This window comes from Melanostigma gelatinosum, assembly GCF_949748355.1.
Source record: "Melanostigma gelatinosum genome assembly, chromosome: 16".
Lineage (NCBI taxonomy): Eukaryota > Metazoa > Chordata > Actinopteri > Perciformes > Zoarcidae > Melanostigma > Melanostigma gelatinosum.
The window spans coordinates 22301966-22446144 of NC_136649.1; the positions used below are offsets into that span (position 1 = coordinate 22301966).

At 44.1% G+C, this 144179-nt stretch overlaps 1 protein-coding gene across 9 annotated transcripts; it reads right to left on the bottom strand.

Annotated features, from left to right (window-relative positions):
* Nucleotides 1–13402: 13402 nt before the first annotated feature.
* On the bottom strand, nucleotides 13403–93929 carry syne2b (spectrin repeat containing, nuclear envelope 2b). 9 transcript variants are annotated; one of them, XM_079286855.1, is made up of 72 exons: nucleotides 91507–93929; nucleotides 74518–74775; nucleotides 73916–74071; nucleotides 73577–73818; nucleotides 71231–73292; nucleotides 70374–70708; nucleotides 70108–70252; nucleotides 69379–69579; nucleotides 68897–69156; nucleotides 68276–68435; nucleotides 65003–65158; nucleotides 64428–64568; nucleotides 63651–63827; nucleotides 63027–63164; nucleotides 62713–62898; nucleotides 62478–62591; nucleotides 62155–62307; nucleotides 61960–62076; nucleotides 61581–61718; nucleotides 60318–60449; nucleotides 59929–59991; nucleotides 59267–59356; nucleotides 55162–55341; nucleotides 52760–52948; nucleotides 52479–52595; nucleotides 51323–51438; nucleotides 50863–50974; nucleotides 50517–50651; nucleotides 49614–49766; nucleotides 48934–49128; nucleotides 48566–48670; nucleotides 48246–48365; nucleotides 47926–48126; nucleotides 47670–47843; nucleotides 47157–47264; nucleotides 46445–46632; nucleotides 46097–46235; nucleotides 45461–45667; nucleotides 44572–44721; nucleotides 44238–44414; nucleotides 43017–43172; nucleotides 42757–42897; nucleotides 42369–42539; nucleotides 42045–42178; nucleotides 41668–41872; nucleotides 40845–41027; nucleotides 40386–40475; nucleotides 39915–40069; nucleotides 39453–39600; nucleotides 39278–39372; nucleotides 38972–39203; nucleotides 37863–38057; nucleotides 35634–35759; nucleotides 34621–34776; nucleotides 33452–33610; nucleotides 32660–32826; nucleotides 25591–25753; nucleotides 23025–23224; nucleotides 22619–22769; nucleotides 21799–21981; nucleotides 21131–21268; nucleotides 20861–21055; nucleotides 20329–20620; nucleotides 18720–18856; nucleotides 18458–18587; nucleotides 18125–18336; nucleotides 17831–18031; nucleotides 17600–17728; nucleotides 16847–17038; nucleotides 16008–16073; nucleotides 15479–15531; nucleotides 13403–15123 (listed from the first exon to the last, which is right to left on the bottom strand). In XM_079286855.1, exons 1-72 carry the CDS (start codon nucleotides 93817–93819, stop codon nucleotides 14907–14909), a joined length of 15675 nt encoding a protein of 5224 aa, XP_079142981.1. In that variant the 5' UTR covers nucleotides 93820–93929; the 3' UTR covers nucleotides 13403–14906. The 9 variants fall into 9 exon arrangements, with proteins under 9 accessions (XP_079142981.1, XP_079142980.1, XP_079142982.1 ...); XM_079286854.1 differs by having other exon boundaries at nucleotides 60318–60452; XM_079286856.1 differs by lacking the exon at nucleotides 91507–93929 and adding an exon at nucleotides 75514–78092 and having other exon boundaries at nucleotides 60318–60452.
* Between the last annotated feature and the right edge of the window lie 50250 nt (nucleotides 93930–144179).

Here is a 144179-nt window from a genome sequence, read left to right on the forward strand (position 1 = left end):
TATACTGTGACTTTTTTTGACATGCTATACGATGACTTTTTTTGACATGCTATACTATGATTTTTTTCGACATGCTATACTATGACTTTTTTCGACATGCTATACTATGATTTTTTTCAACATGCTATACTGGGACTTTTTTTGACATGCTATACTCTGACTTTTTTTTGACATGCTATACGATGACTTTTTGACATGCTATACTATGACTTTTTCCGACATGCTATACTCTGACTTTTTTTCGACACGCTATACTAAGACTTTTTTTGACATGCTATACTATGACTTTTTTTGACATGCTATACTATGACTTTTTTCGACATGCTATAGTATGACTTTTTTCGACACGCTATACTATGACTTTTTTTGACATGCTATACTATGACTTTTTTTCAAAATACTATACTATGACTTTTTTCGACATGCTATACTATGACTTCTTTTGACATGCTATACTATGACTTTTTTTCAAAATACTATACTATGACTTTTTCGACATGCTATACTATGACTTTTTTCGAAATGCTATACTATGACTTTTTTCGACATGCTATGACTTTTATTGACATACTATACTATGACTTTTCGACATGCTAAACTGTCTTTTTTTCAAAATGCTATGCTATGACTTTTTTTCGACACGCTATACTATGATTTTTTTCGACATGCTATACTGTGACTTTTTTTGACATGCTATACTCTGACTTTTTTTCGACACGCTATACTATGATTTTATCGACATGCTATACTATGACTTTTTCGACATACTATACGATGACGTTTTCGACATGCTATACTGTGACTTTTTTTGACACGCTATACTATGATTTTTTTCGACATGCTATACTATGATTTTTTCAACATGCTACACTATGACTTTTTTTCAAAATACTACTGTGACTTTTTTTTACATGCTATACGATGACTTTTTTTGACATGCTATACTATGACTTTTTTCGACATGCTATACTATGACTTTTTCCGACATGCTATACTATGACTTTTTTTGACATGCTATACTATGACTTTTTTTCAAAATACTATACTATGACTTTTTTGACATGCTATACTATGACTTTTTTGACATGCTATACTATGACTTTTTTTCAAAATACTATACTATGACTTTTTTCGACATGCTATACTATGACTTTTTTCGACATGCTATACTATGACTTTTTTCGACATGCTATACTATGACTTTTTTTGGACACGCTATACTATGATTTTTTTTCAAAATGCTATACTGTGACTTTTTTTGACATGCTATACTATGACGTTTTTTCAAAATACTATACTATGACTTTTTTTCAAAATACTATACTATGACTTTTTTTGACATGCTATACTATGACTTTTTTTGAAAATACTATACTATGACTTTTTTGGACATGCTATACTATGTCTTTTTTTGACATGCTATACTATGACTTTTTTTCAAAATACTATACTATGACTTTTTTTGGACACGCTATACTATGATTTTTTTTCAAAATGCTATACTGTGACTTTTTTCGACATGCTATAATATGATTTTTTTTCCAAATACTATACTATGACTTTTTTCGACATGCTAAACTGTCTTTTTTTCAAAATGCTATGCTATGACTTTTTTTTCGACACGCTATACTATGATTTTTTTCGACATGCTGTACTATAATTTTTTCAACATGCTACACTATGACTTTTTTTCAAAATACTATACTAAGACTTTTTTTGACATGCTATACTATGACTTTTTTTGACATGCTATACTATGACTTTTTTTCAAAATACTATACTATGACTTTTTTCGACATGCTATACTCTGACTTTTTTTCGACACGCTATACTATGATTTTTTTCGACATGCTATACTATGATTTTTTCAACATGCTACACTATGACTTTTTTTCAAAATACTATACTAAGACTTTTTTTGACATGCTATACTATGACTTTTTTTGACATGCTATACTATGACTTTTTTTCAAAATACTATACTATGACTTTTTTCGACATGCTATACTATGACTTTTATTCGACACGCTATACTATGACATTTTTTCAAAATACTATATTATGACTTTTTTTCGACATGCTATACTATGACTTTTTTCAAAATACTATACTATGACTTTTTCGACATGCTATACTATGACTTTTTTTCAAAATACTATGCTATGACTTTTTTCGACATGCTAAACTGTCTTTTTTTCAAAATGCTATACTATGACTTTTTTTGACATGCTATGACTTTTATTGACATACTATACTATGACTTTTCGACATGCAATGCTATGACTTTTTTTCGACACGCTATACTCTGACTTTTTTTTGACATGCTATACGATGACTTTTTTCGACACGCTATACTAAGACTTTTTTTGACATGCTATACTATGACTTTTTTTCAAAATACTATACTATGAATTTTTTCGACATGCTATACTATGACTTTTTTTCAAAATACTATACTATGACTTTTTCGACATGCTATACTATGACTTTTTTTCAAAATACTATACTATGACTTTTTTTCAAAATACTATACTATGACTTTTTTTGACATGCTATACTATGACTTTTTTTCAAAATACTATACTATGACTTTTTTGACATGCTATACTATGACTTTTTTTGGCATGCTATACTATGACTTTTTTTGACATGCTATACTATGACTTTTTTTCAAAATACTATACTATGACCTTTTCGAAATACTATACTATGACTTTTTTCGACATGCTATGACTTTTATTGACATACTATACTATGACTTTTCGACATGCTATGCTATGACTTTTTTTCAAAATACTATACTATGACTTTTTTTGACATGCTATACTGTGACTTTTTTTGACATGCTGAACGATGACTTTTTCGACATGCTATACTATGACTTTTTTTCAAAATACTATACTATGACTTTTTTTCGACACGCTATACTAAGACTTTTTTTGACATGCTATACTATGACGTTTTCGACATGCTATACTATGACTTTTTTTGACATGCTATACTATGACTTTTTTCGACATGCTATACTATGACTTTTTTTGACATGCTATACTATGACTTTTTCGACATACTATACGATGACGTTTTCGACATGCTATACGATGACGTTTTCGACATGCTATACTATGACTTTTTTCGACATGCTATACCATGACTTTTTCGACATGCTATACGATGACTTTTTTCGACATGCTATACAATATGACTTTTTTCGACATGCTATACACTGGAGCAGGGCGGTTCCCTCTGCAGGTGCTCTGCATCAGGTAATCAGCCACGACTGCTGTCAGAGGCCGAGACTTTTTCATAACTTTTTTTGACATACGATACTATAACTTTTTTCTTCATACTATACTGTGACTTTTTTTCGACATGCTATACTATGACTTTTTTCGACATGCTATACGATGACTTTTTCGACATACTATACGATGACGTTTTCGACATGCTATACTATGACGTTTTCGGCATGCTATACTGTGACTTTTTTTGACATGCTATACTATGACTTTTTTCGACATGCTATACTATGACTTTTTTCGACATGCTATACGATGACTTTTTTCGACATGCTATACACTATGACTTTTTTCGACATGCTATACTATGACGTTTTCGGCATGCTATACTGTGACTTTTTTCGACATGCTATACTATGACTTTTTTCGACATGCTATACTATGACTTTTTTCGACATGCTATACGATGACTTTTTCGACATACTATACGATGACGTCTTCGACATGCTATACTATGACGTTTTCGGCATGCTATACTGTGACTTTTTTTGACATGCTATACTATGACTTTTTTCGACATGCTATACACTATGACTTTTTTCGACATGCTATACACTGGAGCAGGGCGGTCCCTCTGCAGGTGCTCTGCATCAGGTAATCAGCCACGACTGCTGTCAGAGGCCGAGACTTTTTCATGACTTTTTTTGACATACGATACTATAACTTTTTTCTTCATACTATACTGTGACTTTTTTTCGACATGCTATACTATGACCTTTTGCGACATGCTATACTATGACGTTTTCGACATGCTATACTCTGACTTTTTTCCGACACGCTATACTATGACGTTTTCAACATGCTATACGATGACTTTTTTTCAAAATACTACACTGACTTTTTTTGACATTCTATACTATGACCTTTTTCGACATGCTATAATATAACTTTTTTTCAAAATACTATACTATGACTTTTTTCGACACGCTATACTATGATTTTATCAACATGCTATACTATGACTTTTTCAACATACTATACGACGACGTTTTCGACATGCTATACTATGACGTTTTCGACATGCTATACTATGACTTTTTTTGACATGCTATACTATGACTTTTTTCGACATGCTATACTATGACTTTTTTTGACATGCTATACTATGACTTTTTTCGACATGCTGTACTTTGACTTTTTTTGACATGCTATACTATGACTTTTTCGACATACTATACTATGACGTTTTCGGCATGCTATACTGTGACTTTTTTTGACATGCTATACTATGACTTTTTTCGACATGCTATAGTATGACTTTTTTCGACACGCTATACTTTGACTTTTTTTGACATGCTATACTATGACTTTTTTCGACATGCTATACTATGACTTTTTTTCGACAAGCTATACTGACTTTTTTTCAAAATACTATACTATGACTTTTTCGACATGCTATACTATGACTTTTTTTCAAAATACTATACTATGACTTTTTTTGACATGCTATACTATGACTTTTCGACATGCTATGCTATGACTTTTTTTCAAAATACTATACTATGACTTTTTTTGACATGCTATACTGTGACTTTTTTTGACATGCTATACGATGACTTTTTTGACATGCTATACTATGATTTTTTTCGACATGCTATACTATGACTTTTTTCGACATGCTATACTATGATTTTTTTCAACATGCTATACTGGGACTTTTTTTGACATGCTATACTCTGACTTTTTTTTGACATGCTATACAATGACTTTTTGACATGCTATACTATGACTTTTTCCGACATGCTATACTCTGACTTTTTTTCGACACGCTATACTAAGACTTTTTTTGACATGCTATACTATGACTTTTTTTGACATGCTATACTATGACTTTTTTTCAAAATACTATACTATGACTTTTTTCGACATGCTATACTATGACTTCTTTTGACATGCTATACTATGACTTTTTCGACATACTATACTATGACGTTTTCGGCATGCTATACTGTGACTTTTTTTGACATGCTATACTATGACTTTTTTCGACATGCTATAGTATGACTTTTTTCGACACGCTATACTATGACTTTTTTTGACAAGCTATACTATGACTTTTTTCAAAATACTATACTATGACTTTTTTCGACATGCTATACTATGACTTTTTTTCAAAATACTATACTATGACTTTTTCGACATGCTATACTATGACTTTTTTTCAAAATACTATACTATGACTTTTTTTGACATGCTATACTATGACTTTTCGACATGCTATGCTATGACTTTTTTTCAAAATACTATACTATGACTTTTTTGACATGCTATACTGTGACTTTTTTTGACATGCTATACGATGACTTTTTTTGACATGCTATACTATGATTTTTTTCGACATGCTATACTATGACTTTTTTCGACATGCTATACTATGATTTTTTTCAACATGCTATACTGGGACTTTTTTTGACATGCTATACTCTGACTTTTTTTTGACATGCTATACGATGACTTTTTGACATGCTATACTATGACTTTTTCCGACATGCTATACTCTGACTTTTTTTCGACACGCTATACTAAGACTTTTTTTGACATGCTATACTATGACTTTTTTTGACATGCTATACTATGACTTTTTTCGACATGCTATAGTATGACTTTTTTCGACACGCTATACTATGACTTTTTTTGACATGCTATACTATGACTTTTTTTCAAAATACTATACTATGACTTTTTTCGACATGCTATACTATGACTTCTTTTGACATGCTATACTATGACTTTTTTTCAAAATACTATACTATGACTTTTTCGACATGCTATACTATGACTTTTTTCGAAATGCTATACTATGACTTTTTTCGACATGCTATGACTTTTATTGACATACTATACTATGACTTTTCGACATGCTAAACTGTCTTTTTTTCAAAATGCTATGCTATGACTTTTTTTCGACACGCTATACTATGATTTTTTTCGACATGCTATACTGTGACTTTTTTTGACATGCTATACTCTGACTTTTTTTCGACACGCTATACTATGATTTTATCGACATGCTATACTATGACTTTTTCGACATACTATACGATGACGTTTTCGACATGCTATACTGTGACTTTTTTTGACACGCTATACTATGATTTTTTTCGACATGCTATACTATGATTTTTTCAACATGCTACACTATGACTTTTTTTCAAAATACTACACTATGACATTTTTTCAAAATACTATACTATGACTTTTTTTCGACACGCTATACTATGACTTTTTCTAAATACTATACTATGACTTTTTCGACATGCTATACTATGACTTTTTTTCAAAATACTATACTATGACTTTTTTCGACATGCTAAATTGTCTTTTTTTCAAAATGCTATACTATGACTTTTTCGACATGCTATGGCTTTTATTGACATACTATACTATGACTTTTCGACATGCTATGCTATGACTTTTTTTCAAAATACTATACTATGACTTTTTTTGACATGGTATACTGTGACTTTTTTTTACATGCTATACGATGACTTTTTTTGACATGCTATACTATGACTTTTTTCGACATGCTATACTATGACTTTTTCCGACATGCTATACTATGACTTTTTTTGACATGCTATACTATGACTTTTTTTCAAAATACTATACTATGACTTTTTTGACATGCTATACTATGACTTTTTTGACATGCTATACTATGACTTTTTTTCAAAATACTATACTATGACTTTTTTCGACATGCTATACTATGACTTTTTTCGACATGCTATACTATGACTTTTTTCGACATGCTATACTATGACTTTTTTTGGACACGCTATACTATGATTTTTTTTCAAAATGCTATACTGTGACTTTTTTTGACATGCTATACTATGACGTTTTTTCAAAATACTATACTATGACTTTTTTTCAAAATACTATACTATGACTTTTTTTGACATGCTATACTATGACTTTTTTTCAAAATACTATACTATGACTTTTTTGGACATGCTATACTATGTCTTTTTTTGACATGCTATACTATGACTTTTTTTCAAAATACTATACTATGACTTTTTTTGGACACGCTATACTATGATTTTTTTTCAAAATGCTATACTGTGACTTTTTTCGACATGCTATAATATGATTTTTTTTCCAAATACTATACTATGACTTTTTTCGACATGCTAAACTGTCTTTTTTTCAAAATGCTATGCTATGACTTTTTTTTCGACACGCTATACTATGATTTTTTTCGACATGCTATACTATAATTTTTTCAACATGCTACACTATGACTTTTTTTCAAAATACTATACTAAGACTTTTTTTGACATGCTATACTATGACTTTTTTTGACATGCTATACTATGACTTTTTTTCAAAATACTATACTATGACTTTTTTCGACATGCTATACTCTGACTTTTTTTCGACACGCTATACTATGATTTTTTTCGACATGCTATACTATGATTTTTTCAACATGCTACACTATGACTTTTTTTCAAAATACTATACTAAGACTTTTTTTGACATGCTATACTATGACTTTTTTTGACATGCTATACTATGACTTTTTTTCAAAATACTATACTATGACTTTTTTCGACATGCTATACTATGACTTTTATTCGACACGCTATACTATGACATTTTTTCAAAATACTATATTATGACTTTTTTTCGACATGCTATACTATGACTTTTTTCAAAATACTATACTATGACTTTTTCGACATGCTATACTATGACTTTTTTTCAAAATACTATGCTATGACTTTTTTCGACACGCTAAACTGTCTTTTTTTCAAAATGCTATACTATGACTTTTTTTGACATGCTATGACTTTTATTGACATACTATACTATGACTTTTCGACATGCAATGCTATGACTTTTTTTCGACACGCTATACTCTGACTTTTTTTTGACATGCTATACGATGACTTTTTTCGACACGCTATACTAAGACTTTTTTTGACATGCTATACTATGACTTTTTTTCAAAATACTATACTATGAATTTTTTCGACATGCTATACTATGACTTTTTTTCAAAATACTATACTATGACTTTTTCGACATGCTATACTATGACTTTTTTTCAAAATACTATACTATGACTTTTTTTCAAAATACTATACTATGACTTTTTTTGACATGCTATACTATGACTTTTTTTCAAAATACTATACTATGACTTTTTTGACATGCTATACTATGACTTTTTTTGGCATGCTATACTATGACTTTTTTTGACATGCTATACTATGACTTTTTTTCAAAATACTATACTATGACCTTTTCGAAATACTATACTATGACTTTTTTCGACATGCTATGACTTTTATTGACATACTATACTATGACTTTTCGACATGCTATGCTATGACTTTTTTTCAAAATACTATACTATGACTTTTTTTGACATGCTATACTGTGACTTTTTTTGACATGCTGAACGATGACTTTTTCGACATGCTATACTATGACTTTTTTTCAAAATACTATACTATGACTTTTTTTCGACACGCTATACTAAGACTTTTTTTGACATGCTATACTATGACTTTTTTCAAAATACTATGCTATGACTTTTTCGACACGCTATACTATGACTTTTTTCAAAATACTATGCTATGACTTTTTTCGACATGCTAAACTGTCTTTTTTTCAAAATGCTATACTATGACTTTTCGACATGCTATGACTTTTATTGACATACTATACTATGACTTTTCGACATGCAATGCTATGACTTTTTTTCGACACGGTATACTCTGACTTTTTTTTGACATGCTATACGATGACTTTTTTCGACACGCTATACTAAGACTTTTTTTGACATGCTATACTATGACTTTTTTTTCAAAATACTATACTATGAATTTTTTTGACATGCTATACTATGACTTTTTTTCAAAATACTATACTATGACTTTTTCGACATGCTATACTATGACTTTTTTTCAAAATACTATACTATGACTTTTTTTCAAAATACTATACTATGACTTTTTTTGACATGCTATACTATGACTTTTTTTGACATGCTATACTATGACTTTTTTCTACATGCTGTACTTTGACTTTTTTTGACATGCTATACTATGACCTTTTTCGACATGCTATACTATGACGTTTTCAACATGCTATACCATGACTTTTTTTCAAAATACTATACTATGACTTTTTCGACATGCTATACTATGACTTTTTTTCAAAATACTATACTATGACTTTTTTTCGACACGCTATACTAAGACTTTTTTTGACATGCTATACTATGACTTTTTTTCAAAATACTATGCTATGACTTTTTCGACACGCTATACTATGACTTTTTTCAAAATACTATACTATGACTTTTTTTCGACACGCTATACTCTGACTTTTTTTTGACATGCTATACGATGACTTTTTTCGACACGCTATACTAAGACTTTTTTTGACATGCTATACTATGACTTTTTTTGACATGCTATACTATGACTTTTTTTCAAAATACTATACTATGACTTTTTCGACATGCTATACTATGACTTTTTTCGAAATGCTATACTATGACTTTTTTCGACATGCTATGACTTTTATTGACATACTATGACTTTTCGACATGCTAAACTGTCTTTTTTTCAAAATACTATACTATGACTTTTTTTGACATGCTATACTATGACTTTTTTTGACATGCTATACTATGACTTTTTTTCAAAATACTATACTATGACTTTTTTTCGACACGCTATACTAAGACTTTTTTTGACATGCTATACTATGACTTTTTTTGACATGCTATACTATGACTTTTTTTCAAAATACTATACTAAGACTTTTTTTGACATGCTATACTATGACTTTTTTTGACATGCTATACTATGACTTTTTTTCAAAATACTATACTATGACTTTTTTTCGACACGCTATACTAAGACTTTTTTTGACATGCTATACTATGACTTTTTCAAAATACTATACTATGACTTTTTTTCGACACGCTATACTAAGACTTTTTTTGACATGCTATACTATGACTTTTTTTCAAAATACTATGCTATGACATTTTTCGACACGCTATACTATGACTTTTTCAAAATACTATACTATGACTTTTCGACATGCTATACTATGACTTTTTTCGACATGCTGTACTTTGACTTTTTTTGACATGCTATACTATGACCTTTTTCGACATGCTATACTATGACGTTTTCAACATGCTATACCATGACTTTTTTTCAAAATACTATACTATGACTTTTTCGACATGCTATACTATGACTTTTTTTCAAAATACTATACTATGACTTTTTTTCGACACGCTATACTAAGACTTTTTTTGACATGCTATACTATGACTTTTTTTCAAAATACTATGCTATGACTTTTTCGACACGCTATACTATGACTTTTTTCAAAATACTATACTATGACTTTTTTGACATGCTATACTATGACTTTTTTTCAAAATACTATGCTATGACTTTTTTCGACACGCTAAACTGTCTTTTTTTCAAAATGCTATACTATGACTTTTTTTGACATGCTATGACTTTTATTGACATACTATACTATGACTTTTCGACATGCAATGCTATGACTTTTTTTCGACACGCTATACTCTGACTTTTTTTTGACATGCTATACGATGACTTTTTTCGACACGTTATACTAAGACTTTTTTTGACATGCTATACTATGACTTTTTTTCAAAATACTATACTATGAATTTTTTCGACATGCTATACTATGACTTTTTTTCAAAATACTATACTATGACTTTTTCGACATGCTATACTATGACTTTTTTTCAAAATACTATACTATGACTTTTTTTCAAAATACTATACTATGACTTTTTTTGACATGCTATACTATGACTTTTTTTCAAAATACTATACTATGACTTTTTTGACATGCTATACTATGACTTTTTTTGGCATGCTATACTATGACTTTTTTTGACATGCTATACTATGACTTTTTTTCAAAATACTATACTATGACCTTATCGAAATACTATACTATGACTTTTTTCGACATGCTATGACTTTTATTGACATACTATACTATGACTTTTCGACATGCTATGCTATGACTTTTTTTCAAAATACTATACTATGACTTTTTTTGACATGCTATACTGTGACTTTTTTTGACATGCTGAACGATGACTTTTTCGACATGCTATACTATGACTTTTTTTCGACACGCTATACTAAGACTTTTTTTGACATGCTATACTATGACTTTTTTTCAAAATACTATGCTATGACTTTTTCGACACGCTATACTATGACTTTTTTCAAAATACTATACTATGACTTTTTCGACATGCTATACTATGACTTTTCAAAATACTATACTATGACTTTTTTCGACATGCTAAACTGTCTTTTTTTCAAAATGCTATACTATGACTTTTCGACATGCTATGACTTTTATTGACATACTATACTATGACTTTTCGACATGCAATGCTATGACTTTTTTTCGACACGCTATACTCTGACTTTTTTTTGACATGCTATACGATGACTTTTTTCGACACGCTATACTAAGACTTTTTTTGACATGCTATACTATGACTTTTTTTCAAAATACTATACTATGAATTTTTTTGACATGCTATACTATGACTTTTTTTCAAAATACTATACTATGACTTTTTCGACATGCTATACTATGACTTTTTTTCAAAATACTATACTATGACTTTTTTTCAAAATACTATACTATGACTTTTTTTGACATGCTATACTATGACTTTTTTTGACATGCTATACTATGACTTTTTTCGACATGCTGTACTTTGACTTTTTTTGACATGCTATACTATGACCTTTTTCGACATGCTATACTATGACGTTTTCAACATGCTATACCATGACTTTTTTTCAAAATACTATACTATGACTTTTTCGACATGCTATACTATGACTTTTTTTCAAAATACTATACTATGACTTTTTTTCGACACGCTATACTAAGACTTTTTTTGACATGCTATACTATGACTTTTTTTCAAAATACTATGCTATGACTTTTTCGACACGCTATACTATGACTTTTTTCAAAATACTATACTATGACTTTTTTTCGACACGCTATACTCTGACTTTTTTTTGACATGCTATACGATGACTTTTTCGACACGCTATACTAAGACTTTTTTTGACATGCTATACTATGACTTTTTTTTCAAAATACTATACTATGACTTTTTTTGACATGCTATACTATGACTTTTTTTCAAAATACTATACTATGACTTTTTTTGACATGCTATACTATGACTTTTTTTCAAAATACTATACTATGACTTTTTCGACATGCTATACTATGACTTTTTTCGAAATGCTATACTATGACTTTTTTCGACATGCTATGACTTTTATTGACATACTATGACTTTTCGACATGCTAAACTGTCTTTTTTTCAAAATACTATACTATGACTTTTTTTGACATGCTATACTATGACTTTTTTTCAAAATACTATACTATGACTTTTTTTCGACATGCTATACTATGACTTTTTTTGACATGCTATACTATGACTTTTTTCGACATGCTAAACTGTCTTTTTTTCAAAATGCTATACTATGACTTTTCGACATGCTAAACTGTCTTTTTTTCAAAATACTATACTATGACTTTTTTTGACATGCTATACTATGACTTTTTTTCAAAATACTATACTATGACTTTTTTTCGACATGCTATACTAAGACTTTTTTTGACATGCTATACTATGACTTTTTTCGACATGCTAAACTGTCTTTTTTTCAAAATGCTATACTATGACTTTTCGACATGCTATGCTATGACTTTTTTCGATACGCTATACTATGATTTTTTCAACATGCTATACTATGACTTTTTTTCAAAATACTATACTGTGACTTTTTTGGAAATACTATAGTGTACTATAGTTTTTGACATGCTATGACATTTTCATGACCATTTACGACATACTATAACCATGTTTAATACTTATTTTTTCTGGCAATGTAAATTCAGCCTTATTGCCAGATGATCTGCCACTGCTAATACAGATCTCTGTCTGTAGCTTGTACATTATATGCATTCAGTCATTAAAATCTAAGATCCTGAAAGTTTTTAGCCCAGAGATACAGTAGACATACAGCTGCAAATCATGGCAAACAGTTTATTGTCAATCTATACATCCCATAAATAATAGTTCACAAAATAAATCAAACTTTACACACATTTTGTTCGTTTCTGTTCTGCCGAGTGTGACGCTGAGATTATGTACAAATTAGGATCAAATACTGAGTTTTCGAATCAAATCATACTTTCTCCTTACCATTTAGGATCAATAATATTAACACTGTAAATGAAAAACATGTTACGATCTTTGTGCATATACACAGCTCCATTCAATGCCCAAAGGATCACTTACATTCATGTTCTGTAATATTTTGACACCAGTTCTTCCAACTACATGACTGAAAAGTGTGTTAAAGCAGTGTTCAGGCAAGTCATTTACGTACATTATCGCATTAACCACAAACTCTTTGTTGAACTCTGCTGGATGTTTGACACCTGCAGGGCTTTACTCCATGGCGGTCAACTGGGACAGCGTGATGCCAAAGCTAATAATGTGGCATCAATGTTAACAGTTTGAAAAAACAAAAAACTTTTAAAACTTCATTAAATTATTTTTTGATAAAACATTGAATCAAATGAGAATTGAATGTGATATTGTTGCTCATGGTACTAAATGCACTGATGATTAATGTCTAACGTGTTAGCGGTTTATGTTACTGTTAGCTTAAAGCAGTTGATTAGCTATTGCTTTATCAGTGATGCGACTCCTTCTGCCCCCTAGTGGTCAAGAATCTGCTAATGCAGCTTTTAATTGCTGTGATCTGCTAACATCATGAGAAATGACCTCCAGTACACTGACAGTAAAGTTAACATACTCATAGGAAAACATCTCTCACTTTAATCCACAGGCATGTAAACTATTGCCCTTTTGTTAAATACAGATATCAGTATCACACTCAAATGCAGAAACAACAATTGAACTATTTCTCTGTATAGTTTGCCCTTATATACAAACATCGTCAATAAAACCAAGAAAAGTACATTGTCTGATAAAGTTATGGTAGTTCTGTTGGCTACAGAAAGGCATGTCTGCAGATGAATCACCGCCGTCATATCTTACAGATCGTCACATTGTAAATATCAATCGAACAACGTTTCTGTACAAAATGTGCGCTCAACAAGTGGCTTCCTTCTCTGAAAACAGTAAAAACAGCTGCAGTGGTAGAAAATGGCTCGTGTTCTCCGCTCTCTGGATGCTTTGGTTAGAACTGTCCGTAGTGAAAGCACAAACATTTAAATATTCTGTCGGTCATAAAATCGGGGATTGAAGATGTTTGTGGGGACGATCAACTACATTTAAAAATCACACAACTTCCAAACGAACCAGTGATATGGCTTCTTTTTTTGTAACTCTGGAACTCCACAAACAATATATATATATTTTGAAATACACCAAAACAAATTTGATGGGCGGGGCTTTGTTTTTGTGGAAGGGAGAAGTGTCTCTGAACCTGCACATTAACACTGTGCAAGGCTCCATTTTGGATTTCAAGCTCACACGATTGATCAGGAGCGGACTGTCTATGTGGGCGGAGGGCCGTTGGTGTAGCGCAGCATTGGGTAGAAGGAGCGGGCGAAGTTGTTGGACAGCGTACAGCTGTAGTTCTCATCAGACAGCGGCACCAGGCAGGCCAGAACCAGCAGCATGAAGAAGAGCAGGTGCAGGGGGAAGGCAGCTCGAAGAACCCGGTGGAAGAAGGGTCGCCGTGGGGACGAATCCCTCCTCTCCTCCCTGTCCCTGGATGTGGACAGATGATACAGATGCTTGAGGGTGGCTGTCCATTTTTGACTTTGCAAATAAACTTTGAAAAGCTCTTGTGGACTTTGAGTGAATCTTTAGACTGCGTCTCAAATATTCCTCACACTGACGAAATTCCCATGCAAACCAAAAATTTAAACATAACAAAAAAAACACCATTACTCAGTTCATTGGATGGTCTGTTATTATTCTGTGTTCACTGGAACTACTTCATAATCGACGGTAAAAAAGACACCTCTCTACGTAGACTCATCTGGAGGAACTAAACCCTGACGCTGATCTTCTAAAGAAATCGAACAACACAAGAAGTGCCGTTCCAGCTTGTAAGCGTTACCTTTTAGTCACTGGTTGTCCAACTGTAGCTGCCTGTAGACCTGCAGCCTCCTCCTAAAGCAACACACAAGAACAAGACACACGCGTTGTGTTCACCTTCAAAACATCAACGATCATCTACGACAGAAAACGATGACTGCGGTGGTTTTTAGATGTGTGAAATGTAAAGGTCCAGTACGACAGCCTGCAGAACATGCACTCTGAACAACGTACTTCAGGTATGAAGTACTCATTTAACGTTTATTTAATGTTTTACTATCATGTGTTTGGATTAATATTGCATGTTACATTTTTATGGCTGAGCTGAGACGAAATGTTATCCAACATCTGGATGACCTGCTTCGAAATCGTATCACGTTTTTATGGCAGACTTTTCACTTGTAATTGAGTATTTATACAGTGTAAAACAGCTTTTACTTGAAATAAGCTGAATTCTTTTTGAGGCGATATTCCGTCACATTAAAATGTAACCAAACCCGACGTTAGTTTGACTTGAACTCGTCTCACCGGAGGTAAATATTCAGGTGTACCTTGTGAGGAGAGCCGAGTGTTCCCAGACCGATGCGGTCCACCTCTGAGCTGGCTGAGCAGCGCTGCTGAGACACAGACAGCAGACACGCATCAGACGAGACCGACAGACGTCCCCGGTGACTCCACTGTTGACAGCAGCTCATTTATGCGTCCTGGTATTTCAACAGATGCTCCATTTTACGAGTCTGTAACTTCTGAAGGGTTTTCTAATCATTTCCAAAACGTTGTTCGGAAAGAACTCTCTGTAATTTGGCATCATTGAACCCAAGATAATGTTCCTTCATTACTCATTTACTCATACAAATGTTATGTTTTATGTATTTTGACTTGCAGAATTCTCTGTAAGATGTTTATTTCATTGTTCTGTGTCCAGCTGAGCTGCACTGATGATAAAGTATTGCTTGTGTTTTGGGCGATAGAGATTTCTACCGACTCCATTTCTCTGTCACTGGAACCAAACTACAGTATTTTCCAGGAAACTTAATTTGAGAAATTATCGACAAAAATAAAAGTATCAGTTGAGTCCTAGTTGAGTTTAAAATTGAGCGAGCACAAAATGTCAGGATTATCTGTCGTGCATCAAATTATAGTTCTGTTTATTTGACGCAATGTTTTATTACAATACATATTAAAAACTGTCTGTCTTTTTAAAGTTGTTGTTGGAAAGCTTCAGCTAAGTGAGATATTCATTTATAACAATAACTCAAATGTCATTTTGCAAAAAAAAAAAGATCCAAAATGTGAAAGCTAATTCTGACACTTTTTGGCAGGAAGAGCTCATCAGTTTATGAAACCAGAGTCAAACCAGACTGAGGCTGAAGCAGTGAAATGGACCCACCAGTCTTCCCTGCAGCGTGCTCAGGTCAGCAGCCACCTGCCGCAGCAGGAGATGCAGTTTGTTGCCGATGACGTGAACCTTCTCCTTGGCCTCCAGGCTGTCTTCTCCCGTGGCCTCCAGGAGGAGCTGAGAGGAGATCTCCTGCAGCGAGGAGACCTCCCGCTGGCGGCCGCGCAGCTCCTCCTGCAGAGCCTGCAGCAGGGGGCGACAGAGAGCACAGCAGTCAGCAGCAGCAGGTGCTGAACGCGTTTGATGGACAGACGGAGGTGAGAGTTCACCGGAAGAATAACATCCCAATGAACAAGTGAGCCGTTAGGAAGACAAAGTGAGGCGTCAGCAGGAGGACGACTGTGTGTCTGTGTGCATTCTGTCCAGATGTCAGCTTTAGTTGACGATATTTCTGTAAATTAAGCTGAAGTACTTTGACAGCATGCAACATGTGCAGTATTATGTTAGCAAGTAGCGCTAACACACAGCTAGCATTAACTTTAGAGCTAACTTGAACTGTTATTATGTTATCTGCTCCACCCCTGGACACAGAGTATAATCAGAGTATGATGAGCTCCGTCTCTATTGTTCGTGCCAAAATAAAGACTACATTTCCCATAACCCCCATCACCAGCTGTTGGAAACCTTCCCGTAGCTTACTAAAATCAGACTCGGACATATTGGAAGATGTTTGGAAAAATGCTTATGGCCGCTATAAAAGAATAAATAATAAAAGTATTGACGATGAACCGATGGTCTGCTCACCGTCAGCGTGTCCCGGTGCTGCAGCAGGACGGAGCGAGGCGTCGACCGGTCGACGACATTCACGACAGAGAGTTTGTTCTCGGCCTGAGCGAGCCACAGCAGCAGAGAGTGCAGCGTCTCATGGAACTCCTGAAGAAGAACACGGGGGTCACTTAAACGTTCATCGCGTCACACTTTCTGAACCACAGTAATTATTATAAACTCAAACGTGAAAACCAGAGGATGTCTGACCTGACACTGCATGAGCGCAGAGTGCAGCCTGCTCTCCCAGCTCGCCAGGCCGCCGCAGGCCTGCGTCCAGCTGCGATTGGCCGAGCCGAGAGCGTCCTGCAGCTCCCGCAGCTCGGCGCTGTCGCCCCGCAGGAAGCGTCGGCTGCTCAGGTTGGCGGAGATCATCAGACACTTGTAGCTGTTGAAGGTCTTCTGCATCTCCTATAAGAGATAAAAGAAAGACGAGGAAGAAGATGAGATGAAGAGCTTCTCGTCTCTGTCCTGCGTGGTTACCCGGTGCTGTTGGTGTTTTACTTTTAGTTTCCGGATGTTGACCTCGATGTCTCGGATGTCGGTGGACGGTTCGATGCGCTGTAGCCTCTCTAGCTCTGGCAGCACCCGGCCCAACCAGGAAGTGACATCGCAGAGGTCAGAGTTCAGCTTCTGCCACTGCTCCAGGTCCTGCTTGATGTCCGTCTCGCTGCTGAACTGCTGCACTTGTAGCAGCTCCCAGCGCTCGATCACGCCTGCAGAGTCAGCAGTTACTATTGTGTTCAGACTTTAAGATTCTCATTCATCCACTTTTTTAGTTGCGTCTGTCCTACAACACGAGACCCCTCACGCTGCCGCTCATCTCCGTCAGAGTACCTGTGCTGGTCTGCTTGTCGGCCGTGCTGCTGGTCAGACCCGGATCCTCCAGATCCCCCTCGTCGTTCAGGATCAGCTTCACCCTCTTCACGCTGTTGATGGTGCCACTGCACTCCGACATCAGCTTAGCCTGAACACACACACACACACACACACACCTCTTCAGTGAAAAACGAAGACTCTTAAATGTCTTTAGCTGATGGACACTTGAAGTCTTCAGAGGTCTTGATGTGTGTGTGTGTGTGTGTGTGTGTGTCCTTACGTAGCCCTGCTGGTGGAAGGGAGTACTGGTGGTGTGTGTGGGAGACGAGTTCAGACCTCGGATGATTTCTCGGGGAACCCGTTTCCGCTCTGGGGAGCCGGGCTGGTGCCAGCTGGGCGGACCGGTCACGGACTTCACTGAGGAGAGAGGAAAGGAGAAAGTTCAGCAAAGGCAGCGTGATCATAAGGAAGAAAGAAGAAAGGGGGGGGGGGAGAGAGAGAGAGAGAGAGAGAGAGAGAGCAAGAGAGAGAGAGGCCAAACCGAAAAAGGTTCAACTAGAACATCAGACTCATCACACAGCCTCGTGATTCACAGAAAACATCCGTCAAACACATGCAGAGAACAGCATCCGCTGTCACGTCGTACACGTTTTATGAAGTTTCGATCTTCGTAAACAACGATATAATCAACATAAATAATATCGTGACAAGCTGTCGTGGTGCACAGTAGAGAGGCGGTTCTTTTCATTGTTGATTAATCATTATGTTGTTTGGCCCAAGATGACGTCTGCAGAATATATATTCAGTTTTCTGTCATAGAGGAGTAAAGAAACCACAATATCTTCACATTTAAGAAGCTGCAGTTTGGAATTGTTTTCCAACAAAATGACTCAAACCAAGTAGCAGAATAGCTGCTGATTGATTGAATCTCTGCAGCTCTAGTGCACAGCCACATCTGTGTCTGGAGGTACAGATGTGGCAGCAGCAAGGCGTCTGTGGATGAGATGAAGGACGGGGAGGTGCGGCTGGCTGGGTTTGGGGTTGCTCGGAGATGGAATGCGGGTCTGTGAGCACACAGCATGCAGGAGGCAGCCGTCGCTCTAACAAAGGACTCTGAGCTCTCGGTCACATTCACGTCTGTAACAGAGAGCGGAGGTCAGCGTGCCTGGAGGCCGCTCTGGAAAAGGGGCGGAGCTCTGCACAAGTCATGTTTCATGTTTCATGACGCAGAGAAGATCTGCGTCCAATTTGTAATTTCAGTAACGAGGATTGAAGAGGAACGCTGGTGATATCTGATATCTGATAAAGAACAACACGTTAGTCCACCTTTAGACGTTCCTACCATCCATGTGGCTCTCAGCCCCAAGCTCACTGTTTTCCTACTGAAGGCATCGTCGTTAAAAATGGGTCATGAATTAATACTTAAACTTTATCATTTGAAGCGGAAGTCATTTTCATTTCAGCCGAGTACAACATGATAATATTTCTCATTCTCGTTGACCATTTTTAAAACCAATGTAACTTTCAAGATGATCCTTGGTCTCTTGTAATCTCACTTCAGTCTGGTTGCACAAAACACCTTAAGTTTGACACTTAAGGTTTAATTTCTCCTCAGCTGAGGGATTTACTTCACAGAATCCCTTTGAAAGGTTCCCTGAGTTAAGGGACGTTAAGGTGTTTCCTGCATCGAAAGAGATGTTACAGGAGACCGTTTGTTTGGTTGCACTCGTCTCACACATACGTCCTCTAATAAACTAACTGGTTCGACGAGGAAAGGATTCAACTTCTGGAGGAATTCCAATAAAAGAAAGCAAATAACAGCAAACAGACACTATATCTCCATGAACTCGGACATGTTGAGGTAAATATCCAAAAGCAGCAGTGATCACCTGACAGGGCGCTGAAGTAGGTGTCGTCCTCGTCGTCCTCGTGCGACGACGACCCTCCCACGTCCACAGTGTGGTCCCACTCCAGCGGGATGGAGTCCACGCTGACGGGGGTCTCTCTTCCCGACCGCTCCAGAGGGTCCACTAGGAGGTGACACACAGCCTGCCGTCCAGCTGCTGGAGCCTCCTCCTCCTCCCCCCTCGCCTCCTCCCAGGAGGACGTCCCGTTGGTTCGATCAGCTGCGTCGTCCAGGTCGGTGTCCCGGTCTGACAGCTCCCTCTCCTCCTCCAGAACCTTCAAAAACACAGAAGAAGAAAGCTCCAATTTGACTTAAATTTAAACAAGCAACAGTCTTTCTCTGAAACAAAAGGTTTCAAAATATTGTTAATATTTTTATTACTATTATTAAATTATTATTTTGTGTCATGTTGGAAGCCAAGACTGTTTTGAATAGATAATTAGAATAATGTGCTGAGGACTTAATCCCTGAAAGCATCTGATTGATGAACACAGTTGGACTGTGTCAGCACTGACCGGGCGCCTGTTGACGAGGCGCTGGTGGAAGCGAGCCACTCTGCCGAACACCTCCTGGCAGTAGGAGTGCAGCTCCTCCAGCTCGTCCTCGATCAGCACGGCGTCCAGAGGGGCGCTCTTCTGGATCAGGTTCTCCCCGAACACGATGAGGGCGTCGATCTTGTTGGTGTTCAGGGTGATCTCCTGCTGGAAGCCCTGCACACGGGAGCAAAAGACTCAGTTGAGTTTTCATAAAAGGTTTGAAAGTGAGAAGCGTGTGTGCTAACGTACGTTGAGCTGCCTCATCTTGTCCTCGACGTCGCTCTCTGAGAAGTGCTCCACATTGGTGAGCTGGAGGTCCATCTCCGTCAGCCAGACCAGGATCCCCTCACGGGTCCCCTCAAAGTCTTCTCTCTGAGAGGTAAAGTGCTGCAGAGCAGAGGACGGACGCCATCATTGAAGTGCTGTTTAGTTTAGCTAAAGTCATCTCTATATGTATCGTTTCTGTCATATGGATTGATAGGTTTCTTTATTACGTTGCTCATTCTTCAGTTGTTCTCTTTGAGGTTTCTTCCTTCTAAAGCCTTCTGAGGCTAATTTGTGATTTCAAGTTTTACAAATAACTGTTGACTGTTGACCCTGGTCTGCTGCACATTCCCTGGATGTAAATATCGCTTACAGCCCGCAAAGGTCAACCAGCATAACATAAACATAAACACACTCCATCTGAAAAACGGCTTCCCGCCAACGTGACGCCTCCAGCCTCGTTAGCGTCTGAGAGGTGACCTCAATCCTGGAGGCTTAAAGCAGAGCTGAGAGCAGGGCGATGCTGCTCAGACCGGCTGGGAGCATTTGATACATGCTGATGTTTTGCTCTCTGGTTTCTATCTTCCTTGTTTTCATGCGTGCAGGTTGCTATTGATCTGTTGCTGTCGTTTGTGTTGAGTTCCCCGTCTCACCTTGAGTCTGCGGAGGACAGACGCCACCCTCTTCTGCAGTCTGTCCCACCTCTGGTTCCCCTCGTGGACCAGCACTTTGAGCTTGCTGGCGGCGTCGGTCCGGTTCTCTCGGGCCAGCCGGCGGTACTGTTTGTTGACCAGCTCCAGCTGAGTCAGGCGCTCGTGGACCTGCCGCTGGAACGCCTGACGAGAGAACGGAGAGGAAATATGAGTTACTCTGTTGAGGAGCCACAGAATTATTGTTTTAGTTTTTAGATTGTGTTGCACTTAGTGAAACGGGACAGACATGCATCCGTCTGAACATCAATCTGCAGCTTTGAAGCAATAGAGTCTAAAGTTACAGAATCGATGGCCACGACTCAGTATTGATAAATGCATGACGCTGTCCGTGGTGCTGAAAGCACACACCCCTTTTCATTGCCTTCCTTTTTTAAACAAGGTCATTTAAATACACAAAGCATGCTGTGTTGAAGAAGACTTGAAACTAGAGATTGAGACATAAACTCATGTTTACAATGTTTACTGAGGGAATAAATCAAGAGAGAAGTAGAGTCATTTTCTCATAGACTTCTATACAACCAGAGGAGTCGCCCCCTGGTGGACACTAGAGAGAATGCAGCTTTAACACATGAAGCATCGGCTTCATTCAGCAGAACCGGAGGTTGCCGCCTGGTTTTAGGTTACCTAAATACAAGCAGGACATTTAACTGATCTTCCTGTCAGCTTATTATCTTTCTTTCCATCGCTTTGGCTTCAGGCCTTCCTTTACGGCATTCTGCCAAAGTGAAACAAGCAAGAAAGAAAGAATGTGTCTCCCGACCTCGAACTTCTTGAGCTCCTCCTTGGCGCTGGTGTAGAGGACGTCGGCAGAGTCCGGGTTCGCTGCGGTGAGCTCAGATGTCTTCAGCCAGTCTTCAAAGCGAGAGAAGTCGTCCAGGAACTTACACCAGAGACGCCAGGTCTCCTCAATCCTGAAAGCAACAGCATCCTTTCACTTCTGTGTAAAGTCAACTGAGAAAACCTGAGCAGCTTTGGAGCAGGAAACAGAACCAATGACGGGCAGATGAGACGGTTCATTCATTATAAAATGTATCTCTACTCGAATTATTCTTTATGAAACATGCAATACAATACAAGTATATATATATATATATATATATATATAGTGTGTGTGTGTTTTTTGTTGGGATGACCCACCCTGACATAATAAAGATTCTACCGCTCACCTCATCCTCCTCTCCATGGACATGGCGCAGATGTTCCTCCAGCGCCGGTCCAGGCTGCGCGTGGTCTGCTGGATCGAGTCGTTCTCGGAGTCGCCGCCGCCGCCGCCGCCGCAGGCATCGGCGTCGTGCAGCAGGACGTCGCACAGCGTCAGCACCGACGCCACGCTCTCCGTGTGCTGCTCGATGTCCCGCTGCAGCTCCTGCGGGTGGAAACGGCACAGTTTGAGTCACGTGGACTCACATGCAGCTCAGCTGGTGGGCAGGTTTTTGCTCATCAATGCGACGATATCATAATTACTCAAAATATAAAGTGACCATATGGCAAACAAAAGCCGCTTCCTGATTACCAGCCTGGCAACCTCTTAAAAGTTTACAAGCCTTCATCAACAGACTGCTTTTGGGGGTGTGTGTGTGTGTGTGTGTGTGTGTGTGTGTGTGTGTGTGTGTGTGTGTGTGTGTGTGTGTGCAGCTCCCTATAAAGCCTGACAGCACTTTTGTCGGCTCTCATTTGTTCACAGTTACCACTCTCCAGGGCTGCCATGGTGACAGATGAAAGCTTAAAGAGCCCCTCCACACAGGAGTCACTTCAGCCGTCCGTCATCCGCTAATGGAGAGAGCTGCAGCTTTCCTCTGAGGGAGCGTCTCTCTCTCTCTCCCCGGCTCTGCTCTGTATCTCTTCCTCAGGTGTCCGTCACACGTCTCTCTCCCTCTCGCTCATGAACGCTTTCCTCAGATATGTCCACGTCCAAATCCAGACAGGCTGTTAAAGACTCAGGCGTATATTGTTCTTCCGTCACTCGCCACGTTGCAAATGGTTCAGTATTTTTGAGAGGAGAGAAAATGATGAGCAAAGAGATAATTCAGCGCCTCAACTAATGAGCCAGCGTCCTCCTTTATTAGCATTCTGTGAAATTGAGTGCATCCGACCTCAAAATCAATCAAGCAAGAAATATCCAAACTCTCCCCGAACCTGCAGGTTTTGACAACGAACAAAGAAATGTCTGCAGGAAGCACTCGGCTTGACATGTGTCGGGCGGAGCAGAGCACTTTGAAATCGAAGAAAATGTTCAGCTTTTCAGAAAACACGCGATGACCAATGACGACGCTGGTGGTTCTGGTGCATGGTTGCTGTGGTGTTTCAGAGCAAAGTGTAAAATACTCCTGTGTCTGCACCGAACGTCAGCGCTGCGATCAGATAGAACAGATGAGATGTTGTCATGGACACACGGTGACGGTGGAGGCGTTTCTGGGAAACAGTTGGACAACAGTCATTTGTTTTGATGTAATCGATTGCATCATTCAGACGCAGCCCGGCGTCAATATCAACCCTGCAAACAATCCAAATACTGCAGCTGAAGCTCTGACAACATGTCAGCCAGCAGCACAGTCAGATGAGAACTCTTGTTCCTATGAACGCATGCCGACAGATCACAAAGGTTCTAAATGTCAGGGTGGAACTGTCGACGAAGGTCTTTTGAAGCAATCATTTCACCAGCGATTCTTTTGATTTTCCCGCCATTTACTCATGTCATGCTCTTTGTAAAAAAGGCTACATTTAGTTTGTGCTGTTTGAGCACTGTTGTCTGAGTTGATATGTTGCTGTGACAAATTCATTCATTCATCTCACTTCTATTCTAATCTCTATAGAACAGGTTTCTGCATTGATATGTAAATCAGTTGGTTGAAGAGAGTTAGACAGAGAGTAGAAGAGGCGCGATGCATCGGGGAACCCACCGGCTGTCGTCTGACAATAGTTCCGCTTTCTATTCGTTTAAAATGAGCTCGAAACTTTTGAAACAATCTGGTCGTACACGTCAGTTATGCATCTCAAGCTGATATTCGGACTGTGAACAATGAGCACAAGGAAAAGGAGGTTGTGGCCCGGACATCCGTTGACCCCAGAGGCTCATCAGATAGCCGATAGCCGAAGGCTTCCATCCTTACTTGTACACAAACACACAAATCTGACCATGCAGCCAAAGATCAAATCTCATTCTTCCTCTGTCTGAATATTCTCTCTCTGAACCTTCCGATCCATCCGCCGCCTCTCATTCCAAGAAACCTTTCTCCTGTTAGGAAGGTACCAGAGTTCGGCAGGATACAGAACGGACGAACTGCTGAAAGTCCATTTCCTTTCTCTGGGCCGCCGGCTGAGGCCGAGCTGTCGAGTGCATTTACCGCCTCCCTCACACTTCCTGCCCCTAAAACTCCCCTCAAAGTGGAGTCTCCAGTCTGCCTCAAAGCCTTTTAAGCCTTTATGTCACCTGGAAGATGTCCGGGTTCGGTTGTTATATAGACATAGGACGTTTCCTTCCGTCTGTCCCTGAGACCTCCCTTGTTTCTAGCAGCATGGTTTTGGTGAAAGCTTCTAATTACAACAACAGCAACCAGCCTCAGCCACGGTGGCCTGAGACAACCTCTCCCCTTTGCTTCTGGATTGAACAGCAGCAGACTTCATGGTCTTCATCACTAAGAGGCTGAACTAAAGGAAACTCCACTGTCCATAACTCTCATGACTGAGGAATGTGCTGCTCCATAAAGCAAGAACGACTCGGTCTCGGCCCACCTGCTGCTCGGACAGTTTCCTCTGAATCTCGTCGCTGTGGCAGACGTCGTAGACCACCGGCTTGGCCAGCTCCGCCTCGATGCGAGAGAGCCATGTCCGCAGGTTGCTCATGTTCTTATCAAGCTGCTGCACCGTCACCAGCGTCTCCTTCAGCTTTCGCACCCTGCCGAGAGAGAAAAACGTCACGTTACAGGAAGGTGTCGCTGGAGCTTCGCTGGTTAAGGATTGTATAATCGTCATTGCGTATTTTCCTCCATCTATCTATCACAAGTATTGTGTGAGTATCAGAGCTCCATTGGTGTGCAAAAAAAGCAAAATCTGGAGGTCTGTCATATACTGACATTTTCATCAGAGAGCATTCTAAAAGCTACTGGGGAATCCGAATGTTGAACAGAATGTGGGCTAATGTCTCTACTTTGCTCTCCAGTGAAAACAGTACTTCTTTTCAACAATAGAAAAGCTTTTATGGGGATTTTCTGAGCCTCTTATGAATGACTTTGAATCGTTCAGCTGAAGATGTGAAAAAGAAGCAAACGTGGAGAAACACGAGTCTCACAGGACAGCGATAGCAAGGTCGGTGCATCTCGTGGTACAGAGGAACAGATCACAACGATCAACGCACATTCCCATTAATGAGCCATTAATAATACCATCACATGCATTAATGAGCTTCATGACTGGAGACACGTGTGCACGCTTCAGATGCTTCCAGGTATCCATGTAAGCAGAATGATGCAACACAGCAGCAACAAGCAACAACAATCTCATATGCTGCAACAGCAGACACTGTAGGGATGTGTTCTGGCACCTGATGCAGCTGCACACGTGTGTGTGTGTGTGTGTGTGTGTGTGTGTGTGTGTGTGTGTGTGTGTGTGTGTGTGTGTGTGTGTGTGTGTGTGTGCAGGCGTTTCATGTCTACAGTATCTGAGGATGTGGCAGTAAACGGCGAAGCGGAGAGAAACATCAGCGACGTATAAGACATGGTGCTGCGATCATGGGGACGTATGTGTGGCGCTCATTGCATCGACACATACACACATACACACACACACACACACCTGCCGTCCAAGCTGCCACCTGAATTCCGACACACACAAGAAGAAGGGAGCCGGCGGTCTCAATTGAATTTGCTCTGAATGACTCTGCATGTTTACACGCCTGCACCGACAAAAGCGCAGCCCATCCCCCTCGCTCCTGATCTCCTCCTCCTCCTCCTCCTCCTCCTCCTCATCACAACAAAACACCCGATCTGCTCCCCTTTCATCCGCCCGCCTCAGTCTCGTGCCGGCCGGGTCGCGATGAGGGTGAAAGGTACTTACGGGCTGGCGAGAGGAGGCTACTCCATGGTGATGGCTCGTCCGCTAGCAAGCACAACCCCCCATTTCCTCCTCCTCCTCCTCCTCCTCCTCCCAAACATCTGGATGCAGTGACCGGTTCACTCAAGGACACAGAGCAACAGGAGCTAGCCAAATCATTTTCATTATCGACTCATGTTTTGATCATTTGTACCATGAATATAATTATTCAGTCCCACATCGTTATTGCCTTTGTACCTTCTTCTTCTTCTTGTCTCCTTAATCTGAGAGTTTAAACATGCGAGTGCGATAAATATTATGTATTTTAAGAAGCAGAGAGCTTAGAGTTAATAAAGCTTTGCCTCAGAGTGTCACTGAAGAGTAAATCAGTGCAGGATTATTTTTTTAATCCACAAAATATATTCAACATTCCAGTTTTGAAAGAAAATTTTAAATGATCACAAAGTAAATTATAGTGCAACAAAATGTTGGTAAAAAATGAAATACTTGTTAATGCACCAATCCTACGTTTGGTGTGTTTATATGTCTGTCTGTTTGTACGTGTAGGTTTGGATGAACAGGACCAAAGAAGAAGAAGAAAAGTGCATCTTCAAGATGGAAACAAAAGATCTGTAAAACTCTAACATCACATAACAAACAACAACGAGCAGCAACAAAGAACCAGAAGCCCAGTACAGTGAGTCCAGCTCTAGAGCAGATCACAGGTGCAGCTGATCGCTGGTCGTGTGTTTGGATCGGACCAACAGGGCCAGCGGGGGAGCCTCAGTGTGCAGAAAACCTTCATCTGCCACCTCCAATAAACCAGCCTGCATGGGTTCAGTAATATATCAGCAGGAGGGAATGATGGAGGAGGTTTGGATGAAACCTCCTTCACACAAGTACGGAGAAAGAAACCGTAAATCTGAAGCCCCTTTCAGACGAACAGCCGACATTACATCGCCGCTCTTCATCCGTCTGCGACAGTAACGGTTGGATTCAGACACGAGACACAGAGATCACCTGATATTCAGCTGCTGGTGAGAGAAACGTCTGAAAACACATCAGCGAGACATAAAAGACGGGAGTTTCCTCTTCTCTCAGGCAGAATGAGGTTATTCAATGGAAGTGTTCGTGCTGTCGAATCCTTAATTAACGACCGTGAGCCCAAAAGGAGACTCGCCACCGCTTCCCCAACCATCCGATACGTGTTCTCGTCCTACATGTCATCACTTATGCATTAGAGTTCTGCAGCCTCGTTCATGTCGTCCTACATGTCATCACTTATGCATTAGAGTTCTGCAGCCTCGTTCATATCGTCCTACATGTCATCACTTATGCATTAGAGTTCTGCAGCCTCGTTCATAACGTCCTACATGTCATCACTTATGCATTAGAGTTCTGCAGCCTCGTTCATAACGTCCTACATGTCATCACTTATGCATTAGAGTTCTGCAGCTTCGTTCATAACGTCCTACATGTCATCACTTATGCATTAGAGTTCTGCAGCCTCGTTCATAACGTCCTACATGTCATCACTTATGCATTAGAGTTCTGCAGCTTCGTTCATGTCGTCCTACATGTCATCACTTATGCATTAGAGTTCTGCAGCCTCGTTCATATCGTCCTACATGTCATCACTTATGCATTAGAGTTCTGCAGCCTCGTTCATAACGTCCTACATGTCATCACTTATGCATTAGAGTTCTGCAGCCTCGTTCATAACGTCCTACATGTCATCACTTATGCATTAGAGTTCTGCAGCTTCGTTCATAACGTCCTACATGTCATCACTTATGCATTAGAGTTCTGCAGCCTCGTTCATAACGTCCTACATGTCATCACTTATGCATTAGAGTTCTGCAGCTTCGTTCATATCGTCCTACATGTCATCACTTATGCATTAGAGTTCTGCAGCCTCGTTCATATCGTCCTACATGTCATCACTTATGCATTAGAGTTCTGCAGCCTCGTTCATATCGTCCTACATGTCATCACTTATGCATTAGAGTTCTGCAGCCTTGTTCATAACATCCTACATGTCATCACTTATGCATTAGAGTTCTGCAGCCTCGTTCATAACGTCCTACATGTCATCACTTATGCATTAGAGTTCTGCAGCCTCGTTCATAACGTCCTACATGTCATCACTTATGCATTAGAGTTCTGCAGCTTCGTTCATAACGTCCTACATGTCATCACTTATGCATTAGAGTTCTGCAGCCTCGTTCATATCGTCCTACATGTCATCACTTATGCATTAGAGTTCTGCAGCCTCGTTCATAACGTCCTACATGTCATCACTTATGCATTAGAGTTCTGCAGCCTCGTTCATATCGTCCTACATGTCATCACTTATGCATTAGAGTTCTGCAGCCTCGTTCATATCGTCCTACATGTCATCACTTATGCATTACAGAGTTCTGCAGCCTCGTTCATATCGTCCTACATGTCATCACTTATGCATTAGAGTTCTGCAGCCTCGTTCATAACGTCCTACATGTCATCACTTATGCATTAGAGTTCTGCAGCCTCGTTCATATCGTCCTACATGTCATCACTTATGCATTAGAGTTCTGCAGCCTCGTTCATATCGTCCTACATGTCATCACTTATGCATTACAGAGTTCTGCAGCCTCGTTCATATCGTCCTACATGTCATCCTGTATCGCCTCATGTTTCCTCTACTTCTTCTCATGCTTTGTGTTCATGCTTTCATGCAGCTGGTGTGGAGGGAAATTGAAAGTTCATGTTCAAATGTTCTCACAAGTTCATAAGAGGTATGGAGTTGTACAGCTCCCTTAATAAATTAACATTTAGCATCTCTCTGTGTATTCGGCCTCTTTGTGTTAATCTGACGGAGGTGTTGAAACGTTCCGACCTTCTTCACATTTACCAGCGTGACTTTTATATAAAAAAGTTCTCGAGCGTCAAAACATTTGTTTCACAAGCCGAACGTCTTAAAGTGGCTTCAGGATCCAGATGTGTTCAAAGCTTTATACCAAAAACACACATCTGCATAACAACCTTCAGTCCGCAGGTCAGGAGTCAGTCATCTCGTCCAAGCACACGCACACACACACGCACACGCACACACACACACGTTTGAACTTCACTACCACACATTAACATGAACTCTGAGGCGACTTCCTCCTTTGTTCGGACTCAACAAACCAGCGTGTTAACCGACACCATCTCTTGAACACAGAGCCATGAGTGAGAACTGCGTCGTCTTAATTCATCAGCATTAAACTGCCAAACAACACTAAACACTAAACACTCAATTCCAAGTGGAGCTCTTACATATTATTAACGACTCAGCAAACTGCCCACAGTGTGACACTTTAAGTAACGTTCGCTGTGCCAGGTGTGAGGAGGATCAGTGCGTTTGAAGGAAAAACATCTGCCTTGTTGCGTGCGTCTTATTTAGACAATGACGAGAGAGGACGGTGCCCCCCCCCCCCCCCCCCCCCCGTGGCCCCCAAAGGGCCCGTCAGCACAAAGGCCCGTGTCAGCAGACGGCAGCTGCTGGGCCGGGTGACGGAGCACCCGGTTTGTTTTGGGGACAAAGGCGAGCGGCGGGCCAGTGCCCACGCGTCTAATCCCTCGACAGTCAAACCTCAGCGCTCAGCTGCCGGTACTTAGCTGGGACAAAAGGCCGAGGGGCAGTCGTCATTGACTCTGAATCAGCTCCTCTTATCAAACCTGTGACCTCATGTCTGTGAAGGAAACGACTTCTCTTCATGTCGGGCAGATGGAGGACAAGATGAAATGCAGACGTGCTGAAGAGTAGAGAGACTTCAATAGAGTAATGCGTCGGAAAACCAGGAAATGAATCAGTTTGCACTTCCTGTTTCTTTCTACTTTCTTTAAAGCTGGTCATCGTGAATGAATTGCTGGGCTGGATGTAAACACACAATCATCTCATTTCATCCTTTATCTGCTCCTGAAACTGCTCCGGTGGTTTTGAGGAGAACAACATGGACGAGACGCTGGAGCGATGGCTCCCTGCTCGTGTTAAGCAGCTTGTGAAGACCCCCCGTTCATCAGCTCCTGACCCTGAGCCTCAGAAGAGGATCCTTATAACATGAAGCATGGGACACATATTGAGTGAAGTGCTGATGGGTTAGCGATACGCTCGGCTGTCCACAAACGTTCTCCTGACTGAGGTCCCTCAGACATCTCAATGCTTCAGCATGCAATGATATTTCAGACAATAGTGTTCTTCCAACACAGTGAGGAAGGCCCTCTCCTGTTCCATAAAGAGCTGGACTGGCCTGCTCAGAGCTGCGACCCCGACCCCATCCAGCACCTTTGGGTGACCTGAACAGGTGCCGTCCATGGCTGTGGCATCATAACATCTACATGAATAGTGGGACAGCAGCACATTCCATCACAGACTGGAGGCTCGTGCCTCAGCGGCGGCTCATTAACCGGCTTAGCCTCGTTATGCTGGTCAGTCCCTGAGGGGGGGGGGGGGGGGGGGGGGGCAAATCCACTATTGTGTGTCCCTCTCTCCTCTCCGGTCCCTGTTGTGTAAGACGGAGGCAGCATCTCATCACGATGCAGACCCTCGTCCGCCTCGTGGCTCTCTGTCAGTATGTGCATTGATTGGAGGTCCTGTTCACTCACCTCCTCCTCGGGCCGTGGCCGCAGTAGATGGGATGTTTTATACCTTTCCACATTACAGGGGCCAGAACAGTCTGACCGATGTGATTTTCAATGGAACACAGAGTTCACCGGCAGGAATGCTTTTAAAAACAGTCCGTGGAGGTTTCTTCACGTAAACAAAAGGAGCTTATATTCTACTCCTCATGTTGTGGTGTATTATGTATTTATGTGAGGTTTTACAGACGAGTAAACCGTACCGATACACAAGAACCAGCTGTGACATTACACACACCACTATTTATCTTTTAATACAAATCTGAAATCCTGTGCCCTCGATCTTTCTGTGTGGTATCGAATGTTGATGTTTCTGAAGGTTTTGCATCAAAGTGATAGATTCCAGTGTCGTAACAACACACTGTGGCAAGTTTCCTTGGGAAGGGAAAACAAAGAATCCATCGATCTACGAAACATCTGGACCGGCACGGAGACGCACCACTTTCATTCAGAAACAACTGGAGTTAAGTTTGTAAATCACAAGCTCTTTGCATCTATATGTGCATAAATGATCATTTATATCAGAGATTCTTCAAAGAGTCTCAAAAGACACATTCGTCAGGAAATGACTTTGCTCTGATTCAACGTGGATCTTATGAACATCGAGTCCTTTACGGTCACTAAACAGACAGATTGTCAGGAGCAGAACTCTCCGCCCTGCTGTTTGGCCGGAGATGTAGCGGTAATTGTTGTGCACTCCGCCACCCTGCTGCGTCCGTCCTGCAGGAGTAATGACTGTGCTGTTTGACTGTGAGAAAGCAAAGTTTCTAAAAGAGAGCAAAGAGCTTCTGACATCAACACATAATTATCCAGGAACTCAAAGCAGAACATTCAAATTAAAGCAGAAGATTCATATTATGGTATGAATTCAAAAGCAGAAGCCAAAAGTCCAAATCTGTGACATAAATACAGCCTCAGTCTCACGCTAAAGCTCAAATTGTTCTTCACAAAGTCACAAAGTTGTTCACGATGAAACGATTGCCTACGAGCCGCAACACTACTTTGACTACAATGGAATAAAGAGAAGAGTCTCCACATGAAACACATGAATTCATTCAGCTGCCTCAAACAGCCTGATTAACGGCTCCCCCGCCATCTGGTCTCCTCCTACCTGTTCTCGATGTGGTCAAACAGATGCTGCCAGCGGTCGTTGACGTCCGTCAGCTTGCCGTTGACCCCCGTCTGCTTCGTCCTGTTGCTGGCTGTGATGAGTTGTTCTCCCAGCTGCTTCAGATGGCTTTTATTCTCACTGAACAGGTTGATCTCCTCCATGCAGTCCTGACGGAGAAACACAAAGAGCAGGAGTAAGAACCGGCACCGTCACATGTCAAACCACCAGTGTGTGAATCAAGATCTCATCATTTCTTTAAGTCTAGTCTTCAACGGTCCACGTAAGAAGAAACAGAAGAGGAAACATTCACTGAAAACAAAAATCGAACAAAGATCAACCTCGCTTAAAGAAAGTCTTCATGTCTCATGAAAAGTTGAAACTCCATGTGACTTACAATTATTTTACGAGAAGTTGTAAAACCATTAACTTGATTCATCTTCACTTTAGGAAAACCTCGTGAAAGCTTCTGACTTTGGAAGTTTGCCAGAAAGGAAACTCCTGCCGGGAGTCTGTGCTCCGGAGCAGGAGACCCTCACTTTAACCCCCCGTCAGGGCAAGAAGTGAGAGATGAACGAGTTCAACGCGAACCCGCGGGGCTCCAACAGCTGTTGTCTCCTGAACAATCGGGGGGGAATTCAGAGCTTTTTGAAAAGCCGGACATGTCCTCCCATAGAGAGCAGTGCAGCGTGAACATCAGGATGGTGAGTTCACAGCCGTCTTCACACGACTCCAACCCTCCCTGTAAGCGCTGGCTCAGCAGCAGAGGGGCGTGTCTTTGCTGCAGCCTCCTACCTTCTTCAGCTTCTCCACCATCTCCTCGATGTTGAGGTCGGAGTTGTGCGCCACCTTGTTCTCCATCTGCGTCAGCCACTCGCACAGCTCCTTGTTCTTCTGGTTGAAGATGATCCAGGCGTTCAGGCGATCTGCGATCTCCTGTTTACGCAGAGACACCTGACACAGAGAGGACAGAGAGGAGATCAGCTTCACTGCTATAAATGTCAACAAACGTCACATTTAGTCTCTTTAAAAGGATAAATGTCTCATTTTGTTATACACCCGTCGCCTCGACTCCTCTCTCCTCGTATCTCTTCCTCGCCTCCTCTGCTCGCATCTCCCGTGGGGCGAGATTCAGACGTGAGGAGAGGAAGCAAGGAAAGGAATAGAGGATGTACAAGCTGTGAAATGGGAAAACAATAAGGTTTTCCCTCTTAACACAGAAGGTTAAAACGATGTGTCCCATCGAGAGGACTGAAGTCTTCAAGGACGAGGACTCAACTCTCTATTGGGTGAACGTTCCCACCTCCAGTGTTGAGCAGCACACGGCCACAAGTGTAAATACACAAACAAGGACTTCACGACAGAAGCTCTCCTTCCTGAAGCCTCTCCTATCACCATCTGTTCCCCCACAATGCCCTTCACACCCAAACTAACCCCCCAACACCCACACCTGTTGGTCTCCTCCGTCTCCCGAAAACGACTCACAAGATGTACGAACTCAACTCCTCATTACGATGAGGAGCTCAGACGAAAACCGAGATTTAATAAAGAGAATTATTTTACACGGAGCCTTATAGTCAACGCACTAACTTCCCCTCCCTCGGTGTCTTCGTCCTACAAACACACACACGTGTGTGTGTTTGGGCTGAGCTGGTTACACATGTTCGCTCTTCAATGATTACCCAGCAGGCCTGTAGTTTGGTTTTCAAACATAGTCCATGGTGGACCCAAAGACACAAGAGGAATTAAAAGAAACTTTTAAAGGAACCTGCATGACGAGGTGTTAGAATGCGTCCCAGAAGCAGAACACAAGTGGGTGTGATGCACTCTTCACCGAGCCTTTCCGTGAAACTCTAACTGACTGCACTTGATTCAAGTCGGATCACACAAAGTACCGGTACATATTCTTTGAAAACATTTTCAGCAAAGATGCACATGAACTGATACAGCAAAGTGTATCTCACCTTGAGGCAGAGTTCCTCCCACTGACGCTTCAGGTGCTCCACCTGCTCCTGCAGCAGCAGGACGTCGTCGGCGATGATGTACTGGGACAGATCCGTCTTCATGGTGCTCAGCTCCGTCAGGCTCTCAGCCCAGTCCTCCAGCGAGTCCTCGTTCTCCTGCATACCATAACACACCAACCGTCAGGGTCTCTCTCTCTCTCTCTCTCTCTCTCTGTCCGGCCCCTTTCTCTTTCTCTCTCCTTCTCCCCGCCCAGAGAGAGGATTAAGGGCCACAGGCCCGGGCCGGGGGAGGGGTGAGAGGGGAGGGGGGGAGGGGATTGCGGGAGGGGTGAGAGGGGGGAGGGGGGGAGGGGGGGAGGGGATTGCAGGAGGGGTGAGAGGAGGGGGGGGGGGATCAAGGCTGTGATGGGTCAGAGAGGATGAGTTGAGTCAAACTGTTTCCTGATGTCCTGATCAAACATGATCAACATGTCCTGATCTGCGTTTCCTCCATCTGTATTCCTGCGTGTCTGAGTTTTGCATGCGTTGAACAATAAGCTACAGGATGCAAACATTTCCCTTCAGATCAATAAAGTATCTGTCTGTCTGTTTCTTTGTACATTTAAAAAAGAGGCAGTTATGACGGCTAATTACCATGAAAAGTTACATGAATATGAGCTTGTGATATATGTAGTGATAGATTAGATACTCGTAGTACGTAAAAATAATCCCAGTACGATGAACGCACAGCAGAGTACGAGCAGCTCGACATCTTGGGAAACATGCTTATTGTCTGGGTTCAAATGATTCCATTCTTTAAGAAGAACTAAATCAAATGTAATTACCAATTACTTATTTGGTCAATGAATCAGCCTTTAGCTCCACCCACTGTGGTTTAACTCAGCCAATGAGATCACTGCTGCCTGCAGAGGGACTCTGACCCTCCACTGAATGTTTAGCATGAAACAAACTGCCAGTGGACAGAACAATTCAGAATATAGTTGAGCAATATGACCAGCTGTTTGCAGACGTACCTTGTTGTGTTCCTCAGCACTCAGCAGCTGATCGTCAAACTCTGGCATCGACTGGTTCAGTCTGGTCTTCAGGTCCTTCAGCTGCAGCGTGCGGTCTGCTAGTCCGGACTCGCAGCGCTCCCAGTTCTGAGACACACAAATAAAACACAAACATTTGAAAGGCTTGTTGATCATGCAGATCAATGCTCTGGGTTCTCAAACAGCTGATTGGCTTTGAGGAGGAGCAGAGGGCCATCACACTCCTCCGTCTTTGGCTTCATAAACGTGTCCACTGTCATTAATTAGAGCAGATTGGGTTAACTCGGCCGCTGTCAGGGAAACAGAAGCCGTCAGAGGCTAAAGGCCATGAATTACTGAACGGGTCTACCGGGCCCTGGGGGCCAACGTGTCAGGGGCCCCTCTGGCCTTCACCTACAAAATGTACTCAAAGAGACACGTATCAACCAAGACGTGACTCAAAACAACTACGAAGAAACACAAGACCACTACGAAGAAACACAAGACCACTACAAAGAAACACGAGACCACTACGAAGAAACACGAGATCACTACGAAGAAACACAAGACCACTACGAAGAAACACAAGACCACTACAAAGCAACACGAGACCACTACGAAGAAAGACGAGATCACTACGAAGAAAGACAAGACCACTACGAAGAAACACAAGACCACTACAAAGAAACACGAGACCACTACGAAGAAACACAAGATCACTACGAAGAAACACAAGACCACTACGAAGAAACACAAGACCACTACAAAGCAACACGAGACCACTACGAAGAAAGACGAGATCACTACGAAGAAAGACAAGACCACTACGAAGAAACACAAGACCACTACGAAGAAAGACAAGACCACTACGAAGAAAGACGAGATCACTACGAAGAAACACAAGATCACTACGAAGAAAGACGAGACCACTACGAAGAAACACAAGACCACTACGAAGAAACACAAGACCACTACAAAGCAACACGAGACCACTACGAAGCAACACGAGACCACTACGAAGAAAGACGAGATCACTACGAAGAAAGACAAGACCACTACGAAGAAACACAAGACCACTACGAAGAAAGACAAGACCACTACGAAGAAACACAAGACCACTACGAAGAAAGACGAGACCACTACGAAGAAACACAAGACCACTACAAAGCAACACGAGACCACTACGAAGAAAGACGAGACCACTACGAAGAAAAACAAGACCACTACGAAGAAACACAAGACCACTACGAAGAAACACAAGACCACTACAAAGCAACACGAGACCACTACGAAGAAAGACGAGACCACTACGAAGAAAGACAAGACCACTACGAAGAAACACAAGACCACTACAAAGCAACACAAGACCACTACAAAGCAACACGAGACCACTACGAAGAAAGACGAGACCACTACGAAGAAAGACAAGACCACTACGAAGAAACACAAGACCACTACGAAGAAACACGAGACCACTACAAAGCAACACGAGACCACTACGAAGAAAGACGAGACCACTACGAAGAAAGACAAGACCACTACGAAGAAAGACAAGATCACTACGAAGAAACACAAGACCACTACGAAGAAACACGAGACCACTACGAAGAAACACAAGATCACTACGAAGAAACACAAGACCACTACGAAGAAAGACAAGATCACTACGAAGAAACACAAGATCACTACGAAGAAAGACAAGACCACTACGAAGAAAGACAAGATCACTACGAAGAATCAGTACTGATACACAGTACTGAGATACAGTACTGATGCACAATACTGATACAGTACTGAGATACAGTACTGCTTTCAAACTGACAAAAACAATGGAGATAAAATATATATATATTTAACTGACAATTTCATCATGAATTTTGATTTTTTTCCCCAATTGAACAATTAATAATTTGTCAATGAAGAAAATCTGAAAACTAAACGCAGTCCTCTCTGCCTTGACAACACACCATTCAAAATGTTTGATTTCAGGTCCAGTCCAAGAACAGGAGCTTGGTGTTTGAGTCCAGACCAGATCCAAATAAGGTCACTTAAAACCAAACCAAGCCCGTTAAAACCAGGACCAACACAGGCAGGGACACAAGTCGAGGCGGTGGAGAACACGGACTGTCACAGTGGAGAGAAGCCACATCCATCGCTTCAGAGAATCGGGCGACTGAGATTAAAATCTAGGCAGCGAAACATATTTACAAGATGTTCCTGAAGGCGTCGTACCTTGACGATCTCCTCGGTGAGCTCCGTCCTCCGGCCCAGCAGGCTGTGCAGGTTGTCCCACTCCTCCTGCAGGGTTCCCAGGTCCGTCTGCAGCCGGGTCTGGGTCTCCTCGTCCCCCATGGAGAAGAGCTGCCGGCCGACTTCCAGAGTGTGGATGAAGCGGCACTGGTACCTCTGGAACAGCAGCTCTGTGTGCTGAGAGAAAAGAAAAGGTTGAAGGTGATTTTTTAAATAAGGAAAGGAGAGGAGGGAAGGAAGGGAAGAGGAGCTGTGATGGTTGAGTGAAGGGATTACTGCTCCCTCCAATTGTATCTTCACTCACAATCGATTCAAATCTCTTCTTTTCATGGTAATCAAATGAGCAGAAAGGAAGCACTCTTCCTCTTCTGTTTTAATGAAACGTAATCAGCGGAAGTCTTTCTTTCTTCCTTAAATCTCACACCAGCCCCCAGGCAGCTGCTTTGTTCCTGCCTGCAGCGATGAGTGATCTTAATCTGGATCAACAAACAGTCCTGAACACCTGATCAAGACTGTTTGATTGTTTCTGGAAGGTCTGAAAAGTGTTTTGGCTGAAAGTCACGCACAGCACTTTTACTTTACTTTACTTGTGAAATCTTAGAGGGAAGAACATTACACTCAAACACATGAGCTGTATCTTTATCATCTTATATTATCTCTTCATGCACACACACACACACACACACACACACACACACACACACACACACACACACACACACACACACACACACACACACACACACACACACACACTTATTGTACAGTTTCTATTCACGTGAATTGTATTTAAAACATGAATAACAGAAATAACATTTCTTCTTACTCACTGGCAATGAGGAAGATCTTTGGTAGAAAATAGTGAGAATACATAAAAACAGCATTTTAATCAGACGCTCTAAACTAAAAACAAGTTATAGACTTCTGCTTGATACATTACAATATTCTGTCCTCGATGTTTTTGTGGTTTTTCACCTCAGAAACCTTCATCTCTGGGTTTGTCACTACGCAGTTTCTTATATCCCTGTAAAGTGATGCATTGTAAATGATTATTATTATGATATTGCCGGCCTGCTGTACGGCCGTCTCACCCGGAGGTCCTGCAGGGAGCGCCGCAGCTGCTGCAGGCTGCAGTGGGCCGGTCCGGCGGGGGGGAGGAGCATCTGTGTGTCCGACAGGAACCTCTGCAGCTTCCTCAGGCTGCGGCTGTACAGGTGCCAGTGCTTCACCAGCCCCTCCACCAGGGAGCGCCGCTGGTCGGCCCGCCGCACCGCGCCCTGCCAGTGCTCCCTGAGCTGGGCGAGCTTCAGGATGAAGTCGCTCCTGGACACACAGACGCCGGTAAGAAGCCGTGTTTGCCCCGCCCTCTTTATTTCATCGGAGCAGGCTCTTCTTACCTGTCCTCCACCTCTCCTTTCTGCAGCAGGCGCAGAGCTTCAGTGAGAACCGAGTGAAGGATCTGGTGACCGGTGGACTGCTCTGCCTGGAACCACTGAATCAGCAGGAGAGATCAGGGTTCAGGGCTTTGTTTTCATGACGTCTGTGTGTGAGTCTGTGCATCACGGAGGATACCATGTGTGTGCAGAGCTGCTGTCTGAGGCCGATGTACGAGCCGGACACGTCCACAGCCAGGCTGTCCTCCATCCTCTGCAGGAAAGACATCCAGCTCTCACACTTCTGCTGGAAGCTCTGCTGCCTCAGCGCATCAGTCTGCAGCTCACTGCACACAACACTTCAGCCTTAATGCCCACGTGATGGATTTTGGGGGAAAATGAGTTTTGAAACAAAGTGTAGCAGCAGAAAGTGGTCAGTTTGCACCAGTGTAAGCGATGATGAAACAACAGCCGGTTTTAAACTACAGATATATTACAATCATCCAGACTTCATTGCATTCAACTAAAAACACCTGTAGAGCCAGGAATAGATTCTGCACGCGTCACCATTTTCTTATCATTGACCCGTTATGCTGTGATATGTTGTTACACTGTCCTCGGCCCCTGCTTCACGTGTTGGAGTGCTGATCTCAGATCTGACCTGCAGGCCTCCTCGGCTCTGGCGGAGGCGTCGGCCCAGCGGCGGTTGAGGCGTCGTAGGCGGCGCAGCGCCGCGTCACCCAGTGAGCGGCTGCAGCTCTGCTCGTTCAGGACGTCCAGGTCAGCAGACGGGCCGCTCAGCTCCAGGAGGCCAGACTGGAAACATGTGGTGGTCACAAGGGATCAGAGTCTGGACTACTGCAGGCAGGAACACTACACTCTGTTGCATTGAGTTATAGTTCCTCTCCACTCATTGCTCTGCAGACAAACTCCTGATTCATGCCTGAAGAGCCATTTCCATCAAAACCGACATCAAACATTAACTCCACAAAGAAATATTGTCCTTTTGCCACGTATATCACAGAACAAAACAACAAGTCCAGATGTCTGTATTGAGAAGTAGAAGTCTGGTTCTCCGTGGATCTAAAGGAAGGAGACGCAGCCGTTCACAGGCTCCTCTCACGCGTCTCACCTGGTCGGCTGGCCGAGCCTCCGCTTGCTCCAGCTTTCCCTCCAGCGACTCCAGGACGTCTCCAAACTCCTGCAGCCGCTCGAGCTCCTCCTGCACGCAGGCGACACGCATGACACGATGCCAGCTGGGTCTTAAGTTACAGGTGGCAGCTTTCTTATGTTTTTACTGTACTGAGCTCATTTTGCGTTCCCATATATATTCAGTTTGATGTTGTTCCTTGTTTCTCATGCAGCAGCTAGTGTTGTGTTGATGTTTGCACGGATTGATATCGTTAATACAAAAACATTAAATGACAAAACAATGAAACAATAATCACCGTAATGTAAATAAAATCCTGTTGGGTTATGAAATGAATCGGTTACACAGGAAAAGGCTTCATCATTGGACGGTTCCCGGTCTTCAGCGTCAGCGCTCTCTGATCCACGTCTATGAACAGACCGATGAACTGATGTATTTTACCTGCAGCTGACTCAGCATCCTCGTCACCTTCTGGCTGAGCTGCTGAACACCACGAGACAACAACCGGCTCTCCGATTGGACCAGACTGGCGGCTGAAGGTTCCAGGTGGCCAACTAAGTCCTTGGAGGCCTCCAGCACCTCCTCCAGGCCGGACTGCAGAGTGCCCGTCCTCTCCAGGAGACTCTGAGCAGCAGAGGTGGACGGGGACAAACGGAATAAGAGGACTGGAGAGTTTCACAGCATGTGGTGTAGTTATTCGTGAGGTTTTCTGAAACTGGAGGGCTGAAGTTATTTATCGATTCAATCAGCTCAAGAAGTAGAACTAGTAAGAAATAAACACATAGAAGAGTTCTATCTCAGCCATGAGGAAGTAAAGGAGCAGAACTCAAACGCTCTGATTCATCAGTTAAATGATTTGAAAGTACAGGTACAAGTGCAATCTGAAAAACAAAGCAAAACAAGCGAAAAAACTAAATCTGTTCAATTTGATGAAAGACAATAATTTAAAAAAAAGAACTCGAGCTGTGAGTTCAGGACTTTCCACCACATCCTCCCGTCTCCCTGAGGGCACAGCGATTGCTCCGTTGTCATGGCAGACCCCCGTCCTCTACAGGAAGTCAGTGAGATGCAGTTGAAAGCTCCAGAAAAGGCAAGAAGGTGATCTTGTGTTGCTATTCTGTGTCAAGAACAAACTTTTCAGCGGTTATCTGTCTAGAAAGGTTACAAGCAGATACCAAAACAAAACCTTCCCTCCAAAAACACAAACCAAAGGCAGATTTGGACAGAATTTCTCTTCCTTTGTCCACTTCCTGTTTTTCCTTACCTGAGCACTGTGCATCTTGCCAGCGAGCTGCTCCGCGGTGTCCTCGTCTACAGCCGCTCCGCTCAGCGACGAGCTGACGTCGCTCTGCAGCGTCTGCAGCCGCTGAGAGAAAGACGCAGCCAGCCGGCCGTAGACCTCCCACACCGTCAGGACGCCCCGACTCCCCCGGAGCTGCTGGTCCAACGCCGCCGACACCGCCGCCCAACTGCAGGAGGATTGGTTGATTACGGAGTGTGACGTTACGGCCCAGGAGCAGTTTGTGAAATAGTCTCGCACAGCGACGAGAAGAAATGTTTTTTGTGTGTGTGTGTGTGTGTGTGTGTGTGTGTGTGTGTGTGTGTGTGTGTGTGTGTGTGGCTGCATGCCGTCCGTCTCACCCGTCTCTCTGTCTGTCCAGCTGCTCTGTGAGGAGGGCGGCGGCAGCAGGACTGACGACGTCTCTGAGGGAGGAGGCGCTTCGACTCAGTTCGTCCCACTCCGTCTCTGAAGCTTCCGTCTCCTCGAGAAGAAGCTGCGTCCGACACAACGAACACCCGTCAGTCATCACCGGCACAACATCCACACCAAATCAAACACGCTGTCTCTGCACACTGAAAGCAGACGCTCTAGAGGGATTTGTTTTGCATGCTCCAGGTGTATATTAAAGTTCCTGTCCAACTCCATCTACTCCAGAAGCCGCTGGTGCACCAGTCCTCCTTTACCTGCAGCTTCCCATGGACGTCTCTGTGTGTCTGCAGGCAGAGCGGAGAGCTGCTGTGATGGTCCAGAGTCTGAGACGTTCTCGCCGTTTTCAGCATCATCTGATTCAGTCGCTTCTGCACACAATCCCACAGCTGCTGACCCTGAAGCAGCCTCTGTTTCACTGAGGCATGCTGTCAAAGAACAGGATGTTCCAACATTACCGAGAAGGAAGAAGCTGCAGACGAGACATCTCACACATGTCCGAGTTGTGACAACAGTTTTATGAAGTACAAGTAGGAATAAATACATTTTGATGCCATATATATTTGTTTGTGATCAGATTGCTGCTGGTAACTCGGTGAGCGAGCACACGTATCTTGTTTCTTTTAAGTCCTCAGCATCACTTACCTGCTGTGTGAGAGCTGCACAGGCCTGGATGGATTCATCCGTCCGAGAGATGAAATCACTGCTGCTCTCTTCTCCTCCATCAAGTCCGTCTCTCAACTCCTGAAGAGCTGCAGACTTCTGCCCGATCTTCTCCTCAAGATCCTGACTCACACAAAAAAAGGCGGAAAATGTTTCTACTTCTTTGCAAAAAGCCGTCGAGCGTCAAGGATTGAACCTGAAACAGCAGCTTTGGTTCAGGCCTTGTGATGGTTCTCACAGACCTGGCAGGTGTTGATGCTCCTCTGCAGCTCCGTCTGGCTGCTGGGCGTCTGAGCCGAGTCCATCCAGAGGTTCTGATCTGTAATCCAGCTGTTGATCTGCTGCAGTCGGGCCTCCCGCTGCACTCTGCTCCTCAGCTCCTGCTCCACCTCCTGGAGCTGAACACCACAAACACACAGCAGCAGGTCGGACACATTTCTTCCGAGGGTCGAGGACTTGCGAATGTTTAGAAATGATGATTACATCATCAGCTGCTCGTGCTGAGCTTCACCGTTTAGTGAAAGGATATTTAATAATGGGGAATCCAAATTGAGTGAAAACTGCATTAACTTTGGTGAAGAGCGGCAAGCGTTTGGTTCATTTAATGGGATATTCTAGACCAGGTTTCTGAACCGTGTCAGGTCCATGACCCCACTACTGCTGTGGGTTGATTGACGTGATGTCACTGGTTTTTTATACAGCCCAATATCGCACATTTCCCAAACTGTACAGCAGGGGTGTCAAACATACGGCCCGCGGGCCGGACCCGGCCCGCCACGTCATTTTATGTGGCCCGCGAATCCGCCAGCAAAAAAAAAAAAAAAATTTTTTTTTTTTTTTTTTTTTTACAAAAATTTAAAGTTAGATGTGAAAATAAAAATATCCCCATGGTCGAAATTATGAGATAGAAAGTCGAAGTGATGAGATGGCATGTTGTCTGTGTGTCGACATTAAAACTATCACAACAGGTGGACAGGAGATGCAACAGCCCATAAAGAGGATTTCCAACAAGTTTCTCAACATGCGTACTTCTCTGTACTGAAACGTCATCAGTCTCAGCCCAAGTACTGTTCCAATTCAAAGTTCACATCGAGCCAAGCACGGCCCTAATGCCCGGATGTGGCTCGCTCTGCCCATTTTACCCGGGATGCATCGGAGGTGACTTGTCTGTACTTGGGACAGCCAAATATCCCAGAATGCATTTTGCACCAGCAACAGGAAACAATGGCGGAGGAGAAATCACACAACTGGAAGTACGTGTTGTGGAAGTCACAGATATCCCGGGAAACTAAACTAACTATGTTAGGAGTACCGTAGTTACATTTACACCGTCTTACATTTACAACCGGCCCTTTGAGGGCGACCGTGATGCTGATGTGGCCCCAGAGTGAAAATGAGTTTGACACCCCTGCTGTACAGCATTACAACCCCCTCAGTAGACCTTGATGTGTTTGTTTTCTGACCTGAGAGTTGAGTGTTTCCTGCAAACTGAGCCACTGATGGCTGAGCTGACCCTGCTCCTCTGCAAACAGGTTGTGCTCCCGGCGCCTCCTCTGGCCGTCCTCCGTACTGCACGTCTGTAACGGCTGGCTCACATAGGCCAGTGTGGCCTGATGCGCCGACATCTCTGTCAGACACTCCTGTAAAAATAAATAAAAAGTCGAGTTAAACGAGCCTTCGAGCAGGGAATCAAGATTGCACTTAAATGAGTGCACTAACAGCGTCCCACCACCAACACGTCAGTAATCAGGACACAAGAGCAGAACGCTGCTCGTCCATCACTCAGCTCTGCTCTACCTTGCAGTACTTCAGCAGCTGACTCTGATCAGCGTTGGAGGAGGTTCGGTTGGCTCTGCTGCGATGCTCCTCCAGACCGGACTCAGCAACTTCCAGCCAGACCTGCAGCTCCAGCAGCGCCCCCTGCTGGGTCATCGTCTGCATCCATCGCTGAGGAGGAGGAGGCAAAAAATGACACTTTCTGCTTTTTCTGCCCTTGTGGTAAAACATCATTCCAGTCTGATGGAGCCTGTAAGCTGGAGGAGGATTCACTAAATGGAATCACGTTACTGGTCTGTAAATGGCTGTGCTCTGAGGTAAAGATCAGATGTTTGATACGCAGGAGTCTGGGCTGGCTTTCAAATTGAAAGCTGAAGATATGTCTTTACTTTGACCTTTAAGATGAATATAGGAGGTGAGTCAGCGGACAAAAGAGTGGGTGAGGGAGGGGAGAGGAAATACTATGAATCAGAAAAGTAGACAGAAAACAGAAGTGAGGAACGGAAAATAAGGAATAAGAGCAGGAAGACAGGATGAGGGGGAAATGAGGAGGAGGGAGAGAGAAGGAATAGAACAGAATAGAGAGGAGACCCGGACAGACGGACAGAGGACAGAGGAGAATGGTTTCACACCAATACGCGTGAGAAGAGTCCTCATGAAGGCATTGTGCTGCCCGGCGGGGATGTTTAAAACTAATTGGTGACAAAAAGACTGCAGCGAGGTTTCTGAAATACCAAACCGCTCCACACTGTACATGCGGCCGTGGAGACGCAAACACCGGGACGCATTTTGATATTTAGAAACACATAAGGACACAAATCTCCATTCCACATGTCATTTTCATTAAAATAATAATACGAGGCGGCACTTTTGGGCCTCCGTAACAAAGCGCACGTCGAGTCTTTCTGACCTCATGCAGAGCTTGTTGGACGACTGGAACATCGGCCAGCAGACTGCACCAGTCCAGCTCCATCTGTCTGAGCTGGGAGCGGACGGAGCAGAGACCTGGAGGGTCTGGAGGCTCCTGGTCCTCCTCCCTCAGCTCAACCAGCCGGGTTCCAGCACAGGCAGCAGCCACCTTCAGCTCAGATTTGGCCTCCAACTCTTTGGTCAAAGTCTAAAAATAGAAATGTTTGGTTATATTCTGTTCCCCACAATCGCGAAAATGACCAGACTCTACTCACTGTTCAGCTTCTACAAACGGATTTATTGTTTTTAAGTTGGACATTTTGACATTTGCAATTACAGGCGAGTGGTCAAGAACAGCACACACGTTCAGTGTGTAGAGATCGCGACTACACACTAGTTTAAAGGTTGACTGACATTAAAGCTAGATGGTCTAATTCTACACACAGAAAACCTCCGGATATTAAGATTAGGCTTTGACGCATCCAGTCGTTGGAGCTAAAGAACTTCCCTCTGGTGAAGTGAAAGGAAAAAAGATGAATCATTGAATTAAAGTGGAAATGTAGCGATGTTTCGAGATGTGTGCAGGTTTGAATGAGTGACATCTGGTCTGACCAATGAGCCTCCAGCTGCTGCTCACCACAGACTGGAGGTAGCGGTCACGCCTCTGTTCAGCGTCCGTCTCCTCCTCAGCTGAAGCGCAGAGCCGACTGCATCCGTCAATGAGCTCTCTGGCTCCGCCCATCCAGTCTGCCAGCACAGCGGTGTCACGAGAAAACCTGTTCATTGGTGGACAATAGCACATCTGCCTTAATAACGTGCAATCTGAATATGTTTTATTTATTATCTTATTCATATTTATTTGTAACAATAATATAATATATGGGATATATATATAAATAGCCCATATGTATGCAATATCATATGTATGCAATATCTCAACTTATTGAGTCCAAACAAGTATGTTTGTCTGTGTCTCGTCTCCCACCTGCTCCTCAGCTTCCTGTTCCTCTCCTCATTGGTGCGTTTGAGCTCCGCCTTCTTCTGCAGGGCTCTCCATCGGGCCTCCAGCTCGCTGGTGGACACGCCCACCCCTCCACAGCCGGCCACCTGCAGCCAGAGCCCCGCCTCCAGCACCCGGCTGAACCGCGCCGTGTTCCCCTCCAGAGCGCCACGCTGCTCCCGTCAGAAAGACAAAAACCGTATAAACGCTGATTGGCTTTCTTTTCTTTTTTTGAGAGTTCGATGACAGCTTAGCTGAGAGACAGCTAGCCTACTGTAGCTCTGGTGTCTTCACCTCCTTCACTACACACACACACACACTTTGTTGACCACTGAGCGAGTTGCAGCCATTGCAGCTGAATGAGACACATTTCCAATTCCACAGCAGAGCCACAGAGACCATGGACCAAAATGAATTCTAGTTAGTCTCCGCTCTGCTAATAACTCACATCAAAGCCCAGGAACATCGTGTGCCCCTACAGACAACAAGCCATTCGCTTGTACTTAATTGAGCCAATTAGGTTTTGAGTGCAATGCACAAAGTAGAGCATGGAGAGCGCGCCCAACCGTCTCCAAATGAGCAGGACGGAACATTGCAAAAAAAAAACATTGCTCCGTCCTCCAGTCGGCTGCTTGTTGGTGAATGAAAGTCATACCCAGACAGAAAGAACATCAGTATTAACAATAATAAAAGTGACCTGGTAGAGAGAGAGCTTCTCTGGGACGTGCATCTTGGGAAATGAAGCCTCATTGGCTCTCAGCAGGGAGTCTGACCAGGCGCTGTCCTCCTCCCACTGTGACCACACCTGAGACAGACGGAGAGAGACGATGACGGTCAGGAGAGACGTCTCTGTCTCTTCAAATCAATTCTGCGAGTGCTTTTTAACGATTCTTCTAATTCTATATAAAAGCTGCTCCTGTTCCCTGATTAAATGCTCGTGTCTGCAAAATATAACTGTGTTGAACAGATTTCTCTTGGCTGATGAATCAGAAGACTATATTTTGATGATCCAGAGCAGAAGTGGTAACATTGATGTCCATCATGCTCTCTTAGAAACCTTTCAAATGTCACAGTAACACAATGAAGAGTTTACAGCCATGCTAGCCACCTCGGAGATGATGCTAAAGCGTGCACTGCGTAGATCATCTTCTGTTGCTTTCTTTCATTCTTACCTCCTCGTCAAACAGATAAACTGCCCGTCATGCACTACCTGTATTGTTTCCTGCATCCTGGTCCCTTTCTCCAGTCCGTGCTGCTGCAGTCGGGCCTCCTCGTCCTGCAGGCCCGTCACTACAGCCTCCCACCTCTGGAGGGCGCTCTGTGGGACTCTCTGGGTCAGCTGCTGTAGGATCTTCAAATGATGGCCCAGGAACTGGAAGAACTTCTGATAACAGAGAGGGTACGTGACGTTAAAGGATTATGTTTAGCGAACAAAGCAACTGTGTTCTGTATTCCACAGGCAGTACCGTGTGACCGCTGAGCTGCTGCTGGAGCTGAGCTCTGCTGTGCAGCTCGGTGTCGGGCCGCTGGGCGAGGCGTTCGGAGCCCAGAGCCAGCAGCTCCTCCAGGCTGTAAACCAGCCGCTCGTACTGCTGCTGCAGCTCCACGCTGGTCTTCAGCTCCTCACAGCGGGAGCGAACACCACCCAGAGAACCGTCCATCTCCCCCTGCACATAGGAGGCAAACACAGATTTAAACACGCACCTCAATCACACAGTTATTGAGGATTATCTTTCGGGAGGAAGCTTCCCAAATGTCCCGATATGACGTTTAGCCGTGAGCTCACCTGCAGCTGCGAGGCCTGCTGGATGATGGAGGGAGGCAGGTGGCGTCGGTCAGCCTCCTCCAGCAGGGAGCTCACCTGCTCCACCTGCTGCTGCAGAGACTCCTGCATGTCAACCAAAGCCTGGGCACACACACAATGACCAATAACATCTTTATGATGTTGACTGACTAACGGTATCGGAAGGCAAAATGTGGTTTAACGTAATTTTAATCTTGCAGCTTATATTATTTAGCTGCTGCCTATTTGCAGGTAAGAAGCATGTCGAGCAGACCGCTCAGAATGCAGCTGGTTGAAGTGAAACACCTCCCTGGAAACAGTACCTGCAGCTGTTTGTTACGGTCCAGGGTTCCACTGAACTCATGGGTGATCTGGTGACCCGTCGCCTGGTTAGAAGTGAAGGCTGCATGCAACTCATTTAGTAGTATCTGTTGGTTAAACACACAACGCTGGTTCTTCAAACTGGTCATGCAAACGACAAGTGTTTGATTTTTGAATCAACAGGAAAAGGATATTTCTGCATTTCAAAAGTTTACATATAAATATGTTAGACCGGTTATAAGATTCATCAGGTGGAGGAACTGACTTATAAATGATACGACAACTCACAGAGAGACACACAAGAACACAGTTTAAGAATGGACTGATTGCAGTATTTCAGGGTGTGTGTGTGTGTGTCATCATAAGTGACCTGCTGCTCCGTCAGCTCCTCCTGCAGGTCTGTGAGCTGCTTCTCTCTGCTGGTCAGCGCAGACCGGACCACAGGAAGCACTCGACACAGATCATCCACACACTGCTGAGCACACTCTGAGCCCAGGACACGGCTGACCTCTGACCCCTGAGAGGCCAGCTCACTGCCAAGGGTAGCCAGCTCTGCAGACAGAGTCTGAAAAGGAGCACAAGGAAGTCCTTAATAGAGTTTGATTGTGGCATTGTCGTCCTTTGGGTCACAACAAAATGTAACAATGAACTTTCATGAAGTGAGAACACACGGTGAAGGGGTTAAAGTTGTAAGACAAACACACGGACAACTATCAGACCAGAAACCACCGCGGTAGAGACCTGTCAATCACCGGGTAGCCCCGCCCTTTTGACTTGACGATGGCGTTAAATGAAACGTTCGTGATCAGAAGGAAGAACAAAGTCTTTTTATGAGATATTTCACACAAAGGAAAACAAATGAACCTCATGGTGGCACTGGAGAATAAGGTCAAGGGATCACCAAAGTCAGTGTGACGCATCCTCTGGGGACCATGAATGTCCGTTCAACTTTTTGTAGTTGCTAAAATATTTCAGTCTGGACCGAAGTAGTGGACCACCCTCTCATTTAAAGTGAGATGAACCCAAAAGGATTGTTTTGGTGAGTCCCACCTGCAGCAGCCTCCGCTCTGTGTCCCCCTCATGGGTCGTCACAGCAGGCGAGTGCAGCAGGCTGTTGATGGAGGACAGGGACAGGGACGTCCCACGCAGGACATCAAACAAACCCTCGTCCAGTGTCTGACGGGAGCTGTCCACGCGGGAGGCCTGAAGACGGAGAGGTGAGTCAAACTATTAACAAAAACAAACTGTCAGCAGATGAAGTGCAACCACGCAAGTCGTGAGTCAGTCAGTCAGTATCTAGTGTCGTTAGGAACGAAGAGGAAGAGGCTTCATCAGTCCGCCGTCACTCTCCTCTTCCTGTCTTTCGTGTTGCTTGTTTCCTGCTCTTCTTTGGCGTAAAGTGTGATGTCAGAATGTGTTTCCCGTGGCGAGCGATACAAAATAAAAACATGCTGGAGATTCCATCTTTTATTCTAATCAAACAAAGAAATGTAGGTTTTTGAAAATCTATCTAAAAACTGGAGAGTTAGTTGTGTTTTGTAGAAGCAGCACTTTTCTGACCTCAACGCCTCGGTGATTCACTAAAGAATATAAAAACTCATATCAATCACCACGTCTGATTCGTTGGGTTGAGGTTCAATTCCTCATCTTCCAAAATGTCTCTTTATGGTTTCAGACAGTGGAACTCTTTATTCAGTGTCATACTGTATATCGAGACATTTAATCGCCAGAAATAAGGATGAATGTGATGAGAATTCTTCACTTGGGTCTTTTTTGGCTTTTTCATTTTTCCACCAGATTGAGAAGGTCCTCATGTTTGCCCTGTGCTTTTAAAGGGATGCACAAGGGTTCATAATGTAGGCGACTAATCATCGAGGGGCCCCCCCCTCGCATTGATCTCAGGCCTGTTGGGGGCGTCCCAGCATACATCCTGTCCTGCCAACGAGCCCGTACCCGATCCAGCGGCTCTGCGGCTGTGACTCCCAGCTCTCTCAGACGGCTGATGTGGGTTTGGAGCTCTTTCATGGTCTGTGCGCCAATCATGCGTCCTGCTGTTCCATCACTACGCCTCGTAGATGAGTCTGTCACCTTCAGAGAGAAAGAGACGGAGAGCGAGAGAAGAAGACACACGACTCCCATCAGGCCCTGCAGGACTCCCCATCACACCAAAGACACAACAAAGTGCCTTCTGCTCAAAGAAGGTGATAATCAAGCACGCGAGAGCACAGATTTTTTCTTTTGTATTTCGAAAAAAAAAGCGATAATCAAGCACTTCAGCTCTCACAACGAAGGCCTTTACCTCGGAGGGAGGAAGCAGCCGGCTCTCCTCCAGAGCCAGCAGCCGGCTGTGAAGGCCGGCCCACTTCTTGTGAGCGGAGTCCTCCTCCGCATCGGCCTCAGCAGGAGGCGACCTGCAGGGAGGGAGACGAGGCTGGAAATGAACTCTTCTTCTTGCTTTCTCTGCTTGATGTCTATTATCAGCTCTTATGTCTGCTCTTCTTATATTTTGTGTTATTTTCATAATTCGACTGCAGCCTTATTCGGCCCTGAATATAAATACTTACACTCATTTCTAAAAGTGAAATTATTTTCATAGAATGATATTTAAAGTCTCAATAGAAGCACGTGTTAAAGTTCAGATATATTATTGTGTCGGGAATATAAAACAAACTAAAATATAAAATGTATCTTTTACCCTCTATAATATACACTTCGACCAAATATACATAAAATAACAATGTGACGGTACGGTGCGTTACCGTGACGACAGCTGGCCGCGGTGCTCTGCTCCCTGGCTGTGGAGGAGAGTCCTGCTGCCCTGCCTGGCGATGGCCCGAGTCAGTCCTCTCTGTTCAGTCAGCTCCAGCTCCAGCTCCTGCACAACAACAACAACAACAACAACAACAACAACAACAACAACAACAACGAGGAGGAGGAGGAGGAGGACGACTTTAGTCAGAATGGAAGAAGTATTTAACTTCATACACGTCAATAATACAAGTACAAGTCACTGAACACGTTCTGTAAGTAGAATCAGGAAAATAATGTAAAGTTAAAACTGTGACTGTTATAAATGATCATTTTAGATTATTTCTACTCATGTATTATTTTGGTTGAGGCTCGTTTTTAATTATTAACTGTTGATTTGTTTCATTGTGGATTAATCTGCCGATTCATTTCTCCATAAGTCGATGAAGCGTTTGTTTTGAAAATGGAGAGAAATGACGTCTCACTTACTCAGAAAGTGACATTATATTAAAAAATAAATACATTTATTAAAATAGCTTTTCATGTTTTGTGTGCAGAAATCTTAGTTTGTAAAGTAAGTGAAGCCGTCACACAAATGTCGTGAAGCATCTGAGATGCAGTGACGTAAAAGTAGAAAGCGGCCTGAAAAAGAAAAGACTCGAGTGAAGTACAAGCACTTTAAGTACAGTACTCGAGTAATGTACTTCGTCACATTCCACTACTTCATATAGTTTAATGTACTCCTGATTCCTTAGTTTCCTAACTTACATATGTGTATGTATAAGTTAGATACGTATATTTAAATATGTAGTTCATGAGTCAACAGGTTTAAGTTTGGATTATTTTGGGCTTTGCTAGATGTGACAGTGGAAGAGAAAGTCCAACTTCCAGCGCCTGAATATCAGTAAAGATCAATGCAGTGGTTTTCTTTCAGCCTTTTTTTAAAGATCTAATGTTGTGGAGAGCTTACATGTGTCTTCATTCATTCTCAGTGTATTGGAGGGTTTTAGTGTCTCATGTTGGTCTAACAAAGCTTGAGCGGGATTGATATTGTCAAATATAAAGATAAGACATTGATGTATTGACATCGACTTCAGTGTTGCACAATAATCCCACAGCTCCCATCAGTGGAAACCCGTTAACGGAGCTGTCAGTGGAGGCCGCTACCTTCTGCTGCTGCAGGCTGCTCTGTCTGAGCAGCTGGTTTCTGGGGGAGGAGAAGATCTCCTGAACGCTGCTGCTGCGCCTCAACTGAGAGCGACGCTCTGGACGAGGAGCCGACGCCTGAGGAGGGACGAGTGAAGAGGAGACACAGGGAGATGCGTTACGTCTTTGGTAGATTGAGGAAGTGAAAACAAACACCCGATCATGTTCATCTTTGTTCCCACGACAGATGAAGACTACTCGACCTACTCGACCTACTCGACCTACTCGACCTCTGTGTGTACCTGTTCCTGAGGCGCTCTCCTCTCCTCTCCCCGTCGGTCCTGCAGCAGCTGTTGGAACGACACCAGATTGGTCTTCAGCAGCTCCAGTTTGGAGGAGAGCAGCTCGGCCGCCTCGTCCTGCTGCCGGTCGGCTGGATGACCGATCGCCGACAGGCCGGAAACCCTCTGCTCGATCTCCAGGAACATCTCCTACAACACACACACACACACACACACACACACGCACACGTCAAATCCTTCACTCTTTGAACAACAATGTATGTGCTGAGCAGGTCGCACTGAGAGGCAAGTGATAGAAAAACAAACTCTTGGGATCTGAACTTTCGGTGAATTCAGTAGAAATCTACAGACAAAGTGAAATAAAGACCTGAACGGGTGTTTGGGATCTGAAAGAAGACAAAATAAACCGAATGAATCGGTGCATGTTTGTCCCTGTGCTGCTTGAATAAACTTCTTCTGCTTTGGGATTATCAGAAAAGAAGAAATGTTTGTTGTAGCTCATGAAAGGTTGACGCTGGACAGCAGAAGCAACAAAGTGTTGACGGACAGATACGCCGAGTCAGATATTGGAGAGGAATTGTCCATCGGTGTTAAAAGTGACTTTGGGAGCAGAGGTCTGCCGTCTGTTTTCATCTGTTGATTTTGTCGTCACGGAGCGTTGGCAGAGACATTTGATTGGTCGATTTCTCAGATCTTTGACAGTTTGGTCTCCACCTCTGCAACAACGCTGCGCCCTCAATGCAAACAGCAGCAGCGGAGCTTCAGTGCTGGTTCACCTGTGAACCCAACAATCATTTGTTCTGTGGGCTGATGGTAAACACAGTGAACACTGTGGGTCACTTCACTGAAGCGTTACTCTACCATACGTCAAAGAGTTCACAGAGAGTGGATTCTAAAAGGTCTGATGTTTGAGTTCATGTTTAGTGAGACGCTTGTTCACTTTTCCTTTCACAAGCAGACTCAAAGCAACCTTAGAGGCAATACAACGGGAGCAGCTGAGGGTCAGGGTTCATCTGGGTATCATGTCGTGTCAATGCTCTGCTGACATCTCACGTTGAAATCATGTCACGGAATTGAGAGCAATTTGAATGTATTTCTAAAAGGCTATTATGAAAAAAGTAACAATAAAGACTTGACGTGGTACAAAGCTAAATACAGCTCGTTGCCCATTCTGAGCAATAAGGAAGCACCAACATATGAATATGACACGCGTTTCATTATCGTGTTGTCAGCGCTGAGACAGTAACACCCAGCAGCTGCTGGAGGAAGCGTCCGGTCATGAATGTGTTCAACTGGAACCGACTGACCTTTGACCCGTCGGTGACCAGAGCCACACGTGTCCTCAGGTCTTACATCACACGCGAGACACGGGAATAACATTCTGACCTCCGAGCTGCAAAAACCTCATTTTGCACGATGCGAAACAGTCGGCAATCATTTGGAAACGATCCATGAGTCATATTTTGCTCTAGACACGACATTGTGCAACTTGAAATGTTAGTCACATGACTCGCCCAGCGACCCGGGGCTGTTGCTATTCTTAGCTGCTTGGTGCAACAGTAGCAGCATTAGTGTTGATCTGAACAAGTTAAACTTGAAGTATGCCTCGCAGGTGACTTTTAATTGCTCTTTGTACTCTGTTAGCCAACGATGTACCATTACTGTGATTATGATACAGGACTCGGATCCAACCGCAGGACGACCCTCTCTACCCCGTGAACCACGGCCGCCCCATGACGAGACAATGTCCCTTCTTCAGGCCTTAAACATGCAACACTACAACCAAGAAAGACATCCGTCTTCTGCCTGTGACGAGCCGTCTCACGTTTCATTTTGAGGCTTCACGAGCCAAAAAGGTTGAAGAGGGTATTTTCCTCGGTAAGAGCGCCGTGATATTAAAAGTGTGCTCATTAAATTGATGTCAATTCCTAAGCAGACATTTAATCTTGTCAAAATGTCATCAATAAGAACCAATTTATTTTTATCACACAGCAGCTCAGGAAGCAGGGATTTGGTGATTGGCAAGGGGAACGATTTAAAATCAGAAAAGACGGGATATGCTGACATCACTTCTATACTTCTATGCTGCTCTTCCTGGAGTTAATATATAACAACAATAAAGATAAAGAAAAATGACACAGTCATTAATGGAACAATTAAGATCGAATGAACCAAAAATAAACAAAATAAATAAAGTGACTCTTCAAAAGAAATCGTTAAAAAAACAATGAAAACAACAGATAATATTTAAAAAGTTCAAACCTTAACAACTGAAACAAAAATCTGTGAGACATCTAAATAAGACCGTTACCGAGACATCTCACAGCTCCTCAGCCTCAGTGAACCAGCTGGACCTGACTGTGGACCTTTGACCTGAGAGTCCCCTGGTGGGCGGGGCTTACCTGGCAGGTGAGGAGCTGCTGCTCCACGTTGTCCTGCATGGCGGACGAGCCAGCGGCTCCGCCGGCTACCGGGCTCCTCCGGGCTTCCTGCAGCCACAGCTCCAGCTGGCCGACCCTCTGCAGGCACACGTGGAGGCCGCCTTCTCGGGGGCGGGGCCCGAGCCGGGGCTCCTCCGGGGCCTGGGACACAAACACAAGCACACACCCGGCTGAACCTCTGCGCGCCAGGGTCGCAGGCAGAGAGCTGCAGCTTTAAGTTGTAGCTCTAATATTGATCCAGACAGATCAGTCAGCATGCTTCTCACACTTAACTTCAGCCTCTTTCCTCTGCCTGGTTCTCTCTCTCGCTCAGGTCCCCCCCCCCCTATCTGCTCCACCCACCTGTGGCAGAAACCACTTCCTGGTTTCCTGGCAGGGCTCCAGTGACAGCGACTCTTTGTCACCGGGAGAGAGAGGCCTCAGGCTGCAGGGGTGGAGCTGAGACTCACCGCACAAACACTTCTCTGCTTCCTCCTCAAACTGTTTATAGCTGCCAATCATCTAGAGGTCCTTTTCTTTCAACTTTTTAAAGAGTGAATTATGAGCATTTTGCACGATGCAAGTTGAAAAACTCTCATCAAATGTACATCCAGTTGACCAGCGAACAAGTGAGGATTTGAGGTGAACGCCAAGAGTCAACAAATGTGCTTTCACTCAAACAAACATTCTTTGACGTCACTGAAGACTAATGTGAATATTCACAGCGCGCCATTCGTTCCTGTTGTCTCTACTAAGTATACATTCAGAGGGAATAGTTGTACTAACTTCAGGTTAATGGTGCATCACGTCATTTAGAAAGTCATGAGAGGAGGAAAGGATTGTGGTGATCCATCTTTAAAAGTCTGCTCGACGTAGTTTTCTTCGAGCAGCTGAGATGTGGCGCTGCCAGCAAATCGTTCTGTGTTCCTCACATTAAAATTGTGTGAAACAGGAAAAAATAAAACTCACCTGGAAAAAAACTTGAATGCTTTGTGTCCTATTAATGGAGAGGTGGTGCACTTTAGCCTCTAGTGGCCAAAACAAGTCTGACAACGACCAACAGTGGTCCTCACTAAAACGGTCACCTGACAAAAGTTGTTTCACAGATGGAAGAAATAGAAACTTAGAAAATGTTCATTGTTTTCACCTGTTCTTAAGAGTACAAATGACTTAATTTCGGTTCCAAAATAAGTATTTTAAAAGTCCAAAGTAGTCATTTTAACTTACAAATCAATTTCTAGATTTTATTAGATTTTTTAAAGTGCTCCTCTTCTAAATTCTGTAAATGCAACAAAAATGCATTGAAGGTAAATGCAAGTGATGGAAATAGAGCATTCACCGGCTTTGATGGTGCAACCGTTGTATTATTGGTGAAACATAAAGATCAGGTGCTTATTTTGTCATTTCATTGGAGTCCACCAGTGAGTTATTTATGTGCAACCAGGTCCCGACTGTGCGTCCCGCTCCTGCTCGGTCAGGAGGACGACGGTGCTTCCTGCTTGTGTGTCGCACTGAAACCGTGGCGCTGAGTGTGATCTTTTATTTATTTCTATTCTCTTACCAAAGCAGCTGCAGGACGCCGGCCCTCAGCGTCGTCCTGATGCTGCAGCCTGGCCGTGCAGGTGGGGGAGGCTGCAGGCTCCGAGGCCTCTGCTCGCTCTGCTGGTGTTATATGTGGCTGAGATGTTGCGTATGCATGCAGTGCTGCTGCTGTTACTAGAGGACTTCTGGGTTTTACCAGAACTTCTCCAGATGTTGGCAGGATTGGCCGCATACCGCTGTCCACCTCACTGCTTTCTGGTCCTCCAGCTGTTACAGCTGTGACTCCCTCACTCGGTGTGTGCGAGTCCGTAGTGAGTGTGTTTTGTGCAGGTGTGTGTGCTCTCTGTGTGTACACTGTCCTCAGCCCCTCTGGGTCGTCCCCCCTCCATGCAAGCCCCCTCTGTCCCTTCATGAGCTCCTGACACAAGAGAAAGAGAGACGGAGGAGTGGATCACTGCTGCGGGTTTATTTGTGTTTGTGCTCTTGTTTGGCTATGTAGATAGAATGGAAAGACAAAAGTGGAACAATGTACAAAGTACAGCACATGCCATGTAACGTAAGGCATCTCAGTACCGCTGCTTCCAGGTGAAAACCTTGTATTATTACTTTTCTTGGGTTGATATTGATGAAATGATAAATAAACCTTAAAATTATTTGCACAAGAGCAAGAAAAACAATATCATTTGTATTGTTATTTGAGTATAATCACTCCAATTAAGTATTGCTAAACTAAAAGAATTTGGAGCTACATGGTTTTCATCTGTTAACAGCTGCGTGTTAATCAGTCATCATGTCAAACCAGTGCATCTTCATGGCCAACAGTCATCTAAGAGAAGGCAACTTTCTTTAAGTATAAAATCTGCGCTGTGGAGAATGAAAGTAAATCCTCTGATTCATAACAAAGCGGGGTTCTCTCTCCCACTGCCAGGCAATGACTGAGCAATTTAATCAATAAACTCGGTAGACAACAATTTATTATCATGTTCAGTTTATGGAAATTCAAATGGCAGATGCGTGGAGGCAAGCAACTTTTATTGTAACAAATAGCGCTCTGCATTCGCTGGTAAATGAGCTCAGATGGCAAATGAAAGGTCAACAATCAAAGAGGTAAAACTCGTTCAAATCACCATTCATCACAAAATGTGCCTTTTATAAAAAACATTTTAACCCATCAGAGTTAAGGTCCATGCTAAAGCTTATTAGAGACCAAAAACCTTCCACCAGACATGCTGACTGGCCCCAGTCTGCTGTAAAATAGAAACCCAGACAACCACTTCCCACACAGCTTCAAACACAATGCGCTTTGTCATGTTGACCCACATGAAGGATGAAGCTCAGGAAGCCTTCAAGTGAACACACGTTATTTAGGACTAAGTCATCTTTGGCACACATCTGATGAGCTTTATTTCCTTAGTGCAGTAAGACACACTGATTCAAATGTAAAAACTGTTGGAGGCCAATATCTAGAATACCTCTGCCATGTGAATGCACTGAGGGTTCAGACATTTCAAGAGGAACCTGAAGGACTAGACTCTGTGCTAGAATGTTTCAGGTGCTCTAGACTTGGTTCTAGGAAAAAGAGGGTTCTAGGTTTGGTTCCAGAAGGTGATGAGTTTGGTTGTAGAGAAAACGGTTCAAGAAAAAAAAATGAAGGACTTGTTCTACAAGGATTCTAGACAGTAGTAGAAAACGAGGATCTAGGTTTGGTTCTAGAACATGCGAGGAGTTCGGAGGTTTGGTTGTGGAAGGAAGGAAGGATCGGTTCTAGGAAGACATTACTGGACATGTTGAGCTCTAGAGTTGAGTGTAGAAGAAGGGCGTATAGACTTTGGCCTAGAAGAATGTGGGAATCCCACAATAAGTACTGTAGGAGTTCTTGTTCTAGAAGACTCTAAATGAAGTCCTGAAATCTAGAGTTCTTTGGGAGTTATATGGCTGGCTCTAAGATCCTTTGGAGATCTACAGGTTGTTCTGTTACTAGAGAACTGAGCTTTAGACTTGTGTCTCGGAGAAGTGGTAATTCTAGACCTGGATCTATCTCTACTTTGGTTTCTTGTAGAAGAAAGGGGATTCTTAAGTGTCCTCTTTGGTATTCTAGGGGACATCTATGCATAATTCAAGAGGCATTTAAAGATTGGTTCTAGATAAAGGTGGGAGATCTAAGATAGGTTGTAAACATTGGTGTTCTAGAGTTGGTTCTAGAAGGAATGGCAGGTCTGAACACATGGGGATCCTAGGGTAGCTTCTAGATAAGGTTGTAGGCTCTAGGATTGGTTTCAGAATGAATAAATGGGAGTTTGTTTGATTGGATCTAGAGAAACACATTTTAAAAAAAGCATCTGATTCTAGAAGAAGCAGTGGAATCTGCGCTTGCTTCTAGAGGGTGGCCTTTCTGCACTCAGCTCTTCAAGAAGCTGAAAGTCAAATGCTTTGAACAAGAAGAAGTTTCTAGAGATGCAAGTTCTAGATTCTAGGAGACTACACAGCTCTGCTGGGGCGCAGAGTTGGCTTTGGAGACTTTAACGGTGGAGGCTGCAGTGTTTACCATGCTCTCAGGCAGGGACTGAGTTGTGACTGTGCCCGGGGGGTTTGATAAAGCTTCAGATGAACTTGCTTCAGTGGGGCCCTCAACATCCTGAAGAGAACATGAGGCAGGGTTAGAAGATCAGTCAGGTCAGTCAGTTAAACACGAGGATCATCTAGTCTTCAGGGTTACCACCAGATATGGATTCACACAGTTATACACTCTGTTAAGGAATTATATTACATCATGTTATTGACAGTTATGTTGTATAATCTTCTGTACTGAAAAACTAATTCAATGGCTCTCATTGGTAGTTTTGTAACACGTGATATTTGCTCCTTTTGTTGGTGCTGATCCGATCTGTGACTCTGATCTTTGATCTGAACCGTGAGACTCAAGACCCGTTGCTCCACTATTGGGTAGGATTTGGTGCTCTAGTGAGCATATGTGGCAACATGGCGGTGTGTGTGGACTGAGTCAATATAAAGCAGTGTGTGTGTTCATGGCGATGAAGGAACAACACTGAGTTTCAATAGCTTTTAGATTATAGCGGAGCTCTATAGAATATCAGGCTAGAATCTTTACTCGGATCAATTCATTGTTGGTTTTGGTCTGTTGAAAAGATTTGTTACCAATATGAAAACATAATATCACCAGAGTTCTCCTATTAAAAGTTGAGTTACCTTTCTATCTTCTCCAGTCTGTCCAGTGCTCTGTCCAGTGGCACCTCCAGTCTCTTCTGGTACCTAACACCAACAACGACATATATTCAAAGTTGATACAAACAACCACAGCGATATGCTTCATGGCTGAAAGAGAGAAAGATGTTGGTGACATTTTACGAGTTAAAATGATTCATTTACTCTGCAGTGCCACAAATTACAACCACTGTTCAACACTGCTCTCTAGAGGCAGAACAACATCCAGAGAGACGTGTGCAGGGAGGTGCAGCTGATGTGCTGAGCAGGGAGATGGTAGTAGAGGTGAGGGAAGCAACAGATGTAGGACAGAGACAGAACAAATGGATGAAAGTGTTTGTTTCTTTTCCACAGCAGCTCTAGATCTTTGTTACCTCTGGCGAAGCGGCCAGGAAAGCATCCCAGAGCCACCACCAAACACCTCCTCCACCTCCTTCCACTCTCTGCTCCTCACTCCCTGATCTCTCTGTGGCTCCGTCAGCCTGGAGCCCGACGGGACGCTCCCTCTGCTGACACGGAAACACGCTCATGTGCAGAGTCACAGGGCAGGAGGTCAACAGTGAGCTGCTGCTGCTAATAACTGCTGTCGATTACGTTACAACTGAAGCTTCACCGCCTCTGAAGAGAGGTTGTGAGGGTTCGGGAGATTTAAACAAATGCAGATCAAGAAACTATTACAAAATAAATCCTAACACTGAAAAATAACGAAACAAAATTGAAGGTGTGCAACATTGTGTTATGAACTACTGCATTGTTTTCAATGCAATAAATCAACTTGAGCATCCCATGAACTCCCTCACAGTGTTACAGTTCAACGGAACAACATCTAAACACTTTGCACTTAGTTTGAAATCATTTTGCTCTAAATTCAGCCGAAAATATTTGGTCTCAACTAGAATCTCACGATTAATGTCTTTCTGCTCGTAAAGTCCACAGAACACCACGGACTGCACCTCTCGCTGCACAGACTCATTTCTAAAGGTGCTCCGATGTTTTTGGGGGACACACGATCACGGGTCTATTTGACGCCCTCTGGTTATCATGTTGCATTATTTATTCATGCAACTATTCTTAATAGCATTGTATAGCTGTTTGTTTATTGGCAGTCAAGAAATGCAACATATTCTCCTCTCTGTCACAACTCATTTTAGCGTCACATGGAGAAATTGTCTCACGTTGTTCTGCGTACTCTGATCGGCCTTTTTTCTCTTTTGTTTTAAGTCTGTTTGTTGTTTTTATGTGAAACTCTTTATGCTGCCGTCTTGCCCAGGCCTCCCTTATAGACCTCAGTGGGATGCGTCCTGGCAAAATAAAAGCAAAATAGAAATCGATTGAAAATTGTCCGATCGATCGGAGCACCCTGAACAATGTGCAACAGAAAGAACACAGCGGTATTGAGCATGCAGAGGGGAACACACACCATTTACAGTTTGTGAAATAACTTTGTTTAAAAGACATGGACGGATGGGTTAGCGGGCATGTTAGTCTCAATCCCTCCACACTGTGTTCCACCATCAGAGAGGCACATTCCAACATGGAATCACAGGTCTTCTTTCACCGTGATGCTTGGTGGCACTAAGTCTTAGCAGAACAAAGTGCTTCACAGAAGCAGAAGCGTGGCGCTGTGGCTTCCTTACCTGAGTGCTGCCAGGTGTCCAGGACTGTCTCTGCTCCGGTGAGGACCGCTCCACAGTCAGCAGCGACGCTCCGGATCCCGTCAGTACGTCCTCTTTAACGTGGACAACTGTGATGTGTCCCTGCTCCACGTCTTCCTTCTGAGAAAGCGCACAAAGTGCAGCTTTTGTTAAATTGCTTCTCTCTTGTTTTAGACAACAATCCACTCAATCTTTACAGAGAGAACAGTTATTGCTGCTCTATCAACGCTCTGGATTAACGACTAAAGCAGTCGTTGTACTTTGGATAACACTAACTCATTAAAAAAAGTGACGTTGATATTTCCCCTCAAACACTGACAACATTTACAACTTTTTAAAATGGAAAGTGAAGTAAACTCACCTCGGCCTCCGCTAAAGCGGATTTGAGGAGTGGCGGTTGAGAGGGCTTGTGCTGAGCTGACGGAGCTTTGGATTGGACCGGAGTCGCAGGCTGCTGGAAGAACAGAGCAGGGACTTTCTACAAGAGGAGTAGAGCAGAGGGTTCAGTGAAGGCCACTTCTAGTTTACTAACTGACTGATTCACTGACTGACTGACCTTCTCCAGTTCCAGCAGATGAGTCTGGAGCTGGTCCACGATAGTGAAGACAACCAAAGTCTCCTCAGCCTTCTCTGGAAGACAAAGGCCTGGTTTGCACTTCTGGATCTCAGCTATGGTCCTCCTCATGGACTGGATCTTCTGCTCGATGACCTGCGCACATAACAAGGGCCTTCAGAAAAACAGATGCTGGACAAAAACCTCAGAAACTCGCCTTTGACTGACTCTGGAGTTGGAAATCGCTTTATCAGTTTCAATCACAACCACATTGATATAAAAGGAGCCGCTCAGATGAAAAGGATGTTTCCTTCGCCGTGTCTCACCTTGAGGCCTTCTTCTCTGGGGCTGGGGAAAGTCTCTGGAGACGATAATGCGGTCTTGACCTCAGCCACATCGTTCTCCATCCGTCTGACTTCACTCTCAATGGCTTCCACCTCCTAGACAGCGATCCATACATTTGACCATTTCCAAAACAGAGAAGCACACGAGCAGAGGGCTTCAGCAACACATCAAAGAGGATTCAGATAATAATAAAAAAGGATAAAGAGGACGACTCACAGCAGCAGCGTGGCCCAGGTGAGACAGAGGAGCGGTGAAGCCGTCTTGAACGATGGCCACTTGGTGATCGGCTTCGTCCAGCTGCTCCTGGAGAGTTGTGACGTCGCAAACCTGAGACATTTCCTTCAGGATGGAGCCGAAGCCCTGCAGCGTGGTTCGGATCTGTGCCGAGTCGTCCAGCACCATCTGCAACGCAAGACAAACGCCTTTCAGTTCCGAGCCATCGAGAAGTATTTTGATTCCTTTATGCTCCTGCAGAATGCGCTGCATAGAGTAGCTTAGAAACAGAGTGAAGTAAAAGGTGGAGCACCGACCTGCAGAGTGTGAACATGGCTGCTCAGACACTTGGCGGTGGTGTAGGTGCAGGGGGTAGCGAGCCACGACTTGGCCTCGGTCATCCAGCTCTTAGAGCTGCTGATCATCTCCTGATGCTGCTGAAGCCACGTGTGGATCTGACCACCAACACAAAACAGACTTTAAAACCTTCATCGAGAACACACGTTTATTATCGATGACTTGGGAGTTTGATCAGATAAAACACCTTCAATGATCGTTTTCATCACAGAAACAAATATATAAATAAGCACAGGAAACATTCAGTGTTGGATTCATTTTCATGGACACTTCTTAGAAAGCTTCTGGCGGTCTTAGCGTTAGATGGTCTGCTAACGAGTGCTGATGGAAGAACATGAGTGATACTAAACATCAGATGTTAGCCCGTAGAAACATGAAAGGCACAGTTCTGGGATGCGTGATTTAAGATTGAAGCAACAATGGATACACACATTTGTTGTTTGACACCAAACAAATCTGCAGACTTGACAGCCTGTAATTATGACTCGGAAGTCTTAAGCAGGGAATTAGAAGGGTAACATTAAACACAAGCGGTGTAAGATGTGAAGAAAAGAGGACTGATGGGATATGAGGGGCCTTCTGACCTTGCTGATGAGGGTGGTCCTCTGCTCCGCCTGTTTGGCCAGAAGGGAGTGCTGCTGCTGGACCTCCACAAGTCTCTCGGTGAGGATCAGCACCTCCTCCGGGTTCTCCAAGTCCTGCATGTCCACCTCCATCGCCGCCACACACGAGTGCCACACGTCCAGCTCATCCCACGCACGCTGAGCGCAGACACACGTCAAGATTCATTTCAAGTAACGAGGAAAACCTTCAAGCGCTTAAACAGCATTCAGATTCTGAGTTTTATGTGGAAAACTTGAGTTGTGCTTCAGAAAAGGAACCTTTCTTGCAGCACATTTTATTGTGAGAGAAGGCAGAATTTACTTCATTTCAGACTGAAAATACAGATCTGAAATACAAGCAAACTGCATTGGGAGAGACTTCGGGTATTATCGTGACGGTATGAATGACTAACAGCCTGAGGAAGTGAGTCTACGTCAACAAGGTGCAGGTCCCTTATGTAACGTTCCTATTTGTTCTTGACAAAGCCCCAAAATACACGACAAACCAAATTGAAATCTTTCCTGCTTTGTAAAACTATCAGGACTAAGTTGAAGTGGTTTCATGCCCTTCCAAATGACCGAATGCAGAACTAACATTGCTCATCCTTTGAGAAAGCTTTGCTATGCAGCTTTCCAAGACTTAAACGCCAGCATCTGAAAGCAAAGTTTGTCCCGACCACTTAATTATCTGCCTGATTTCTACACATCACTGGTGGTTTCATTCTCTTATCTGAAAGAAGGGACACGTCAGCGACCCACCTTCTGGGTGTCCTTAGCTCGAGCCACGTTGGGACTTCTCTGTTCCAGTCTTTTCTGAACCGACGTCAGGCCGGCCTGGATCTCAGACAGCTTGGCCCCCAGCCGGTAGACGGGGCCGCTCTTCTCCACAGCCTCCCCCACCTGACGGACGAATCGAGCACAAGCGTCAGCAAATACAGGAGGACAGCAGCTTTTGTTTTAGTCGTCGGGTCTGCAGAGCTCTGACACGTGATCATCCTGTCTACACTGTTTAAATGCATGTATGTTAATGGTCAGTTTATTGAGTGTCCAGCATTATGAACAACATCTGGATGTAATTATCTTTCACTTCAAGTTGAATTTTTAAGGATTTTCTACGCCGGGATGTTTTTCTTTCTTAGTCATTTCTGAGCCGTTGATCCCATCAGATCATTGGTTCCAGCTACCACCAGTATAACATTAACAACAAGTACCTCGTGCAGTGGTTCACATGTGTAACACCTCTCCCTGTCTTATCTCTAGCTCCTCCCTGTACATCTCTGTTTTTGTGATTCATCGTGTTGTGTATATTGCTAAAATCTATTCTCCTCGTGTACCTTGACTTCTACTTGCTGCAGCGACTGAGTGACCTCCTGCATGTGGCCGTCGATCTCCACCGGGACCGGCGTGTCCATGTCGGAGTACTTCATCTTCAGGCTCTCCATGATGCGCTGCAGCAAAGCCTTCTGGTTACACAGCTGGCTGTGAACCTCCTGAAACCAGACAGAGAGAAGACTTGTGTTGAACACAGGAAACATAAAAACCAGATGAGTCTGAAGTCTGAATCTCAATATTTACTGGTTTTCTTTGTGAGAGTTTGCAAAGTGAGAAAATAGATTCTGGTAATCCATATTTGGATGTAAATCACCTTTTAAGAACAGGTGAACAAAAGGTTGCTGATGTTTTTTTTATCTGAGAGAAAAGTGGGGAAATAAAGTTTTGGCGCATCGTTTTCTTGTTTGCCAGGAGTTTTAATTTCTTCATAAAACACAAAGTACATATATTGTGTGTTAGAAAGTTATGTAAATATAACATGAATGCTTTTAGTTAAAAGAGTTGTGGCTAAAATGAGTACTACAACACTCACGAAGAAATGTATCCCGACAAAACTTTGTGTCAAATGTAAAGAACTTCAAAAGATTCAAACGCGTATTGTTTAGCTTTTTCTTGAATAACTATTTAGATCAGTGAGTTTTGTTTTTCACTGTCCTCTCAGGGCTTCCGTAGATTTTGACACTTAAAAAATATCCTTCTTAAAAAAAGACTTGTAATGGTTAACAAACAGTTAGTGACGCCTCACTTTCCCACAAGCATCAACATCAGCAACACTTTTGGCAGAAAGGTTGTAATTTCTGTGTGTCACTTTTCAGTCAAATGGTGGAAATCTTGCAGTATTCCGGAACAAAAGGACACAGACATCGATCGTGTCCACATCTCCAGCCCAACAAGACGCAGTCAGCTCTTTTTCTCCTCAGCTGCTTTCATCAAACAGAGCCGAACCTCTTCAAAGGAGCTCAATTACACAGCAGCAGTCAGAGGGAACTCTTTGCACTTCAACCAGAATCTACTGTACGACAACAGCCGACATTAAATAAGAAGACGTGTTGAAATGTGAGAGATGATACAAAAGGAGACTACCTGGGTCTGAATACGTCCGATGCTCTGATGAAGAGGGAGGGGCATCTTGTTATCACGACGGGAAACTGAGTGTGAGTGAGTGTGTGTGTGTGTGTGTGTGTGTGTGTGTGTGTGTGTAAGATACAAAGGATGGGGAGACGTTTGTTTTTGTATGTCTATCTTTGTGAGGACCAATTTGTGCTTTAAAAAATGGAGAAGCGAGGACGTTTGTACATAAAATGAAAGTGAGGACATTTTAGGTGAGTGAACAGTTTATGAAAATCTGTATATATTTATAAAATGTTGGACATTTTAGGAAAGTCTGTACATTTTGAGAAAGTGGGAACATTTAAAAAACATTAGGAGAGTTTAGAAAAGTCTGTTGAATAGATGCGTATCATAGGACGCTTTTAGGAAGAGGAGGACAGGTCTTCACTTCTTGAAACGGCTATTTAAGGATTAAGACTTGGTTACAATTTGGTCTACGTTGAGGTCAGCGCCCAGGGAATGCTTTATGTCCGTGAATGGCCTCACAAGTACCGTAGAAATGTGTGTGCGTGTCCGTGGAAAGACTCGGCTAACAAAGGCCACCTGGAAGATCCACTTACAACACTGAACAAAAGGTGGAACAAGAGGAGGGGTGAGGGCAGTGGGGGTGATGGAGGGGGGGGTTCAGGTCTTTCATCAAGAGGAGTGTGTGTGTGTGTGTGTGTGTGTGTGTGTGTGTTTGGAGAGAAAGCTGGAGTGGATGGGGAGACGTTGGCCTCTGCTCAGGTTTGGGGACAAAGGGCAGAGGGATTCTGCGGGTTGGTGGGTTCATAGACGTGAACCCAAACACCAACGAGCCTTTCGGGCGTGAGGCCGAGCCGACGGTTCGATTCAGACGTTTCATATTTACTGGACAGCAGCCTCCCTCTCTGTGGCAACACTGAGATCAAAACCTTTACTTTCAGTAAGCCAGCTAATGATGAGAATCATTAACACACTGACTGTATTGAGACCGGGTCATAATGTTCACAAGGCGACATTTCTCTGTCAGCGTTAAAGACAAGTGTGTTTCATGTGCTGTTTATAAAAACAGCAATGAGCTTTAATGTTGGCGAGAGTGAGAGCAAACGCATCATTGTGTTTTCAGTGCAGTCCTCTCTCATTAGAGACACTCTGGAGACACCCGGAGGACCTTCAGAGGGTCCTGGGGCGGGGCGGCTCATTACTATTATTATTATCGCGGAGCCCGATTTTCAAGGAAAACTGGCTTTAATTTCCCAGATTCCTTTGAAAGGCCACAACAATTCAGGAGAAAAAAAACAATAACTTCTGAGATGAAAGGGGCAAAGAAAATTGTGTAAAATTGTCACTTCACTTTGGATGAAGTTGGATCAACCTCATCGCACCACAGACGCCGCTGCTTGATGTGTACGACTACGCCTGCAGTGGACGAACGCATCAAGTTGTACTTTGCAATCGGATTTAGATGTAAGTAAAACTCAAAACACTCACGATAATATGATTCTGAGCTAAAATCATAAGAATACAGACTCTGAAGAGACATTGCTGTGAATTGGGCCTATGATGAAAACAACAGTTTAACCCCCCCCCCCTCTTAAATTGTATTTATTTATTCATGTTTTTTTGTTTTTTTTAACCTACAACGGCTCTAATATGCCGTCGTTTATCTGCTGTTGGAAGAAAAAAGATAGAAATGTATATTGTAGATTATTTCCATGATGGTGCCCGTGTATCTTTGCAGCTTTACATCAGAATACTGTGAATCATCCGTCTGCGGATGGAGACCTTGTTTCCATTTAGACAACATAGTTCATTTTAAACCATATTTGCAGAAAGCAGTGAGGTCATCGGGACATCTCACAATTTCAAGCCATGGGTCACATACAGTCTCGTCAAAACAAAGCAGTGTATACGGGAAGAAATGGATAAAAATGAAACATCTTGTTGAAACGTGTTGGTGTTAGTTACTGCTGCAGCATGAAATGAATGAAGTTCTGTGAGTCCTTGCAAAGTGATTCTCGGAGAGCAACAACATTTGCGCTGAATGAATGAACCCACCAATAAAATGAAGGAAATCTAAATCTAAATCTGCTGTTGTGCCGTAAAGTAACAATGAATTTTTTTCTTCAGGATTCTGACCAAAGAAAACAAGCAGAAGGTGTGTTGAAACCCTGATGAACACGAGTTTTAGAGGAGCGTCCCACCTGAAGCTCCTGTGTGCTGCTGCTCTGCTCCATCTCCGACAGAAGAGCATCTGCAGCCTGCAGCCAAACCTCAATGCCCTGCAGCTCCTTCCGAGCCTGTTCTCTCTCTTCCAGCTCCATCCTGGCCGCCTTCAAACCCTCCCTGCTCCTCTGCTTCACACTGCGGGAAAAACACACACAAAACACATGCGTCCAACAATTTGACAACTTTATAGCTTCTTGCCTTAAATCCATTAAAAGTGAGAGTTTGCATTCAGAATAAAATCCACCCTTAAATTCAAGGCACAGAGCGTCATGGCAGTTAAAGAGCTGTGGCTTTAAATACTGCACAGCCTCACAGGCACTGCAACCTCCAACCCACTTTCCCCTGATTGCTTAGTCGGGCGTAGCAGGGCTGATGGGTAACTGAGTTTTTTCCTCAAAATTTACATTTTTTAAGAGTGGAAATCATTATGAACAGGGTTCACTTATACATGAACAAAAAGAGAGCAAGGGAAGGTTTGTAGGTGAAGTATTATCAGCTGTGAAGAGACTGTTTCCATGAGACATAAAAGCAAAATGGTCCTCTGTACTCTTCAGCCACAGTGGTGTAGCTGCAGTGCACCTCAGACTCCGTCGTACCTGCCGTAGCGACCGTGCATCGCCTGCAGCTGCTGACAGAGTGGAGCGGGTGGCGCCTGCTCCAGGTGGGCGGGGACACCCAGCAGCCTGGCGGCGCGCAGTTCCAGCGCGGACAGGGCTCGATGCTCGCAGTCCAGTCTGTCCTGGTACTGCTCCCAGGACTGCAGCAGGTCCTGAAGGTCCTCGGTGGAGGCCTTCACCCGGGATCCATCGGGATGCTCCGCCTCCACCTGCTCCAGCAGAGCGGAGGCCTTCTTCACCTGAGAGGAGGAACCACACTCTTCATAATAACAGTTTAAAGAGCAGGTGGAATTTGCATGATGAAATTCTTCATTTGAATGTTTCTTTCATTTGATTTCAGTAGTTTGACTGGAAAGACACCCCAATAACTTATGTTTATTCTTAAAACAGCTATTACTAAATATTCACTGCTTTAGAAAAATGATTAAGAATCCCAGATTTTTGACTGTATTTTCACTTACACTGTTGGTGATTTGGATCCATTCTGCAATCCTCCGTTCACTACGAGTCGTCAGCTCTCGTGTGCAGCGCCGTAGTCTTGATACTCGTTTCCAGACAGCAGCCACGGCGGCCTCCCTGCCTCCACGACAGCTCTGCTCCGGGCACCACTCCTTCAGCGCCTCCAGACGCATCTGCAGGGACTCCACCTCCTCAGACAGAACCTGCACAATCAAAGTAAGGTTTGTAAGTGGAGATTATATGGTAGGACTTGAATATTCTCTGAGATTATCACATCATAATTTGGTGACAAAAAACTCAAATTATACTTTGCAATCAGGAAATATTTGTGATTTCTGCCCAGAATCACCATATCATCATAAGCATCCGGACTTTGAAGAGACATTGACGTGAATTGGCCGTATCCAGGAGGAACCAAAATACGGAAATGTAAGACTTTAATCGCGCATATTCCGAGTTTTTTCTCTGAATATTAACCCCCTCCTTTGGCTCCATAATCATTACGCCATCGTGCGTAAGGAGCAACAGTGATCAATCTAACTATGAGGTTAGAATCTAAAACGAAAGAAAGAAATCAACAGTTGCAAGAAGAAAACCTCAATAAACAAAACGCTGATGAACATTATCTCGATCTATTTTTCTTGAACGCTTTACTCTTCTTACTTTCTGATAACAAAGGGGTTAAAAGTTCGGATCCCCGGATCGGTGAACCTTGAACGTCTCACACGTACTCTGAGTTTGGTGTGCTGGTCAGTGCAGTCAGCGTGACAGGTGAGCTTTTGACTGATGAACTGCGAGAGGCTGCTCACTGCGCTCTGCACACTCTGGATGATTTCATCTTGGCTCTTAGTGTATTTTCTGGAATGTTCTGCACAACTGAAAGACAGAAATGTTGATGGGTTATCCAATAGGAAGGAGATATTGCTTCCACTCACATACACTGGCATCTTTCAGACATGAGAAGTTGAGAAAATCAGCCGAAAATCAGCCTTAATACCTGCTGAGAAACTCCAGTCGCATGTGTCCCTTTGCCTGTAGAGTGGACATCCTCACCAGGAGGTGGCTCAGAATATTCTCCTGGAGTTGCTGCACCCTCTGGGGGGACAGGTAAGGATGCAAGGCGTCCTGGCTCTGGAGCTGCTCCACGTGGGTCTGGAACTGCTGCTGCAGCGAGGCCAAAGCCTGCTGGGTCTCCTCCAGCCTCTCGGAGCAGAGTCCAGCAGAGCCCTGCGGCGGCAGCAGAGAGACCTCGATGTCCCTCAGGAATTGAGCTGCTTGTTTAACAGCACTCGTGTAGCTTCTCAGAGACTCCTTAGCCTGAGAGATGTTCTCCTAAAATATAATAAACATGACTTAACTACATACTCTCATCATATTATGGGACTACAGCAATCCAGCTTTGGTTTACAGGACGTGAAGAGGTTACAGTGTAAAGACATCGATGTATTGTGTTGCAGAGATAGCGACTGAAATGAGCAGGCTAACAAGTTAGCTAACCAGCTAGCTCTGTCCTGTCTTATAATACCACATCTTCCTTCTTCCTGTTCTAGCAGTGTTGACACATCCTCGGCTTTACATGTTTATCACTACTGATGGTCAAAAGAATTATTAAATTACAGATTTGTTTTTGTCTCAGACGCACTTATATCAAGATGTCTGCAGTTCTGGCTTGGATTCTGACTTGGTGTCAAATTATTTGAACATGATATTTTAAACAACATAGTGTAGGAAAGGTGTGTTTCACTTTATCATGATGAATAAAATAATGTAAGACACTGAAAGTTGTCTGACACAGAATGATATGATTATCTACACTTATTGAAAAGTCACTAAAAGGATAAAAAACAAACTTGCCATTTGTGAGTCGCATTCATTGAGGACTGCAATCTTCAAGTCGATCAGATCTTGGGATCCACTTCCTCGTCGGTTTCCTTTCTTCTGCTCGAGAACCTCCAGTGCTCTCATTCTTGACTCGACAGTCTTTTTCAAAGACATGATCATCTGGTATTGGTTGTTAATTACTGTTTCGTTGGGTTCCAGCGTGGGGATTTTCTGGAGCTCCTGCTGGGTCTTGCAAAGGAAGGCCCGAGTGGCTGCCCTCTCTGAGTCGAGGTCCAGTTCCTTCAGCAGGTTCCACTCGATGATGCTGAGGTTGTTGTAGAGTGTCATCTCCAACGTGTCCAGGCTTTCCTCGTTTTGCTTCAGTCTCTGTCGCTCTGTGCTCAGCTGTGAGGGGTAAAGATCGGCGGAGATCACCTGGAGTTCTTGGCCGGCCTGCTCAGTCATATACTGTATGAGAGGAAGCTGGACGAGGAGGGTCTGACAGACCTTGTACTTGTCCTCGAGTGCCTTGCTGTCGTCTTTGGTCTGACAGACCTGCTCCTCAACGTGCTCCCTGAGGTCCTCCACACACTGCCTCTTGTTCAGGTACCTCTCATGACTTGTGGCTTTCATTTCCAGAGTGACGATATTGCTGAGAAGTTCTGAAATGACTGAGTAGAGTTCCTTCGTCTTTTCTCTGGGAATCCACCGTTGCAGAAGGTCAACCTGGGACTTGTGCTCCAAAATCACGTGTTTCAAAGGCTTCAAAGCTTGCAGAGACTCGCTTGTGATGGGGAACCTGTGTCGACTCAGATCTCCTGACATCTGCCTCAGGCTCGTTTCAATGGTGGCCAGGTTTTTCTTGCTTGAATCCACAGTCTGGGTGAGTTCCTCCTGCGCCTTTTTGTTGGCTTTCTCGTAGCTGCTGATGGCTCTGATGTCCTCCTGGAGGTCGATGAGCTTGTCAAACAGCTGACAGTTCTCCGTGATGCTGAGTTCAGAGGCGATGTCTTTGCTCTTCATCAGAAGAGCCTCACAGACAGCGGCCTGCTTCTCAGCCAACGCCAGGGTCTCTCGGATCTGACGAACTCTACGATCAAGTTCAGTCGGGCTCCTGAGCTCACTGTCTGGACTCCTGGAGGCCTCCCTATGCAGATGAGCCAAAACCCAGGAGTCCAGGTCAACGATCTGCTCTGACAGTTTCTCTCTGGTCTGCAGTCCTGATTCGAGCTCTCTCACAGCCTTGGCTAGCTTCTCTGTGGTCGACTTTGAGAGTTCTTCAAGGGATTTCAGAGAGGAGTGCACCATGGGCACCTCCTCGGCCTGGTCCAGCTGCGGAAGGAGCTCCTTCACCTCCTCCGCCAGTGACTCCAGTTGGCCTTGTTTGGCCATGACCTCGGACTGCAGCTTCTTCAGATCTCTGAGCTGGCGGTGCACCTCCTCAGGGAGGAGAGCCACCCTCTTCCTCCTGCCTTCAATGTCACTCTCTGTCGTCTTCGCCCAAGCAAGGCCATCCCTCATCACCAGGATAATTTTCTCCATGATGGGGCTGCTGCTGTTCTGAGCTTGAGAGCACACGAGTTCCTCTGTGTAGCAAAGTTTGTTTTTGACCCTCTGAAGCCCCTGCTGTATCTCTGTTGTATCCTTCTCCCTCTGTGACCTGAGGAGGAACGCCTCAGACAGCTGCTGCAAATGGAGGGATTTCTGCTGGGCAGCTTTAACCTCAGCATCTGCAACCATCACCTGCTGCGCCTTCTTGCAGGTCCACTGAGTAACTGAGGAAGACTCAAGGTCTTTGCCGATTGTCTCCAAATGTTCCTGAAGACCTGATATTGCCAACAGAAGGCTGCTGGTGTTGTGAGAATGGACATTTGTATGATACAGCGTCCCCTCCACAGCTCTCTCCAGGCCTCTCCACTTCTCTTGTAGGTTATTCTGCTCAGTCTGTGCGGCTGCTCGCTCAGACCAGCTGAGGTTTGGGCTTAACTTGGTATGGGTCACAAGCAACTCCCCGAGTACTGTTCTGTTCTCCTCTATACTTCTCTGTAGAGAGCATAGTCGCTCTGCCTCCTTCGAGCTGCTCTCCTCTGGGGACCTGAAAGAACAACAGTCAAGTCTTCATGTGCTCGCCATTTACAATGTTACAGATTGTACAAGATGTAAGTTTGAGAGGGAGTGTAAAGATTTAAACTACATTCAATGTTAATCTAAAAATATAGCTTTAGAAGGCTTTAAAGCTCCTGTTCTTCTAGTCTCTGACCCCTTTGGCCTTGACCCAGTCTTGCTCCTCCTTGGTTTCATATCGCAACATATTGCACAGCCTTAAACTGCAACCTTCAGTTAAGGAATTTAAAAAAGACACGCGAGATGACAACTCACGTTCTGACAGCCTCCAGTTCTGCCGTGAGTCTTTGCAGCGTGGTCTTGGCTGCTTGGGTCTGTCTGCAGTAATCGTTCACCAGCTGCAGCTGGGCCTCTTTGCTCTGGACAACAGCAGCTGCATCCTGAGCAGCAGTACGCCACTGGTCCTCCACGTGCTCCAGAGCATCCTTGTTCTCAGCATCAGCTCCCCTCAGCAGAGAGAGCAATGCCACCTGGGCCTTGGCGGCCTCTCGGCACTCCTGTACTCAGCAGGCAGAAGTAAACACAATTAATCTAATTGTATTCATTTTTAAAAATTGCCGAGCGAGTCATGCACCCTGTCATTTTGAATCGCACCTGAGCCTCCTCCAGCTGCTGGGCCATCGCTGTTGGGTTGAGCTCAGCAGGGTAGATTTTGCAGCTCAGGACTTTAGACACCAGCCTTCTTAGGCGGTTGTCCAGATCACAGCTGGATGTAATCAGAGCCTCTGGAGCATCCTCCAAAGGTGTACCCTTATGAAACAGAAGCACATAAGATCAATGAGTTTCAAAAACCCAGCAGAGGCCCAAAAAGGGTTTTGGTGATGTCCAAGCATGTTCAATATAAAAAGCAATGTTGCTTTAGTCTGTTTAGCCCATTTAGGGCCATTATAAGAAACTCTTTTTTAAAATTGAATTCCATGTAATTTGCTAAATTTCCCTGCATTTAGAACATATGCCTATTTTTGGCAATTCATTATGTATAAAGTGGAGCAGCAGGAAGGATGTAAAAGAGACAAAACAACGCAACCATGAGCTCGACCAAACCAGCAATGCTGACAGTAAATGCTCATCACACCAGTATTCTTTAAAAACGTACCTTGCACTTAAAGCCAGTATGTGTAGGTGTGTAACTATGGTGACTTCTAGGTGCAGTTTAGAAACAAAAAACACACACAGTGGCACAGTAGTAACGATACCTCAATGAGTTGACTGCTGGGTCCTTTCCCAGAGAGTAGCTGTATTTGTGTGAAGATGTTCCTCATGGCGGATCCCTCTGGTGCCTTTGGTTCCTCCAGGAGAAGTTCCTCAGTCTTCACAACATCAGCTTCTGCTTGAGCTTTGTTGTCCCAAGAGGGCAATCCTTCCACCAGAGTTACCTCGCCGCAGCCAATGTCAGTTGATGATTTCACAACTGCCTGCAGTGATGCGGGGGATATCGTGTCCGCCTTGCAAACCTTCTCCCATAGTGAAAACAAAACACCCGAATTAATGCTGAAAAAACTCGGACTTACAACTGTAAACTGTTGAGCAAAGAAAATAACTATATCTCTCTTTGTGAAACAAGTCTATTCACACTTGTATTGTGTGTGAAGTTGTTCTCTGGAAGTGCACCAAGCCTGTCTGTCTTTGATTGTCCGTGATGACATTCATGAGGAAGCTCATATTACAACCCTGAGGCACTGAAACCGTTGGAAGGTACATTGATCAGTCATAAATACTCAAGAATGTTTGAGCAAGTACAAACAAGTATATGCAAGAGAGCCATTTTACTGGAATCTCTCTCTCTCTCTCTCTCTCTCTCTTTTCTTTGACTATGTATTATCTTCTATTGCAGTTACAAATGTGTGCTGCATTGTTAAACTGACATTTCCTGAAGGGGAAAAAGGTCAAATGAAGAGGAGAAGCAGTTGTCCATTTCTCCGACACAGTGGAACTTTTGACTTTAGGTTAACCAGTGGAGATGCATGCGGTATTAAACACAACATGCAATGCAGTAGTGAGTTAGTTCTGTTTCATTAGTTTCACAAGTGTTTCTTTCGGACGGTAGGTCATTTAGAATTAACAACAAACTCTGCCAAAATTCAGTGCCCACAAAACAAAACAAACACAGTAGCTTCAAGGTGAATAGTCCAAAGAATAATTTCACTTTATTGTTAATTCTGCAGATAATTGAGCGAATGACCATGTCTCACCTGTGGCAAATCCATTCTCTGCAGCCTCACTTCACCTGAAGCAGTGGTCTTGGCCATTGAGAGTGGAACATTTTGTATTTCTACATTCACCATCTTTTCCATTTCCTCTTCCTGAGTCGTCCTCTTCTTTCCCTCCTTCTCTTCTTCCTTCTTAATTTCCTTTGCATCTGTTGTGTGTCTCTCCGTTAGGGCGCTAGGGACCACCATGGATTCAGACAGGGGTTTGGTAAAGCTTTCTGGCACTTCTACCCTGGTCATCTTAACTGGAGACTCGACAGGCTTAATGCCAGTGGTGGTAACCTTCTTGCTTACTGTAACTGTCTCATACTGGATACTTGATTCCATCCTTGGTTCCTTTTCTATCATGACAGTTTTGTATTCATGTACACTAATGTGGATGTCTCCCTTTTTAAAAGACTTTCCACCCAGGCTCTGCGGTGGATCATGCACGTCTTTTGTGGACACTACAGCATGCACTTCTTTGCAATCCTTGACCTTTTGGGGTCTTTCTTGTGTGGTTTTTATTAGCTCCTGTTTAATCACTGTTTCGCTTGGTTTAACAGTGTCTCGATCAGACAAGCTTACTTCACTTGCAACCGAGGTGGATTGAGTGGAGTCACTCTGAGCCACCTCGTCTTGCCTTTCGATGGTGATTTTTTGCCCATCTACTCTTTTCTCAAAAGCAGCCTTCTCTGGCTTAACATCAGGTGAGGTATTATCTTTATTTTTTTTAGCTCTTTCACTCTGGATATTTGTTTGAACAGTATCTATACTTGGCTCTTTGGCTCTTGTGACTGATGTGTTTTCATCCTTCTCCAGAGTGGTTGGTATGGCGAGTGGTGGGATGCACACTTCAGGCCCCATTTGGATTTTCTCTATCCTAACAGACTTTTCCCCCAGGCTCATGGGTAGATCATGCAAACCATGTGTTGACACTTTTGGATGCATTTCTTGTACCACATGTTCCTTGGCCTCTGTAGGTCCTGTGCGCACGACTACCGTGGTCATCTTTACTGCAGTTTTTTGTGGCTGAGCAACTCCTGAAGTCAAAACTTTGTTTTCAGACACTTTTTTGCCCTGAATACTTGTTTGATCCATGTCAATCCTTGATACCTTTGTTATTGTAACAGATGTGATTTCATGCTCCTGTGCGGTCTGTGTATTTGGCTGTATATTGAGCACTTCATCCCAAACAGACTTTTCCTCTGGGGATGGGAGAGGTGGTTGTGTTTGAGGCACTGTACTTAAGTCCCTTTCTGTAGACATGGTTTTGGCTTGTTCTGAAGCCTCTTTAGATTGCGCTTTAGGGTCCTGGAACTCAGAATGTGAACGTTTATCCATGGTGGTAATGGGTCTAAGGACAGACTCCAAAGGTTCAGAATGAGGAGATTTTTCTGATGGTTGCACAAATGTGTCCAGAATGCCACCAACCGGAACAGTAAACATTTCACATACTGAACTGAAAGTAGTTTGACTCTCCTCAGCAGATTTCACATTTTGAGGGACACTTGATTTATCGTCAACCTTAACTGGAGTTTGTCTTTCACTAACAATCTCAATTTTCTGAATTTCGGGATGTGGTACTTGCATCTGTTGTGAGAAAGTTTTTATAATAGGTATGGTCCTTTGAGCCATGCCAATCTCTGAACTCCCAGAATCCAGTGAAGACTTCTGACTGTCAGGCTCTTCCTTGGTCTGAGTCACCTCTGTGGGAGCAATATCAGGGGAAAGTTGCAGACCTTTGGACTTTCTTGTGGTTTGTGAAGGTTCACCTTTTTCCACAACAGTAATTTCGGATGGTGCTGTGAGCACCTCTGGAGTGGAAGATGGCTTTTGAATGTGAGGCTCATCCGTGGTCTTTTTCAGCTTTGTGGTAGCGAGTTCTGGGCAAACTTTTAGACCCTCTGACTTTCCTTTGGTAGGTGAAATCCCTTCCTTTTCCAAAATGGTGACTTCAGTTGTTGCTGTGACCAACTCTGGAGTTGAAGAAGGCTTCTTACTTTCAAGTGTTTCGATGGTCTGAGTCAACTCTGTGGTAGAAAGATCTGGGGAAAGTTCCAGACCCTTTGACTTTATTTTGGTTGCTGTAAGTTTATCCTCTGCCACATGCGTAGGTTCAGTTGTTGATGTGACCACCACTGGGGGTGAAGATGGCTTCTGACTGTCAGGCTCTTCCTTGGTCTTTGTCAGCACTGTGGTAGCAAGGTCAGGGGAAAGTTCAAGAACCTTTGACTTTCCTTCAGTAGGTGAAAGCTCTCCTTTCTCCAAAATAGTAATTTTAGCAGTTGCTGTGACCATCTCTGGAATTGAAGACGGCTTCTGACTCTCAGGTTTTTCTTTGGTCTTGGTCAGCTCTGTGGTAGCATGTTCTGGGGAAAGTTCAAGAACCTTTGACTTTCCTTTAGTAGGTGAAAGCCCTTCTTTTTCCAAAATTGTTACTTCAGTTGTTACAGCGACAATCTCGAGAGTCGGAGAATGCTTCTTAGTTTCAAGTTTGTCTATGGTCTGAGTCACCTCTGTGGTAGCAAGTTCATGGGAAAGTTGAAAATCCTTTGACTTTATTTTGGTTTGTGAAGGTTCATTTTGTGAAGGTTCTTTTTCCACAACAGTAATTTCGGATGGTGCTGTGAGCACCTCTGGAGTGGAAGATGGCTTTTGAATGTGAGGCTCATCCGTGGTCTTTTTCAGCTTTGTGGCAGCAAGTTCTGGGAAAACTTTTAGACCCTCTGACTTTCCTTTGGTAGGTGAAAGCCCTTCCTTTTCCAAAATTGTGACTTCAGTTGTTGCTGTGACCAACTCTGGAGTTGAAGAAGGCTTCTTACTTTCAAGTGTTTCTATGGTCTGAGTCAACTCTGTGGTAGAAAGATCTGGGGGAAGTTTCAGACCAGTGGCCTTTCCTTTGGTTGCTGTAAGTTTATCTTCTGCCACAAGAATAGTTTCAGTTGTTGCTGTGACCACCTTTGGAGTTGAAAATGGCTTCCGACTGTGAGGCTCTTCTTTGGTCTGAGTCAGCTCTGTGGTAGCAAGTTCATGGGAAAGTTGCAAATCCTTTGACTTTATTTTGGTTTGTGAAGCTTCATTTTGTGAAGGTTCTTTTTCCACAACAGTAATTTCGGATGGTGCTGTGAGCACCTCTGGAGTGGAAGATGGCTTTTGAATGTGAGGCTCATCCGTGGTCTTTTTCAGCTTTGTGGAAGCGAGTTCTGGGCAAACTTTTAGACCCTCTGACTTTCCTTTGGTAGGTGAAACCTCTGCTTTTTCCAAAATAGTAATTTTAGCAATTGCTGTGACCATCTCGGAAATTGAAGATGGCTTCTGACTTTCAGGTTTTTCTTTGGTCTTTGTTAGCTCTGTGGTAGAATGTTGTGTGGAATGTTCAAGACCCTTTGACTTTCCTTTGGTAGGTGAAAGCCCTTCCTTTTCCAAAATTGTTACAGTGACAATCTCTGGAGTCGGAGAATGCTTCTTAGTTTCAAGTTTGTCTATGGTCTGAGTCACCTCTGTGGCAGCAAGTTCAGGGGAAAGTTGCAGACTCTTGGACTTTCTTTTGGTTTGTGAAGGTTCACGTTTTTCCACAACAGTAATTTCGGTTGGTGCTGTGAGCACCTCTGGAGTGGAAGATGGCTTTTGAATGTGAGGCTCATCCGTGGTCTTTTTCAGCTTTGTGGCAGCAAGTTCTGGGCAAACTTTTAGACCCTCTGACTTTCCTTTGGTAGGTGAAAGCCCTTCCTTTTCCAAAATTGTGACTTCAGTTGTTGCTGTGACCAACTCTGGAGTTGAAGAAGGCTTCTTACTTTCAAGTGTTTCTATGGTCTGAGTCAACACTGTGGTAGAAAGATCTGGGGGAAGTTTCAGACCAGTGGCCTTTCCTTTGGTTGCTGTAAGTTTATCTTCTGCCACAAGAATAGTTTCAGTTGTTGCTGTGACCACCTTTGGAGTTGAAAATGGCTTCCGACTGTGAGGCTCTTCTTTGGTCTGAGTCAGCTCTGTGGTGGCAAGTTCATGGGAAAGTTGAAAATCCTTTGACTTTATTTTGGTTTGTGAAGGTTTATTTTGTGAAGGTTCTTTTTCCACAACAGTAATTTCGGATGGTGCTGTGAGCACCTCTGGAGTGGAAGATGGCTTTTGAATGTGAGGCTCATCCGTGGTCTTTTTCAGCTTTGTGGCAGCGAGTTCTGGGAAAACTTTTAGACCCTCTGACTTTCCTTTGGTAGGTGAAAGCCCTTCCTTTTCCAAAATTGTGACTTCAGTTGTTGCTGTGACCAACTCTGGAGTTGAAGAAGGCTTCTTACTTTCAAGTGTTTCTATGGTCTGAGTCAACTCTGTGGTAGAAAGATCTGGGGGAAGTTTCAGACCAGTGGCCTTTCCTTTGGTTGCTGTAAGTTTATCTTCTGCCACAAGAATAGTTTCAGTTGTTGCTGTGACCACCTTTGGAGTTGAAAATGGCTTCTGACTGTGAGGCTCTTCTTTGGTCTGAGTCAGCTCTGTGGTGGCAAGTTCATGGGAAAGTTGAAAATCCTTTGACTTTATTTTGGTTTGTGAAGCTTCATTTTGTGAAGGTTCTTTTTCCACAACAGTAATTTCGGATGGTGTTGTGAGCACCTCTGGAGTGGAAGATGGCTTTTGAATGTGAGGCTCATCCGTGGTCTTTTTCAGCTTTGTGGTAGCGAGTTCTGGGCAAACTTTTAGACCCTCTGACTTTCCTTTGGTAGGTGAAAGCCCTTCCTTTTCCAAAATTGTGACTTCAGTTGTTGCTGTGACCAACTCTGGAGTTGAAGAAGGCTTCTTACTTTCAAGTGTTTCTATGGTCTGAGTCAACTCTGTGGTAGAAAGATCTGGGGGAAGTTTCAGACCCTTTGACTTTCTTTTGGTTGCTGTAAGTTTATCTTCTGCCACAAGAATAGTTTCAGTTGTTGCTGTGACCACCTTTGGAGTTGAAAATGGCTTCCGACTGTGAGGCTCTTCTTTGGTCTGAGTCAGCTCTGTGGTAGCAAGTTCAGGGGAAAGTTGCAGACTCTTGGACTTTCTTTTGGTTTGTGAAGGTTCACCTTTTTCCACAACAGTAATTTCGGTTAGTGCTGTGAGCACCTCTGGAGTGGAAGATGGCTTTTGAATGTGAGGCTCATCCGTGGTCTTTTTCAGCTTTGTGGCAGCGAGTTCTGGGCAAACTTTTAGACCCTCTGACTTTCCTTTGGTAGGTGAAATCCCTTCCTTTTCCAAAATGGTGACTTCAGTTGTTGCTGTGACCAACTCTGGAGTTGAAGAAGGCTTCTTACTTTCAAGTGTTTCGATGGTCTGAGTCAACTCTGTGGTAGAAAGATCTGGGGAAAGTTCCAGACCCTTTGACTTTATTTTGGTTGCTGTAAGTTTATCCTCTGCCACATGCGTAGGTTCAGTTGTTGATGTGACCACCACTGGGGGTGAAGATGGCTTCTGACTGTCAGGCTCTTCCTTGGTCTTTGTCAGCACTGTGGTAGCAAGGTCAGGGGAAAGTTCAAGAACCTTTGACTTTCCTTCAGTAGGTGAAAGCTCTCCTTTCTCCAAAATAGTAATTTTAGCAGTTGCTGTGACCATCTCTGGAATTGAAGACGGCTTCTGACTCTCAGGTTTTTCTTTGGTCTTGGTCAGCTCTGTGGTAGCATGTTCTGGGGAAAGTTCAAGAACCTTTGACTTTCCTTTAGTAGGTGAAAGCCCTTCTTTTTCCAAAATTGTTACTTCAGTTGTTACAGCGACAATCTCGAGAGTCGGAGAATGCTTCTTAGTTTCAAGTTTGTCTATGGTCTGAGTCACCTCTGTGGTAGCAAGTTCATGGGAAAGTTGAAAATCCTTTGACTTTATTTTGGTTTGTGAAGGTTCATTTTGTGAAGGTTCTTTTTCCACAACAGTAATTTCGGATGGTGCTGTGAGCACCTCTGGAGTGGAAGATGGCTTTTGAATGTGAGGCTCATCCGTGGTCTTTTTCAGCTTTGTGGCAGCAAGTTCTGGGAAAACTTTTAGACCCTCTGACTTTCCTTTGGTAGGTGAAAGCCCTTCCTTTTCCAAAATTGTGACTTCAGTTGTTGCTGTGACCAACTCTGGAGTTGAAGAAGGCTTCTTACTTTCAAGTGTTTCTATGGTCTGAGTCAACTCTGTGGTAGAAAGATCTGGGGGAAGTTTCAGACCAGTGGCCTTTCCTTTGGTTGCTGTAAGTTTATCTTCTGCCACAAGAATAGTTTCAGTTGTTGCTGTGACCACCTTTGGAGTTGAAAATGGCTTCCGACTGTGAGGCTCTTCTTTGGTCTGAGTCAGCTCTGTGGTAGCAAGTTCATGGGAAAGTTGCAAATCCTTTGACTTTATTTTGGTTTGTGAAGCTTCATTTTGTGAAGGTTCTTTTTCCACAACAGTAATTTCGGATGGTGCTGTGAGCACCTCTGGAGTGGAAGATGGCTTTTGAATGTGAGGCTCATCCGTGGTCTTTTTCAGCTTTGTGGAAGCGAGTTCTGGGCAAACTTTTAGACCCTCTGACTTTCCTTTGGTAGGTGAAACCTCTGCTTTTTCCAAAATAGTAATTTTAGCAATTGCTGTGACCATCTCGGAAATTGAAGATGGCTTCTGACTTTCAGGTTTTTCTTTGGTCTTTGTTAGCTCTGTGGTAGAATGTTGTGTGGAATGTTCAAGACCCTTTGACTTTCCTTTGGTAGGTGAAAGCCCTTCCTTTTCCAAAATTGTTACAGTGACAATCTCTGGAGTCGGAGAATGCTTCTTAGTTTCAAGTTTGTCTATGGTCTGAGTCACCTCTGTGGCAGCAAGTTCAGGGGAAAGTTGCAGACTCTTGGACTTTCTTTTGGTTTGTGAAGGTTCACGTTTTTCCACAACAGTAATTTCGGTTGGTGCTGTGAGCACCTCTGGAGTGGAAGATGGCTTTTGAATGTGAGGCTCATCCGTGGTCTTTTTCAGCTTTGTGGCAGCAAGTTCTGGGCAAACTTTTAGACCCTCTGACTTTCCTTTGGTAGGTGAAAGCCCTTCCTTTTCCAAAATTGTGACTTCAGTTGTTGCTGTGACCAACTCTGGAGTTGAAGAAGGCTTCTTACTTTCAAGTGTTTCTATGGTCTGAGTCAACACTGTGGTAGAAAGATCTGGGGGAAGTTTCAGACCAGTGGCCTTTCCTTTGGTTGCTGTAAGTTTATCTTCTGCCACAAGAATAGTTTCAGTTGTTGCTGTGACCACCTTTGGAGTTGAAAATGGCTTCCGACTGTGAGGCTCTTCTTTGGTCTGAGTCAGCTCTGTGGTGGCAAGTTCATGGGAAAGTTGAAAATCCTTTGACTTTATTTTGGTTTGTGAAGGTTTATTTTGTGAAGGTTCTTTTTCCACAACAGTAATTTCGGATGGTGCTGTGAGCACCTCTGGAGTGGAAGATGGCTTTTGAATGTGAGGCTCATCCGTGGTCTTTTTCAGCTTTGTGGCAGCGAGTTCTGGGAAAACTTTTAGACCCTCTGACTTTCCTTTGGTAGGTGAAAGCCCTTCCTTTTCCAAAATTGTGACTTCAGTTGTTGCTGTGACCAACTCTGGAGTTGAAGAAGGCTTCTTACTTTCAAGTGTTTCTATGGTCTGAGTCAACTCTGTGGTAGAAAGATCTGGGGGAAGTTTCAGACCAGTGGCCTTTCCTTTGGTTGCTGTAAGTTTATCTTCTGCCACAAGAATAGTTTCAGTTGTTGCTGTGACCACCTTTGGAGTTGAAAATGGCTTCTGACTGTGAGGCTCTTCTTTGGTCTGAGTCAGCTCTGTGGTGGCAAGTTCATGGGAAAGTTGAAAATCCTTTGACTTTATTTTGGTTTGTGAAGCTTCATTTTGTGAAGGTTCTTTTTCCACAACAGTAATTTCGGATGGTGTTGTGAGCACCTCTGGAGTGGAAGATGGCTTTTGAATGTGAGGCTCATCCGTGGTCTTTTTCAGCTTTGTGGTAGCGAGTTCTGGGCAAACTTTTAGACCCTCTGACTTTCCTTTGGTAGGTGAAAGCCCTTCCTTTTCCAAAATTGTGACTTCAGTTGTTGCTGTGACCAACTCTGGAGTTGAAGAAGGCTTCTTACTTTCAAGTGTTTCTATGGTCTGAGTCAACTCTGTGGTAGAAAGATCTGGGGGAAGTTTCAGACCCTTTGACTTTCTTTTGGTTGCTGTAAGTTTATCTTCTGCCACAAGAATAGTTTCAGTTGTTGCTGTGACCACCTTTGGAGTTGAAAATGGCTTCCGACTGTGAGGCTCTTCTTTGGTCTGAGTCAGCTCTGTGGTAGCAAGTTCAGGGGAAAGTTGCAGACTCTTGGACTTTCTTTTGGTTTGTGAAGGTTCACCTTTTTCCACAACAGTAATTTCGGTTAGTGCTGTGAGCACCTCTGGAGTGGAAGATGGCTTTTGAATGTGAGGCTCATCCGTGGTCTTTTTCAGCTTTGTGGCAGCGAGTTCTGGGCAAACTTTTAGACCCTCTGACTTTCCTTTGGTAGGTGAAAGCCCTTCCTTTTCCAAAATTGTGACTTCAGTTGTTGCTGTGACCAACTCTGGAGTTGAAGAAGGCTTCTTACTTTCAAGTGTTTCTATGGTCTGAGTCAACTCTGTGGTAGAAAGATCTGGGGGAAGTTTCAGACCAGTGGCCTTTCCTTTGGTTGCTGTAAGTTTATCTTCTGCCACAAGAATAGTTTCAGTTGTTGCTGTGACCACCTTTGGAGTTGAAAATGGCTTCCGACTGTGAGGCTCTTCTTTGGTCTGAGTCAGCTCTGTGGTAGCAAGTTCAGGGGAAAGTTGCAGACTCTTGGACTTTCTTTTGGTTTGTGAAGGTTCACCTTTTTCCACAACAGTAATTTCGGTTGGTGCTGTGTGCACCTCTGGAGTGGAAGATGGCTTTTGAATGTGAGGCTCATCCGTGGTCTTTTTCAGCTTTGTGGTAGCGAGTTCTGGGCAAACTTTTAGACCCTCTGACTTTCCTTTGGTAGGTGAAAGCCCTTCTTTTTCCAAAATTGTTACAGCGACAATCTCTAGAGTCGGAGAATGCTTCTTACTTTCAAGTTTGTCTGTGGTCTTGGTCAGCTCTGTGGTAGCAAGATCAGGGGAAAGTTTCAGACCCTTTGACTTTCTTTTGGTTGCTGTAAATTTATCTTCTGCCACAAGAATAGTTTCAGTTGTTGCTGTGACCCCCTCTGAAATTGAAGATGGCTTCTGACTTTCAGGTTTTTCTTTGATATTTGTCAGCTCTGTGGTAGCATGTTCTGGGGAATGTTCAAGACCCTTTGACTTTCCTTTGGTAGGTGAAAGCCCTTCCTTTTCCAAAATTGTTACAGCGACAATCTCTGGAGTCGGAGAATGCTTCTTAGTTTCAAGTTTGTCTATGGTCTGAGTCACCTCTGTGGTAGCAAGTTCAGCGGAAAGTTGCAGACTCTTGGACTTTCTTTTGGTTTGTGAAGGTTCACCTTTTTCCACAACAGTAATTTCGGTTGGTGCTGTGTGCACCTCTGGAGTGGAAGATGGCTTTTGAATGTGAGGCTCATCCGTGGTATTTTTCAGCTTTGTCGTAGAGATTTCTGGGCAAACTTTTAGACCCTCTGACTTTCCTTTGGTAGGTGAAAGCCCTTCCTTTTCCAAAATTGTGACTTCAGTTGTTGCTGTGACCAACTCTGGAGTTGAAGAAGGCTTCTTACTTTCAAGTGTTTCTATGGTCTGAGTCAACTCTGTGGTAGAAAGATCTGGGGGAAGTTTCAGACCCTTTGACTTTCTTTTGGTTGCTGTAAGTTTATCTTCTGCCACAAGAATAGTTTCAGTTGTTGCTGTGACCACCTTTGGAGTTGAAAATGGCTTTTGAATGTGAGGCTCATCCGTGGTCTTTTTCAGCTTTGTGGTAGCGAGTTCTGGGCAAACTTTTAGACCCTCTGACTTTCCTTTGGTAGGTGAAACCTCTGCTTTTTCCAAAATAGTAATTTTAGCAATTGCTGTGACCATCTCGGAAATTGAAGATGGCTTCTGACTTTCAGGTTTTTCTTTGGTCTTTGTTAGCTCTGTGGTAGAATGTTGTGTGGAATGTTCAAGACCCTTTGACTTTCCTTTGGTAGGTGAAAGCCCTTCCTTTTCCAAAATTGTTACAGCGACAATCTCTGGAGTCGGAGAATGCTTCTTAGTTTCAAGTTTGTCTATGGTCTGAGTCACCTCTGTGGCAGCAAGTTCAGGGGAAAGTTGCAGACTCTTGGACTTTCTTTTGGTTTGTGAAGGTTCACCCTTTTCCACAACAGTAATTTCGGTTGGTGCTGTGAGCACCTCTGGAGTGGAAGATGGCTTTTGAATGTGAGGCTCATCCGTGGTCTTTTTCAGCTTTGTGGCAGCGAGTTCTGGGCAAACTGTTAGACCCTCTGACTTTCCTTTGGTAGGTGAAAGCCCTTCCTTTTCCAAAATTGTTACAGCGACAATCTCTGGAGTCGGAGAATGCTTCTTACTTTCAAGTTTGTCTGTGGTCTTGGTCAGCTCTGTGGTAGCAAGATCAGGGGAAAGTTTCAGACCCTTTGACTTTCTTTTGGTTGCTGTAAGTTTATCTTCTGCCACAAGAATAGTTTCAGTTGTTGCTGTGACCCCCTCTGAAATTGAAGATGGCTTCTGACTTTCAGCTTTTTCTTTGATATTTGTCAGCTCTGTGGTAGCATGTTCTGGGGAATGTTCAAGACCCTTTGACTTTCCTTTGGTAGGTGAAAGCCCTTCCTTTTCCAAAATTGTTACAGCGACAATCTCTGGAGTCGGAGAATGCTTCTTAGTTTCAAGTTTGTCTATGGTCTGAGTCACCTCTGTGGTAGCAAGTTCAGGGGAAAGTTTCAGACTCTTGGACTTTCTTTTGGTTTGTGAAGGTTCACCCTTTTCCACAACAGTAATTTCGGTTGGTGCTGTGAGCACCTCTGGAGTGGAAGATGGCTTTTGAATGTGAGGCTCATCCGTGGTATTTTTCAGCTTTGTGGTAGCGAGTTCTGGGCAAACTTTTAGACCCTCTGACTTTCCTTTGGTAGGTGAAAGCCCTTCCTTTTCCAAAATTGTGACTTCAGTTGTTGCTGTGACCAACTCTGGAGTTGAAGAAGGCTTCTTACTTTCAAGTGTTTCTATGGTCTGAGTCAACTCTGTGGTAGAAAGATCTGGGGGAAGTTTCAGACCCTTTGACTTTCTTTTGGTTGCTGTAAGTTTATCTTCTGCCACAAGAAGAGTTTCAGTTGTTGCTGTGACCACCTTTGGAGTTGAAAATGGCTTCCGACTGTGAGGCTCTTCTTTGGTCTGAGTCAGCTCTGTGGTAGCAAGTTCAGGGGAAAGTTGCAGACCCTCTGACTTTCCTTTGGTAGGTGAAAGCCCTTCTTTTTCCAAAATTGTTACAGCGACAATCTCTAGAGTCGGAGAATGCTTCTTACTTTCAAGTTTGTCTGTGGTCTTGGTCAGCTCTGTGGTAGCAAGATCAGGGGAAAGTTTCAGACCCTTTGACTTTCTTTTGGTTGCTGTAAGTTTATCTTCTGCCACAAGAATAGTTTCAGTTGTTGCTGTGACCCCCTCTGAAATTGAAGATGGCTTCTGACTTTCAGCTTTTTCTTTGATATTTGTCAGCTCTGTGGTAGCATGTTCTGGGGAATGTTCAAGACCCTTTGACTTACCTTTGGTAGGTGAAAGCCCTTCCTTTTCCAAAATTGTTACAGCGACAATCTCTGGAGTCGGAGAATGCTTCTTAGTTTCAAGTTTGTCTATGGTCTGAGTCACCTCTGTGGTAGCAAGTTCAGTGGAAAGTTGCAGACTCTTGGATTTTCTTTTGGTTTGTGAAGGTTCACCTTTTTCCACAACAGTAATTTCGGTTGGTGCTGTGTGCACCTCTGGAGTGGAAGATGGCTTTTGAATGTGAGGCTCATCCGTGGTATTTTTCAGCTTTGTGGTAGAGATTTCTGGGCAAACTTTTAGACCCTCTGACTTTCCTTTGGTAGGTGAAAGCCCTTCCTTTTCCAAAATTGTGACTTCAGTTGTTGCTGTGACCAACTCTGGAGTTGAAGAAGGCTTCTTACTTTCAAGTGTTCCTATGGTCTGAGTCAACTCTGTGGTAGAAAGATCTGGGGGCAGTTTCAGACCAGTGGCCTTTCCTTTGGTTGCTGTAAGTTTATCTTCTGCCACAAGAATAGTTTCAGTTGTTGCTGTGACCACCTTTGGAGTTGAAAATGGCTTCCGACTGTGAGGCTCTTCTTTGGTCTGAGTCAGCTCTGTGGTAGCAAGTTCAGGGGAAAGTTGCAGACTCTTGGACTTTCTTTTGGTTTGTGAAGGTTCACCTTTTTCCACAACAGTAATTTCGGTTGGTGCTGTGTGCACCTCTGGAGTGGAAGATGGCTTTTGAATGTGAGGCTCATCCGTGGTCTTTTTCAGCTTTGTGGTAGCGAGTTCTGGGCAAACTTTTAGACCCTCTGACTTTCCTTTGGTAGGTGAAAGCCCTTCTTTTTCCAAAATTGTTACAGCGACAATCTCTAGAGTCGGAGAATGCTTCTTACTTTCAAGTTTGTCTGTGGTCTTGGTCAGCTCTGTGGTAGCAAGATCAGGGGAAAGTTTCAGACCCTTTGACTTTCTTTTGGTTGCTGTAAGTTTATCTTCTGCCACAAGAATAGTTTCAGTTGTTGCTGTGACCCCCTCTGAAATTGAAGATGGCTTCTGACTTTCAGCTTTTTCTTTGATATTTGTCAGCTCTGTGGTAGCATGTTCTGGGGAATGTTCAAGACCCTTTGACTTTCCTTTGGTAGGTGAAAGCCCTTCCTTTTCCAAAATTGTTACAGCGACAATCTCTGGAGTCGGAGAATGCTTCTTAGTTTCAAGTTTGTCTATGGTCTGAGTCACCTCTGTGGTAGCAAGTTCAGTGGAAAGTTGCAGACTCTTGGACTTTCTTTTGGTTTGTGAAGGTTCACCTTTTTCCACAACAGTAATTTCGGTTGGTGCTGTGTGCACCTCTGGAGTGGAAGATGGCTTTTGAATGTGAGGCTCATCCGTGGTATTTTTCAGCTTTGTGGTAGAGATTTCTGGGCAAACTTTTAGACCCTCTGACTTTCCTTTGGTAGGTGAAAGCCCTTCCTTTTCCAAAATTGTGACTTCAGTTGTTGCTGTGACCAACTCTGGAGTTGAAGAAGGCTTCTTACTTTCAAGTGTTCCTATGGTCTGAGTCAACTCTGTGGTAGAAAGATCTGGGGGAAGTTTCAGACCCGTGTCCTTTCCTTTGGTTGGTGTAAGTTTATCGTCTTCCATAAGAGTAGCTTCAGTTGTTGACGTGACCATCTTTGGAGTTGAAAATGGCTTCTGACTGTCAGGCTCTTCCTTGGCCTTTGTCAGCACTGTGGTAGCAAGGTCAGGGGAAAGTTGCAGATCATTTGACTTTCTTTTGGTTTGTGAAGGTTCATCTTTTTCCAAAACAGTAATTTTGGTTGATGCTGTGAGCAACGCTGGAGTTGAAGACAGCTTTTGAATGTGAGGCTCATCCGTGGTCTTTTTCAGGTTGGTGCTAGCAAGTTCTCTGGAAACTTTTACATCTTCTGACTTTCCTTTGGTAGGTGAAAGCTCTCCTTTCTCCAAAATAGTAATTTTAGCAGTTTCTGTGACCATCTCTGGAATTGAAGATGGCGTCTGACTCTCAGGTTTTTCTTTGGTCTTGGTCAGTTCTGTGGTAGGATGTTCTGGGGAGGGTTCAAGAACCTTTGACTTTCCTTTAGTAGGTGAAAGCCTTTCTTTTTCCAAAATTGTTACTTCAGTTGTTATAGCGACAATCTCTGGAGTTGGAGAATGCTTCTTACTTTCAAGTTCGTCTATGGTCTGAGTCAACTCTGTGGTAGAAAGATCTGGGGACATTTTCAGACCCCTGGCCTTTCTTTTGGTTTGTGTAAGTTTATCTTCTTCCACCTGAGTAGGTTCAGTTGTTGCTGTGACCACCAACAGTGAAGTTGAAGATGGCTGCTGACTGCGAGGCTCTTCCTTGGTCTGAGTCAGCTCTGTGGTAGCAAGATCAGGAGAAAGTTTCAGACCCTTTGACTTTATTTTGGTTGCTGTAAGTTTATCTTCTGCCACAAGAATAGTTTCAGTTGTTGCTGTGACCACCTTTGGAGTTGAAAATGGCTTCCGACTGTGAGGCTCTTCTTTGGTCTGAGTCAGCTCTGTGGTAGCAAATTCAGGGGAAAGTTGCAAATCCTTTGACTTTATTTTGGTTTGTGAAGGTTCATTTTGTGAAGGTTCTTTTTCCACAACAGTAATTTCGGATGGTGCTGTGAGCACCTCTGGAGTGGAAGATGGCTTTTGAATGTGAGGCTCATCCGTGGTCTTTTTCAGCTTTGTGGTAGCGAGTTCTGGGCAAACTTTTAGACCCTCTGACTTTCCTTTGGTAGGTGAAACCTCTGCTTTTTCCAAAATAGTAATTTTAGCAATTGCTGTGAACTCTGTGGTAGAAAGATCTGGCGAAAGTTTCAGACCCGTGGCCTTTCCTTTGGTTGGTGTAAGTTTATCTTCTTCCACAAGAGTAGTTTCAGTTGTTGACGTGACCACCTTTGGAGTTGAAAATGGCTTTAGACTGTGAGGCTGTTCTTTGGTCTGAGTCAGCTTCATGGTAGCAAGATCAGGGGGAAGTTTTAGACCCTTTGACTTTCTTTTGGTTGCTGTAAGTTTATCCTCTGTCACATGAGTAGGTTCAGTTGTTGCTGTGACCATCACTGAAGGTGAAAATGGCTTCCGACTGTGAGCCCCTTCTTTGGTCTGAGTCAGCTTTGTGGTAGAACGATCTGGGGAAAGGTTCAGACCCTTGGCATTTCTTTTGGTTCGTGTAATTTTGTCTTCTTCTAAAACAGTAGTTTCCGTTGTTGCTGTGACCACCTGTAGAGTTGAAGATGGCTTCTGACTGTCAGGCTCTCCCTTTGTCAAAGTCAGCTCTGTGATACCATGTTCTGGGGAATGTTCAAGATTCTTAGGCTTCATTTTGGTTGGTGGAAGTGTATCTCCTTCCACAAGAGTAGTTTCAGTTGTTGCTCTGACCTCTGGAATTGAAGATGGCTTTTGACTCTCAGGTTTTTCTTTGGCATTTGTCAGCTCTGTGGTAGCATGTTCTGGGGAATGTTTAAGACCCTTTGACTTACCTTTGGTAGGTGAAAGCCCTTCTTTTTCCAAAATTGTTACTTCAGTTGGTACTGTGACCACCTCAGGAGTTGAAGAAGGCTTCTTACTGTAAAGCTCATCCATGGTCTTTGTCAGCTCCTTACTAGAAAGTTGTAAAGAAACCTTCGGACTCTTTGATTTAGTTTTGGTTATGGGAAGGTTAGTGTCTTTTAGAACATCAGTTTTAATTGCTCCTGTTCCTACCTGTCCACTTGAAGCCCTCCCACTGTAATATTCTTTCTCAGCCTCCTTAGACTCTACTTCAATACTTCCACCAAGAGCAGAGACTGGCTCTACAGCTGTGGAAACATCAAGGCACCTGGTCTTCTTACTGGCTGGTAATTCGTCTAAAACTGCAGTTTTAGTTTGCTCTCTGGAGTCAACTGAATCCATCTGACTATTAGGTTCTTTCTTGGCATCCATAAGTTTTGTGGCAGCAAATTCCCCAAAACCTTTCAGAGCCTTTGATATTCTTTTGGTCGGCGAAAGATTTCCTTTTTCAACAACAGCAATTTCAGCTGTTGCTGTGACCACCTCTGGAGTTGAGGATGGCCTTTGACTGTCAGGCTCTTCTTTGTTTTTTGTCAACTGTGTGGCAGTAAGTTCTGGAGAAAGTTTAAGACCCTTTAACTTTCCTTCGGTTGGTGAAAAAACATATTTTTCCACTACACTAATTTCAGTTGGTAATGCGACCACTTCGGGACTTAAAATTAGCTGATGACTGTGAGGCTTTTGCTTGGTCTTTGTCAGCTCCTTGCTAGAAAGTTCTAAAGAATCCTTTGCACTCTTTGATTTTCTTTTGGTTAGGGAAAGGTTAGTGTCTTTCACAACATCAGTTTTAGTTGCTCCTGTGCTTACCTGTCCAGTTGAAACATTCACACTGTTGTATTCTTCCTTTGCCTCCACATTAATACTTCCACCAGGAGCAGAGACATGCTCTTCAGCTGTGGAAACATCAAGACACCTTGACTTCCTTCTGGCTGGTATGGTAAATTCCTCCAAAACTGGACATTCAGTTGACTCTCTGGAATCTACTGAAGACTTCTGACTGTCAGTTTCTTTCTTGACATCAATCAGCTCTTTGGTAGGAAATTCAGAGGAAAGTTTCAGATCCGTTGTCATCTTTTTGCTTGGTGACAGCTTTCCTTTTTCCACAACAGTAACTTCTGTCGTCTCTGTGACCACCTCTGAAGTTGAGGATGGCCTTTGACTGTCAGGCTCTTCCTTGATTTTTATCATATCCATGGTAGCAAGTTCTGGAGAGATTTTGAGGTCCTTGGACTTAATTTTGGTTGGGGAAAGTTCACCTTTTTCCACAACAGTAATTTCAGTTGTTGCTGTGACCACCTCTGGCGCTGAATATGGCCTCTGACTGTCAGGCTCTTCTTTGGTAATTATCAGCTCTGTGGAAGCAACTTCTGGAGAAAGTTTAAGACCCTTTGACTTTCCTTTGGTAGGTAAAAATTCTCCTTTTTCCACAATAGCAGTGTCAGTTGTTGCTGTCAGCACCTCTTGAGTTGAAGACGGCTTCTGACTGTGAGGCTCTTCCTTGGTCTTTGTCAGCTCTGTGGTCGCCATATCTGGGGAAAGTTGCAGATCCTTAGACTTTCTCTCAATTGGTGAAAGTTCACCTTCTACCACAACAGTAATTTCAGTTGGTGATGTGACCACCTGTGGAGTTGAAGATGGCTTCTGACTGTCAGGCTCTTCCTTGGTCTTTGCCAGCTCCTTGGTAGCAAGATCTGGAGAAAGTTTAAGACCCTTAGTCTTTGTCGGCGAAAGTTCTCCTTTTTCCACAACAGTTATTTCAGTTGTTGCTGTGACCAACTCTTGAGACATCTTAACAGACTTTTCCTCCGGGCTCTGGGGTGCATCATGCAAGTGTTTTTTTGACACTTTAGCATGCACTTCTTGCACATTGTGATCCTTGACCTTTGTCTGTCTTTCTTTTGTGGTTTTCACAAGCTCTAGTTTAATCACTGTTTCGCTTGGTTTTACAGGGTTTTGCTGTGATAACCTTACTCCTGCGGATGTTATCTCTGTTTCATTTGGCTTCACTTCTGCAAAATCAACTACATTATCTTGCCTTTCAGTGGTGATTTGTTGCATTTCTACTTGTGTCATCTTCTCTGATTTAGTATTATCTTTGTTTTCTGGGGTTCTTTCACGTTGGATACCGGTTTGAACAATATCTATCCTTGGCTCTTTCGCTCTTGTGACTGATGTGTTTGCATCCTTCTCCAAGCTGGTCGGTAAATCTAGTTGTAGTATGCGCACTTCAGGGCCCATGTGGATTTTCTCCATCCTCAAATACTTTTCATGTAGACTTTGGGGTACATCGTGCATAACACGTGTTGACACTTTGGGATGCTCTTCTTGGACCCCATGTTCCTTGAACTCTGTAGCTCTATCCTGTGTAGTTTTCATGATTTCCTTCTTAGTGTCGGTATGGCTTGCTTTAACCGTTTCTTGCTCATATAATCTTATCTCTATCAATTCTGTCTCATGTGGTTGCAATGTTTCCGAACCAGACGGTTTGAGTTGAGCAGAGCCCCTTTGAGTCACATTGTCTTGATGTTCAGTTCTACTTTGTTGTACCTTCAGCTTAATCATTTCAACAGCAGCTTTTTCTGGCTTAACATCAGTAGTCGTGATATCTTTGTTTTCTGGCAATATTTCGCTCTGGATACTTGTTTGAACAATATCTATTCTTAGCTCTTTTGCTCTTGTGACAGATGTCTTTTCATCCTTCTCTGGACTGGTCGGTATATTTAGTTGTAGGATACACACTTCAGTACCCGTGGGGAGTTTCTCCATCCTCACAGATTTTTCTTCAAAGCTCCTGGGTTCATTGTCCATGCCATGTGTCAAGAGTGTAGAATACTGTTCACTGACACCATGTTCCTTGACAGGTTTGGGTCTTTCCTTTGTGGTTTTAAAGAGCCCTCTTTGAGTCTCGGTTTGGCTTGGTTTCACCATATCTTGCTCAGATATGCTAATTTCTATGGAGTCTGTCCCTGCTTCATCTGAGGGCAATGCTTCACAAGCAGGAGCTGTTTGAGCAGAGTCCCTTTCAGTAACATTGTCTTGACATTCAGCATGGCTTTCTAGCACTTTTATTGTAGTCATCTTAACTGCAGCCTTCTCTGACTTCACATCAGCAGTGGTCATATCTTTGTTTTCTGGTACTCTTTCACTCTGGATACTTGTTTGAAGTGGATTAATTGTGTTTGCTCTTGTGAAGGATGTGTTTTCACCCTCGTCTGGACTGGTCTGTCTATCTAGCTGTATAATGCACACGTCAGGCTCCAAATGGATTTTCTTAACAGAATTTTCATCCAGACTCTTAGGTGCATCATACACGTCATGTGTAGACACTTTATAATGCTCTCCCTGAACATCATAATCCTTTTTCTCCTTGGGTCTTTCCTGAGTGAGCCTCAACTGACTCACAGTTTCACTTGGTTTTCTTATCTCTTGCTTGGGTGAGCTTATTTCTGAAAATTCTGTCTCTGCCTTATGAGGCAGCGCCACTGCAAAAGCAGCAGAGTTAGGTTGAGTGGAGTCACTTATAGCCACACCTTCTGCCTCTTGCTGATCTGGCTTTATCTCACATGTCTTTGTTGCACCAATCTCAGGCAGATCGAGGACAAGATATCTATTCTGACACTCAACTGTGTTATCCGATAACTTTGCCATGTAGTCTGACAAATCACTGGGCTCGGTGGAAAGAGGTGGTTGTGTTTGAGGTGCTGTACTTGTAGACTGGGTAATGGCTTCTTCTGTGGCCTCTTTAGATCGAGTTTTAGGCCCCTGAAGCTCGGAATGTGGATGTTTATCCATGATTTGACTATCAGGCACGTCCTTGGTTTCAGACAAACCCGTGAAAGCAGGTTCTGTAAAAGGTTTAAGACCCTTTGACTTTCTTTTGGTTGGTGAAAGCTTTCCCTTTTCCACAACAGTAACTTCAGTTATTGCTTTGACCACCTCTGGAGTTGAAGATGGCCTCTGACTGTCAGGCTCTTCCTTTGTCCTCGTCAGCTCTACGGTAGCACATTCTGGAGAGCGTTTAAGACCCTTTGACTTTCCATTGGTAGGGGAAAGCTCTCCTTTTTCCACAACAGTAATTTCAGTTGTTGCTGTGACCACCTCAAGAGATGAAGATGTTTTTTGACTGTGAGGCTCTCCCTTGGTCTTTGTCAGCTCTGTGGTAGCAAGTTCTGGGGATAGTTTCAATTCCTTCAACTTAGTTTTGGTTGATGAAAGCTCTTCTCTTGCCACAACAGTAGTTTCAGTTGTTCCTGTGATTAACTCTTGAGTTGAAGATTGCTTCTTACTGTCAGGCTGTTCCTTGGTCTTTGTCCGGTCTGTGCTAGCAAATTCTGGAGACATTTTGATACCCTTTGAGCTTCTTTTGGTTGGTGAAACTTTACCTTTTTCCACAACAGTAACTTCAGTTGTTGCTGTGACCACCTCTGGGGTTGAAGATGGCCTCTGACTGTCATGCTCTTCTTTATTCTTTGTCAGTTCAGAGGAAAGTTTAAGACCTTTTGACTTTTCTTTGGTAGGTAAAAGCTCTGCTTTTCCCACAGCAGTACTTTCAGTTTGCCCCATGACCACATCTGGAGCTGAAGACATTTGACCATCTAGTTCTTTCTTATTTTTTTCAGGCTCCACATCAGGTGATCTGTGGGTAACAACTGTCTCGGAGGTTGTCGAAAGGTCACCATTCTTTGACTTCCTTCTGGCTGGCACACGCTTTGCTTCTTCCTCAACAATACTATTACTTTGGCCACTAGAACTCAAGGAAGATTTTTGATCTTCAGTTTCTATCTTTGTCTGAGGTGCCTCAGTGTCAGCTAGTTTAAGAGGTGATTCTGTACTCTTTGACTTTCTCTTGGGTGGTTGAAGCTTAATTTGTTCAACAACAGCAGTTTTGGCTTGCCCTTGAACATTTTCAGGTTCTTGTTTTGTTTCCTTAGGCTCCACAACAGTAATTCTACCAAGGGGAGACATTGGCTCTGGGACTGTGGAAACCTCAATACCCTTTGATTTACTTCTGGTTGGTGTAACTTTAGTTTCTTCCACAGCAACAGTTTCATTTTGCTCTCTGGAGCTCAATGTAGGCTTTTGACTTTCAGGCTCTTGCATAGTCGCTGCCACCTCTTTGGTAGCTTGTTCTAAGGAGAGCTTTCGACCCTGTGATCTTCTTTTGGTTGGAGAAAGCTTCTTTTCTTTCGCGACAGTAGTTTCAGTTGGTTCTGTGACCACCTGTGGAGTTGAAGAAGACTTCAGGCAGTCAGGTTCTTTCTTATTATCTTCAGGTTCAACATTGGTAGTTATGTTATAGGCACCAATTTGCTGCAAAGTTGTGGTAAGTTCAGCACTCTTTGATTTTTGTTCCCTGAAACTGAAAGCAGTTCTCTGACTTTCAGGTTCTTCTGTCATCTGTGCTGCCTGCTGGTCGGGGGTTGTTGACTTTTGCTTTGGTGGTAAAACCTCACTTTCTTCCAAAACAGCAGTTTTAGTTGGAGCTGGAGCCAACTCTGAGGATGAAGACTTCTCAGGTTTTTCCCCCAAAGCTGTAGTTCTTTCAACGGCTGACACTGCCTCTGGAACAGTGGAAACGACAAGACTCTTTGACTTCCTCCTGGTTGTTATAACCTTAGCTTCTTCCTCCACAACAGCTGCTTCAGTTTGCTCCTTGGATCTCAGTAAAGACATCTGACTGTTTGACTTTTCCACGGTCTGTGTTTTCTCCTTGTTAGAAAATTCTGGGGAAAGTTTTGGACTCTTTGACTTTGTTGGCATGAGCTTACTTTCTCCCTTAACAGCAGTTTCTACTGGCTGTGAGATCCCCCGAGTAGTTGAAGAAGTCTTCCCTTTCTCAGGTTCTTTCTTAGTTTCCTTGAACTCAGAAACTGGTTCAGAAGTCGTGGACAATGTGGAAGTCTTGGACTCTTGCCCTTCCCGTACAGACTTAGGTTGCCCAGCATCTGTTTCTGTGATAAGCGCTGAAGTTTGGAGAGACATCAGATTCTCAGCATCACTTTTGATCTGTGCAGGTTTTGCAACAGTAATCTTTAAGGACACTTCTGTACTCTTTGACTCTTTACTGGTAGGTCCAAGCTTGGCCTGTTCAACAACCATGGTCTCAGCTTGCTCTGTGACTGACTTAGTGTCAGTTGTCACAGGGGCAGATGTGAATGGCTCTGATACATCTAGAACAATTGTTGTGATACACTTTGTTTCTTCTACAGCAGCAGTTCCGATTGGATTTCTGGGTGACCCTTGAGTAATAATAGTTTTCACCATTTCAGGCTCCACCTTAGTCTTGGAAGGCTCTGTATCAGTGGCCAAAGTCTTTGACTTTCTCCTGGATGGTACAGGTGTAGTGTTCTCACCAACACCAGGTGCCGACTGCTCAATGACCTTTTGGATGAGTACAGATTCTTCAACAGCAGGTTTAATTTGCTCGGCACCAACTGGCTCAGCTGAGGCATCTGGCTTTATACTTTTAAACGGTGATTCTTCAGAAGGGTTGAAACGTTGAGCTGTAAAGTGTTCTGAAGGATTGGTTGGACTCTGAGATTTATTTTTTGTCAATTCAATTCTGGTTTTCTCCGCACCAGCAACTGTTATGTCTTCAATGACTGCTGTCACAGTAGGCTTTAATGTTTTAGCCTCAATTTTCAGCTCAGCTGAAACTGACAATTCATCCTCAATAGATGTACATTTTTCTGTTGAGGGAATATTTTTCTGTTGATGTTCTTTCTCAGGTGAGCGCTTGCTTTTCCGTGGTGGTGCCACTGCAGATGTCTTTGTTTCCTCTTGATTACCAGGAAGGACATCAGGCAGCTTCTGTTTACTCTTTCCATCAAGTTTCTTCGAACGAAAGAGTAAAAACAGCATTAATTACTGCAGAGTTACTTAGAATTTCATATGAAATAGATCATGATTTAAATACCTTTAAGCTCTGGTTGAGAGAAGCCTTGTACGTGTCTGCTTTTCTGAGTGTCTCTGAACCCTGGCTCAGCAGTTTCTCAGACAAGACTGGCATCAAACATTCTGTCAGAAACGACTGGTGGGAAAGCACCTCCCTCAGGCTGGCCTGCAACTTTTCACCTTCCTCAAACGTCGCCTAACACCAGGAAGAAAAAAAAGAAATGTTAAATCTGTGTTTGTGTGTGAAATGTCATAACAACATTTAACACATTGCCAAGTGAGCATAAATAAGCCACTGACAAATGCTCCATTAGAGTGAAAATGTTACACAAATCCCAAAAATCTTTTCTTTGATGAAAATGTAATGAACATTTTCCCCAACAAACCCGCAACATCATTTTACCTGATTATAGTTTAGGGTAACATCAGAAAATATGGGCATAAAAAGAATGAAGGCAAATGCTTACTTGCAAAGTACTTGCATTGCCTGGAAAAACAGTAAAATAATTAAAAGACAGGAACCTGCACAGAAGAAATGGACTCTGATGGTTTGCTGTAGTTCCATTCCTGCAGGGCGTGAAGACAGTCCATCAGACAGCGAGCTGTGTTTGCAGAGCACGTCTCCTGACGCTCACTCAGCCTGGACTTTAGACTGTAAAAACAATGAAATGATATGTATTGTATCCGCACATATTTAGCATGTTATCTGCATGCATCATACTAGATGACATAAACATAAAAACAGACTTTCTTTCTGCATTAAACAGTGCAAATGCAACAACTGCAAGGACAGATTAACAGAAAAATAACAACAGAGAAATGTTTATGTATAAATGTGAGTCTCATTGCTTAGCTCAAGGAACCAGGCATTAGATGACATGAAGTCTTTGGATGTTTCAAACCGGTTATAAATCAGGAGAACTCTGTTTCCATGTCATTCATCAAGAGCAGAATGATCCGCTCAGGCATGTTTTTGGTATGTAAGAATAATTGAAAACTAAATTGAAACAGAGGGATGCCAGCTGAGGATTTGTCATTTAGAAGTGAGCTGTATGAAGTTTAAAAAGCCCCAGTGGTGAAGTGGACAGATGTTACTGCATGTCATGTGACTTGGTCAGGTATGTGCAGACCACCTCTTTCTTGTCTACAACTTGAGCGAAACAAAGATATAGAAATCAAACAGATCTTGGCAACAATCAGTCATGCTTTGTTTTGATCTATGTGCGAGAGCGCTACTGCAACAATAAGAGCATGTGGTGAGATATGGTACCTGTCGTGCTGCTGGGATAAGGACTTCACCAGAGTCAGAATTTCTGATGGCAGCTCGTCAGTGGCAGGTGTAGCCTTTACTTCCTGGTGAAGGTCATTAACTTTCACACCCAAATCCTTCAGTGACTTCCCACAGTTCTAACAGGAGAAAGACAACAACATGACTGAAGGAGTCTTGAGATGCCTTCAACAGCGTCGCGTTAGCAGAATTCACAGAACTGCAGGTGGAACATGGCAGTGGTTTTACATGTCGTCGTTGGTACTTTGGTACTAGGTGATGAAAGCGATAGCTGCATTGGGTTTTAGATCAGGATGAATAGAGCAGTAATAACCTTAAGGCTGTGCCAGTGCTGTTGGAGCTGAGCGATGTTGTTCTGCGGTTCGCTGTAACCGAGCGCCTGATCCAGAGAGCGGAGCTCCCACTGCAGGGCTGCAGCTCTGTCCTTCAGCCCCTGGGCCCTCCTCGCCAGCTGACCGTCCAGCTCCTCCAGCCGCGCCTCACAGGCCGCCAGGCGCTCCCTCACCTCCTGCTCCGAGGTGGCGCAGAGGTGGTGGAGATGGCTGACCTCCAGGGTCAGGGCATCCCGACCTCCGGGGGTGCAGAGGCTCAGCAGACTGTCTCTGGAAGAGTCCAGCTCCTTCATCTCTCGCTGCTCCCTGTCCACTGTCTGGAGCAAGGCCTGGTTACAGGAGGGAGGAACAGGAGAACCAGATTATTAAAATGCAGAAAAAAGAATTTGAGTGAAACAGCCTTTCACTGTTTGGTTAGAAATTGTAGACATTTCTATTAGAGATGCACCAGTATAACTTGTCTTGGCCACTTCCAATGTCTGGAAATCTTACCTGATTTTCTTCCTTTCTAAGTACTTAAATGACAGCATCCAAAAATATTTTTGTAACTTTTCTTTTCTGGAAAATTGAAATTAAATTGTATGTTTATAAGAAAACATTGACTATTAAATAGCTTTTCTCCAAAACTGCACCAAGTTACAGGACCTTCTCTCGCCAAAAGTTTGGACTTGCAGGTGTTACAGATGGACTTGCAGGTGTTGCAGATTATACATTTTACGTCTTCTTCACACAGGCTGAGGAACTTACACACTGACGACACGATGTGTGTGTGTGTGTGTGTATGTGTGTGTGTGTGGCTGTACTATGTGCAGCAGCTCTCATTGTGTGCACGACATGCTTGTTGCGTGTGTGTGTGGCTGTGGCGCGCAATGTAAAACCATCGTGCGGCACAGGTGTGTGTAAATTTGCAGGCAAAAAAGCCGTATATATATATATATTTACGGCTTTTTTGCCTATATATAGACTGATTGGCCGGAAACCGGTCATGGCCGATCAGCCGACAACCCACCGGTTTCGACTGTTGGCTCATCGATTGGTGTTTCCAATAATTATATATATTATATTATATTATCAATGTGAGAAAAGATTTGGGAGAATGTATTGGTTTGTTTCTAGTAAAGGGATGTGTGTCTGTGTTTCTTCATCTCACCTTCAGAGTGTTGACAGCATTGTGCAGACCCCGTCTGTCCTCTGGAGGAGCTCCCTGGCATTTAACGTGCTCCCTCAGCCAGTCCTGGGCTGCTTCGTGCTGCTCCACCAGCTGGGTGCACTGCCTCTCCGCCTGCATGCCCTGCTCCAGGTGCGCCACAGCCTCCTGGAAACAACAGCAGATAGCATTTGACAGAGAAACTCAGCCATTGGTCAAACATGTGTTCTACTTTTTAAAAGGGAGGCTGAAGGGAAACAACGGGATAATGGAGTGGGAGAGGACGATGTTGTGGTGGTTGTCTTAAATATAGACGCTTATAAATAGAGTTTGAACTTAGTCGTATGACATAACATCCCGGTGTTATGAAGAAATAACCGCCTATAAATATTGAAAGATACTCCTTATATATATCTTTCCTCAGGACTGCTGTGCATCTTGACAGAGCGCTGAACTCACAGTGAGCTCTTTCAGCAGAGCAGGAATGGACTCCTCCTTGGCTGCCCAGGACGGGTCTGACCAGCCGGGGTCCTGTGTGATCTCAAACAGCTCTGCAGCCTGGAGGAGAACAGAGCAGAACAGTCGCGATGCGTTGGATGTTTGTGAGCAACCTGGTAACACGTGTCTCATTTATTTGTAATCACATTCTTTCAGCTTTATTAAAGTTCTGAAAAGAAAAAGAAAAAAGATTGGAGGATTGCTACAGACGCAACATTAATCACACTCTGAAAGCATAGAGCTGAACTCTCTCTCCTGTGAGGTCTTGACCTTTGTGCGGAGGGCTGAGAGGACGGGGGCCAGCGCTGTGCTCTGGTCCAGCAGGGTCCGGGCCTGTTCCACCGCCTGCCTCCGCTCCCCCAGGCCGGGCCAGGGGAAGACACGCGGCAGGTTGGACGTCTGCTTCTGAAACTCAGACAGACGGGTCTCAGTCTGGCCTCGCTGGTACTGACAGGACACCATGCGCTCCACAGCGCCCTTCAACTCCCTGACGGGTGAAAGAAGATTATAGATCACGTTAGAAATCAGAATCACAGTTATTCTAGTCTTGGGTTGGGTCGGAGGAAAAATTCAAACCGCTGTGACCGACCACTGGACCGACATACCACATGTCACCACTAGGTGTCGCACTTCACTCGCTGCCTCCTCAGTTTTTCGGCTCATCTCTTTCGTCGGCTTTAAATCCAAAACGTCGCAGCAGTTTAAGTTGTCTCGTCTTGTCACCTCAAAAAACATGATCTTTCTGTTAAACGAGCACGACGCGCTTGTCTTCCCCTCCCACCACCTGTAGTGCAATGTGACCTCCTTCATGGTACCGGCCTCGGTTCGTCTGTTTATAAACAACCATAAATTATGTTACTCACGTTTACATGTTGTTTATTACTAATGTATTAAGGGTTGGATGTAGCGCCGTGGCTCCGACCGCACAGGTTGCATCACAGGATGTCTGCTACATTTAATTTGCAAGAATGTGTCATCATGACAAATGACGAGTCAGCGTGTTTGCAATTAGTCAACTTGTACACCGGACCACACCGGCAAAACCAGAAACATTTGACAGTTGATTGGATGAACCGTGTGTCAATCAAACTCCTGCCGAGGCGATGGGATCTTGTGACAGAGCTCGCCGCTCACCGTTAATGGGGCCAGAGAATCCAAACTTCTTGAGGAAAGAAATGATTCGCTGCGTATTTCATTTAAAAACAAGCTTTTGAGTGATGTTCTGTAAAGTAAGAGATTCTTCAGAGAAAGAGTCCAGCTGTCCTTCAGTACTTCACATCAGCTTTTCAGGAATAGCAAAACCGGTTTCAGATGATTTAGTTGCAACAATCTACTTTGATTAAACAGCATCAAAACCACAACCCTGCCTGTGGGAGGGAATTTAGTGTGTGGCTTCAGGACACTAATAGAGAAATTAACAAATGTCCCCCTTGGGCATGAATCAAGTATACATCTATCTATCTATCTATCAATCTAGACAGATGCCTGCAGCCACAGAGCGCTGAACCTGAATAACAAGCTTCAGTCAGCTGATCTGTAGCCAAGCTACAGTGACATTTATGTCGAAAGAAAGAAACAGAGAGAAGGCTTCCCCTTAAAGACGCTAAAAGAACAGCTTCCTGTACCTCTGCGTCTCCTCAGCAGCCTGCAGGACCGTCCTCCACTGCTGCTCGGTGTCTTTGAGCGTCTGCTCGACCTCCGCCCTCTTGTCTCCCTGCAGGTCTCTCTGCTCGCACAGACTCTGTGCTCGTCTGTTCAGCTCCATCACTTGAGCCTCGCCCCTGGACTTGGAGCTCAAGATGGCCTAAAGACACAAGTCATGAACTATTTCATTAGATATGTATTGCTTTGTAAAACAGCTTGCATGTGTCCACTGCCCAGATACAACAAATGTCAGCTACACAGAATGAAACATACAATATGTTGAAAAAGCCCTCATGTTTGTTGTACCTGTGCCGTGTTCAGCCGGTCCTCGATCTGAGCCCGGCTGCCGCGGGTGCTGCTCCCTTTGGACTTGGCCTGTTGCTGCAGCTTGGTGAGCCAGGTTTTGGTGCTTCCTGCTTTGGCGCGGAACGCCTCCATCTCCCTGGACAGCGAGTAGTGGACCTCGGCTTTCTTCAGAGTGCTCTCGGCGGTCTGCAGGACCGCCATCCACTGCTCCTCCGAGTCTTTCACCGTCCGCCGGGCCTCTTGTCTCGTGTTCTCCTCCAGCTCCTCCTGGTCGGACAGACTCTGGCTCTGTCTCCTCAGCTCCGTCAGCTTGGAGTCTCCCTCGGGCTTACGGCTCAGGATAGTCTGAGGACGGATATCAAAGAAGACATCTTTAAAACTGAAGCTTAAAGGGTTTTGCAAACAAAAGAAATATTAGCATGCCGGTAAAATATATTATAGACTGTTGTCATGTCTGACAAAATACTCTGAACGCTCAAATCAGTTATTTCACTTTACAGTTGAAATAATTCACCGTCAACACCAAAACATATTTAGTAGTAAATATATTGTTGAACTATATCCAGTGATGGAAGTCTAAGGTCAGGCAATACCTACAAACACCTCGATCATTGGTGGTTACATATTAATATCAAAAAGAAAAACAAACCTATTTTGCTCTTGATGAAAAAGCATGCATACGTAAAGGGATTATTACAGTCAAACTGACCTGTACAGTGCTTATTGTGTGCTCTGGATCAGTCTGACGGTCCAGAGAGACGAGGCTCTGCTGCTTGTCCTGCAGCCAGGCTCTGGTGTCGTCTCTCACGGCTTCGTAGTCCTTCAACTGGCCCTCCAGCGCGCGCTGCTTCTCAGCCTGATCCAGGGCTTGTTTGGCATCTTGCAGGACTCTCGTCCACTGCTCCTCAGCGCCTCTTACCTTCTGTTCAACCTCTTGTTTGCTGGGTTCCTCGAGGTCGTGACCACACAAACTCTGGCCTCGTGTGCTGAGCTCCTGGAGCTTGGAGTCTCCTTCACCTTTGGATCTCAGAATGGTCTGGGGATAGGAAGCGGAAGTCACAGTTATCATCTTATAGTTAAGAGTTAACTTCTGGACTTTTCCACCATAATGAGTCTTCTCACAGCAAGTAACAGACGGACCAAGTGAAAGGTAAAGAAAAAGGTTACATTTCTCTATTTTGGTTTTTCCATAATGTTGTCAGACTCTTGTAATAGCACTTTTAGTCGACGCACATTGACTGTAATGTAATGTGATTACACTACAGCCTGTTGAGCAACTGCTGTCTGCAGCGTTCTTCTTCAATACTGGAACAAACTTAAATATCATTTACACAAGAGGACATGGTTGAAGAACACTCCCTTTAATAATTGTATTATCAGGCTGAAGTCATGAATCTTTGAATTGAAACATTATTAGTTACAGGCATTGAAAGTAAAGATTGATTCAAAGCTTTAATGAGCAGGATGTCAGCTCACCTGAGCAGCCTGCAGTCTGTCCTCAGCTCTGGTTTGGCTCTTCAGAGAGTCCAGTTGTTTCTGAAGATGTGTGAGCCAGCTGCTGGTCTCCTGCTGCTGGCTCTCAAAGCCTCTCCGCTGAAGAGCAACAGACACTTTGAATGGTTTGAAATGGATCAATCGAAGCTGCCCTTCAACAGGAAGGGGGCTACGTACTGTAGACTCTTCTACATCATACGTACTGTAGACTCTTCCACATCATACGTACTGTAGACTCTTCCACATCATACGTACTGTAGACTCTTCTACATCATACGTACTGTAGACTCTTCTACATCATACGTACTGTAGACTCTTCCACATCATGCGTACTGTAGACTCTTCCACATCATACGTACTGTAGACTCTTCCACATCATACGTACTGTAGACTCTTCTACATCATACGTACTGTAGACTCTTCCACATCATACGTACTGTAGACTCTTCCACATCATGCGTACTGTAGACTCTTCCACATCATACGTACTGTAGACTCTTCCACATCATGCGTACTGTAGACTCTTCCACATCATGCGTACTGTAGACTCTTCCACATCATGCGTACTGTAGACTCTTCCACATCATGCGTACTGTAGACTCTTCCACATCATGCGTACTGTAGACTCTTCTACATCATACGTACTGTAGACTCTTCTACATCATACGTACTGTAGACTCTTCCACATCATGCGTACTGTAGACTCTTCCACATCATGCGTACTGTAGACTCTTCCACATCATGCGTACTGTAGACTCTTCTACATCATGCGTACTGTAGACTCTTCTACATCATACGTACTGTAGACTCTTCTACATCATACGTACTGTAGACACTTCCACATCATGCGTACTGTAGACTCTTCCACATCATGCGTACTGTAGACTCTTCCACATCATGCGTACTGTAGACTCTTCCACATCATGCGTACTGTAGACTCTTCCACATCATGCGTACTGTAGACTCTTCTACATCATGCGTACTGTAGACTCTTCCACATCATGCGTACTGTAGACTCTTCTACATCATACGTACTGTAGACTCTTCTACATCATACGTACTGTAGACTCTTCTACATCATACGTACTGTAGACTCTTCCACATCATACGTACTGTAGACTCTTCCACATCATACGTACTGTAGACTCTTCTACATCATACGTACTGTAGACTCTTCTACATCATACGTACTGTAGACTCTTCTACATCATACGTACTGTAGACTCTTCCACATCATACGTACTGTAGACTCTTCTACATCATGCGTACTGTAGACTCTTCTACATCATACATACTGTAGACTCTTCCACATCATACGTACTGTAGACTCTTCTACATCATGCGTACTGTAGACTCTTCCACATCATACGTACTGTAGACTCTTCCACATCATGCGTACTGTAGACTCTTCCACATCATACGTACTGTAGACTCTTCCACATCATACGTACTGTAGACTCTTCCACATCATACGTACTGTAGACTCTTCCACATCATACGTACTGTAGACTCTTCTACATCATACGTACTGTAGACTCTTCTACATCATACGTACTGTAGACTCTTCCACATCATACGTACTGTAGACTCTTCCACATCATACGTACTGTAGACTCTTCTACATCATACGTACTGTAGACTCTTCTACATCATACGTACTGTAGACTCTTCTACATCATACGTACTGTAGACTCTTCCACATCATGCGTACTGTAGACTCTTCCACATCATGCGTACTGTAGACTCTTCCACATCATGCGTACTGTAGACTCTTCCACATCATGCGTACTGTAGACTCTTCTACATCATGCGTACTGTAGACTCTTCTACATCATACGTACTGTAGACTCTTCTACATCATACGTACTGTAGACTCTTCCACATCATGCGTACTGTAGACTCTTCCACATCATGCGTACTGTAGACTCTTCCACATCATGCGTACTGTAGACTCTTCCACATCATGCGTACTGTAGACTCTTCCACATCATGCGTACTGTAGACTCTTCTACATCATGCGTACTGTAGACTCTTCCACATCATACGTACTGTAGACTCTTCCACATCATGCGTACTGTAGACTCTTCCACATCATGCGTACTGTAGACTCTTCCACATCATACGTACTGTAGACTCTTCCACATCATACGTACTGTAGACTCTTCTACATCATGCGTACTGTAGACTCTTCCACATCATACGTACTGTAGACTCTTCCACATCATACGTACTGTAGACTCTTCCACATCATGCGTACTGTAGACTCTTCCACATCATACGTACTGTAGACTCTTCCACATCATGCGTACTGTAGACTCTTCCACATCATACGTACTGTAGACTCTTCCACATCATGCGTACTGTAGACTCTTCCACATCATGCGTACCGTAGACTCTTCCACATCATGCGTACTGTAGACTCTTCTACATCATGCGTACCGTAGACTCTTCTACATCATACGTACTGTAGACTCTTCTACATCATACGTACCGTAGACTCTTCCACATCATACGTACTGTAGACTCTTCTACATCATACGTACTGTAGCCTCTTCTACATCATACGTACTGTAGACTCTTCCACATCATACGTACTGTAGACTCTTCTACATCATACGTACTGTAGACTCTTCTACATCATACGTACTGTAGACTCTTCCACATCATACGTACTGTAGACTCTTCTACATCATACGTACTGTAGACTCTTCCACATCATACGTACTGTAGACTCTTCCACATCATACGTACTGTAGACTCTTCCACATCATACGTACTGTAGACTCTTCTACATCATGCATACAGTCCCACTAACATTCAGTTATTACTGACTTCTGACCAAAGTTGACCAAATATTCAGTTATTAAATAGAATACAATAACTATGCATTCACTGTGCATCAGGATGAAGAACGTTTTACGGGATTAGAACATGCTTATCTGTGTTAACAACAGTTCATGACATTAGCGCCTCTGGATGGAAATACGTGATCTGACCTCCAGCGCTCTCCTCTCGGTCTTCTGGCTGATCTCAGTTCCTGCAGCAGCTTCGACCTGTTTCGCAGCCAGCAGCACCGTCCTCCACTGCTCCTCCGTGTCACGGATCATCTTCTGAACGTGGACCTTCCTGCCCTGGTCTACGTCCTGGTGGTCACACAGACTCTGGCCTCGCCTCCTCAGGTTGTTCACCGTACAGTCGCCGTCAGGTTTGGAGCTCAAGATGGTCTGCAAACAAAACACGCAGACTTCATTCAATGAGATTCATTCAAACTTAAGAGTTGGGTGATTATACTCAACAAATTGCTGGATGAAAAAGGAACGTTCATGCTGGACTTTGTGAGACACACCATCAATCCCCAACATCTCTACGATTCCCAACAACAGGGATGTCTTAAAGGTGTAACATGGATCTTTTACACATTGAAATATCTAAAAGCAACTCGACCTATGTCACACATTTTGTGTGCTTCATTGTGTACTTCCAATTTCCCCAAATGTTTCCAACAAGTTTCAAACCTGAGAAATCTTGAATTTTAATCAAAGTAACCGCATATCAATGGCGTCTTATCCCCTTTGTGCATGCAATGACGTTTTATCCAGTTTAAAGCCTCGTTTTTACGTTACAATTTTAATTCTAACTTTATTTTTAACTATATGGTTTAACCGGATGAAGTTTTTTATCAGACGTCTCGATCCTAAGTTTTGAGAGAAACAAGCTGAGCAAACGTGAACTGCAGCACTCCGGGACATCCTGTGTACTAGAAACGCAGATTTTTAATGTGAAACTGCTTCATTCTGTGTTTTTATCAGTTTTAATCATCATAATTGTTTTGGAGAGGAAGAGACCTTTGCGGATGATTCAGCGTTCTGTAAAAACATCCTGAATGTTTGCAAGTTATCAGAGGAACACGTGAAGTAAAGGTTAGCGGCAGCTGAGCTCGCTCAGTGTTGCTACTGGTCTTAATCAGCGGGTCCGTTCGTTTTAGAGAGGACGACAACGACTCCCATGATTGCACGCTTCTTCACAACGTCACCAATTTTGAGATTGACTCTGTTAATGCCCCCATATCTTGGTGAACTCAGCAATACTCAGAGAACAGATTGCTGCTGCAGGACGATGAGTTGAAACAGACCTGAGCTGTGTGACACCTCTCGTCCGGCGGTGTGTGACTGCCCACAGACTGCAGCTGCTGTTGTCTGTCTCTGATCCACGACTGAGTGTTTTCACTCTGCACGTCGAAGTCGTCCGACAGCGTCCGGAGCTCTGCCTGCCTGGCGGCCTGCAGAAGCGTCCTCCACTGCTGCTCCGTGTCTTTCACCAACTGCTGAAGCTCCCGTTTCCTGCTCTCCTCCAGACGCTCACGCAGACCTTCACCTCGTGCCTTCAGCTGGAGCACCTTGGACTCTCCCTCAGGTTGGGAGGTCATAACAGCCTGAAGGGGAAGAACCAGACGGTTAGTTCGACTAGATAGCTAGTCAACCATGATGGAAGGTATGTTGTGCAAAGAGTAGCAGCTCAGCGTTCTCTGTCGTGGTGAAACAAAGAGATAAAAAGAGTCGAATGAACTCTGATGAAAACCAGCTGTTTGTAAGTCGTAAATACAGGACAATTTAGATCAGGCTTTGTTTGTCTCATATTCCTATCATGGCTTCCATAAAATACATTACTGATATTAAACAAAATGTTCTCACAATAGAAGCTTAACAACCTGTGATTTTCAAATCAACCCCGACTCGTAAACTGACCTGTGTGGCCTGTAACCGTTCCTCAAACTGCATGTGACTACCGAGACGCAGCAGCTTCTGCCTCTGCTCTCTGATCCACGACTGGATGCTTTCACTTTGGGCTTTGAAAGCGTCAAAGTCCGTTCCGGCTGCAGCTTCAGCCTCCGCCCCGTTCAGACCCTCCTCAGCGGCCTGCAACACTTTCCCCCACCGCTCCTCTGTTTGTCGGACCGCGTCCTGAACCTCCCGTCTCTTGCTCTCGTCCAAGCCCCGGTTGTCACACACACTCTGGCATTGTTGCTGCAGATCCTGGAGCTTTGAATCTCCATCAGGTTTGGAGCTCAGAGCAGCCTGACGAGAACACAAATCCATTTAGGAGACCACTCTGCCTCTTTCCTCATAAACCAGGCCTGTATAAGATGATCTAAACATGACAACCCACCACACACTTCACCATCTGATGCACATTTTAAACTTACTTGTGCAATCTGGAGCTTTTCTTCAGTTTGCATGCAACCACCAAGCGACTGCATGTTCAGCTCCTGGTCTCTGATCCAGGACTGGACAGTTTCGTTCTGGGTTTTGAAGGCGTCCAAGTCTTTGTCTAAGAGGACTTGTGTTTCCGCCCGGGTGAGATTCTCCTCAGCTGTCTGCAGAGCCGTCCTCCACTGCTCCTCTGTTTCTCTGAGCGACTGTTTAACTTCCTGTTTCCTGCTCTCCTCCAGGCCCTCCTGCTCACACAGACTTTCACTTTGTCTTCTCAGCTCGCTCACTTTAGAGTCTCCCTCGGGTTTGGAGTTCAGGACGGCCTGGTGACAACACAGAAAAGAAATAAAGATGATGAAAACCTTTGGAAAAGGAAATTCCCTTTTAGCATGTGGCTATTGCAAGTACAAATATCAGCCTGTTGACTGAAACATCTCAACACAACTCTTGGCGCAGACGTTCATGGTCCTCAGAGGAAGAGGCTTCTCAATCAGACATCCTAATCCTGTCTGTCGTTAGTGCAGTGTTGTAGTACTTATTCTGACCACAAGAGGCTGAAGTGCACCACTACCCCATGTTCTTAAAAGGACTAAAAGCATTCATGTTCCCAGGTGACTGTAATTCACAGAACTTGCTATCACACAACATGTAAAGAGTGCATGGAGCATCTCTCACGTGCCTCTGTCATCTTTAGAGAAAGGATAACATATAATGTTAATATAGTCTGAATGTGTTTTCTTTCTATCGGTCACATTCACCATTCTGGTTCATTCAAATCAGCTTGTGACCAGATTCTCTTGTTCAGTGAAGTTTCATCCGATGGCTTCATTCACCTGTGCTTTGTGTTTCCTCTGCTCGGTCTGAGCATCTCCGCCCGGGGAGGCGAGGGGGCCAACAAGACCAGTTATCCAGGTCCTGGTGCTCTTAGCCTGGCTGCTGAACGTGTCAGACTCGCTCTCCAGCGCGCTCTGGGCGTCTGCTTGCCTCTGCAGCCGGCTCTGCAGGTTTCTGTAGCGTTGTGTCACGTTATCGCCGTCCTTCAGGAGGCTTTCAGCTCGCACGCCTTGTCTGCGTACCGACGCTAAGAGATCACTGAGGCTCTCAGCTCTGCCGCTGTCACAGGGTTTTAACAACAACAGGCAAAGTGTTGGACTTAAAGTCATTTAGACAAGATGTACAGGAAACACAAGGCGATATAAAGAGACAATGGAAAGTGAGATAGAAGGTTGAAAAGACAAGCGGAAACTAGGCTTCATGCTCTAGTTTTTGGTTGTTTGGCTTATTTTAAATAAGTAGCCTACGGACACCAAGTATTTCAACAATAATAACGAATCATTAGATGCGTCTCAATGTTTAAACCACCCATTAGAGTGCTGAGACAATCTTAGGGTGAGTTATCAAAGATTCATCAATCCTGCCATCTTTGGTAGAAATGTTTTACAAGCTGCACATTTTGCATTTCATCCTATTTATCCAGATATATTGTTGCATCTGTTGATTTTATTCATAATTATTGTATATAATCATTTAATTGCAAGTGCAGTTACCTGTTGAACATTTACTGTTGTTTGATCTGTAAAATATCTTTGTCTCAACGTTTCGATGATCAAAGCAGACAGGTCAGAGTGTTCAGCATCAGAATGAATGAATGAATGAATGAATGATCACCTCTCATGCTGAAGGTCTTTGAGAAGAAGTTTGACTTTGTGCGACTCCACGGACAGTGTCTCTTTGTTCTGCAGCCACTCACGGAAGCTGTCGTGTTGCTTCTGCAGACTAGAGAACAAAAGACACGGGTAACAGAGCAAACTGGTTTTTAGTGGTTACATTCACACTCTTCACGCCATTTGTAAGATTCCTGCTCAAAATGGAGGATCTCTACACTTGTGTCTTTTAAATCTCCATTTCCTTCGCCAAAGAAGCAATTACCTGTTCAAGTCCCTGAGGAGTGGCTCCATTTGTTGCTGCCTGCTGTGGCAGTGTGTTCTGAACGTTTCCACCTCCGTCTGCTGCTCCTTCACCCAGTCGGTGAACTCGGAGAGCTGCTGTGGAGGAACCTGCTCGCCGCCTCTCTGCAGCTGATCCTTCAGCTGGTCCAGACGTCTCTCTGGATCCTTGGACTTTAAGAAACCCTGGCGGACATGAGGCAGACCGTGAGGACGCGTTCATCATCCGACCATCTATCTGGCCGTCGACGTGTTAGTTCCACTTACAGCGAGTCTTTGCAGGGATGTTTCCACGTCTGCTCTGCTCTCAGGAGACTCAAAGCACTCATTGACGGACAGCTGCAAGTCCTGGAACCATTCCTCAAACGACTGCCTTTCATCTGCAGAAAAATGACAAAATATTTAAGTCGTATGTTTTTACAAAACAGGATTCACACGAAAGTAATACAGGTAGAAAATAGGTGCAATAACACTGAGCATCCGTTTAGTGTTTTATCTGGAAAAAAAGAAAAATAATTTGCATATTCATCAGATTCTGAGAAACATCGCTCCGAAAAATTCAAATCATAATATAAAATAAACTTTACTGAAAGAGAACTTTTAATATTATACAAATAATATGTAGCTTAAAGTACTTTACAACACATTTAAACAACAGATAACACAATGAGACACTTAAAAGACACTCGATGATAAAACACTGTAATGGTGAAAATAACCACATACAGTGCTTTACAAAAAAAATAAAAAAAATTTGCCAAAGACTGCTCCACTGTAATTGTCGTGCATCTGTCACGTCCGCTGTTATTTTCCACCAGGAGACACAAACTCCACGCTTACCCTGGATGGCCTTGAGCAGGCCCTTGTCCCTCTCCTCTCTCTTGAGATGGATCATGTCCCTGGTGCGGGACATGGCCTCCTTCAGCCCGCTGCAGTCCACGGACAGCGCCTCCAGCACCTGAGGACTGGCCACGCTGGAAATCAAACCGACCTCCTTCAGAACAGCCTCGGCCTGCTCCTCCTGAGCCTCCAGGTCATCGCACACACGCTGGTGAGGACACGACATGAAACGGTTTAGTGAAATCACAGGAGGATCAAACCAAAGTGAGTTCAACCTGATACCAGCTGTGTACCTGTATCTGGTCCTTGAACTTTGCTTGCGAGGCATCGACTTTGCTGACGGAGCACTGGATGCTCTCCACAGCTGACTGGCACTCCTCCATCTTCTGGGCCAGGTGTTTCTTCACGGCCACCAGCTCCTCAAAGACGTCGGTGCAGTCGGCAAACAGCTCCTTCACCTGCTCCATCCTCTTCCTCAGCTGGGTTTCCATCACCTCATTAAAACATTGTAAAACAGGTAAACATCAGCGAGAACACAGTACTGTGAGCATTGAATGTGGATATCAAGCTAAAGAAATAACAGAAGCAATGTTCAGACTCACCTGCAGCTCCAGTGGGGGTTCGGCACTCTGCAGCATCTTCTGGATCTCTACAGACTTCTTGTGGAAATGCTCAATGTTCTCCTCATTGACATGGATCTCGTCCTGCAAAGCAAAGAAAGGTTTGGTATCAGTCTCATCTTCTACACAGACGCAGACCATTTCTTGGGAGGTTGCTCATGCTGGCGGTGGAGCAATAAGAGTTTTACTTCTCTGGGAATCTTACCCTCATGGCGAGAACTTGCAGCTCGTTGTGGAAGGGATGGCTCTCTGCGAACAGGGAGAGTTTGGCTCCCGCCCAGCCGTCCACCTCTCCCCCCAGCATCAGCTGCTTCTCCCACAGCTCCAGCCCCACCTGCAGGTTGTCCATGTAGGCGTCTGTCTTCTCCGTCACCTGCGAGACCACCAAAGATCAGCAACATTTGGTCAAGTTAAGTGTTCCAATCATGGTTTCCAAACTAGAATTTGGTCCTTTTTTTACAGTGGGTGGTGCTGAGCAATGTGATTATTGTAGTAACTATATTTTCGATTCTGCAGAATCAAAAGTCACAAATCCTTCTCTGATCTAGCTTCTTTCTTGCTCGACCTAAAAGTTCGGTAGAATATGCTTCGAAACATTACAAGTACACGTTCCATATCTTCCTATCTCATTTCCAGGGATAGGAGACACGTCGACGCTTACATCCAGCCAGTTGTCCATGAGCGTGTCAGCCTCGGCTTCAAAGGGAGTCTCACTGCAGGCTGGGAACATCTTCAGTTGGGACTGCAGCTGTCTGCAAACTCCTTTCATCTGCTCCACGTGCTCCGCGACACCACCGAGGCCCTCCTTAATATCACGGACCTGGAGAGACACACACACGTGTGACCGTAGATACCTAAGCGCACTGTGACTGATCTGATTTTAGAATGCGTCTGCCATCTACTGGTTCTTTACATGTACTGTGTGTGTACAAACACGTTCTCACTCCCAACTCGTCAAATACTGCAGCTCGGTGAGTGCTGCTACGCTTCAGACTGTGATGTTCTACGTGCTTCTCTTGCGCCGGTTTTGCTCGCGTCAATTTCTCCTTGTTACATGCATCCACTGTCTTTCCAAAATACACTTCCATGTTCAGGAAACATCGTGGTTTGGGTTCAAATAAGAACCAGGTAAGTTCTGTAAAGTTACGTAACTTCAAATAAGTCAACGTTGACTTTTGGTTTCACACAAGACACGAACAGAAGTCTTCTGGGTGAAGGTCCTGTGTTTGTTTGACTCATCCATATACCCCGCCCTCTTCCCATTTAGGGCTTTATCGCTGTTTATATGACATCACCTTACTTCCTCCTTTACTCCCGCCATGACTACAGTTGATGGTAATCTACCCTTGAACCTGAACCCTGTGTGTCCACACACTCTTATGTGAATCCTATCCACAGCACATGAAGGAATTGTGAACACAAAGCGCGTTGGTTTTGTGTACTGACCCTGGTGATACTTCTCTGCAGGTTGTCCTTGCTCAGGTAGGAAGTCTGCTCTTCGATCGTCTGCTCTGCTTTCTGCATGGTGTTGCTCAGCTGACTGCCGAGGCTCTGGAACTTCTTCAGAAGCTCCAGCAGGACGTTGCACTGCTTCTTCCTGCCAGAGGAAGAAAATAACAGAAGGGACTTTAAGCGAAGTCGCGCCTGCTGTCGGACAGACTTAGTCAGCCGTCAACATTCATCCAAACAGAAGAATAGCTGATCCAACGAGCTAATATCAGACATCCATAACCCGTTACAGTTACAGTGACTTTGATTGTGTGTTAGCCAGCTGCACATAGTATCTGTTCAGGTTTACAGTGCAGCTTAAGCTGGCGTACATTACTGAGGTGGCCGGCAGTCACTTACTCCTGACAGCTTAATCTATTACACTGTGGTTAAGTTACTTGAGCTGACCGTGCTTCTCCTGCCTAACTCACCTGTCAAAAAAAGGTCTCTGGGTCTCCTTCCACTGAGTCTCCAGCTCCTGGAGGAGGTGCTCCCCTCCTCCCTGTTTGTCTTGAAGTTCCCGGAGGTTCTGGAGCTCTGCGTGCTGGGCCTGCAGCTGACCCTCCAAATCGGACAGGGCACGAAGCCTGGACGACATTACAGGATTATTATCAGAGAGATTATTTTAACAGGTAAATCTCTTCATACTCTTTTAAATTTATACTCTAATCTCTAATTACAACCAACGAAGAAAGCTTAAGACACACACCTGTGATGCACAGCAGGTATGGTGGGCTCCTTCAGGCCTTGTGTCTCGATGGTTTCCTGCAGCTTCCTCAGCTCCCCCATCAGCGTCCTCTTCCTCAGGCCCAGCGACTTGCTCTGCGTCTCCTTCTCGAGGCCCTTCTGCTGGCTGGCCAGCCCACCGTCCGCCTCCTCCAGCCTTCCCAGCAGCGTCGTCACCATGTCCAGGCAGGAGGCCGGGACGCCATCCCTGGTGACCGTCAGCCTGGCCCCCTGCAGGAGCACATCCAGCTGAGGCGCCTTTTCTTTCAGACTGTCGATGCTCTGCCTGATCAGAGCCAGCTTGGAGCGACAGTCCTGCAGCACCACCGTGTCGCTGCAGGGGGCGCCTTGGACCCCGGAGATGTCTTCGTCCACAGTACGCAAGGACATGAGGAAGCGGTCGAGGGCGCGGGCGGCTGCCTCGCTCTTCCGGACCTGCTGTCGAAGCTGATCCAGGCTGGCTCTGTGAGTCTCCACCTCACGGGACAGAGGGAGGCAGTCTCTGGGGTCCAGATCGCTGGATTCAGGGTGTAGACGGGACAGCTGGTCCAGCTCGCTCTGGATGTTATCATCCAGCTCCTGAGACAAAGTGTAGCGTGAGATGAGGTGGCTCTTAAGTGTGAGATTAGCTCACAAGGTCAATGTGCACATTGTATTCTAAAGCTGCTTGTTACAAGCACAATGTTATGGTGTATTCAGTCTGAAGCAGAGCAATTTTTATTGTCTTTATTTGCCCAAATCGAATCTGTTTTTAAATGTTTTGTCGTCTTTGTTAACTCTAGTTGTTTCCAAAAAAAGATTCTGCCATTTTCACAGGTTTTGTGTCTGTTTCTGCACCAATGTTTTGACTCAAATTGAAACATTTTGAAATCATAGAAGTGTGCGAGTTGTGTTCAGTTTGAACACTTTAGTTTAAATCTTCAAATTGGGATTCTCAGGGATCAGTTCTGCTTTCTAATTCGGTTATTTTTATAGTGTAATTCTTTTCTCACTTAATTAATAATATCTGTTACTGCATGCATGTCTACTGTGTGACAGACTAAAAACACAAAAGCAAAAGTATTCATGGCTGATGGAATACCTTGATGTCTTTCAGGATGTTGGTGTTGGCCAGTGTGAAGGCGTTGATGTCTTTGGGCTGCCTCAGGTAGCGGTCCAGGCGGTCTGTGAAGTCCACCATGTGGTTCTCGGTGGAGTCGATCTGTCTGAGGGCGGCGCCCAACGAGCTGCCCCTCCTCTGGAGTTTGGACTGTTGGCCGCGCCACTGCTCCTGCAGCTCTGCCTTCTCCTGCTCCAGCCCAGTGGTGCCGCTCAACTGGGAGCACTGGTTTGCATACTCAGACCACAGAGACTCTGTCTCCTGCCTCCAGACCTGGGAAAAGGGGAGTTTAACTCGAGATTACTGTCATGTCATGAGGGGCGAAATTTACTTTTCATTGTATAGAAGTCTATGAGAAAATGACTCTACTTCTCTCTTGATTTAGTCCCTCAGTAAACATTGTAAACATGAGTTTATGTCTCAATCTCTAGTTTCAAGTCTTCTTCAATACAGCATGATGTTCATTTAGTACATTATGGTCCATTTAGAGTCACACAGACCATAAAGCAGGGGATGCTTTAGGGGCGGGGCTAAATCATACCCTCAAATCATAAGCGTTAGCTATGCCACCATTACCTGTCTCCATCGGGCCTTGCTTTTCTCCACCTCCACCCTTTTGTTCAAATATAAAAAAACAAGATGGCGACCGTCCAAAATGCCAAACTATAGGCTTCAAAACAAACCAATGGGTGCCGTCACAATGGCTAAGTCCACTTCTCGTACGCAGTCTACGGTCTGTACCTGTTGTATGTGTTTACCTGTATTTCCTGGATCCGTGTATGGAGGCCTTTCAGAGACACTGAGTCAGACGGGACATCCTTGATGCTCTGGTCATTTTTAGCCAGTTGGGCTTGCAGGGACCTCTTACAATTCTCATATCTGGAAGAAGTTAAAACAAACAAACACAAGTTACTCATGACTGAATATAATACCCTTCTTAGAGTTTTGATCAATGCACTGTATTATCTGTTATCTTATCAAAGCCCAGACTGCGCTGAATTCAGTCGACCTTTCTAAAGTCTCCTTTTTGGTGACTTCTTCCTCTACAGACGTCTGCTTTTCAACCTCCCTCCTCTCCGCAACAACTGTCTTCATTGTCACTGGAAACACCTGAAGAAAGAGTAAGAGCATGTGTTCTGTTATCTCAAACCTCTGGATGGGATCAGTGGATGTCTGTAGTGTTTGCATGTTCAATATAAAGAGAACAAAGTTTCAATGGCAGTGAGTCAAACCTCAGCTGAGACCTGAGGTTTGTCGCTTGGTCTTGGAGGCTCCTTTTGTGTGCTCAGATCCTCACTGAAGGCAACGGGAAACCTGTGAAACAGATACGAGGATAATCATTTCTAACTGCTGCATCCTTCCTTAAACATCCACAAGTGGCTTTGGAATGTTTGAAGGACTTCATGACCCACAAATCTAAAATGACAGATGACAGATGACTATGTAGAGTCAAAATGACCCACCTTCATCTCAAGTTCAATAGGTAATTTTAACTTCATATTCAGACTTTTTATTAAGGCAAGGGAAACATCTGTCCTTGAGATGAGTACAAAGGTAAATTAAGGGTATAATTCAGTAAAAGAATAATTGACTTGCTGTCTCTGTTGTTTAGAAGATTGCATTTCACGCTTGTAATATCTTACCTAGAATCGGGGAGTGGTGCATCTTGATCTCCGCTGAACTGACGCTGGATGGCAGCCAGCCTCGTCTCACACTCCCTCAGCTGAGTCTGGGCCAGGCGGTGAGCATCCTCGGGGCTCAGGGTGTCACACAGCTCTTTCAAGGCCTCGAGGTGCTGCCCTGGCTGGGCAAAGCTCCCCTCCGCCGAGAAACAAGCCTGGGGAATGTCGCCAGAGCCAAAACAGTACGTAAACAGGCGAATAACTGGATTGAAAGCCAGATGAGTCGTACTAGCCAGTCAAACTTAGGACAATATTTTGTTTTAACTCAGCTTCTTCATGTTGTTTAAAAAAAATAAAAAATGTATACAAATCTGAACAGACTTGACCTTTTTACTTGCTTTTACTTGACATCCTCTAATATGACAGAATCTCATGTAAGCTTAGTTTTGACAGTTTAACAGACAAACTGCAACACAGACGTCAACCCCCAGATGACAGCGGCCCACAGTTGTACTGCACAACAAATAAAAGAATGCTGTTTTCAGCTTCAACTGAACATGGGGTTCATTCTATACTGAACTTACTATGTAGTATATAACTGAATCAAATCTAAATGAGTTAATTTAGTTGTTTATGTTTTCTTTGTTTGTCTTTTATGGCCCAACAAGTTACAGTAAAATCAACACACTAAATAGGGTTTCAGGGCACTGTAAACACACCCAACAAAAACAGCACTCCCTTAAAAGAGCAACCAGAATGATGGATTGCAAATTACCAAGTCCCATTGGCAGAGTCTCCTTGGAGGCATACAAAAGAAGACGGCGGGAAGAGGGTTAGTTAAGCAGAGCAGATCAACTGGCTGCACTCCCATCCACCAAAGCACACCTTCCAAGAGTTATGGCTCCGGTAGTTTAGCTACCTGCACTTGGTTTTCTAAGCGGGAGCTTAAGTGCATCTCACACTGCAGGGCAGCTTTGTTAAAGTCTTTCCTTGTTACGTCAAAGCGTAATTGTTGCAAAAAGTCTGAGATCTCAGCTCTCACAGCCTGGGAGATAAAATAAAATGAATTCACAAAAACCACATGACATGTTAGAACATATTACTCACTACAATAGCAATCATATGAATGCTTTATTCATATCTAGAGCTGACAAGCAGAATATGTCGCAACAGCTTTAGTACATTTATAATTCACATGCACAAGCAATTACATTTGAACCTCAAAGAACACGATAATGCCTCATTAAAACTAGTGGACAATTCCTGATTAACAACAATTAAAGTCCTACACATTAACAACAACCACGGTGAGTGAGTGTGTCCTACCTCCCACTGTGTCCGGACAGACTGGGTGAAGGACTCCATGTCCCTGAGCTGTGAGGGGGTACAAAAGGCCTCCATGCCCTTGGCTGCTCTCAAGAACTCTTCTAGCAACTCTGGGTCCAGGGTCTTCAGAGTCTCCTGAGGGGAAAGGCAAACGTATAATTGACTGGCTCCTTTTAAATCGTGAACTTCAGCTAAAAACTGTAGTAGGAATAAAGAGGTGTGTTTATTTTGGCATATTTGAGCTGAAATATCTCCCCTTTAAAGGTTATTACAGCACCTAGTTTTTGTACATTTTAATCCTTCACCTCCTGTCTGCTATAAGTTTTATTTTTCCCCAAGAAAGAATAACCGACCTCTGAATGTTACATTGATTTGGAATTTGAATGACAAAAAGTGATTACATTTACCTCTTTCACTGATGCTTGCTCGGCCGACATACACTTGTCTTTGAAAACGTGAATGGTTTCCAGGATGTGCTCCTGCAGACAGTGCTTGGCCTCCTCAAAGCCGTTTCTGGCCAACGCCTGGGCCTTAGTGTAAGCCTCTGTGTAGGTCTGGGGGGGCGCCTGGGCCAGGGGGGCAGGTTTGATGCACAGGTCTGGTGACTCACCCAGGGACTGAGGCAGCACATTGACCTGGGAGAGGAGAACAGTTTGGGGCTGTTGAGGTTTGGGTTGCAGAGAAGACTGTGGTTTTGACTGTGGCAGGGGCTGGGTCTGAGGTCTGGCCTGTAGGGGTGATTGAGCCTTAGATTGTGGTGCAGTTTGGGCCTTGGCTGGTGGCAATTGAGCCTGATGGGGCTGTGGTAGGAACTGTGCCTGCGGTTTGGGTTGTGGCACTGATTGGGCCTTGGGTTGAGTTGAAGACTGAGCTTCGGGTTGCGGTGCAGTTTGGATCTGTGGTGGTGACTGACCCTTGGGTTGGGTCGGTAATTGAGCTTCGGGTCGTGGTACTGTTTGGGCCTGTGGTTTGGGTTGTGGTGGTGATTCAGCCTTGACTGGTGACTGAGCCATGGGTTGAGGTGGCACCTGGGGCTTAGGTAATGGTTGCGGCAGTGATTCAGCCTTGGGTTGGGTTGGTGACTGGACCTTAGACTGAGTTTGAGATTGAAACCCTGGTTGTGGTGCTAACTGGGCCAGAGCTTTGGGTTGTGAAAGTGCTTCAACGTTTGGTTGAGTTGGTGACTGAATTTTCGGTTGCGGTGGAAGCTGGGCCTGATGTTTGGGTTGTGGAGGTGGCTGCTGGAACTGAAGATTGAGCTGAGGCTGCTGAGTCTGGGCCTGGGGCTTTACTTGTACCGATGACTGCGTCTGGATGTGTGTTTGGGACTGTGCCTGCAGCTGGGGTTGGAGCTGAGGCTGAGAAGGAAGGTGAGGATGGGCTTGATTAGGTGGTTGTGATTGAGGAGGTATTTGAGCTTGCATCTGAGGGTGACGCTGAGTTTGATGCTGAATCTGTGAATAATGCTGAGATTGAGGCTGGGGATAAGGCTGGGGCTGAAGGTGAGGCGGTGCCTGAACCCAAGTCTGTTGCTGAACTTGACCTTGTTGCGTCTGGATATGAAACACATTATGAGCACTCATTTGAGATTGTTGTTGCATGGAACTCTGGGCTCTAATTTGAGATTGTGTTTGAGCCCAGGGTTGGGTTTGTGTTTGCATTTGAGGCTGAGTATATGATGGTCCCATTTGAGAATACCCGGGGGGCCCAACCTGAGGACCTTGCTGGGGCCCAGCTTGAGGCCACTGTGGCGGAGCTTGAACTGTTGGATAAGCCTGAGACTGTGGAGCTTGGCCTATTTGCTGAGGGTATGGTTGAGGACTTGGATGCCTCTGCTGGTCAATGGCTTGGTTTTGTGGCTCAGGTCTGGGTGTCCACTGCTGGGATGGGGACTGACTCTGGGAGTAACCTTGGGAGTAAAGTGGAGGTTGTGCTGTAGCCTGTGGATGCTGGACAGACATTGGGGATGAGTCTCTAACTTGAGTCCAAGCATGAATTTGGACCTGGGAAATATGGGCTGGGTGCTGGACCTCTGGCTGAGCATGTGTGGCATACTGAGTCATAGACTGAGAATGACCCAGTTGAGTTTGATGTTGAGTCAAAGGTTGGGAGTGACGTGATTGGGCCATTGGCTGAGCATGGGTTTGAGGATGGGTCATAGACTGAGGATGGATTTGAGACTGGGCCACAGACTGAGGATGGATTTGAGACTTGGCCACGGACTGAGGATGGATTTGAGACTTGGCCACGGACTGAGGATGGATTTGAGACTGGGCCATGGCCTGAGGATGGATTTGAGACTTGGCCACGGACTGAGGATGGATTTGAGACTGGGCCACGGACTGAGGATGGATTTGAGCCTGAGCCACGGACTGAGGATGGATTTGAGACTTGGCCACGGACTGAGGATGGATTTGAGACTGGGCCACGGACTGAGGATGGATTTGAGCCTGAGCCACGGACTGAGGATGGATTTGAGACTGGGCCACGGACTGAGGATGGATTTGAGCCTGAGCCACGGACTGAGGATGGATTTGAGCCTGAGCCACGGACTGAGGATGGATTTGAGACTTGGCCACGGACTGAGGATGGATTTGAGACTTGGCCACGGACTGAAGATGGATTTGAGACTGGGCCACGGACTGAGGATGGATTTGAGACTGGGCCACGGACTGAGGATGGATTTGAGACTGGGCCACGGACTGAGGATGGATTTGAGACTGGGCCACGGACTGAGGATGGATTTGAGACTGGGCCACGGACTGAGGATGGATTTGAGACTGGGTCACAGACTGAGGATGGATTTGAGACTGGGTCACGGACTTAGGATGGATTTGAGACTTGGCCACAGACTGAGGATGGATTTGAGACTGGGCCACGGACTGAGGATGGATTTGAGACTGGGCCACGGACTGAGGATGGATTTGAGACTGGGTCACAGACGTAGGATGGATTTGAGCCTGAGCCACGGACTGAGGATGGATTTGAGACTGAGCCACGGACTGAGGATGGATTTGAGACTGGGCCATGGGCTGATGATGGGTTTGAGACTGGGCCATGGGCTGAGGATGGGTTTGAGACTGGGCCATGGGCTGAGGATGGGTTTGAGACTGGGCCACGGACCGAGGATGGGTTTGAGACTGGGCCACGGACCGAGGATGGGTTTGAGACTGGGCCACGGACCGAGGATGGGTTTGAATATGGCCCTGTGTTGGTGGCTTAGGGGACAGCGGCCTGACAGGGGCCCATGACTGTGGATGACTACGAAGCTGAATGTGGGATGGCACTGGAGGCTGAATTTGGCCATGCAGTGGAGCTTGCATAGGGGAAGGTCTGACTTGAGCCCATGTCTGCACTTGAGCTATAGCTGGGCCATGGGCTAGACCCTGTGGCTGCAAAGACGGCTGAGGTCCAGCTGGGACACATGTTTCGGACTGAGTCTGAACCTGGTGCTGGAGCTGTTGTTGTGCCTGTGGCTTGGTCATTGACTGTGGCTTCATGGAGCCATGGGGCTGTGGAAGAACTTGTGTCTGTGACTGGCCCTGGCTCACTACGGTGTGAGACTTGGACTTCAGTGGTTGCTGACCATCTGTGGTAGTGTGGGACACACTTGTAGACTGCACCTGCATTTGTACCACTGTCTGAGATTCAGACTGAACCACAGTTTGTGGCTGTGACTGATTTTGGGCTTTCGTTGGTGGGTGAGGCTGAGCCATAGTTACGGTCTGGGATTTAGCCTTGGTGTCTGTATCTGGTTGAGCCTGTCTTACAGTAGGCTGTGGTTGTTTTTCCTGTTGCTGAAGCAATTGTTCCTGATGTTTTTGCTGCTGTGGTTGTTGTTGTTGCTTATCTTGCTGCGGCTGCTCTAGATGTCGAGGCTGTGTTTGTTTTTGTTGATCTCTTCGCTGTTGTTGTGGCTGCTCAGTAACCTTTGCATGTTCCTCAGGCTGTGGCCTGGCAGTTACTGTATGCTTTGAAACAACCTGAACTGAACCCACTGTTTCTCTGCCTGACTGTGGCTGAGGCTGTCTACTCTGAATTGGTTCCTGAGTAGAAACCTGTTCTGGAGTTGTATGCTTTCCTGAGGCTGGCTTCTGAAGCCAGGGCCGGTTCTTCATTGCCTGAGTCTTTCTGCTTTGAAGCTCCTGGGGGCTAAGATGCGGTTTCTTTACAGGTGGTTGTTGAAGTGAAGTCTGCTCTTGGGACTCTGATGTCTGTCTGTCTGTTACCACCTGCTGTTGAACTTGGTATTGATGCATTTCTACCTGCTGTTGCTGCGTCACCACTTCTTGTTGTTGTTCCTGCTTCTGCTGTTGTGTTTGCATTGACCCCTGCTGGTGCACTGGTTGTGGTTGCTGTTGCTTGAGTTCTTGCTGGTGCAGCTCCTTTTCCTTCTGTCTGTTACCTTGCTCTTGCTGCTGAACCAATCCCTGTTCCTGAGTCTGCTGCTGTTGTTTTACAGTGGTCTCTATCCAGGCCTGAACCTGGCCTTCTGGTGGCGATTTTGTCCTGGTCCCCATCACAGCCTGTGCGTACGTATATGGCATTGGAGGAGAAGTCACCTTTTTGTCTCTGTATTCCTGCACCACTATCTTTGGCACGAAGGTTCCATGAGACTCAACTAACGTATCGGGCTGCTGAGTTGGCTGTCTGAGATGTTGAGGCTGTTCTTTAGCCTGTTTAAAGACTTTTGCTGGAGGGGACCCTTCTGGAGGGCTTCTGCTTCGGTCTCTCCTGGCTCCCAGGCTGCTCAGCATGCCTACAGCTTCCTGGAATTGAAATCACTCACATTAGAAAAGCTGACATTTGCATTATATTATAATAATATTTGCTGCTGTGGCCTTCCTACTTCCTCAAGTATAGATGCAAAACGAAATGGCTTGTTCAGACCATTTACAAAAAAAGCAAACTGGCCTGTGACTGTGCAACAGCGGCTCGGACTCTGTCCTGCATGGCGGAGGCGTGGAGGTACTGGATGGGAGAGTTCTTCTGACTCGTTATTACCATCACCTGCAGGTCCTGCTCTTCTGTGACCACCTGACCCTCCAGCTGCAGACCACGGCAAATCAGGACCTGGAGGAATAAATGGTGTTAAACAACCATCAGTGTTTCCTCAATTCCACATGAAGGTTTCTTTTATAAAAGGACAATATGTTTGTCATTGGAGCTTTGATTGTTTCAAAGTAAACAAATGTGGATGGACAGTCACAGCAGATCATCCTCTTTTATTCTGTGGATCATCTTACCCTGGCTCGTGGGTCCTGGCCCCGCTGATGCTGATGTTGTTGTTGTCGCTCTGCCGCCCTCAGCAGCTGGTAGAGCTCCCGGGTCTCAGTCTCCCAGTAAAGGAGTTCAGCCAGGCGACTGTCCAGACCCGACACACTATGCTGCAGCTCTATACACACCTGTTCTGCCTCAAACAGGGTCTGCATCACCTGGTGACATGTAGGGAACGGATGGTAATCACTGAACTTGCAGCACATACTGTGCATTCACTAATGGTGGCTGCCAGTGACTATTGAGGAACAAAATACAACAATATGAATGCTCATGAACTCAGCTGTATAAAGGAAGTCTTAAAAAGAAAGAAATCAGTCGTACTTCAGGTACAGCAAGCTTCAGTTTCTCTAACTGATCCCCTGAGCATTCTGGGGAGGGAGCCAGAGCCTCTACATCCGCTTCTTTTATTTTTCTCATTATGAACTGAAGGAAAAAAAGCAAACAGTCAATTCCAGAGCGATGCATCTCGTCATTTGAAGTGACATTTTTATAAACTTACAATGTCCGGGCCAGACTGCTGCTGCACATATAATCATTACATTCTTTTATCAAAAGGTCTTACTTAGATCTAACTTAGATCATTGGCCAACATTTGTCATTTTAGGATTGTTGAAAAAGGTTCTGCTGCACACGTTTTTACTAACTTAATCTTTCAATAAAATCAATATTTTAAGTCGTACAATATGTTTCAAAGGTAAATGGCTGTGTGGTGCGCGAGACACCAGACTTGTGTTGCGTTTTCCTAATGCTCTGAAACATGTGATATTTATCTGCTCATTGCTGGGTGACAGTCAGACGTTAAGACAGTTATTACTTAAGAACAGCTATGACTACTCTACCGTGCCAAGGGTGTACCTAACCATCCATTATACCTGTATTCTTTTTCTGTAGGTGCGTAAGGGACCTGCCATGGCCTCCAGAGGCTCTTTGAGAATGAGAGTGGCCTCTTTGATTAGAGCTTGGAGGTCCTGGGATCTGGTCTGGACGTCAGCACTGGGCTCAGCCCCGCTGACCTGGAACCAGGACAAACAAGTAAAGCTGTTCAGTATCCGGTAAATTACAAGTCAAGTACAATCATCAGACAAACAACAGAAGCTGACAACGAAAACTGATAACTTGCTTTTAGAAGACACGCCAATACGAAGTGTTTGGAGTTTTGAATATCTATTTTAAATATTGTTTTTTGTATCGCATTTTAAAGGAATACTTCACCCACAAAATGACCATTTGTTTGTCAATTCGTCACTCTGTGCTACTTTGAATTCTAGAAGAAAACTTTGTTTTTTCTTGCGTGCCACGAGGCTGAACAACTAACTGAAGTAAACGGGGGCTACGGGGGCTACAAACCACCTGTTTACAAACTCTCAAATTCAAGTCTCATGGATCCAGTTGCATGCTTCACAAACACATCTTTAATAAAGCCTTATTATCTAAAACACTTCAGACTCGTCAGCATGATTGGTGCACCTATGCAAGAGCAAGGCCGTTTATTTAGAAGTGTTTTAAATGGTCAGGTTTTAGTGAAGATGATGCATTTGGTGAAATATTTTCACCGACAATCAACTGAGGTATTTCGAACACCTGTCCAATATGCAACTGCAGAAATCAAAGAAGCTGACAAACAAAGAGCAAAGGTGGAGTACAACTTTCAAACTTGAAGCCAGCCCTCAATGTCACAGCGTGGGAATAATTACAACAATGTGACAATCATAGCTTCAATTCCAAAGGCGTGGGACACTAAGTCACCAAAATCCCTGCTGTCACTTGGCAGCATGAAGACAGAGAAGAAACTAGGCCACCATGTTTTACCAACAAGCCACTGGCCCTGATAAAGAAATGTCCCTGCAGAAATAAATAGATGATGGTATGGAAGATGCTTCATCAAACACATCATCTGCAGTACTTCTATGTTCGAGAAATAAACCGATTCATCAAACGGCAAGAAATGAATTGACAACAAAGCGTCGGCTGTTTCTCACCGACCAGGTTCTCCTTGTTCTGTAACTTACAAACGCGTTTCTCTTGACGAACTCGGCCCAGTGCATGTTGAGTCTGCGCAGCTCCTCTGCCAGGCTCCTGCTGGTCTGAGGGTCTGTGGACTCGATCAGGAAGTTTCCCATCTCGTTCAGGTGGGCCTGCCGGGAGCCCCACTCAGCCAACGACTCAGAGGGCACCTGAACAGGAAACATTAACAGAGCAATATTAAATCAACACAGAGCACCGCTGTTGAAGTGTGCGGAAAAACATGCGTATCTGCAAGAGAAAAGCGATTTGATGGATATATTTTGTGAATTATTTTAGCAGACTTCTTAGTAGACATTTGCACAAATATTTCTACAGATGCAGAGCTGCTCTGGAGGAAGGAATAAGCCCAGTGGCTCGTCTTTTAAACGTGGTTCTCCTCCTACTAACTAAACAACACATCATTGCTGATACTCGTGTGTTCATTTCACCTGTGGTCTGTGGCCATGGCTGTGTGCTGCAGAGCCCTGCTCCAGCCAAGCCTGCAGGGAGCTGAGGCCGTCGCTGTAAGAGTCCCAGGCCGACAGGACGCGTCCCATGGCGCTCTTGGTTTTGGTCACGTCTTCCAAAACCACAACGGTGTCCTCGTCCAGCTGCTTCACGTGCTGACTGACGTGGTGGTAATCTGCAGCTGAGGAGCAACAGCAACAAACTCAGTCAATCCAGAAATGAATCCACGAACCGGCCGGATCACCGAGGTAAAAAACTTACCGAGGGCAGATTTGCTTGAATATTTCTCAGAAACCTGCTTCAGTTTCTGAAGAGCTGCTTCCAGCAAAGACGGCAGCTCCTGTGTGTTTACCAGAACCTGTTTTTACAAAACACAGTTAAAGCCCATAGAAGCCATATTGCTGGATGACGTACAGCTGAGGGATGAGCTCTACTATTCTTAGACCTTTGTCTGTAGCGGGGCAAAAACATTGCTGGTTGTAAGTCTGTATTGTCAGATTTGTAGCATCATTGAGTGTTGCTCATGTTATCTGTATCATCTTTAGTATTTGTATGGCATTAGGATACTATCTATCTATCTATTTAATAAATCACAGAGCTGTGTGAGGGGGATCATATTCACAATGAGAATCAAAACTTGGATTTTCTCTGAGAATCAAACCCCCACATTGCTTCACTTCGCAAGGTTGGACGAACCTCGTCATCACACCACAGACGTCACAGTTAGCTGCACAGTAACATGAGCCGCAGAGTGCAACATATGTTAACAATATTAGTATTTATTTATGTTCGTAAAAGAAGACAGAAAGAACAACGTGTTCATGTATCTTTCAGGACCTTCCATTCCAGGATCATTGGAAGTTTATTTATCTGAATATTACTATGAATTCATTTTTTTTTTTTACCTACAATGGGCCTGATACGCTGTCGTAACTATCACACAAAATCAAAAACATTAATTATGTAAAGCACCCTCGTACCACTTTCTCCAAACACTCCCAATAAAAACCACATTTTCCTCAGATGCCGACTCACCTGCCATTCTTGCAGCAACACCCTGACGGCCTCCGGGGAGACGGACGGCCTCCTCCAGACCCGCAGCTTGGTCCTGATCTGCCCCAACAGCTCCAACACGGTGTGGCGCTGCTCCCAGTACTCCAGCTTGATGCCATGGTATTTAGCCGTCACTCTCACGCCGGTGAACCTGGTGAAGACGGCATCAAGATGAGAAACTAACGACGAGCAGCTTGAAATCATTTGTTTAACGTTGTAAATGTCAATCGTCAACTTCAGTTTGCTTCTCTGATATATATACGATTACACATGTACACAGATAAATGAGCGCGCTGCCCTTCTGGGGAAGTACCCTCACCTCCTCTTCAGCTCGTCCATCTTGTCAGCAGGAACCATCATGTTTCCATCCTCATCCAAGTTCTGGAAGGACTGGAAGGTCTTCACATGCTGCGGCATCTCCTCCAGGCAGACCTACGGCAACATTGAACAGTGAGCACTTTCACAACGCATATTTAAGCGTAAATATAATACGGAATCATCACGGCTGCTCATCAAGGTCTATATCTAACAGGAGGTTTGGGCATCCAAATTATCCCCAAAACACATGTATATGTGCCAGTTTATATGATTCTGTTTGCCACCTTTCCTGAGCAGTGAATTAACAAATGAACACTCAGAATAAAGGGGCTATTCTGCAGAGGTTATTAACATCTTAAATGTTGAGAACTCTGCCTGAGGAATCTGCGCTTACTAAGTCAGTGTTATTGTTCATTTCACTTCCTAAAGTCGTGAAGTTTCAGAGGCTGGATGCGGTAAATATCTGCTCACTTTGAGGAGCTCCTGTTTCTGCCTGGCGTCGTCAGCGGCTCGGCTGTGGTCCTGCAGGTCGCCCTCCTCCTCGGCCAGAGCCTTCTCCGTTTTCAGCAGCCAGCGAGCCACCGTGTCCAAGGGGGCCGGGAGACTCGTGTCCAACTCCACTTTGTATTCACGGAGCTTAATGGGAGAACAAAATGCACATTTCATTACAACAAAGCTCTCTCTCTCAATGTCTTTCAAATTAAAATGCATAGAAACATAGAGCGGTACAGAAATACTAACACCGTTTCGTTGCATACATACAGTAAAGGCATGCAATAGGGATCATGGCTCATATTATGTTTATATATTCATCTGAAAATAATTAGACTGTATAGTGGTGCACATGAGATATTGGAAATATTCAATATTTTGAAAAAGAAAACTATTTAACCAACTAAACCACATTAAAAATGTCAAATGTACCAATATGAAGGTGTTTCAAGATTTGTATGGGACATGAAGTGTGAGCGACGCGGACCTTTTCAGTGAGGGAGTCCCACGCCTCTCTGAGAGATCGCTGCTCCTCGCTCAGTTTCGAGGTTCGTCTCATCGCCGTCAACAACGGCGTGATGGGACGCCGCTGCTCGTTGAAGGACACCAGAAAGGTCTGAAACACCTGAGGGATGGAAGATGACAGCAACAAATTGAATGTAAATTAAAAGATTTGATGGGAACACAGGAACGGGTAAATATGGCATCATGGTAAAAACATGATGAGGCAATTAATAACTGAAAGATAAGATAGAACTTTATTCGTCCCGGGGGAAATTATTTCATTAAGTTTAGAATACAAGAATAACACTGAACAATAGAATCAAAACATAAACATATATGAACTATAGAATAACAATTATTGGTCAAAAATTCAACTAATATAGAAAAGGTAAAATACAACAACAAAGATTAAGTACAAGAGTAAAAACATATATTTTCGGCAACTGTACCATCGTGCAGCGATACTTAAAAATGCTCCGACGTGTCGGAATGGGAACCTACGTGGTATCTCTCCGAGTAGCTCTCTCCCTCGGTGGAGTCCCACCCGTCCAGCAGCTCCTCGTAGGCCTGAACCAGCCAGCATGTCACTTCCTGTGCCTTTCGAGCGGCCGTCGCCTGGAAAAGTGGACAAAAATAAAATGTTATCGACCAAACAAAGACGAGTGAACAATTTCAGGCTAGATTTAGTTGTTGATCTCTTAAAACATTTATTAGTCACGATGGGTGATATTTAGTTGGATTTTGGGTGCTTTCACCAGCCAAAACATGATACATTGTTGCATTTTAGTTCTGGTCCAGGTTCTGTTCACACCGATGAACCAAGAGGAGCAACATGAATTTCAGGTAACTCGCTGAGCGGACAGTTTTGGGTAATTATCATACCGCATCAGGACCCACGTGACTGTGACATACCCATACGAGTTTGTTTTGTGTGGAAGCATCTTTAGCTTTCCAGATAACTCTATTCTTTATCTGCACACTGAGGCCAAAACACAGAAGGAGGACAGCTAAACATTGTCCAATCGAACAGCTGAAAAAGACCCGAACATGGCTCCGCACATCTGTGTGATTTAACTGTAAATTTGTTTGTTTATTTACATCCCATACCAGCAGAAGGACCCGTCACCAACGGAAGCCAAAACAGGTGGCAACCAAAGAATGTCTGGAGATAAAGAGCTGTTCTCCTCTGTTCGAGTTTTAGAAACACGTTTCTATTGACTAAGCAACACACCTAAAGAGAAGCATAAAAGCTTTCCCACAAGGCATGAACACCTGAGATACTCCATGAGATACTTTACACAAAACATGCAACTGCTGGTGTGCTGCTGCTGTGCCAAGATGTCTTGAGCTTCAAGCAAGCCTGTGCACAGCAGAGTACCAAGCCCAGACAGAGGCTTGTTTGGCACCCAGCCTGTTTTTTTTTATCTCTCAGAAGAACACAGAAACAGCCACGCCCTCTTCTGCTGTGAAAAGGGAAGCGTGAAGCCATGTTGACTGATATTCTTTGATGTGGTATGAATATAATGTATCGAGAATTCAGACTGTGCTTCTCTTATTAACAACCTCATTTTGCAGATTGTGCAGAAGCAATGCATTCTGGGGGGTAACAGACAAACATAAAAACTAGATGAACAACCCAAATGTCTGCAGAAGCCACATCCACACACGCTACTATCTTGTCAGGTGTTTGTGACTCATCTGTCGGTGGAATGAAGGAATAGCTGCGTTCCGCTCATGGGAGGCAGAGGAACACACCGTCGCTGTGGCTGCGGGTCGCCTCCCAGGAAACAGGGCAAACTAGTTCAATTGTGCACGATCAGTCGTGCTCTTCACCACCAAATGACTCGAAGGTACTCTCGGCTCTTAGCGACAGCGCCGTCCCAATGAATAGAACACTTTCCGTGTCTTTACGAAACATAATCGCCAGCAATGAAATCTACAGTTATTTGCAGGTGCTACGAGGGTTTTGGTGGCTGATTTACTTTGAACCCAGAGGTTCTCCACAGCTATGGATGAACAGAAAGACATCAGCAGTGACAGAGGGGGGGGGGGGGTCTCTGACGGAGATACAGTCCATTCAGACTGGTTCTGTTCTTGTTGTTTATTCATTCATTTATACATTTCTTTATCTATTCTTCACTGTTAACGTACAGTTATTTACTCACGTGTTGCTAAATCTATTGCGAGGTTCTGTGCTTGGAAGGTAAGTCGGTGGATGAAAGGTGAGAAATGAAACAAAGGTGGATCTCGACTGTCGGGCGTACCTGTCGCAGTGGTGAAGCAGAAATAGCAGGAGTGTAGTGAACAGGCAGGTTGACAGGAGAGGGACTTTTAGGAAGAGTCAGGTATTGTGTCTAAGGGGGAAAAGGGAAGGAAAGAGGAGAGGAGAGGAGGAAACAGTCAACAAAAGGATGAGAAGAAAATAGAGAAATCCCAAAGAAAAAGTGACGCTGGAAAGACAGTTGTGATCACAAGAACAACTGGTTATCGGCTCACAAGAGGAGCAGCAAGAGGGGATCGCATTATCCCACTCAGGAAAAGTGCTTTCAGTCATTCTGCATGTTCAGTACAAGCTGCACTACAATGGAACTCCATCCCAGTGACCATTAGAGAACTCGACACACGCAGGTCATTTAAATCTCACTTACAGAAACGGTTAGTTGTACTCAGCTCTGTCAGCACGAGATTGTAACTCTTTCTCTGTCTGTGTTGAACTTCCCTCCATCTGTCTGTTGTCACCTTTCTGTCTTTCTTTAAAATGCCGGTCGACCGTCATCTACCTGCATGCGTGTCTTTTATTGTTGTTTAGCTGTGTCTGAGTGATTTATGTATTTCACATACTCTGCATGCTTTTATGTTTTGTGCCTCTGACGTGGATGTTTTTTAGCGTCTAAACAACTACAGCATAATACTGTTTTTGTCCATGTTTTAACATCGTTATTCATCTGCCTCTTGGGACTACAGATGAAAAATAGCCTTTTGGCTAACTCTGGCACATTTGCATAAATGTTTTTATTAATATGCACTGTCTCGTTTAAATAAACCAATAAACAGTGGCAGAGATACATGAAGGGCAATATGCCAAGCCAGACTTCTTTTGATCGACCAATCAAATCAAATCAATGCTGAGCGAGCAGAGCAGGTTTAGGCAGCCCTCCGCTGCACCCTAATTGTTGCCATGGCAGACGTTTGTCCTAAACTGCCTGAGCTGGTTGTCAGAACGAGTCAAGTAACAAGTAAAAGTGTAAAATGTTGCCCTGCTGTACGTCGCTCGGTGCTTGTCTAAAAAGCAAAAGGGTGATACAGACCTGCATCTCTTCCTCTGGCACCGGCAGGTCTTTGGAGTACTGCAGGAACTGAGCCACATAGGTCATGATGGACTTCTCATCGGGGTCTCGAACGTCCACATCTGCATCCACATCACATTCCTCCATGATCAGTCCTCACACTACTCTCAAAAGTTCAGACTTCTGCATTAGGTGGAGCTTAACACTGGAAGTATGCGTAGCTTTGAAGTATGCGTCGCTTCTCTGTCTTACAAAAACTCCGGCTGATAGATATCTGCAAACGAATTAGCAGGCGGAGTGAAGCAACTGAGGCTTTTATACGCGTCTGAAGGAAACACAGCGAGCGAGTCAGCAGACCGTCAGATCGTCATCCCACTGGCCCTCAGGCTGGCTGGGCACGGCTCCGTCACAACGCTCACACAAAGACTCTCGTGCACCACTTCAACGGCTGCTGCGCAACTATGTCGGTGACAAATCTGCTGAATGATATTTGGGTGACGAGGTAAACAAAAGACTGAAACAAAGCTTTGTTGGTCGTAGAAGCGAGTGTGACTGTAGTGAACCGACTGAGGCTAATACATCATGAATTAAACACAGTGAAACACATGGACAACACGTGGGAATCTGTTGTCTTCTTTACTTATATTTCTGCATCAGCCTCAACTTGACAAATAAAAACACAATTTAAAGAAATTGCATGTTGGTCTATTTTGGTCGCCTAAAAATGTCTTACTCAGCGTTTGGTTGTACTTAGCTCCACCTTCTAGTGTCACTTCTGGTTGCAAAAAAACCAAGATGGCGACGGGCAAAATGCCGAACTCTAGGCTTCAAACCCGTAGTCCAAATATGAATGGGTGGCGTTACAACACATCACAGTTTGACACAACTTGACTACCCGTCAGCCTCCACGTGCACAAACTGCATTCACTTCACTCAGCGCAGGAGACAGTCAGGGAAAACTTGAACGAATTCAATTTCCATGTGCATACAAAATAACAATAAGCCTCAATGTAAAATTGGTTATTCTAGTTATTGGACTAATAACTAGACTAACTTAATTAATAAACCGCCAAAAACAACAACGCAGAGCTAGTTCAACAGCTCATGATGTCACGTCCTGTATGATATCCCGACAGGAAGTCATATCTTGCAGGTCTGGTGAGAGAGAGCTTCACTTCACATCCTCGGAGGTGCATATAATATCTCACACATGTTACTGTGATATTTCCTGAGTGCAGTGAGGCTGAATGACTCACCATCAGGATCCAGCAGTCTGGGGATCCTCAGCTCCCTCTCGGCGATGCGGAAGGCCTCCTCCAGGTTCTGCCTGTTGCTTCTGGTCCTGGCTTTGGACAGATCCACCAGGTCGGGCCGCAGAGCATACTGGATGGCCAGGAAGACCACTCCGCTCCTCCAGCTAGCTTTGAAGTCTTTCACGTTTATCGAACAGCCAGCTCTGAGGGAAGCACATCGCTTCATTGTGTTATCATGCAGGTGATTCATGGTGCACGTGCTGCCTGTCAGAGGCTCTGTTTTGATAGATGAATAGTTTTTAGGTTTGCATGTATCAACATATCCATATAATCCTTACAGAGCTTAATGGCCTTTGAAAAGGCTATTTTCAAAACTACGGACTTCTTAACAGAAAAACACATCATAAGAAAGTAAGAATGGATTTTACAATCTATAAAACATGTCCAAATATGTATTGGAGAGAAATATGTAACAATAAATGCTATTTAAGCCCAGGCACTGTCACAGGAAAGTCATTTAAAAGATTTTGGTAGGCGGCGTCTGAACACCCACAGCTCAGCCCTGATCAGCTTTTGGTCTTCAGCCCAGACGAGAGGGTTCCCCGTGTGAGGATCCGTCACTTCTTACATCCCACATTGGCCCACAACAGAAGAGTTGCACCAATTACAGGTTTCTCAAGGCCAAAGGTAACCCAAGATAAACCCGACACAACACATTTAGTGCACCTCTGTTCAACCAGCTCAGCGGACCCGGTGCTTACTTGTGGCACTGTTCCCGGACCCAGAGCAGCAGGGCCTTCTTGGCAGAAACCCTAAAGCGGTTGTGTAGCGGTGAGCCTCTGGGAGGAACAGGACTGCTGCTGGCCGAGCGGCTCGACTGAACAGAATCCAGACTGGCCAGGGACTCCATGGAGGACTGACGGGAATTGAACGAGAGGCTGCTGGCCAGCTCCTCGATCTAAGAGAACCACCAACGGACAGTTCCCATTGAAGTAAGAGTTTAAAAGATGTAAAACAACAGAACAACACTCCACAACTGGACAAAACAACAAGCAAGACAAGGGAAAACATCTCTAATGCAGAAAATAAGATTCACATCCCACAAATTAAAAGGGGCATCCCTGGATAACACAAAGCTGCTGTTGTAAAGCTTAAATGAATGCTTAATTGTAGCATTGCAATTGGTTCCCTTGCTTCAATAATCTGGTTTGATCCTCGGTTGATTTTTCCCGCAGGAAATCTACTCACGTTTAATTAAAAATGATAAGTGGACGTCTCTGAAGGCTTCTAATACTGACGGTTCATCTCTGTGAGTTGAGAAGATCAGAATGATCAAAGTGGAAAACAAGAAAAGATGAAACACAAAAGACAAGAAGAGGAGAGATAATCTATAAAAGGCATGTTACTCTCACATGATACTGCAGAATGATTGTCCATATGAGGCCCAGGATGATGGACGGCTTCCCATCAATAATGTCAGGAATGTTGATGTTGACGAGTTTGATCTGGAGAGAAGACAGAACATGTCAGCGATGTGGTTGTATCGTCCCTCTGGTTTTGTTATTGTCCGGATACTGACTCCTAGGAGACTTCTCGTGTTTGGTCTCTGATGACGTTTGTCCCGCATCACTTACCGACTTCTGCTTCAGGAAGGAGAGGGCTTTCTCGATGTTGCTCCTGTGCTGAAACATTCCCCTGCCTCTCTCCCGACTCTGCGAGACACAAGCGAGGGTCAGTCGGCCGGTTCATTCGAGCGGTCGGCTGTATTTTGGAACGCTCGTGTTTAGTGAAGAACTCACGAGGCGCTGGCCGCTCATCACCTCCAGCAGGTCCAACAGTCTGGAGCCGTCACGGAAATCACTGAACAGATCCACGACCATGCCCGGCGGCCTCCGCTGTCACAGCACACACGTGTTATATTCATATTCATATTCATGTTGACATGTGCAGCTACACAACTGATGACAGAGCTGATGCCGAAGCTGCAGAACAGACAGTTGGTATGCAGACGTGTTCTTTACATTTGTTGTACAACAAGCCATGCTTGAAAGGATTTGATAACCAAAACAAACCATGAAAACTTTCCCATCGCACTCATTGAAATATGCATCAAAATTGATGATTGAAGACATTTTTCTGCATCTGTTGCGACTTTGAATAGGTATGTGACAAAAAAATTCAAACGATTCAAAAACCTTTAACATCTAGCTGACTGGATTAAGCTTGAAAAAAACAACAAAATGCGACTAAGATTGTTAAAATCCATTGGAAAATAAAGAAATTAGAGCAATTTCACTTTAAAACAAAACGTGTTTTCCTCTCTATTAGTTTCTTAAGAAAAGTGTGATCGCAAATTACTAATCTTGACAAAGAATTATCTGTAATCGTCGGAAACGTCATAGCTGATCCCTCCACACAATGCACTTAAATTGTATCTTAGGATGCTTTTGGAGAGCCAGGAGGTGCTGTTTCAACTTTTAAAAGCATGGGGAATCGTTTAATCGGGCGTTATTGGAGCCGATTCCAAGCCGCCATGATGGATTTCAGTGCGACGGCCTACACACACAATGACTCAACCGGAGCTTATTTAACATGTTTCTGATCGTCACATCTTGACGAAACTTCGTCAGTTTACAGATAAGATATGGTTAAACATCTCCATTTACATCCTATTGTTCTCTGATTGCTCGGTCAGGGTCTATGTGGGGTTGTTTTCGGGGCAAAACTTTCAACTTCCCCGTTCGACGCGAGAACTACACATACGAAAAAAAAAATCGGAAATGAGACTGACTCTGGGCATTCCCTCTACGTCACAGCAAAGATTTCCGGTGAAATACCCGATGCGAACCAATGAAAACACCGCATTTCTGCAGAGATCCGTTGTGCACGTAGTGACCCGGCCTGCAGAGCGTCGGAGAAAATGCCCGCCAGCGAACGCGGATATTGCCACATACCTACTTTGAACGCTTCACGCTCGAGCTGACGGATGACTTGCTCCTCGTGACATCCAATTAAAATCAGTCAGATATTAAAGCACGTGTCGGTCAACTTCTAAACAAGGCTGTTTGTTGATTAATGAGAAAATGAGATTTTTGGAGATGGTTCATCTTCTCCTGATATTGATGATTATTGTAGATTTACAAGTGGCCTGAAACACAATAATAGAGTCGCTCTGCTCTCATGCTACACCAATCATGACAGCACTGAGTGACACGGAGAGGCCAAACTATTTGGTTCCAGAGGGAGATTACAACAAAAAAAACAAGATGATGGTCGGAATGATGGAGGGAACACTGAAGAGAGTTCACTAAATCTATACGCTGTCAGCATTTATGCCAATAAGTAACACGCCGCAGCACAGAACTGCCAAAGATATGTTTAAAGTACTGGAGTTATGTGAAGTAATGGTCCACCAGAGAGCACTTGCATATCTATATTTCAAATCTAAAATGTTCTGTCTTGTTATGTTGGGACAACAATCCAGAATAGCAACACACCTCTTATTACTCCTTCCTAAAGTTTGGTCCTTTCATCTGCAAATCATCTTAAATGTGAAGCTATAGATGAGCTTCATTAACCTCCTCACATGCTATAATGGTCCCACAGCAGCCTACACATGACACACATCATCAGTCAGCAGAGAAGGGTGCTGGCCGTCTGTTGCTGTCTGTCTGTGTGCTGTGAACCTTGCTCCTCTTGCTATATTTATGTCCACGCTTCCCCACCTCCAACCCGACCCGACCCGACCGTCCTCCAGTGTTTGGCTCACAGCTGACCGGCAGCGTGAGGCGGAGAGAGCCGGCGGTCTGCTGCTGACTCGTGTGAAGAGGTAGTGTGAGAAAAGACGTTGGACTTTCCTGTAAAACACGAGCTGTGATGGGGAAAGCCCCTCCAATGGTAAGAGAAGGATGTGGTCGTGCAGAGCATCGCAGATCTTATTGATTTATTTCGGTTTTCTTTGCTTCTTTCAGTACAGTTAGCTCACTGAAGTATTTTAGAGGTAGCCTGAGGGGGAAATTCCCAAAAAGGATTTTGCAGCTTAACCTGCACAAATAACGAAGAAAGCGTGTAAATTTCAAAACACCCACAAACGGTGAAATGAACCCCAAACTGTGCAGCCAAGCCAGCAGCGTCTCGGTGCTCCTGCTCTGTTCACGCATACTTAACTTTCTGTGCATCTCACATTATGCAAATGAGCCTCATCGCACAAACAGTCCAAAGATCATCTCCACATGCAGGTGCAGTGAAACGATGGGCATCTTCAGAGACGTTCCCGTTAATTCAACAAAAATATAACAATTACAAAAGGATGAAAATATGACAATGTAAAGGGTAGAAGGATTTGTTTTAAATGAACAAAGCTGCAAATTGCTGTAAGGGAGAATATTCTTGATATTTTATGCACAACATGTTTGTTTGTCTGTATGTGAGACCTTAACGACCCGATTCCCCTCCAGACAAAATCACATTGCATCCATGTTACATACAAAAGAATTTAAACCAAATGTACGAATTTACAAACAAAGATCATTGATTGCAAATCATACTTTTCAAGGTAATTTTCTCGATATATTCTTTTATAAGTATGTGTGACTGAAATGTACCGGTTGTGAAAGCCTATTCACTAAGAGAGGCTGAAATATTGGCAGATGCAGCATCATTTGAAGCACTTCACTTCTCCCTGGGGCGAGTTTTTGAGGCAATGCATATTCAAAGAAACGTGCTGAAACAAGCTCTATGCTGCAACAGAAAACATACCAACGATGAAAGAGTCCAACCTGCTCATGAAGAGGACCGGTAGATTAAAAGAGTGCTCTCTGAGACACGCTCACCTTTGCCAGCTGAGCGTTGACCCAGTTGGTGAAGGTCTTCCTCTGAATCTGTTCTTGTTCCACTGTTGAAGAAGAACAAACGCACAACGTCAGCTTTCATTTCTATCGTCACGTCGTGCACATTCAGGTGTTACGGTCGTGGATTATTGATGTTGAGTGCAGCTGTAGAGTGGTCCCAAGTCCCTCGATTGTTAACATTACGAGCAACAACGTGTGTCACTGAACCTAATACGACAATATGCCGAATGTGTAAACGTCACCTTCTGTTTAGATATTCTGAATTAGACCTCACACCAAACGGAGAAGTTTCCGATGATTGGATATGCCGATATTATTCAGGTTATGAATATGCACAGCTGCATGTAAACGGGAATATTTGTGGAATATTCATTTTCATTGGTCGTGCATATATTTTCGAGATATTTGGCGCATGTAAACCTGTTCACTGTCAACTGTAACTCAAATGTAGAAGAATGTATTCCATGTAACTCTGAAACACGGTTCCTCTGAAGTCTAGTTAGAGGAGACTAAAATAAAACCAAAATGAAAGCTGAAGGCCTCAACACAGTTCAGTACGATCACAAAGGTATCATAGCGCTCATGCGTCATGTGAGTTATCGCAGTGAACGATTAAACATCAGGCAGTGGAAGAGTTCTGTACACTGTTGAGAAACGGTCCAGGTGTTTGCAGCTCTCATCTCTTTGCCCTTTAAAGGTTGTTAGAGTAGCGAACACACGCAGGCTGGAAAAGCTTCGGGCGTGATGATCACAGGCGGAGGTATGTGGTCTGCGTGCTGCCCGAACAAGCAGAGCGCCTCAACGCAACAATGACAGCAAGCCGCAGACAATAATTCAGCACAAAAGTAGCCGCAAGCATCTTCCCCACAAAGACATTTTTTAGGGGGGGGGGGGATTTGTTGTTTTAATAAGTTGCTGTCAGCTTGCATACTTTTCTGACATACATACATAACCATTTAAAGCCCTTAAAATAGATTTTAAATATAACTGGAATGCAGTTTGACATACAGACGCTGCACATACACTGACTTCAACTTCCCTACAAGTGCATACATCACAATAAGACATTTCATACATGTACTGAGGCGTGTACATCGCTGGTTTGTTTCTTGGCCGTTGTCCATTTATTTTGCTCAGTTAACGGTCTGCCTTTAATGGGTGGAGAGAGAGAGAGACAGGGGGGGGGGGGGGGGGGGGCTCATAGAGCCAGCACATGTTCCCATCTGAATCTGTGAATCAAAGGTTTGTTTTGACCAGAGCTGCTGTAACTTGGAACAGTAAGAAGACCGACCAACATGGTTTCGGTGACACACACCGCCAGCTGTTGGGCTAAAGGTCGACTGTTGGAAAATGTCATCATATCGCCAAACCGCAAGGTGCAACATGTTGGCATGCATTTAAACACATTGACACATTCAACGTACTTAACTTCTTCCATGTTGAATGCATTTTGAAATAGATCTGCACTGGTGTAGGTGTCAGCCTCTTAAGAGCTGCTACCTGCACATCTGTGTCATTTTATGAATGTAAAGACTAACTGAGCATTCATAATCAGTGAGGAAGGTTCAATCAATGTCAATCCTTTTCATTGTCACCGCAAGGAGATCAGTCGTGTGTCTGCTTGTTTGCGGCTGCATGCTCGAGGACCTCTTGTGGTTGCGGTGGCTCACACCCCTTTATTGTCTGACATTGATTGATTCCCGACTGCCTCTCTCACTCCTCTCAACAGGTTTCCAGCTGGTGATGGCAACAAGTGAGACACCGCGCTCACTGTTATTGTTTTGCTAGCTAATGGACCTACATGCACAGCTGGGTGTCTCGCTGCCACACAGCCGCTACTCTCTGGCCAGAGGCCGTTATCGCATTCCTGTTTATCGGACATCGACCTCACGTCGTGGTCACGACCGCACGACAGAACCAGTGCAGACGCCTGAACACAATGACAGAGAGTCTGTTGTGTGAGACGAGCGAGTGGAAAACAAGTCTGACACACATGTAGTCTAGACCGAGGGTCAGACAAGTATGGGTTGTAAACATTACAGCAGTGCTCATTGCAGACACACCTGGCGGAGAGCCGCACAAAAAAGAAGACTTTACTGACTGATTCATTTGCGACTAAAAAAAGTGCCAAATAGACACATCACGGTTCTGAGGAGATCTTATTTTCCAAAGCATCCCACTGCATGATGAGGCAGAATCTCTGTTCTAGATTGATATGTTATGTTTGACAAACAGTACTTGTCAAACTTTCACTTCTTAGGTTTCGTGTATCGCAGTAGAAGTCCCACGAGGGTGAACATGTCAGATGCTGATCATGATATCCATTACAGTAGCGTGCCTTCAAACCAAGTTCTACAGTTAGTTTTGTACCAAAAAGTCACAACCGTAGAGACGAATAAAAGAACTCACCCATGATGGGATCACTCATGTTGATTCAGCAGGGAAACAAACTCTGGAGCACATCAATGTAAACCAAACGTCTCTCATCTGTCTGACTCGAAACGTTGCAGATCCATGAATGAAAACAGTTATGAAATTAGTGTGAGAATAACTCCAGTTGAACGAGCAAACGGACCACATTTCAAGCCTGCAGGGACGCAGGTGAGATCAGCTGGGCCACACCTCTTTCAAATCTCACTCATAAAGGATTCAGGCCTGCTGAAACAAGACCTGCACCAAGCTGTTCCTCCTGCAGCCCCCTGGGTAACCTCTGCTTCCTGAGCTGCACAATGCTGTGAGAATGTGGATATCTCACCTGAAATAAGCCAAAGACACTGCTAACCTAATGTGAGCCGCTAAACTAGTCACTAGGAATCGGGAAAATCAGAGATGATGTGATGTTAAGGTGGAGGGGTGTGTCAGCTGTGTCACCATAAGCATTGTGGTCAAATTTAAATGCATCATTTCAATGACCAGGAATATTTGGCCATCAACACGCCAAATCACAACCAGGCGGTTACCTCCGGTTCTGCCGAGTGAAGCCAAAGCTTCATGTGTTAAAGCTGCATTCTCTCTAGTGTCCACCAGGGGGCGACTCCTCTGGTTGTATAGAAGTCTATGAGAAAATGACTCTACTTCTCTCTTGATTTATTCCCTCAGTAAACATTGTAAACATGAGTTCATGGTCTCAATCTCTAGTTTCAAGTCTTCTTCAATACAGCATGATGTTCATTTAGTACATTATGGTCCATTTAGAGTCACACAGACCACAAAGCAGGGGATGCTTTAGGGCGGGGCTACACGGTGATTGACAGGTCTCTACCAGAGACGTATACGGCGTCTCTACGTCACTCCTCCTCAGTCCTAATATGGTCACTTCTGTTCATTGATTGCAAAAAACAACAACATGGCGACGACGGTAGGCTAATCCAAGATGGCGACGGCGAACTCAAGGCTTCAAAACAGCCGCCCACAATCCAATGAGTGATGTCACGATGACTACGTCCACGTCTTACATACAGTCTGTGATCACAACACATCATCATCAGACACAAACGTCTTTTACCACATTAGCCAACGTTCCCTCAGATGCGGTGATGCAAAATGGATCAGTTTTGCGCCAGTAAAAGCTGCAAATGTTGTCATTTGTTATGTTTTGTTTCTCATATATTTGGGAATGTGTTCCTCCGAGTTGTTTTTTATCACCCAGAAATTGGCCTCGACCTTTGACCTCCTCACTCTAATCAGTTCATCCTTCGGTCCAAGTGCATGTTTGTTCAATTCCTCATCATGAGATATCGTGTTCCTGAGTAGACCAGACGAACAAACTGAAAACATCAGCTCAAGCTTTAAAAGGAGCTTTTTTAAAGTTATAATCTTGAAGCTACAATGACGATGGCGATGATGAATAATGTTATTATTGGAGTGGTTTCACTTGATAACAATCTGGAGTCAGAAAACATCCATAAAACATCCGGTTTGTTCCCTTTAAGGCCCCACGTAGCAATGACGTACACAACCGTCTCAATCCGTCAACCCGCTTTGACACAGATAATCATTTTATGAGCATTACATTATGCTCCAAAGTTAAGCTTTGCAAGGGAGACAAATGGAAATAGTTCTGTGGTCCCGCGAGTCTCCTCTTTACAGATATGTTTGTGCAAACACCATGCAGTCTTTTTGCATGCAGTATAAAAACGTTATTTTTGCCTCCTCTCAACGGTGTATTTGAATATTTCACAGAAAAGGTACAGCTGAGGCAGATGAGAATGTCATCAGTTTTGCAGGTTTTTAGTCATAAATCAAAGTAGAGCTAGATTAATACATCATTTTGATTTATTGCTTTTGATCTTTTTTTATTATACGTTTTGTTTATTGAGACATAAGGAAGAAATGTGCATCAACGTTCGCCAGAGCCTCAGGTGATGTCTGACCAACATTAACCTGAAGGTTTTCAATTTACAATGACACAAAACTGAGAAAAGCAACAAAGTTGAATATTTGGAATTCGATAATTACATTGAACAGTAAATCATTAAACTGCAAATCGTCAAAATCGATTAAGTTTCACCAGTAATCATTTAGTAACAACAAATATTACTGGATTTTGAGATGAAATGTCTTACAGATAAAGTGACACACCCGTTAAACCCAGCTTGTAATATGCAGAACTGATTATTGTTCAGGCAGGAGAACAGGATCAAATGACCGGCACAGCTTCGCATGTTCAAAACCACCCCGAGAAGCAGCGAGTTAGTGAGCGAGAGACGTGTCTCCTCCTCCTCCTCCTCCTCCTCCTCCTCCTCCTCCTCCTCCTCCTCCTCCTCCTCCTCCTCCTCCTCCTCCTCCTCCTCCTCCTCCTCCTCCTCCTCCTCCTCCTCCTCCTCCTCCTCCTCCTCCTCCTCCTCCTCCTCCTCCTCCTCCTCCTGATGGCTCTTTGTAAAATGACTCATGTCTCTCTGAGAGCAGCGGTTCAGTTTCAGCACATGAAACCGAACATGACCTCAAAGAAAAAAGGGACAAAAGTGAAAGAGGACGGAGCCAGCAGTGAACCGAGACGGAGTCATCACACTGCTCAGCTGAGTGAGACGCGTTACGGCTTCATAGTTATTATGCTGACGCGGTAACAATGATAAGACATTGAAATCAATACACGGAGCTTTTCTTTTTTTGCAGTTGCATGACCTCAGCTCAAGTATTCAAAGCACAGAGAACAATACAGAAACTAAAACAGTGACGTTAAAGTACTGAACCGGTCAGTAAGAAGCGGTCAGGAACACCGTGCTGTTGTCTGTACTGCAGTGTGGATAGACTGACCCTGCAGCAGCATGTGGATGTTGTCGATGTCCAGGGGGATGGAGCCCCTCTCCACCAGGTCATCTCTGCAGTACAAGTCTGACGACATGCTTTCTCATCCACAGCCTCCCGGCAGCATGGCACCACTCTGACAGGGAGAGACAGAAGTCAGTGTTATCACCACTCTGACAGGAAGAGACATAAATCAGTGTTATCACCACTCTGACAGGAAGAGACAGAAGTCAGTGTTATCACC

Coding starts and splice junctions, on each gene's coding strand:
- syne2b (XM_079286854.1), bottom strand. CDS start 93,819: ATGACCACTGCTGATGTGAAGTCAGAGAAGGCTGCAGTTAAGATGACT. Junction 48,127..48,245: donor AGCAGGCCTCGCAGCTGCAG/GTGAGCTCACGG, acceptor TCCTATGTGCAG/GGGGAGATGGACGGTTCTCT. Junction 43,173..44,237: donor AGGAAACACTCAACTCTCAG/GTCAGAAAACAA, acceptor TGTGGTGTTCAG/CTCCAGGAGGTGGAGCAGGA.